The following is a 125,325-nucleotide window of genomic DNA, read 5'->3' on the forward strand; positions in this document are numbered from 1 at the left end:
TTCGCGGTGACCTAAATTTATTTTTATGATATTACTGCGTTAACCGCTAGTGTAGAGCTGCGGTCCGCGTGCGGTGCTGAGCCGGTGCGCGCATACTGAGGGGTGCGATATCGCAAGCGGCCTCCACGCTAGCTTATTGTACAGTCGGAGCAATCATTCGCCAATCAATTACAATTATATCATTCGGAATTACATTTTGTGTCAATTAGCAATTGCTGTTTAATCCAGTAGAAATATACTCACCTTCCGCCGCATTTATATTTTCAAAACGTGACGAACATTTGAAAGGAGTAAATATATCCCTTAAAATTTCGAGGATTAGAAGTTCCAGACCGCAAGGGAAAATATAATAATCTATAAGACGATAGAATATCACGAGACATCGACGACGCAGCGTCTAGCGAAAGAATTTAAAGAAAGACAATTTGTATAATATGACTTTCCCCACTACAGTCCTCACTGCAGTCCCCGCTGCAGTCCCCGCTGTAGTCCCCGCTGTAGTCCCCGCCGCAGTCCCCGCTGCAGTCTCCGCCGCGTCTGCTCGCGCCCGCGCTGTGGAAACTTCGCACTAAACATTAATATTTCCGCTCAATGAAACATGGGATGTAGAGCACGCTTGTTCGTAATATGGTCATGGAATAGTTTCCTTATTGTTCTGCGATAGTGTAAATAACATTACAGCAATTGTGCATTATATACCTACTCCATTCGCTTCTTACCTAACTCTTACTCGTAACTTAAATATTTCCCATACTAAAAATATAATTAAAAATAAACAAGCACAGTGCGTGTCGGTCCATGCGTAGTGTAGGGTTCCGTAGATTAAGTTACTTTTATCCCTTATGTACAAAAATACCGATAACTATACCCCAGACCATGGGATAGACGATAAAAAATTCATCGTCGCTTTGGGTGTAGGTAAGGAACACAAAAATAATTTTTAATTTTTCTACTTTTCTTTTTATTACTTTGTAGACGTAATCAAGATACATACCAAAACCAATTTGCACCTTTCTAGATTTAGCAGACACTGCGTTATCTTATTTACAACTTTTTGCAAATTAGTATGCAATTTTCGGTTTCCAATTACGTTTTTTTAAGTTGGTTGACAATTACTCTTAGCAACTGCAACTTAGCTGTTATAGTTTTCAGGATATTTCCTACTCTCGTGAATTCACATATCTTTATATAACCGTTTAGCCAGAGAGTAGGGACATTTGGCTCTATCAAAAATGAGCTCTTAGAAACTTAATATTTTACAAACGGATCCCTAAATCGAAAAATGTTGGTAAATCCTCCCTCATATCTTTCAAAGACCAATCCAACGATATCAAACACTATGAAATAAACAAGTAAAATAAAATCCATCCACACTTTGTAAGGGAGGTAGTCTAAAACAAATATTATTCAAAATTTTATTTTACGAATTTATACATTTTTAATGTACATTTTGTAAGCTGTAAATTAAATGCATGCATGCAAATGCATACTACCTCCCCTATCATACCCTACACTATCAATTGGTGTAATTGAAACGATTGGTGTAATTATTCGATGTAGTACGATGAGCCGGTACGTGCGCCGCAGGAGAAGGATTCTACCAGACGCCGGACCACAGGCCAGTTTGCTCTTTTTATATTAATAATAATCCTTACCTACTAATATAAAAACTTGGACAGTTTGTTAGCACACTAACTAACACGGATCGGAAATATCTTTTTGTTCGGCAAATCAAATTATGCAGTGATTGTTACACATAATGACTCAATAGCTTCACGGTTAAGGAACCGCACTTAAAACCATCACGGATTCGATCCCTGCTCTTTAGAATGTCGTCCAAACAGTATTAACTTCTAATTGAAAGGTTAAGGAACTTTTTTTATTAGTAAAACCAATAAAAAAAATATTGTGCTAAAAAATTTCTTTGTTACTAAAGCGAATCTCCTAATTCTTTTTCATGGTATTTTCAACCGTAATTGTAGAAATGCATTAGTTTTGATTAATTATGACCGGAGATAGAGAAAACATTATCTAAAAAACTAAATTTCATGCGGATGGGGACGTGAGCGTCTAGTATGGAACAATTCTGTTTGTATTTTAATATTATAAATGTATGTGCGTCAATATCCAGAGGCAAAAAAATGTAACAGCTCAGATTTTTTGCCTCACACATTACATATTATATTTATTATATTACAGGAAATATTATCGAGTTAGTGTAACTCAGTGAGTCGGAGAAGGTCTGACCACTGCTGCCCGCACCGCACCGCTCGGCGCCGCGCAGGACCGGCTTGAGTCAGCAGGCTGTAGTCAAGGGCACTTTCACACACAACAGTTCAATTAAGACAAAAAACCAATTACCTCAACCTGGACACTTTTAAACGACATTGAAGTTACACACACATCCGTACGCAGTTGTATATGGACTAATGTTAACATAATTGCGAGTTCATTCCAAAAAAACACCGCTTTCGCCATTTTATAACCCTCCAAATAGTTGTTTGTGATTTGCCTAACGTGACCCGCAGCCGAGGTCTTCTATGTCAGAGCTCTACGTTTGGTGTTCTTGACGCAAGAACAAGGGTTTTGTAAAAATATAATGTTCACCACTTGTGACACACCACCTTCATTATGTATTCATAGTGTAACGTAATACACGCGTAGAAGGTTAGGTTTTTACAAATGCTAACAATAGCGCAGGTCACCTCTGAATATGCATAACTTCACTTTTAATATAGATCTGAATATAAATAATATATAATAATAACAAACTGATCCAATCACGCAGATACTCCAAGCAAAGCTCGTTCCATCGCTCGCGGTGTGACACCAAAGTCACCGACATAGCTCAACGAGTCGCGAAGCTGAAGTACCAATGGGCGGGGCACATAGTTCGAAGAGCCGATGGACGTTGGGTCCCAAGGTGCTGGAATGGCGACCCCGCACCAGAAAGCGCAGTGTTGGTCGACCCCCCACCAGGTCGCCTACAAAAGGCCTAAAGGCCTATTGTCCTGCAGTGGGCGTCCATCGGCTGATATGATGATGATGATAATGATTGGCAAACCTAACATAAACATTAATTACTTATGAAATACTTCTAAATGTATATAGCATATTGTTTTATACATTTAGAAGTATTTCATTCGACAACTCGATTACAATTCTTCTTGTCTCACCTTAGATGTCACTTTGCCTTCTTTGTATTAATGTTATCTTATGTATCTTTTCTTTGTTGGTCCAGTCTCAACTGATTAGCCTATGAGGCTTTCGATCCCTAATCGTAACCCGGTGTTGACAAGACAAGTGTTCTACCCGCGCGCCTTTTAATCCTTCGGCTCTGGTTATCGGCCGACCGGTGATCGTTACTGATACAAATATTGTCAACATATTCCCGCCACTCGTCAATGCATCGCAACGTGGCTGCTAATATTGATGGTGATTCTGCACCTGTTACAATTTGAGCCTCAAACTTGTGTGGTTACACCCTAATTCAAAATAGATTGTAGAATTCCGTTTTTCCTCGTAGAGTGTATATCATAAACATTGCAACAGCGCTGTGCTAGCATTGCTGTGCGGAGTTACACAACATTCGCTTATGCTTTAGTTTCGGCGCGGAGTCGGGCACAGGGAAAACCAACCGGATTAGCTTCGGGTTCATGAGTACACCAGCTTTGCGCAAGGAAACCGAATCACACTATTGGTAACATGTGTTTGTTTTACCATTAGCGTAATATTGTATACTAGCAGAATCTCGCGGTTTCACCCGCCTAGTTTCAATTCCCGTATATAGCCTAAATACGGGGATAAAATATAGCCTATGTTATTTTTTGATAATGTAGCTTTCTATTGGTGAAAGGATTTTTCAAATCAGCCGCGTAGTTTTTTGTTGGCGATAAGTTTATTTGTTTTGTGCAAAAATATAAATCTTTCCTCTTTATAATATTAGTATAGATAGTAATAATATGTATAGGTAAGTTAAAATAATATTTTAATGATCATCAACTTTATAGAATTATTCTGATTGGCCCGATATAGGAAGCTAAGATCCACCGCACAGCTTCAATGCAAGTTGAAGGATAGTATTTGTAACGACGATCTCTATCACAGTTCATTAGGACAATGACGAGTTTCGGAAACTGAATGTCCGTGTTATGTTCTCGAGGATGTCACCACCAATTTGAAAACTAAAGAAAAACTAAAATAAAACAAACATCAGCTCGACCTAGGTCTCGAACCCACGACAGAAACTCATGAGACGCAGCCGCCAGCAGTCGGCACCGACGCAGTAACGAGGCAGTTGTACGAGTATGTACTTATTATTAATTGCTCTTAATGCAACATTGACTAATTGTCAGTAATTTTCCGCAAAATATCATCTCCGCTACTGGCGCTCGTAACTGCTCGCGGCTTGAAGTTCAGTGACCTGGATGTAAATGAATAGTTAATAGTGTTGTATAAGAGTGTAGCCTCATTCCGCTTGCGCGTTATTATATTATGCATCTCCGCAATGTTTGTCGCTGCGCCGCGCCGTCGCAGACCAGATGTATGACATTTTGTCTTACGACAAAACGCGGCTGTCGGCTCTCAGACAATGGTGATCACAAATTAATGTCTGAATTGAATTAGTGATAATTATAGCAGTTTTTGAATAATAATGTTCGTTCGTTATATTTTATTCGCTCGTCGTGTAAATTTAACTTACACGTTAGCAGCTGTACATAAAATTACATAGGGTAGCCTTCGTCCAGGAAATAAATAGTAGTAGAGAACTATTCTACATCGATCTGTGCCCATGCAATATATACGCTTTTATTGATGAGAATACTGATGGAATATCTGTGTACAATGATTGAGCCTCAATAGTTCAACGTTAAGAGCGGTCGGACTCAACATCGCGGCGCGGTGGTTCGATGCTCGCCCTGTTGGTCTATTGTCGTACCCACTCATAATACAGTCTTTACCGACTAGTTGGAGGGGAATAGGAATATCAGACATATTTAAAATATATGGCAAAAATACTTTAAAAATAAATTATTAGTTTATGCGGCGTCGGTTCATGTGGTCTTGGCTCGAGTCCTGATTCGAGTCGAGCAAATGTCACTACACTCTCTGTATACTACGTTAAGTAATGCAGTTTGAGTAAACGCCAAAATTATACCATATTGTCGCGGAACATGTCTGTAGTGTGACTGCAGCCTACGGTGACACAGAGTGAGATGAATATTAAGATGTAGGCCTCACAGTGCGGCGCGTGTGAGGCAGCCTCACATTCCGCCGTATCGTGAACTTTGTAAAAGTCAGCGGAGCGGGCTTGGCGACACTGCCGGCGCCCGATATGGAGTTGCTGGTGCGAGTGGCACTCGTTCATTTAACAACTTATCTCATATTTTATGTAACTGCAAATAATAAATTAATCATTTTTGAAGGGCTGAGAATATGTACTAAAAATTTTCCAAAGAGATTGTGAAGCAGCCGATTTGGTGAAAGCAACAAAAATTACTTTTAAACAGTTATCATCTTTACAGTGCAATATTTAAATAATATAAATTTAATTTAACCTCATATTATAAAGACACATACACTTGCGGAACCAACCAACCAACTTTACCTCAAGAAATAGTCGTCCTGTTTCATTTTTAAATTTCACCATTGGATAGTAGATCTTCACCGCTGTCCCCATAATACCGCGGAAATTGAAATTACGCGGGTGAAACTGCAGGGCGTCTGCTAGTTTCAAAATAAAGGTTATGGTTTCTTTTAAATATTGTGAGGGTCATCTGCATGTTCCAACAGATACAACAAGGTGTGCGCTAAGTGCACTTTGCACTAAATTGATCAGTAAGGTCGCGCTTATTAGGGTTCTCTGCGCCGGCTGAAAACCTCACTCGGAGACTGCAGGTTACAGCAACAAAACGAGTTGCATAATTTATGATATACATATATGATTGATATTTTAGTTCAGTTTTATAAAATGCACTATTCAAAAATGTGCAATTCAATAAAGCAGTTATATGATTAAACTACGTAAAACGTCACTTAGCAAATAAATTTAAATTAACATATTTAAATAATGCTTTTATTATAAAAATTATAGTTTAGCAATAGCCCAAAAAAATGTGGTGTGAACCTAAGACCCGCACCCGCACCCGCAGCCCATGCCGCGATCTCAGCGCGCTGTTGTATACCGGTGCAGTGGACGCAGCTGAGGCGCGCCGCCTGCTCACAGCCACCTGCAGCGTCGACAACACACAGATCTATGCCGGGGCTAAAGCTTCTACATATCTTATCACCTATAGGGTTGAAACTTTTCAGTTTATCCGATGTACTCACTCTAGATTATGGTTACAATTGTAAGAGTTTAATTTTTTAATTGAACCACCAACACATGACTATCGGTGTAAGCTTTCATTTTACATGGTTATCGCTAATTATCCTTGAATTAATATGCCATCGCCATGTAGATCTATAAGAGAAAAACGTCTTACAATATATCATATTATGTGTAGAAGAGATCTGGCAGTGTCTCAAAGAAAATTTCCAGGAAGCTCAATATTACGACACTCAAAAATTACCATTTCAACCAATTGACACAAGTAAATTACACTCATTTGGTGAAAACTACATGAAAATCCGTTCAGTACTCTTCGAGTTAATCACGAAGAGACAGACGTGGCAGACTTTATTTTATAATAGTGTAGATAGATGTAGTAACAGTTGACCGGACATGTATCGACCATCACCTGATTTTATGTGGAAACCTATCACCTATAACTCAGCAATACTTCCCAAGACATGATTGGAACACAGCAATGCTGCTTGTCAGCAGGCAATGCATAGCGATGTTCACCCCAGACTAATTCTATTACATCTGCTTTTAATAAAAACTTAAAGAAAGGTCGAATATTCTAACAGCATAGCCTCTCTAATTAAGTATTAATTTTTTCTTGTCTCTAATTATAATTTAATTCATTAGTTAGTAGCTAAATTTAAAAAAATTATAAAGATAAATACGCATGTTTAAAAACGAACACATAGACAGCATAGCATAGATAATGTTCGCCGTATAAATTGCATAAACTATTCATTTAGTATTGAGTAATTTATAGCGACGTGCGACAATGTCCGCCTCTGACATCTAACACGGTGACAAGAGGGCCTAATGAAGACTAATTTGACCTCACGGACACAGCTTGTAATATCTTTGAGGTTCTGAGTTAAATTCCCAGCTCGGGACTTTGTTATGATTTTACATGTTTTAAATTGGCAATGGTTTGGTTTTCAGCCAGAGTTACTATACTTTATCGACAATCACGTACCAGCCAATGATTTAGTAAACTGCTACGTATATACCGTACGTATATACCGCATTTTGGTCTTTCATAGCTTACGAGGAAATATTTTGGTACTTTAATAATATTATCACAGTTAAATTAGACATTTCTAGGAGTAATAAACTAAAACAAAAATAAAATAGGTACTTCCTACTACGAGTATTATGTCATTTTGTGTGTACATTAGAGAATTTATTTAGCTATCTACAATATTTGTTAGTTAAAGTATCTCCATTAAATTATGTTCCTCCAGATTTTTTTAATGAGATCAAGCTTGGAGCATATCTTTTTGCTTTGTTTGATCAATTTTAAACACTATCTGACAACAACAGCCCTTGACCGCCGCCCGCCCGCGCCGCGCCCCGCGCCCGCCGCCGTACGCTAATTGTTTCAGTATTGACCCCCTTTTACACTTATAAAAATAATTTAATTATGAACTAGATTTAAAAAAAGATTATGAATTTCCGAATCAAATTATTGTAACTTTTTCCGATCATTCACTAATTACATCTACCAAACTAATTCGAACATTTATCCGAAAAACATCCGACGTAAATTATAATCGTCATTATGTAGTTTTTATACCGTGTAACGTACCGTGTAGTGTAATAAAACTTTTGTACATGTTTATAAACAACCTTTTGTGATTAAAAAGAGGATTTTAAGTCATCGTTTCATTATTTCTGGCGATAAAGTCCACTGCAGGACATAAGACTTTTTTCAGTATCTAGGCAACATTTGTTCACAACCTCATTTGATGTTCAGTGTCGTTACAGTAAGATGGTAGTGTGTGATCTGTCAATTTAGATGTGAATAAAAAAAACGGCAGACGACCCTCGCGCGCGTTGAATTCTTTGCTTCCGGAAAAAATCCATCTTTTTAATTAACCTTTTATATCGTAACATTTTGGTAATAAACTGCTAAAGTTAGGTTTGTTCTATGTCAAAAAATCATACCTATTCTGAAAAAATTAGGTAAACATGAAATCTTGAAAATACAACCAAATATTATAAGTATATTTATCTAAACGTCTTTAAAAGCAGTAAAAGTAAGTAACATTTACTGAAACAAATTGTTGTATACCTAGTTATACAAAATACCACGCTACAGTTAAGATATTAAGGACAGTGTCACGCGGTGTTGCCCTCAGACACCCTTCGCCTAATAAATAACACAATCCTAATCTTAGCATAAATATCATTGTTCTAATGGATAATGTAATTTGTAACCATTTAGACGGCGACAGGTGAGAGGAGAGAGGTCAGAGGTTAGGTTACATACACACAACACAACACAAGTCACTCCGCGCCGCGTCTTACCTCTGCTCGCAGCGTTTTTTTTAATTTTGCAAGAAAACCATAATATATATTGTAAAAGCCGTGATAGCCCAGTGGATATGACATCTGCCTCCGATTCCGGAGGGCGTGGGATTAAATTCGGTCCGAGACATGTGCCTCCAACTTTTCAGTTGTGTGCATTTTAAGAAATTAAATATCACGTGTCTCAAACGGTGAAAAAAAAACATCGTGAAGAAACGTACATACCTGATAATTTTCTTAATTCTCTGTGTGTGTGACGTCTGCCAATCCGCATTGGGCCAGCGTGGTGGACTATTGGCCTAACCCCTTCTCATTCTGAGAGGAGACTCGAGCTCAGCAGTGAGCCGATTATGAGTTGCTAATGAACCATAAATGATGTTGCAAAATATGGCACACTAAAGTGTTATTAGTTACAGGTCAGGTTAAAATGTAAGGAAGCTGAGAGGAAGAGCTTATGATCGTAATTATAATTTTCACATGAAGTCCCATCGAGAGAGGCTCTAAACGTCACCCACCACGCGTTGTGTAATGCTCAGATGGTACAGTTCGTAGCGGCTAACGGGCGAGTGATGTAATAGGTCATCTTAGTGTTTATTTCAAACATGCATTAGAATTCTTCTCTGTTATGTGACTGACTATCCTATTTGAATCGATCACATATTTATTACATTTTTATAATTGTTTTATTTTTGCTGGCTGACTTGCTGTCAGGTGAGAAACTATAGCTTATAGTGGAGCAACACAGCAGGATGTGCCTCATGTGCCTCTAACTACGCCAGCAATCATACCCTTCAACTGACATACAGCATTACTGTGTATGGTAGAAACATACGTAGAATTAGTACGTACTACGAACGGGGATGTCCCCGGGCGAGCTGATAAAGCGCTGTACTAAAACCTACCACAAGTCTACCAAAAGTCATACGTAGTGTATATGAATAAGTTGCATGTTTGATAGTCTATTGTCATGTTTGCGTCACGTTAGCAGGTTGATGTAGTGAGCCCGGCGCTCCGCAGGTATCCAATTTAAAGGTAACTAATTCGATAATGAATCGTATTGAAGCGGCGCTCGATTCAATGCCGGCGCATTGTCTGCGACGCCGTCAGAGGAATAACTATAAAACATAATCATAATAATTAGAGGTTGCAACGGTTGTAGGTACTCAACCAGAAACTTTGGCATTCAATGAGTTTTAAATTTAGAGAATATTTAACCATTATCGGAGTTTGCGTAAAATAAAAATAGATCTACAACAGTTTTCTGCAGGTGCACTTGTTTAAAAATGGCTTAAAATATTTGTTATAACTGACGCCCTATCCGCAGAGTTTCCATCCCATTAAGAATACGCTGTTTACAAGCTACTTGAAGGTAAAAGTAAGCTTGGCATTAGTGCTCCCTCTGATGAGGTAAGTGGCGCGACGCGAGACATATCGCTGGACACGGTTTGTAATGTCTATTACAAAATGTGATCACTTTGTGAAAGGGTCTGTGTTGTGAATTGTGAAAAAATTAAAGGGTCAGGTGACTCCATAGATTGAAATATATCCGTAATTTTGTTCCGGGAGTAAGTACTAGCCAGGGCAGGCGATGTGTCTTGTGCAACTCGTGTCAGGTGTCGGGTATCAGGTGTTGTGAGACGGCGGGATGGTGCACTGCGTGCTCGTGTATCAGGATGTCAGATATCGAGTTGTGTCGTAACTGCCTCGTCGGTGCCGTGAGCAGCGGAATCAGTGCACAGGGTCTACTAGTGGAATAATACTTTTCACTATAAAGATGCTCTAGCAAGCTCTCCTAGAAGCAGGTAGACCTGCTATGTAGTGGTCCACGCCACGTAATTGGTCAATTCGCAATTTCGTGCCGGCGTATACGTCATACCGTCAGTCTCAGTCGTTATCACTGATATCTAACAACAAGACGTCATCTGATAGTAACCGTACAAAATAATACTTTTGTATTTTTGGTGTCTAGATGCCGTCAAAACCCTCTTTTAGAAGAAGATATGATCTCGTTTTGGGTCATTAAAATAGTACAAGATTCTTATCCACTCCCCTATATGGAGAGAGGCCTGGCCCTGTATTGATGATGCAGATAAAGATGAAGAATATGATGAAACTGTAACTGTGCGAGCTCTTCCGGCGCATTACCTGCACGAGCAGCGCGCGCCGGCGCCGAGATAAGCCTTGTTAGCGGCGCGCGGCAATTAGCGGATTTACTGCGCTCCAGATGTGCAGCCGACTCGACAGGCTGCTCACGGTTCAACTCCTCACCTCAGACTGTGAAGCGATTGATGACTAACAGAAATCGAAAAGGTCCTAGGTTCAAAATAAAAGCATTTATCGACTCCTAGCGAAAACGTGTTGTGTTTAGGAATATCACTAGCTGACGCCACGCGGTTTCACTCGCGTGGTTCCCGTTCCAGAAAGAATACGGGGATAGTACCTTCCTCGATAAATGGGTTATCTAACATTAAAAAAACTTTTTAAATCGGACCAGTTCCTTAGATTAGCACGTTCAACAAAACAAACTCTTCAGCTTTATAATATTAGTATAGTTACATCAAGATAATATGTCAAAAGCAATTGTTTGGATGGATTCATTCGCATTTTAATCAATCACGCCATAACATCTAATCAAATACGGATGAAATTTGGTACGAATAGGTTGTATAGTTGTATACGTTTGACACGTTATGAACAGGACTTACGCAGTGACAACCCAGCTAAGATTCAATATAGTGAGCCTGATTATCTAAAAGCAGTCAGATTCATCAAAGAGGCCTAGGAGGAGGAACTTTCTGAAGACAGACTATCAAACTAATTAGTTCGTACCATAGTAGACTATTTATTATAATTTTGATCGAAAGAGATTTGTTATAATGAAATTTAAATTCATAACACGTCTAAAACGACATAATTAATGTAAGTAATAATTAATTAAATATTATAACATTAGACGACAGGTAATACATAATAGTAGAATAGTGTCATGTTTTTGTGTGTCCGCAGCCGGCGGCACAAAGTTAACAACATCGATTATTGTGGTTAACAAATAACCACAACATTAAAAAACTGTAATCCGAAACTAGAAAAATTAGGTAATGTATGACGTAACTCCTATACATCTTGAAAACCATTCGTTGAAATTTGATTTTTTATCGTTTTATACTATTGTTTTTAAATATTTATAATGAAACCATGGACATTTTATCAAAATCGACACAGTAAGCAAGAAACTGGAGAAAATCAAAGCAAAAATAACCAAACAGTAATTTGACTAAATTTTTATTTATACAATAAACTAAGTAACTAATTATTTATACAATAAGTGTAAGAAAATTTATCAATATTTTTCAAATCTCTAAGAGACGTGGCGTTGAGCGTAGCCCGCCACAGGTAGGTAGGTTAAGTTAGTAAAGAATCACAGAGTCAAAGGTCAATTACGTTTATTTCCTTTTGCAAACGTACCACACCGTTACGTAATAGGAAACCTGTCACTGGTCTGGACGTAGAAGGTACGAGGATCGTCGTTCTTTCCGAGGGCAGCCGAACTAGATCATTCGGGCGAATTCGTGAACAACTGTGCGCGAGTGCGATTAGTTATAATGTTTAGGTGACTATCTACCCACAGAGCGCGGGTCTTTAGGCTCAGCGGTTAGTTAAACGGCTAAATTAAGTTACCACGTTACACAGAGTAAACTGCTCGATAAACTTAAACTCGGTAAACTGATGCTGCTGACAACCTGTCAATCATTTGATAAATCGCATTTAAGTGTTGAAGCAGTGTGGTGGTTTAAGCTTTATATCCTTCCAACTATCAGGAGCGACGCGTAGCCCTTCAGTTCGCTATTAAAATAGATAGTGAAGATAACAAAATATACATACTTATAATAAATGCGACTGAAAGTCTGTCTGTCACCTTCATTCACTAGCCGTGAACTGATTTCGTTGTACGAGTATTTATGTATAAATATAAATATTATATAACCTTAGGCTACTTGTTGTTGCTAAAATGTATATGAAACGGTGAGAATTAAGGGTTGAAGCTTTGTATCAATGTTCTTGACTTTTCAAGACGAAAAAGTCAAGAACTTGTATGGTTCATACAAAGATTGTATGCACCGGATTTTAATGTTGTAGAGATAAGATATTAAAAACATTGCTTAGGCGAGATCAGAAAAAAGATAATACGATAAACATTATCGAGGACAAAGTCACGGGCGTCCGCTTGTAGTTCATAAGTTGAACAATTAGGCAAGCAGACATCACGTAGAGTTACGTCCACGACGTAGTTCAACCGCGCGGAAGTAACTACAGAATGGCGCTAATATTATAAATTGGAAAGTCTGTTAGTTTGTATGTTGATTTCTCAATCGCGCCAAAACAGTTTCAGCATAAACGATGATGAGACGTGATGACTTCTGATCTGAAATAGAACGTAAGGTTTACTCACACGACGTCTGCAAAGCTGCAATGTACGATGCTTTGCTACGCCAGCCACACACGATCAAGTTTAGTGTCCAGTTTGCAGCGTGCTTAGAGATGCAGACAGTGCAAAAAACATAGGAACCATAAACACATTCCATTTTTTTTTTAATTCTATATTGAATCCCTTTAAGTACAAGTGGATATTCCAAACGATTGTGTTTACAAGCTGTGCTAGCAGTGATTGTTAGTGAGCAGATCTGGCTACCGCTGGCGCTGGCGAGTGCGAACAACATTGACATTTAAAAGTTTAAGCGATTAATGCGAACATTTAGGTAATTAACTGATACGAAAGGAGTGCGAATGCGGGCTTGAGTAATTTCAAAGGTTTTATATTTCTCTGACGTACCTACCTACTTACGAGTACACTGACTGTCTACGAAATATTCAATAGAAAGAGCCATAATGTGACAGCGAATCACAGATTACATTGAACATAGCTTGGGCAAAATTTATATATTTTATTTTTATTTATTATTTTAAGAAATACATATTGTAATTACGCCTAACCATAGTGCAATATAAACCAGTTAAACAAAAACAGTTGATTTTGCTGTGCACTGGTTATTATAATTAACTAACTGACGCCGCGCGGTTTCATCCGCGTGGTTTCCGTTTCCGTAGGAATACGGGCATAATATGTAGCCTCTCTCGATAAATGGACTATCTAACACTGAAAGAATTTTTCCAATCGGACCAGTAGTTCCAGAGAGTAGCGCGTTCAACCAAACAAACAAACAAACTTTCCAGCTTATCAAATCAAATCAAATCAAATCAAAAATCATTTATTTCAAGTAGGCTCAGTTTACAAGCACTTTTGACACGTCAGTTGACTATTTGTAAAGATTCTACCACCGGTTCGGAAGGCAGGTTCTGCTGAGAAGATACCGGCAAGAAACTCAACAGTTGCTCTTTTGAAAAAGTCATACAGTATTATAATTTACAATTGATAACAATTACAATTTCTTATAGTTTTATTTCCTGTGTGAAGGTGGAAGCTGATCCAATGGCCTCCAAGCGCTTTTATCTTTAAGGAACTCATCAATGTTGTAGTAACCTCGACTAAGTAAATGTTTTTTAACACATTGCTTAAAGCTATGGATTGGCAGGTCCATCACAGTCTTGGGGATCTTGTTATAGAAGAGTACACCTAAACCTACAAAAGATTTTTTTACTCTTTGGAGACGATATGCAGAAATAACTAACTTATGCCCGTGTCTAGTAAGACGTGGGTTTAAATCTCCTTTTCGTTTGTACAAATTAATATTTTGTCTTACATAGACTATACTGTTATATATATATTGACAGGCTACTGTTAGTATACCTATTTCTTTAAACTTTTGACGAAGGGACTCGCGTGATTTTAATTGATATATTGCTCGAATTGCTCTTTTTTGAAGTACAAATATAGATTGTATATCGGCAGCCTTGCCCCACAATAAAATTCCGTAAGTCATTACGCTGTGAAAGTACGCAAAATAAACTAGCCTAGCTGTATCAACATCAGTGAACTGTCTTATTTTTCTCACAGCAAATGCCGCTGAGCTGAGTTTACCAGACAGTTTTTCTATATGAGCACCCCACTGAAGTTTACAATCCAAGGTCACTCCCAGGAAAACTGTGGAACTCTCCATTTCCAGTGTTTCACCATCGATCATTATAGACTTTTCTAATTTTATTACATTTGGCAATGAAAACTCAATACATTTAGTTTTCTTGGCATTTAAAAGTAGATTATTTGCAGTGAACCAATGCGACACATGCGATATGGCACGGTTTACGTCGTCAGAGTTATCTTTATTTCTGTCCGTCTTAAAAATTAAGGATGTGTCATCAGCAAACAGTACAATCTCACATATGCCGCTGACATGGAATGGTAAATCGTTTATGTACACTAGGAATAAAAAAGGACCCAGAATTGAACCCTGTGGGACGCCCATTTTGGTAGTGGAACCGTGCGACTTTATATCATTTATGCATACCTTTTGTGTTCTATCACTGAGATAAGAGGCAATGAGATCAAGCGCAACACTTTTGATGCCATAGTGGCTTAACTTGAGTAAAAGAGTGTTATGGTCAACACAATCGAACGCCTTGGACAGATCACAGAACACACCAATAGCATTCTTAGAACTTTCCCATGCTTCATAAATATGTTTTAAAAGTTTAGCCCCTGCATCAGTAGTATTGCGACCTTTTGTAAAACCATACTGTTCAGGATGAAACAAGTTATTTAAATTAAAATGACATAAAAGTTGATTTAATATGATTTTTTCAAAGACCTTGCTAAGTGTTGGCAATATTGTAATCGGTCTATAATTATTAAGATCTGATTTGTCTCCTGATTTAAAAAGTGGTATCAATTTGCCATGCTTCATTAGGTTCGGAAAAATACCTAAGTCCACACATTCATTAAAAATAATGGCTAAGTGGGGAGCAATGACATCAATTATATTAGATATTACTTTCACTGACATGCCCCACAGATCTCCAGTTCTTTTTAATTTTAACAAATTGAAAGATTTTTTAATGTCAGATACAGTGATATGGTGAAATTCAAAAAGATCGTTGCACTCTTTAACATTGCCTCTTAATAGTCTCTGAGCTTCCGTAGCAGACGAATCCAGTGAATCTGTTAACAAGATAGGAACATTCTGGAAAAAATCTTCAAAGGCATTAACAACCTCGTTATCAGTGTTTACCTTTTTGTCATTGACAATTAATTCAAAACTCGTATCACGCGGTTTGATTTTTCCTGATTCTCTATTAATTATATTCCAGGTGGTTTGTATCTTGTTCTCAGACTCAATTATTTTCTGTTTGATGTGTAACGATTCCGCAAGAATACAAACACGTTTGAAAATTTTTGAGTATCTTTTTACATAATCTAAATAAGTTCGCGTTTGAGTATATTGTTTTTCTTCGTACAACTCGTACAATTTATCTCTACTTTTATAGATACCTACAGTAGCCCATTCGCTAAACTTTAATTTTTGGCTAGCATTAATGCGTTTGAAGTTAAAAATTTTACTAAACTCTCTGTCTATTGTCTTGAAAAGTGTACCAAAGAGCAAGTCTGGATGACTATTTTCAAATGCAAGACTTGGAATTTTAGAAATAATTGTGTTTTTGAATCGCTCTAATTTACCTTCAGTTATTGGCCTATACTTTACCCATTGATTGTTATTGGTTTTATTATTTAAAATAGTAATTATTTGACCACTATGATCAGAGCTTAATTTATTTATTATCTTCTTTCTCTCAAGCACACAATTATAAAATATATTATCTAGACAGGTACCTGAAGTTGCGGTTATCCTAGTAGGTTCGTTAAAAGCATGTGTCAAATCAAAACATTTGAATAAGTTAAGAAATCTAACAGACTTTGAGTTTTCTGTTAGAATATCAACATTAAAATCGCCGCAAATCAGTATTTGTTTGGAAGATGTGCACAATCGCCTCATTACATCTTCCATTACCTCTTCAAATTGATCAAAGTCAGCCGGAGGGGGTCTGTACACGCATACTATAACAATTTGTTCCAACTCCACACAGGATAGTTCAACAATGCATTCTACAGAAAGGCTAACTATATCTTTTCGATCCTTACATTTTAAGTTATTATGTAAAAAAATTAAAGAGCCACCATGACCAGCCCTTCTGAAGAACACACTTGACAATGAATAATTATATAATAATATTAGTAATATTAATAATATTAGTATAGATTAAACATGATAAGAATGTGAATTTGTAAAAAATATTTATACAGTTAAAAAAAGAAAAAAACAAACAAGCGAACATGTTTTTGTCCCCAACAGTGGTAGCTCAAGTATGAGAAAGGTTAACTAAGTGTTCGTCGTCCAAGGTTTTGCCGGTTGTTTGTGGAACTGTCAGTAAGTACGTGCTAAGTGAGTCGTAAAGCGTGTGTGGCTCTGGCGCGGCCCCGCCTGTGCTCGCACGCGCCCGGCCGAAGTGCCCGATCAACGCAGGCTCATAGCTGGAGTCTCATCTGGGCACTTCATGTTATTCCCGTCTCCCCTTGAACAGCTTAAAATTGTATCTCTCGAACCAACAAAGGACTCGATTGTTCGGCGCCGACATCTTAGACAACTACACAAGAAACGTCTGTTGCACCCGCGGACTCCTTTGTTGTCCATCAATGCTTTTTCGCTTTTTGTTAAACAGATCGGCTCGCTTGGAAAGGTATTTGGGTTAACAAAAATATGAACATTATGATACACTATTTCAAATGTATAGATACGTAAAAGTCAAATCGATTTGTAAGGCGCGAATTATGTAAACTCTCGCTAACATTTTTTGGTAGATTAGCTGGACTTTCTGTCTGGGCGCCCGGGCGAGGCCGGGCCGCTAGGGCGCCGCCCAGCGCGGGCGCGGCGGGCGGGGCGGGGCGGCGCAGGGTGAGAGCGGCGCGCGCCGAGCGCTGGCCGCACTCCGCGATCCGCGCCCGCCTCGCTCGCACGCGTCCAGCGCTCCGCTCCGCAGCTCGGTACGTAGGCCGCTCGCCGCTCGCCGCCGCCGCGCTCTGCGCCGCCCGCGCGCGCCGCCGGCGCAGAGCGCGGCGGATCTTGCGCCAGCGATTTATTTTTTGTGAATTTCGCTTTGTGATTATGAACCAATTTGCGATCGGTGCCGGTGAAGTGTTTCCGAGGAAACAGAATCGAAGGCCGCGCGCCCTTTCGCGTCGCTTTTCGACGAAAGCGAAAACCGCGCCGGACGATCGGCGCGACGTTGGATTCTGGTTTAGTACAATATTTTTCGTGTAGTTGTGACTCGTGATATTTTACGTAACACTACGCAGGTCACCGATCGCGAATTGTAAATTTTCAGGTCAGTTTTTCATCGATGGTCGAAGGTCAAGGTCGCGCGGCCCGAATTTGAGGTCACGCTCTGAGACGGCCCTATCAATAATTGAATAACAAATATGTTTTGACAACCACTGTACATTATAATGTTATAAATTAAGTTTTTCGGTAATATTATTATCGGTGCACTCGGTGTGACTAGTTCTGTTTCTGCAGGTCAGAAGTAGGAATAACTTTAGGAAAGGAATATCCGTGTGATCGACCCCGCACCCCGCACCCCGCGCGGGGGTCGCGGGGGTCGCGGGGTCGTGGCGCGACTAATTGTCTCGTTGGCACAGCGCTGAGCGGTCAAGGCCAGCGCGCAACAGTCCGCGGAACGTTCGATCTGTTCGGATGGAAAGCTGCCGCTGTCGCAACGGTGCTGCGCCGCGCCGACTGCGTCGCTGTGAAATACTGTTGAAATGAACCATGCCGCACGGAAATGCTAAGATATTATCTGAACGTTGTTACAATATGTAGCGCAGCTTTCGTGAAAAAGTCGTCTCTTAGATCCCTATGCCAGATGACAGTAAATTTTAGTGATCTATCTTTACAGAACTCTTTAAATTGTGTTCCTCGAGTTTTCTAAAATACCTCATCAATCGATGTGCTGATCCATTTTCTGCCGCTGTCTCTCCACAAGCTCCCGGGTGCCGCTCGTACCGGTACGCAAGGCAGCGAGCTGGTGTCGACACACATTCGCCACTTTCCACCGCGTCCGCTCCCTCGGCCGAGCGGTTACCTAACGCCCCCCCGTCGCCCGCGCCGCCCGCGCCGCCCGCGCCCGCTGACCGACTGACCGCCGACTCAAAACAAAACAACGTGTGCCGTTGCGTCACACTGCACTACCGCTCAGGCGCACTCACTATGGCCATCCTCTAGTGGCCCGGCTGTGATCTTACATCTGCATTAGGTCACGCTCTTTTGTATCTATATCAAATCGTTTCGGTTTTAATAGTTTACACGAAGGCGATTATGTATTATTAGCAACGTATTCCGTAGTCACATATAATGGCTTGTGTCACTAGACGTAATTAAGAAAACAAACAGCGCTCGCTGTCAAGGCGGCCACAGTCGTCACTGGCACGCCGCGGATCGTTCGTGATGTAAGCGCCTTTCTATGAGTTTGATATTCAATTAGTCTGCGATCGAAGCAGCGGCTTACGCAAGGGCGGGTACTGCGGCGCTGCGTGTTGCAACGCCGAACTGTATCACATGTCGGCTCACGCGTGGCGCAACGGCTACCCGTTGTTCACACACGCGTACATTCAAAAAAATTAATAATCGCAACATTGTTTTTAAAATGATCAATACTCATCTTTCTTACAAATCAGTCGTAATGACTAATCGGAGAAGACTAATAGGAGTGGGTAAAACAACAGTCCAATGTTCAAGGATTGAACCGGTGATCATCTCCGTTTTAAGTTCGAGCATAAATCTAATGAGGCATAAAGGCGTGCTCGTAACCGACACTCTGAAAGTAGCTCTGTCGCGACTTGACCGCGTGCAGAAAAAAAGGTCCTTCAGATCTATGTATAAACACCGGAACTCCACGTTCCGCACTAACTTTATTTTTACGCGCGCAAAAACTTTAAAATGTCCCTTTGTTTGAGACAAATTCGTAGAAATCCATTTGGATACGCACGTCATGCCAAGTTGTTACATTATTAGTGTTTTACGACAAATTTCCACAAGAATTTTTTATTGTATACTGTGAGTATACAATAAAATATTCTGTGAAAAATGATAAAATCTTCACTGTATGAACAGCTTTACGACCGACGACGATGTGACCACAGACAACACCTTCCCAACAACACTATGACCCTCTCCACTGCATCTTTGCCAGCAAAAGCGAGCTTCTCGATTACTTTACATTATTTGAGCGTGTGTTCCACGGCTACGGAGGCTGATATCAGAAATGAAGATGATGTTTGAAGACATAGTCAATATGATGTCTAACATCGACCCAAACATCCCTGTACGAGCACAGAGGGAGCCCCTTAAAGAAAAATTCCGTTCCCCACGCTCTGGCTCAGGCTCGATTTTGGCAGAGCTCTGCATCCAACCCCCCAGTGACATTGTTGTAGTCGCAGATCTTTCACCCAACGAGCGAGTTAACAAGTTACACCCCGTGTTTTTGAGAACATTAAGTTTTTGCTAAGATGATAAATGGTCGTTACACAGTCAAACAGCCTGCCAGCCTGTATTGAAGTAGCGTGATGGGCTAAAGCTACATATCCTATTTGAGAGGGCGGCCTGGTCATACTGTTCTATTTAAATAGACTGATAATGATGAATGTTCCCTCAACGCTCCAATATGTGAGATCACTTCTAAATGTTGTACAGCAACCGATAACTTAGTCAATAACTGTGACTGTCACCTGCAGTACATCCGCACAGTACCGCAGTCCCCAGCTCAGCATCGGTAGGCAGGCGGCACCAGGCGGCAGCTGTGACGCAAGCGCGCATTGGCTCACGCGGCCGACGCTCCTCGCCTGACCTTGCCACTCGCAGTTTCCTCTGACGCGACAAGCCCCGGCTGGCTGTGGCGTATCTAAGTGATTCTCATTTCTTCCAATTGACCGTGACATTAACTCAAAACTAGCGGTTACGGTGATTCCGATCGCGAAAACTTTTCGATTTCCCATAAAACTAAAATTTTATTACTTATGGTTATAACAGTTGTGCTACTCGCTGGATGATAGTTTTATGCTCAGACTTATTTAAATAAAGACCTGCCTCGCTAGACGTTACTGTTATGTCAAAGCATATGATCAACGATCTAAGGCGATTTTAATAACTATCTCTCTGAATGTATGTTTCAAAGTTGTAATCGTGTTTATCGGTTAAAGAGCTCCGTAAAAATACCTTTTTGTGTAATTTAATGGTGTAAAAACGTTCAACCACTTTTAGTTCAGTATACATAATACCTAAGCTCGTTTTCCACACAAAATGACAATTTAGTTCGTGAATTTGGATGCGTGCGTGCGTGAATTTGGGTTCGTGAAAAAAAATACTAGTCCATATGTAATTAGTCTGAATGCTTTACAAATTTGTATAATGTATATTTATTTATGTCAACTACCTCGTCGATTCAGTGATAAGTCAACGTGGGTATTTTGTGGGATACTGAGTTTTTCTTTCTTCTAAGAAATTCTCAGGCCGGTGTTAGGAAGTGTGCAGCACCACCAGCACCAGCACCAGCACCGGCACGTCACGCCGTCAGTTGTACAATCGTTGATTTGTAAATCTTCCTCCGAGAAAGTTTTCCTTAATTTCATCACAAATTAGCACTTATCGTGCAAATGTTTCAATACCTAAAAATATTTTTCACACAATTGCAATATTTTTTAATGATCTTTTTAATGATGCGCTATGAAAAATATTTTTATTCAAAGATCATTTTATCAGCGTTATGAAACTTATGTTTATTAAAAATTTACAATGATGTTAGAAGAAAAAAGAGGTAGATAGGTTACTTAAACCACATTCGTTGTTCGTGTACAACTGGCACACAAAAAATATTTCAGCGGCGTTGTCAACGGCGCGATGACAGTGCGGTGACTGAGCTCAGGTTTGCTAACTAGCATAGTTTTAACGTGTCACTTGCGGTCCGCGTATAACCTATGTACATCTTTTTTCTTCTAACATCATTGCATTTCAAGAAAAAAAGTGAAACTGCAAATATTATATAATACCAACAGAAGCCTAGAAAAACAAAAGTAAATTAATATCATTATGTAGCAAATGTCTTTGCAACAAAAAGTTCTTGTGAAATGAACAAGTAGGTAGGTAAGTAGAACGGTGACTCCTAAATTCTTAGAAGTCAGTCAGTATGTACTGCGCAGTTCGCGCCACAGCCTCACTGTGGTGTCGAGTTCTCAGATGTTGAGGGTATTTGCATTTTTCTCGCTAAGTCGGTCTCCTATCAAACCTCCGCCGGAGCGAGGAACGTTCAGCTTGGAATACTAAGTAGTGGTAACACAGAATTAAACTCCTAATGTGTGAATTAATTTTACAGTGTACCTACTTTGTGTCATTACACATACTAGTTACTTATTACATAGTTATCAAGGATAACAGGTGGAAATATTAATTGTGTTCATAAGATTACAAAGGCACATACAATTTAGTTGAATTAAAATAATTTTTCAGATAATTTTCTGATCATCTAAAAAAACTGCAAAATGATTTAGTATTTAGGCCATATTTGTAAATATGGACTAAGATTTAAACCTCAATTTTCTTCAAAGATTGATCATTCTCTAATTATCTCATTGATCTAATTAGTAGTATTTAAATTGCTCTTTACTTTTCTTATATTGCACTATTCTTATATTTTGATTTCTATTCGCGGTATTTTTTAATGGTATCAAAGATAGTACAGCCCTTCTAGCGAAGTGGCACGTCAATTCTCTTTCTACGATCGCTAACGCTTCGAAAACATGAAAAATGTATGGGAATGACATTTGCTATCGACAGGTCACGTGATCAAGATCTGTCATTCCCATACATTTTTCTAGTTTTCGAAGCGTTAGCGATCGTAGAAAGATAATCGACGTGCCCGGGTGGGGGGCAGTTTAGTTACGACATGTGACATAACATGATAGATACCTAGCACGAGTACCTCTCATTCTTTCAACATTATGAAATGAAAGCAAAACAAACGATATGCATAACCCGTAAGGAGTTATTTATATAAATGAAGCAGAACTTTTTTATTTTTACAATCAAGTGAAAGAAACATTCACACGTGAGTACATCGCGCCGGTGACTCTGCGCTCTATGTACATATTGCACCATATGAATAAGTAATATGCAAATAAATTATAATATAGTGTTTTGTACTTTGAGACGGAACTATTTCATTTGAAGTTATATTTTTGTAAACATTATTAATGTCTTCTAGTGAGTCGTATAAGACAATAATCTACTTAATACCGAATAAACCGGACCGTTTGTGTATTCACTATACACACGTGTGATCGAGTGACACAGTTGACCGAGCGAGGCACCGCGCGAGGACGAGCACAAATATTGATCCTTCATCACACTCACTCCTTCCGTACACTCTTACTATATGTATTTAATATTGATATATATGATGTTGTCCCATGGTTTCACCCTTTGTCAAAATTTTAAGTATTAACTTGTGTAAATTACTCGTAGTAATTTAAATATCGTATAAAAATCTTGGGTTATTTAAAATGACTACTATAATGAATGACTCTGCCGGTGTGAATTTTTTCACAAACAAACGTATCATCAAGCCTCATTACCGTAGCGGTAGGCAGAGACCAACTCTTTGACATTTTTATGAGACATTTTATACAAGTTAATCGATTAAGGACCTGACGTGGCTTTTATTGATAACTTTCTGGATTTGGTCCAGGAATGTGCGCTAAAGCATTCTCTTTACAAATTTTTCATTCTCTTTCGCCCTATTCCCTTTTGTTAGTTTTCATTCATCCCCCATCTCCAGTGCCTAAATTGTAATTTTTTCCCAGCATCCCAAACTCAATATTTGGTAATTCGTAATACATATAACTAGTTTCTACTGTATAAATATTTAGACATTTAACTTCGGATGAACAAACAAACGATGAGAGACCGTTAGATACGAAAGAATGATGTTATATAAGTAATAATGACTATGCCACGAGTAAGACTAGTGGAACACGTCGAGAGCAAATCTCGTTGCCTGCAGCATCAGTGCGACGTTGCCTCACCCTGTCTCGCCCATTACATTACAACACTGCCAACTTACTGTTACTGTTACTGCCTGTTTACTGTTACTGTTACTGCCTGTTTGCTGCCGCCGCTGCCTCGACCACGTTCGCCGGTTAACTCCTTACTGGCTGTAATTGTTATTTTGTAAGTTAAATTATACATTGCGTCGCGCTGCGGAAACGCAAGTTGCTAAATTGCTAATATTAATATTATAATTATGGTAGTTCGGTAGGTTAATAGGATTTTGCTACATAAGCGAATATTGGATCACTTCGCAATCGAATTCGTTCTAGAGCCAACTTCTGAATAACAATTTCGAAGTTAACCCCATGTAGAGTAAAGAGTAGGTATTCTAGTCAAATTTTGACGACACTTTCGTCACGAGAGTTTTCGTAACTTATTCATTTCTTAGAATGTTGGTTTATTAATTTTATGTAATTAGATTTTGTGATTAAGTCATGTTAGCCTGTTAGGGAGCGTCAATTTGTCGTATCGACTGTAAGCGAGCAATCTGACACTGAACGTTACGTACACATCGAAGTTTTTTACAGAATATTAAGGCCTAAAAAAGTAAACTGAGACATATTTATTAGAATTAATTCAAAATTTTTATATTCATTGTCATAGAGCAGGTAATGATATTATACAACGGTAACAGAATATGAGCCTCTAGAACTAGAAGTCGAGGGTCGCAGAGACCCGCCGCGTGTCGCAAGCGGGCGAGGACGCGCTCTTGACCCCCGCCGCCCCGCGCCACCCGCGCCCGTACTAACAGGGTTAACTTAACTATCAAATTAAACCAAACACATCGATTAGATAATCGATGTGTTTGGTTTAATTTGATAGTTTTATAACTAGATAGTTATAGTATAAATTCGAGTTCGAGTAAAAAGCTTTTTTAAATCAATTTAAATCTGGCAACAAATGGGTTGACTAAAAAAATTCAATCCAAAATAGGAATAATTAACAAATATTTTTTACTGATTTTTCGCAGACATACTGTGTTCCTATACTAGAAGTGTCTACATAGAAGATTAAAGCCCCCGCTCACTTACAACTTTTAGTTGGCTGACTAAATCGGCCGAGTATAGAACAGGTATAGCGATGTATGACAGCCCGCACATCGGTCCAACTAAATCGTCCGACTAATAAATTGGACACCGTCCGCGATCACGTACAATTAAAAAGTCCACAACTATCGGCTTACTAAAAATTGTTACTGAGCGGCCACCCTTACTACAACAGACTAACTTGACGTTTCAGAAGTAAGATAAACGAATTTTAATTTGAATAATAAAACACAACGCCATAGTTCTTTGTCAATATTGGTAATCGTTCCAGTAGTTCCGCACATAAGGAAATGTCAACAAAGTAACAAAAACATAAATTCATATTTTAAATCTTAACGCTAAACTTTTCTCGAAGGTTAACATAAAAATAAAATTTAATTTCATAAAAAAATATTCTTATTTGTTTACCACTTACGAGTAGTTATGCAAATCATGTAGATATTGACTACAGCAATATCACATAACTTTAGTAATAACAAATTACGTAGAACTTAATCTGTGAGCAGCCTTCCGCAGTCGCCTGATGCAATACTTAGCGAGCGAACTGAACGCCGCGACACACGGCTGCTCAGAACTGATGACGGTGTAAAGAGCACTTAGCTGGAGAGCTGGTCAACTTTTTGGGTAAGTGTTTGAGCAAAACACTTGTCCTGTACCTGCTATAATATCCTAACACATAACCCGGTCTCTACCTGGCTGGGGAGTAGTACGACTAAATTAATCCCTCAATGAGTCAAAAATCAGGAACATAATCTGGTTTATTTCTTTTTTTTACTATATTCAATTTAAAAATGAAGTTTTATATGGCTTGAAGGATATTTTTGTAAAAAAAACAACTTTGGAAATGTAGGGGTTGATTTGAGGAGGATTTGTTGAAAAGAGATACAGAACAAGTTTGCTTCAAACACCGCCGAAAATGTCAACCAGCTCTCAGAGCATGTTTACATAAAGCCTCACAAGGAGGTCACCAACAAAACGCGGTATCACTGTGGTGAAGCAATCGTTACCGCTAACGACGACACGCGCCTCACGTCGCGACTCTAAAACCAATTTCCTTTACCCTGTTCATTCTTTTTCATGTAAACAATAACATGACCAAACATGGTCAAAACAATGTGCGCTTTTCGTCACAAGTTTCAGTGGTCGGCAAAAGCCTAATCTGTTCTTTTGTGATCTAATGTGGAATAATTTAACGTGGCTTTTTTTAATTGTCTACGAGCGTTTAGGTGTTTTGAACGCGTGCACATCGATTCGATGTACTGACCTATTTCTATTTATTGAAACAGTTTACTTGACAAATCGTACGGTTCAGCTGCTACAGTATGATTTCGCTAAGCAGTTTCGTTAATTTAAGCGTCGTGGCAACGTTTTAAGCAGAAGAGATCAATGTGAAGAGTTTGTTCGAAGTTTGCCGTAGTTATTTTTGGGGCCAAGCAGAAGCAATATGTCTCAATAGTACTATAATAGCATGTGATAATACAGACATATGATTGGGTGGGTGCGTACAGTGTAGAATGTGTTCAGTATAATAATGTAATATAGCTATATATATTTCTAATTCACCACTCAAAATAATGCGGAACATTTGTTCTGCCGACTGGTAGCAATGCAAATACTATTTGTAGCACAAATCAAGACACATAAATCAAATACGCGAAATAATTCAACTGCTGTCTGCGATGAATTGCTATCTAGCGCCGGTCGCGCGCGTAACGCATCGCAAGCGATGTCACCTCGGGACCGGTTCCGCTGAACTTGAACTTGCAAACATCGCACAATGGCGGACAGCGGACGAGCGACGTGGGACCCGCCACTATTATATTTGTTGTCAAAATATTATGAGAAAACCAAAACAATACGATTCTGAGTTCAAAGTCAAAGGTAACATTGATGATATAACCACAGACAATGTTCCCTCGCCAACACAATCAAGCACAGCGCTGACGAAAACGAGGCCTCCGATTTCTCAGGTCACTCGGTCGTGGGTTCCAATCGTGATCTCGAGGGCATCACACTCACACCGAGCTCCCCAAAAGTCCCTCTGAAAAGAGTCGTTTTTCTTTCTCTCTTCTTTATCTAGCTAAAGTCTGGCTCAGTCACTCCAGTGACGCTGCTGTTGTCCCCTTGAGCATCTTAACCATTGCTCTTCTAATAAGGAAAACACTTAACGTTACTTCCCTATTATATAGTTGTTTAGCTTGCAATGAAGTGTTAAACGAACGATAGACAACTTGGCGCTGATGTTATAATTTTCAGACTAAATTTTAACGTAACAAACTGCAGATAATGCTGTTCTTAAGGCCTAGTTGCTTCTTGCATAATAGCCTTTAACTATCTATGCCACCGTTGGTACCTGAGCGGTAAGGCTATGAACAATAACTGTCGTCTGATTACACAAATACATACAGAGATAATTATTATTAACTTTTTTTGCTTCAAGTTGTGTAACACAATGAACTATTTCCATTCATGCTAATTATAAATATTTCCTATTGCATAATCAATTAAATTATTTTATAAATGACTATTGCACTGAGCAGGTTGTATTGATACGATGCGGTTTTAAAGTGTTAGGCTATAGAGACATTGCCTTACTGTTTCATAAGCAGTATGCACAGATAAAGTCTATATTCATGCAACATCACTCGTCTGGAATAAGCAATTACATATTGCTAATTCTAAAAATCAGTAAATCAAACTATGCAACAATATAACGCCGACAAGCCGCCGCTTAGATCTGATCTCTGATATCACAACTGCTCAATTAAGTACTAAATAATATTTATTTAAATCACAGAAGTCATGTTCGAGTCAAACAAAATTAGTTTTTATTTGCATAGCAATAAGTATAAATGACGGTATAAGGCTCTAGATCTAGACTGCGTTAACTATATTAATCAGACCGCGTTGCAGAATACGCAATTAGGCTCTTATTCATATAGCTGTAAGTGACCATACTGGCGTTTTATAAGGCTGTACATCTAGGCTGTATCTTCACCTAGGATCAGCTGGGAGTGACGCAACAGTTGCATAACCGCGCAGTCCACTGACACGTTGGCCACACAGACTAGGAAACGAAGTGCCCGCTCCAACCCGACCTAGCGGCGCTCACTGTAGCGCGCCGCGTGCAGGAAGAAGGCAGGAAACACGAACCTTCCAGCGGATGAAATTAAAATCACTAGCCTAATATTAACTTATCTATTTGCCCTTCACTAAAAATAATAACACATAATTTTTATTTTATCATATATAATCTTTTGTAATTAAACTATATAAGATAATAAAAGGTTTTAAGGTAAAGGTTTACTTTACCGATTTTACGATAGAGTGCATATCCTGGAGGCACAACCAAAGTCAAACTCGTCTGAAAATAGAATATCTGTACTTGTAGATGGAATTAACAATAACAAATAATAAGGTGGACGTTCTATGTTAACGTGACGTTTATCCGAGAGTTGAATACCAACACCGTACTATATTCTTGATGGCTTACTGTCGGTGATCAAAGTTTCGATAACGCGTCCGACCTTGCTCAAACAACAATCTCACACTTTTTGTTGTACAGCGTTGTAGTGTTATAATTATAATTATATACATGGATGATTGTAATTAAACTTGTTAAACGCCCCTCACGCTGCGCACCACCGCGGAAAATCTGTGGCTTTGATTCAAAAGACATTTTTCACAGGCAGGTATTTTCAATCAGCTGCTCAAAACTCGTTATTATTTTCCAAACTTGTGGTAATTTCGTATTACCTGTGTACCATGCAGCGCATGGTACCCAAACAGATTAAAAATGGTCTATGAGGTACGATAAAAGTGATGCAAATAAACATACAAACACGCAGATATTGTCAGTATTAAAAGTACGACTTACTAAGTATTTAAAATTAAGTAGATTATTAAATACTGTTTTTATGTGTTGTCGCACATTCGCTCGGGTCAAAGCTAAAAGGTGTCGGCAGCCTTGAGGCGCCGTGGCGATTACTACACATAAAAAGTGCTCCGGTTTTGCTTGCATTCCTGCAAGTAGCGGGTTTTTGTAGCTGCAGCGAATGAAACGTTGGCTAGGGGCGGCACTAATAGACCGAATTCAAAGTTCTATTTATTGTAAGGTAAAAAGGCTTCGTTGATTCAGTGATTAATTAGTGCATGACTGCATGAGGTCTTCGAGACCTAGGTCGATCTAAGAAATATTGAGTTTTTTTATTTTTCAAATTAAATTCAGTAGCAGTTTGAAGTTCGGTGCTGATACACTCCCTCCCTTCTGAAGGCACATTCAGCACGGTTCTGGTCATTCTATCATTTATTTATTTGTCCATTTTTTTATCTTTATCAATGTTATTAAAATACAAAACGCTATTAAAAACTGATAGTAATCTTAAACCTAAGTGCGCCAAGCCAACACAACGCATTGAGCCGAGTCTCAGTTCCAAATTCACTCTACTTTAATGAGAGAAGCCTGCCGCTGCAATGTAATGCAGTTAAAATAGTCTGATTATATCGATGATGTGTATTGTTTCTTCTACTTGTTGCCCAATATTTGTTTAAAGCGTCTGCAGTTAACTAACACGGCTTAACGTTGTATCAAGCCGTCAACAATGCCCTACAATACCACGCGCCCGCCAATTCACGTTGAAGTTATTGTTTATTGCACTCTGTGTAAGGTTTTTGCTAGTCGTGGGACTTTGTGGGAAAACCAGTTTAATTATAAACCAGATCGATCAAAGACTCAAGAAATTCCTAAATATAAATTACATATACTGTATAAACGACGTATATTACATGAAATAAATAGTTTTTGCGCGACGTATAATTGTGTTTTTGTTTATACAACATAGTAAAGAGGGAAATATATACGTTTTGTGTAAAGGTATATTTATACATATTAATACATATTTTTATTCATATTTAACCAATTAAATTTAAACTTTTTGCGTTGCATATGCAATTAATAAACATTAACAAAGACGAATACCTAATAATGATTCTTTAAAGTAGTTTACTGTATTAACTATTTTCGAGAAAAATGTAAGCCGAAGACTGGGCCTAAACTGAGATCCAAATCTCACAAGAGACACGCTCAAAATGTTACATCCAATCCACCTCTCCCTTTTCCCTCTTCCCCTGGTCTCGAGCCTCTGGCAAAGCGTTCAGCGTTTGCCCAAACTCCCGTCACCGTCAACGCTGATGCGGTCCCCTCAACATGTCAACAGTAAATGCACAATCAAAAGGGAATAAGGGTGCAATCGGGAGTGGGTTACGATCGCACACAGCGCCGCACGCGCGCGTTACGTCACGCGTTACGTCAGCGGCACTTTCCCGCACACACACTGACACAGACACCGATGCGCTGATGAGACACACACACACGCGTGACCACCCCGCGCTACTTGTTCTGATTGTTTATTCATTACTTGCGCACTGCACGCGTTATTGTAGTTATGCTATTCATTTAGTTCACAAAAATAGAATACAAAAATCGTAACATTGTGGTAAAAGGTCATAGACATTATTGTGCTATTGTGAGAAACTTCCTAATTCTAGGTTTAATATTAACATGGCGAAAATGTCAGCAAAATGGTACGGGATTGTCGGAAGAAATTTGACTAACGTACTTGCGTCACACTTGAAAACCATGACTGTATGAATTTCTGAATATCCTTAGTCCGGTCAATATTGAGTAGACATAGTTAGCGACATACACAAACTATCACACAGAATTTACGCTCTTCTACCAAACCACATTAAAAAGTCAATTGCTAGTAAAAGTCCAAGAAGTTTTCGCTTTTTCTGGAAACATTCGAAATCCGTAAGAAAAAGGGTTGAAAATGGTAGGCGTAGGCACGGTGTCGACATCGTAACTCATTAGTCATTACTATCTGCCCCACTGATACTGATACCGGTCACCGGCTCCGGTCGCGACGGACCGGTCGGTCCGGTCCCTGTGCCTCGCCCCGCAGCACAGCGAGCTAAACATATGGCTAATAAACATTTTTTTATGGAAAATCCTCGAAGTTTCCACGTGTAAGCACACATGCTGTGTCGACTCTTACTGACCAAACCCTGCAACGTTTTAACACATCCTTGAAGCTAAATCGTGAATTCCATCAACCACAGCCGCCAAGTAAAGTATGGTGACAATCTCACTGTCTTCCTGCTACTAGCTTGTATCTCGTCCTTCTGCTCACTGCAACCTTGTCACTCTACGCTATGTTGGATAACAGCTGACATCGTTAGTGTATTTTGAAGAAAATTCCTTAACCTTACTCAATAAAAAAAATTCATATTAAGTTGTTTTTCCAATATTTTCCGTTAAAGTTAGAAATTCTACAAGCCTTTCTAGTATGCACTCTATACTAACTCTATATTTAACTGACATAAAACAAAACTGTTCAAATTTTAGCTTGTAGTTTTATAAGTTTTGGCTGGTGGGTTGATATGTTGGTCAGTCACTCATTTATCCTTTGATATTTACGATTTTATTTTGGTTTTTGATATTTCTATCTTGTAGTCTTTGATTGGAGACGAAGTTGTTAGCTCTCTCTCTTCAATATGTAATAAAATCATGTTAATAAACAGATGGGATTTCTTATAGGCACGTAAATTATCTCATGAATAATATAGTACGCTTGTACAGATTATACAACTGTTGACACATTCTACGCGCGCAGATTAATGATATTAATTATGCATTGTGTGAAACTGCTGCCTGTGACAAAATAGCCTTAATTCCGAAGTGAAGCCAACGACACAGTCGCAGTCTATCACAGACTACAGAAACCTCTCTCTTTATTTACAATATTCCATAATATTGTAATAATTGTAAACTCAGTAAAAGTTTGTCGCAAACGTATTTTATACATCAGTAAATGAATAGTATACCGCTAACATTTAACATATTACGAGTGTGCGTCGGTAGACACGTTGCATAATTTCAGCAATTTATCGTCTATCAATGCATGTTACAGACACTTACCTCACGGGCCACAGGGCGGCGGCGCAAAGTGCAAAGTTCAGGCACGCATTCTATTTGAAACGTTTCTTACGTCACATCACTCTATTCCAAGAAATCAGTAACTAGAGTGTATAACTGTGCTATAATATTCAGTATTTCTTAACGTCGCGAGACTGGCTTGAAAATTAATAATTTATAGAGTGACTCATTTTGTTGGCTTGATTTGCTGGTTTGACCAACTTGATCTGCAGATTTATAATTTTACAAAATTTTACTAGGTATTACTCGCGTAGTTCCCGTTTCCGTGGGAATACTGGCATAAAATGTAGACACTTACAAATTATGTGGCCTTCTATTAGTAAAAGAATTTTTAAAAATTGCTTTGTAGATCCAGAGAGAACCTCACAAACTTTACCTCTGTATAGTATTATTATTCATAACAGTTGCTAGCTAGTAGTAGTAAATATGTTGGTGCTAGTCGTTGTAGTCGTCCGGGGAAGTACTACAGCCACACACCATTGTTGTAACTCTGAATGGTATGAATCAATGTAATTGTTATTAATCACAGGCACAGGAATCTTAACACTTTGTATCAGCTTCACGAGAGCAAGGTGTACTGTGAAACGTGTTTCTAGTCGTAACTACCGTCGTCCTGATAAACGCGATGTCCTGCAAACTATTGCTTTATTACAAACGATTGGTTTCCATTTAACATTTTGCGCTTGCCTTCATAAGATTGTGTATTTTAACGCTAAATAGACTACTGGCAGTATAAAATCGTCTTAACGTCAAATTATTTATCCTTCAAATGATATAATATAATGTCTTACATAATTAATTAATTTATGAATGAAATTAATTAGTTGTACAACAAACTCTAGATCCGGTCAATCCGACACTTTGCCTAATTTAGCTCCACCTGAGGCCACCGAGAGGCCTTGTTGTTGTTTGTTGTTTCTTACCTTTTCTGCTACAGATTTAAATTATTGATAATAGTAAATATTACATTCGCGTGGGAAATTAATATTAGCCCAATATTATAATATGAACTATGAATTGAAAATTGAAATAATACGGAGTGCTTCATAAGTGCGAATAGTTGGTGGCAATGGCTTCTTTTACTTTAAGATTATTTAACATATTCTTAAACCACTAATTAGATGAGAAGCCTGTGCTTGACCTAAAGTAATTTTAACTTAGTGTAGGCCCTGTCTTATCCATTATCGACTGATTTTCTTTATTTTATTTTGTTTTTATTTATTTATTAAAAAATTACAAAACATAAGAAGATAAATTAACGGACAACCACAAAAGTCACAAAGATTGACCTTGGTGTCCATTTGCAACTAAGGTTATAAATAACTTTAACTTAATATTTTCATAAAGATAATTTTAACTAAAATAATAGTGATTAAGACAATGAACAACATATCTTAACATATATACAATACAATTTGTTATCAATAAAGAACATCTGCTATTGATTAGTGGTCAAGCAAGAACTTAAAACTGTTATCAATCATGAGATTCTGGACCTATTTGGGGTCCCGGATGTTATATAGTGCCCAATGAGACAGCGGGTCCTGGCTAGATATAGGTTCTACTCTAATCGTAACATAAAATCGAACTCCAGATCTCTCGCAGATGAGACCGGCTCGTAGTCGCGGATTTGTTGAGCTATTTAGACCGCAACCGACAACACTTTATTTGAACGTTGAGTCAATCGTTTTCTACATAAATCGCCTTAGCCTCGGCCCACGAGAGCGGCCACTAATGTCGCTTGCACAACCACCGCGCCGCTGCGGTCAACGCGACTGTATTTAACTCACTGACTAAACTGTTGCGGCTCTCACTCACTGACTCACATTAGGTTTAACTGCATTCTTTGTACGGTCAATATAGTAAGACGTAAACTTACAATTACCAAAATTATTGCAAGTTATTTAAAACTTGAGACCTTGCTTTTTATTTTTAACTACCAAAGTTAAATTACAATAGCTGAAATAAAAGTTAAACTCATAATAATATAATATTTAATTCGTGGCCAAATATGTAAATGACAAGGTTCGCGCCACGCATAGTAAATGTATTCAAGTTTTTACTAAACGTTATTGCGTCACTCGGCGGTAAGGTTGTGTCGGAACAGACATTTCTTAACATTCACCGATGCCTGTAAATCTTGTTTATTGTAACGTTACCGAAAAATACATAATGTTATATATATAGTAGTACTACTTAATAGAGAATCAGTATTAATATGAACGAGGTACTTTGTTTAACAGGTAATAATCTAAAAATCAAAACGTAAAGGTGTTTCTTAATTGTTACCTATGAATGGAATGATTGCATTATCATAATTTATACTGTCATTCCTTACTATTGAACAAAGATATTTTTTCGCTCATAAAGATATTTATCTGATACATTTTTGATAAATGGTTCAACCCTAATTAGACTGCACAGTTTTGGCACCAACCGACCACGAATAGTCCGCCAGATATTAATCTTTATAATCAACAAAAAACCTGTAATTAAGCATCAGCGTAAAGAATGTTAGCAATTTTACACTAATTGGCCTTGTCTCGGATTCAGTAGCAAATTGTTAATAATATTGTAGTTCGAGCAGTCAATGATACCGATCTGCGGCAGCGGGAGCGAAAGCGATTGCTTGCTCCGTTGCGGGCTTTTGTTACTATTATTGCTAATAATTAAAAATCTATTTGTACTCTTTAGTTACGTAGACTTAAGAAATTGCATATTTATCAGAAAAAATCATCTTCTATATCTCTTGACATGTCGTTTCGTGCAACCCAAGTAAACAAAAATTTGTGTTTTATTAATGCACTGGTACAGTAGGTAGGTTAGGGTGGTATAGTTTCCGCATCTAGTGATAAATGCGGAAACTAACTTCGTTACACTAGTTAATAATATTTACCAAACGTAAACTTCTCACCTTTGTAACTATATAGTATGAAGTATTAAATGTTAATTAAATGTCACACCGGATTAGTGGTTGTTATTACCGTGTCAAAATTATGGAGGTTTTATTTAATCGAAGTCCAGATCAGGCCAATAAAAAAAGATATTGAATTATAAAGCCCGTACTCTTAACGTTTGCAGTGTCAGTACACCTATATACCGAGGATATAGAGCAATGTATATTAACGTCGCGTAGGTGTTTCATTTTCCGCAACACATAACCGCGCGGCGAGCGCGGGGAGGGGTGCGGAGGGGGAGGGGCGGAGGGGGAGGAACAGCTGTTCGCCGCGTGCTCACTGCTTGTTGTTGCACTTTTGATTTCGTTGGCGACGCTCTGTTTAGTGTCGCGCGACACGAGCCGCGTCACGAGCTGCGACTCTACGAGAGTCAAATTTCAGCTGCAAATTTTGTCTCGTCCAATTTTAATTTTACTTTACAAATGTTATTGTATTAAATCACCTACATCTAGGGACATAATAACAAGAAAGTCAAGTGCTTTACAACAATGCGTGAAATACATATAGCTGCCTCATTAGTCTCTTTAGTCCTAGATGCCCTTGTGCAATTTGCAGCATGAGCATTAGATCCTGTGATTAAGTCCTGGATTGGTATCAAATATTATTCTTTTAAAAATAGAGAAATTGATACAAGCTGTTGTCTCGAAGAAATTCTTAAAATCGCTAATGCATGTTAAAATAATGTCTCTAAATCTCCTCTACTATTTATGTATATTAGCTAATGATGCATAATTACTCAAAAAATGCACATAATTACTTATAAATGATGTTGTCAAACTAACAGGTACAAGGTTTAAATGTAAGTCTGAGCGTCGGGCGTCCTTCGGTGCGGTTTGTTTGCGCTCGTTAAGTTTTTACGTTATCATCGATCGCCCAAAAATGAGGCCATTTTTATTCTTGTTTTACTTTTAATGTTACTTTTAACCGAAAGAAACGAAATAGTTTCGAAAGTAAGGTCGTTGCACCGCAGTGACGCAAACGCTCTCAGGCTGCTCACACATCGCCCTCGGTGTGCCAGTGCGCAGGACGTACCGCACCGCACGTCTGCTTTGCGATATATGCAACTCATAGTTTTAAAGTTCAATATATTTAATAAATAAATAATAGAAAAATGTTTTTTTTTTGTGAAAATTCATGGTAATATAATATGCGAAAGTGATTTTACTTGTTTGTTACGATATAGCTCTATAAGAACTTAGCCAATTTAAAAGAAAAACTAGTTAAAATACAAGAGTTGAACAAACTGTACAAGCATGAGTTGAGTCTTCATCAATAAATAATCATTTTATATTATCAAGCTCGAGACAACTATTCCTGTAAACTATTTCGCAAACTTATTTGCATAGTTAGGTAGTATTTGCCGATTTCTAGTGAATAGATGTATTATAAACTCGTACAACAATAAATATTACAGCAGGTAAAAATTACCTACTGTATTGTACAGTACGTTATTAACAGATAATCGTATTGATTGGTTGTACACACAGTAGGAATTCAAAATGAGAATGCGCTCCGGACGGCGAATTAAAAATTAAGATAGGTGCGCGATCGACTTTATTTGTAACTCAGCTCCGGTTTACGAGATTGCGTGCACAATATGGCGGCGTGCGTGCTGGTGTGCGTGCGACACACGCGCGTGAGGGTGCAGTGGGTCAGGGTCGGCGACAGATCACACAAATATTCGCACACACACACGCAAAAACTGCTTCCTGCTGTTACAATTATCAACCAGCGAGGTTAAGTAGGCTCTTAAAAAATTAATTATTGTAATTAAGTGAATTGAAATTTTGACATGATTATGTTAATGTGTGCAAAAAATAGTGTCCAACAAAATGTTTTCAGAAATCTCGCTACGAGTACTTGTGTGAAACTACTATGTTGTAATTTTATAACGCACATTTTTATTTCATTCATTTCAAACCAATTCGTTTGTTTGTTTGTGAAATATCCTACTTCCTACTAATATTATAAACGTGATTGTTTGTATGGATGTTTGGATGTATGTTTAGATGTTTAGATGTTTGTTACTCTTAAACGCCGCTACTACTGAAGCTACGAATGAAGTCGCGGGCGTCCGATAGTTGACAATAAGATTTTGTTTGTTCGCCCTCTCGTAGCACACACGTGGCATGTAGAGTAGAGCGGCGTAGCGCGTAGCTCGTAGCGCGCGTCCATACATTAGACATCAACGCGTGCCATCAACATTATGTTTGACACGAGTTCAATCATATTTTCATACAAACATACAAAAATACGTCCCAGCGTTGTGTAACTCAGTACGCGTACAATATTAACTTCAGTTCACACCATTTACTTTTTTACTTAATAACAATTAAAGCCATCGTAACACGCGATAACGCGCGTCGTTTCCGACTCTAACGAGTTTTTTGTTTGTTAGAACAGTATCTTTCACAATCTAAGATTTATTACTATAATCAATTCCTCGAGATTACGTCGCCCCACAATATACGATATTCTCATAAACGTACCCAACGGCATCCAACGGCATAGTACACATGGAAATGAACATTCTGATTTATTTGCGCACATGACAAACATACCAGAATAGTAAATTATAATGTTTAACATTTAAACATTTCTGAATTTCTTAGAATCTGCTTTTCAAACCGTTGGTATAGATTTTAATACTTTTACCTACTTACTACTAAGTTACTCTTTACTTGATTTTTCAAAAATTTGTGTAACCTATTTGATGATTCGGTTTCATTTGATTTTATTATATCAATATCAATAGTTTATTTTCTTGATATCTTATTACAAGAAAAATACATTTGGAACAAATAAAAAGCGTAAATTTTCGCAATATATTTTACAATCATCTCAATTTGTAATCAAAATTAGTCATTTTATATCGATTTAGATCTATCTAGGCTGGAGTCATCAAAACAAGTTTGTCAATCGGCGCGTTCGATTAATAATAAATTGAATAACTCCGATCGGGTTCGCACAGCCGCAAACTTGCAACAAAACGAACGCGGACATGACTTGACAAAGGTTGTGTAGAGGTGCTGAGGCTTGACTGTAGGTTAAATAAATATAATATGCAATTCTGATATAATATCACCAGGCTTAATCATGTTACTTTACAACATTATTATACATGGTGATATTATACTATCTTTGAATGAGAAACAATTCCATATAGTACATTACTTTTTTACTTTTACAAAACTATATATTTTGTTTCTAATTGTCAAGTGTCTCGGGTGTAAAAAGACCGTTCTATGTACACCTGAGACACTCGCTCGCTCACATTGCTCGTCCCCGCGGAGTGTGACATAAGCATCGAGCACGACATCGACGTCAAAATTCAAAGTCACTCTAATATTATGAAGTCGAAAGTTTGTGTGAAAATGTGTGTGTAAGTGTGTATGTTTGTTCCTCTTCAGCGCTCCGGCTTCTGTAGAGATTTGGCTGAATTTTGAAATGGAAATGGATTTATAATGGAAATATAATCTACAGTTAAATTGAACTGAATCCGAGTGTTCTTAGACTATTTTTGTATAAACAATCGATGCATATGATATTAGCTAAGTTGGGAGCTGGTTTCTTTATTATTTAGTACATGACAAGGTAGCCTGACTACGATCTTACATGATGTAAAGAGACGACTTGGAAGTTGTACTTGGAAGAGGTACAACTTTACTCTGCCCGTACCTCTGATAGTTTATTAGCGGCAACGTCTGGGAAGGCTATTCGCATCGTAGTACAGCCTACCGCCAGACAACATACAACAAAATAAATATATATCCATCGTCACGATGCTGAATGCACGACGCATGTGTAAATCCAAACAGTTTTCAATAAGTGACCGACATTCACTGCCACTTAAATTCTCAATAAATCAATCAAATAAACTTTGTATTAAAGTGCGCATCTATTTTTAACGCTAGGTTGTGCAAGTCTACTATTTATTCATATGAATATTACTTCTATTCAAACTTTAACTTTTAGTGTTCTGACCTACAACGTGAGGCAATGTGTATGGACGTTGCAGTCCGAGCTTTATTATTATGTTATAGTAACTCATAAAGTACAAATTTTATATTTGAAAATTGCTTATCTAAATAAGAGATAAAATTGCTTAATAAATTAAAATCATTTTACGAGTACAGAAGTAAATAACTTGTTTTGCCTTTTTACTTGTGCAAATGCACAGATTAAAAAAAAATATTGTAGACACTCCTTTCACTCCAACACTGGATCATCTTCAATGACTCAATAGTGCTCAATTGCTGATGTGAACAAAATATGCAACAGCCTAATTTTGGTATTCATTATAAACTTCCGCAAAGTTGCGTTTCTTCTTTACTCAATACTTAATGTTGGTTTACTTTGACTTTATCACTATTATGTGTTCTGTGCTTTAGAGTTATCATGATTATGTAAAGTGACATTTATTAGGACGTTGTTGATAGTACGTACGGTCGAAGTGACCGAGCGATGCGGTAACGGCGACTCGGGACGAACAATACCGCGCGTTTCCTAAACGACTAATTGTACTTCTGTGTGGTACACGGTTACACCACGACTCACTGATAAGGAACTGTGGCGTGACTTGCGCTCGGTATTTTCGGATGTAGACAATTTGATGACCTACTTGAACTAACAACGAAACTTATTGTTAGGATTAATGCAAAAACAATATTTGCAATCTTGTAAAAACTAAAGTGGCATCGTGCAATATACTTCCGATAATGTTGAAAGTATTGTCTGCGTATGCTCCTGCGATAGGCAATTATGAAGTTTGAATCATGGTGGCTATGGCTTCATATTTTCTTCAGGATAACATAAGAAACATTCAGTCGCCGGACTGAATGTTTCTTATGTTATGTACAGAGTACCTTGTACCCTGTACGCTGTTACCACCTTACCTGCAGATCAATGACATACTTCAAAGTCAAGTCATCGCAGGTCTCACACTAGTAAATTAAAGACTTGATTATCAATATCATTATTTATTGTGTCAACTTATGGCGCGTTAATAGGGTCCTCACTCCTCAGCCATGTCCTTTTCATGGTAAACTGTCTGGTGAGGGATAATTATGAATAATTATTTTATTATAATAATATCCCGCAACCGACAATTAGAACTCATTACTGCGACGAGATGATTGTCGTGTGTTCATCATTTTAGCTAAATTACCCTCGGTAATGCACGTAACAGGCACGTCCTCATTTTTTATAATTTACCTTTATCATTTTAATAATTACTTATATAAAGCCTCTAGCTACTGATTGATGTGTCTAAAATTAACAAATGCTCATGATTGAAAACATCTACGTTGAAAATTTTTCTAAAAGGGTAATTATAATTAAAAAGCCTTCATTATCCATGGATATAAAAGAAACAGCAGTTCATCATTAACGACCGTATCCCTCCGAATGGTTCGTTCACTGGCTTGCCGTTGCCCAACGCTCACACGAGTATATCCGCGCCTTAAACATTTACTACTTGCGTTACAACTTACAAAAGCGAGACCAAACGATGTAGCAACTCGTTCAGATTGTCTATTAATTAGCATGTGTGGTATCAGATTGCGATAGCGCAGGTATAGTTTGTGCAAAGCCTTGAAAAATAAATAAACGGTAATTTGTAGTCGTGAGATCAGTGGTACGAATAAGGTTTACGAGATAACGTAACAGGAGACAGACAAAGTTAGAATATCAATTATATAAATTAGGATAATGGTGACGATGACCAACTAGGTAAACTACAGGTTTGATGTGTAACTGAGTACCTACACTCAAAACCATTCGACATACTCGTTGTAACATGAGGTCAATCATTTACCGTGTAGTTGCAATCGCGCTCATATAGTTCAACTTATAGTTCATTTATTGTAAACTGCGGAAACTGTGCCGAAACTAAAAACTTTCTCAAAATGTGATCGTGACCCAAGGCCGTATAATTCAAATCCACTCTTGTGTAAGGAAGTTATCTAGAGATTTGACACACACCTAAATTTAACTGAAAATCTGAAATCAATTTAACTGGAAAGAAATCGCTCGCGACTGTGACGTCAGACTGAGGTTAGCAACGCGAGCGTGGCGTTGCAAGTAATTACTTGAAGACGATACAACTGCCAGTTCCACAGGCAGGAGTATAGGTTCGAGTCAAGCAGCAGGAGCTACAATGATTTGAGTTAAGTTCCTCGAGAGATTACCTCTTTATTTGTCTTTGAGACTATTATTCAGATCAAAAGGTTCCAGTTTGAGTCCCGGGTTGGGAAATGTAATGTTGAATTTTTCTTTCTTATTAGAGTAGAAGTTTCCCAGTAGAAGTTCGGAGTAGGAAGGCGATGTTACATACTTGACACTTGACAGAGAGTTTGCTAAGCTGTCGGATATAAATATTAACATTTGATATTGAATAATTACTACTCAATTATGCTGTAAATATTTTCGAATTCGCGATTAATTGCGCCTACGTTGCATTCCATGTCAAAAACCACGAGCCACCCGCGCTTTTTGTCAATTTAAATATAAAACGTCGATTTAAATATAAAACTTATTACAGATATGCACATATTCTTATGTTATTAATTATGATTTATTTAAACATTTTTATGTAAACAACACAACAGTTGGTTAATAAAAATTCTTTACTTTGATAAACTAGAAATCTTTAACTCGAAAAGATTATAAAAAATTACATTATAATTTTTTGTAGTAGCAATATAATATTTCCTCATAATTATTAACTAACCGTGGGCATTGTATGAATAAATTAAACACAAAGTGTGACAAGCGAGTGTCAATCAGGATAACCTTGTGGCTGTCGCTTACACTAAAAAAGTGGCTACTCGCGTCACAACTCACGGGTCGCCGCCGCACCGCCGCGTCGCCGCAAAGCGTTCGGTAATGACATGCTAATTCGGCAGTTCCCAGTCTACGGGGCTTCGCTGCCTCTGCGACTGCTAAAATAAATAAATAAATATATTCGGCTCACTGTTGAGCTCGAATCTCCTCTCAGAATGAGAGGGGTTACACCAATAGTCCACCACGCTGGCCCAATGCGGATTGGCAGACTTCACACACGAGAACTAAGAAAATTCTCAGATACGCAGGTTTTCTCACGATGTTTTTCCTTCACCGATTGAGACATGTGACAAGTCGATGTCACTTAGGCTCGTCGATAGATAGTCTGGATTAACACATAGGCAAAAAGTAGCTTATGTGTTAATCCAGACTGAGTAAATCAGACAGTGTAAATCAGACATCTATCGGAAAATATCATGCTTCCCGAGGGATTTGTGAAAAACCAAATTCCACGCGGTCAAAGTCACGGGCTTCCGCTAGTTATAACATAATCGTGAGTCGGATGGGGCGATCGGAAAGAGTCCGCTTACGTGACGCTTGCGTTACGACTGGCCGCCGACAATTTATCGAATTAGCTCCTTAGCGAGTAGCGACGTAACAATGAGCTCGGTGACAAGTCACGGAGACTGCGCCGGCAGATACACGCAGCAATTACACATGTGACAGCGACGCGCTGTGAGCACCCGGTACTGTCGCATGCTTCACTCAGATGCGGTCATTGTTTCCGCTGCACTTACCGTGATACCATCGTGCTATGTAACTGAGTATGGGACGATGGTTACGACTTCATTATAAACAATTTTTTTATTTACCATTCTTTTAAAAATTAACACAAATTGATTAGAAACACAGACCTCTGTGAATTGCAATAGTTTAAAATCAATTTGAATCTGTTATAAGCTACGTTGAATGTAAAGTCTAGTACTCCAAACTTCATGTATAAACGCATAGACGACTAGCCTTGCTTCTAGACGCCCCGTGGTTTTGTTAGTTCCCATTCCTGTGGGAATACGGGGATAAAAATATAATGTACTACTCGATGAAATTGCACCTTTATAGTGGAGTAATTTTTGAGTTTAGTATACTCGTACAAACAAACAAAAAATCAAATCTTACCTTATGTGAATTAGTATTAGTATACTATAAGTATTAACGTAATAATCTATGGGCGATATGAGATAAAAACAGAACTCGAAAGGCGCGAATTCTCTGTCTACGGCGCGGATACAGGTTGCATGGCTTACGTCGCGCCTCGATGGCAGTGTCCAACTGTCCACGCTGAGGCAGCGGATCTTCCACACTCAAGACACTGACACTAATCAGCTTGTACATCGCGAAACGAGATGTTACACAGGATGTATCACGTAACAACTTAATTATAAAAATAACCCAATTACTTATGAACATTTTTTTTTCGGATTATGAGCTCTCGCACAGGACGTGACTCGTTAACAACAACGTAGTGTTAACGTACCAACGTGCACTACGTAGTCTATTAACCCCTAATTGAATTTAAATTTTTGACTTTACATATCATCATATTATCATAACGTTAGCTGACGTTTTTAAATTTATTTAAAACTAAGCCTACTAAAGGGTAAACTTTTTTTTTGATTTTTTTTCTGAAAAAGAATATAATATGGAACTTAAGCTAACTTATCCTAATAACTATACAAATCATGCCCACGTGGAATGGTGGCAAGAATACTGGCTGCATATCCGCGCTGGACAGCCAGGCTTGTCATTTGCGCAAAAAATAAGCCAGCCCTTCTGTCACCAGTGAGGCAACTAGCCGCGGTGAAAAAGCCTACTTGAAATACATGACTTTTGACTTATAACTCGTGCGCATTAACGTGACACCTGACTACCAAACACAACCAAATAAACAGAACAAACATCACTCGAGACAGGTGTCAAGTTAATCCGCACAAGCTGTAGACTATGGTACAATTACTTGACAATAATATTTTTCGGATTAAGTTGATCCAATCCACCGGTGTCTAAGTGACATGCTTCAGCTCTTCGGTACATTACAAGTTGCGCCACACGAACGTTTTGATCGGATTTGACGCAATTCAGGTCTAAATTACATATTGTAATTACTAGACTAGTTTCCGTTTCGCGGCTTCGTACGTGAGGAATTTGTGTAGTCTTGCACCATCGGATACTGGCCAAGTGTGAATGCGCAAGGGAACGTATTATGTACATTGTATTACGATTTGTTTTCATCCTTACGTCATCGATGACCCTAAGACTCGGTTAAAGCTTTTTACGTCATTTTGTCTAGGGTACCTAGGGTCTGAAACGCTGATGATTTCCTGATATTTACAACTTGACTATGACAATTTTTTTAACAAATACGTTCTAGTTTAAGCCACATCATTTACCATTAGATTGATTGATAAAACGACGACGCTCTTATCCAAACTCGAAGTTATCTAAAATACAAAAAAAACAATATATCAATAAATCTGATTGATTTATTGGAAGCACTTATTTAATAAAATGTGGAGGCTAAATAGGAAGTGAATGTGTACCAACCGGCGGCCTCAGAGCAACCACTTCGCGACGTTTCTGTTGTTTTTACACATCCTTGAACTACATTTATTTAAAACCATAATTTTAAAATTAACACCCAATCTTAATATATGAATACGTAAGGTCGCATCGCGAAATCTCAAAAACCATTTGACGTACAAAGATGAAATTTGGCTGGGAGGTAGCTTATGATTAGTAGGTTCCGCTAAGAAATGACTTTACGATAGAGCCGGATCAAGGGCTCAAAGCGCGGACGAAGTCGCTGGCGTCCGCTAGTGCTATACTTTAACTATATACTCCCTGATAACAAAATATGCTCTCAGTAGCTGAAAGGAGATATGTACCTATCTATATTATAGTAATTTCTCATATCAAAAAATATCGGAATATATTTATTTAGTTTAAGTTTTATTACTTTTAGCTGGAAGAGATTATGCTTAAGATAAATAAGATCGACATTTGCTTGTTTAACTAAATGTTACTTTTGTTTCTTTCTCAATATATGCAATAGAATTATTTTGATAAAAAACCCATTCTTAGCTTATTGGATAATAATCGCTAGCGTTCGATTAGCGTACGAACAAAGGCTGCAGCGCGAGTAGGTGCGAGTAGGTACAGTGTAATTGCCAGGGGTTTTTACTGCAGAGCCTTGAATCGAGCTACTTTTGCAACGATCCTGTAATAGGTATAATGACAAGCAGGTCGTCGGCACGCACGGTTGTCGTAATGTTTGCACGTGCCACAGATCGCCACTGAAGGAGCAATCTTCATCAGTAGCGTTATTCTGTAACGATTTCTTTATATCTCTTCACTGTAAGTTTCAAATCGTCTATATCTCTCTCTGTTCGTCTATATCTCTTTCTGTATAGATAGAAAGAGGTAAGAATTCGAAATCCCATTGTTGTGTTATAAAAACATAATTACAGAGTAGTGCTACAGTGCTGGCTTGCACGAGGATTAATACAATGTATTTGCGTAAAACTTAGCACATGTTTTGTCAGACAAAGTGCAAAAATTACACAATAAAACAAATTACATAAATTGAAAGTTCCAAATGTTAAATGTTAGCTTAATTTAATATCGATTGTGTATCGATTAATGGCAATTAGATTGATTGTGTCTAGTTTCGGCAGTATCTTCATATTTTATATAGCCACGAGCCTAAAGACAAGGTTGTTACGTCTTTCCTTGAATTTTTTTGTATACCAGATGTCTAGAGGCGGAAGCAGTTTTAAATTATTTTTATGCAACCATATTTGCCAACATTTTTTTTAATAATTCAAAGCTAACGTAGGCCTCGTGGATATCTTAGAAGTGAGTGAGATACAAATTTTATTGGCTCAAAGGGCAAGAACTCACAGTAGTAAAGGCAGTTAAAAAGGCGTAATTTAATCAGATAAAGGAACAACAAGTTTCAGTAAGGCACAAAGCCGACACCTCTAACTTTTAACTGCGGAGCGACGAAATGTATCGCCACAATAACACGATCGTTCGGGCGAAGGCTGGCGGCTTTACTTTCCATTTGAAACGAGTTCAAAGTCATATCAGAGCAGCGAGCGATTGATAATGTTCGCCGTATGAATATCGCGTGGAAAATTTAAACCTCACTGTAACCATACGGACGTAGGAGTCTAAGGTGATGTCAACATACGCAACACTCGGTCGCAGGCACTCTGTGCAGCGACCCGCTATGACACTGCATGTGAGCTCATATATTACTTTCATTGTTTTATTAATAAATCCGTTTACGTTTCAGATTAACAAACCGAAAGCCGAGAGACTCGCCCCCAGGCTCCTCACCCCGCGCAGCACAGCCAGCATGAAGAGTGCGGTGTACCTCCTGGCGCTCCTCGCCGCAGCCGGCGCGGCCCCAGCGGCGCAGCCCGAGCCCGCAGCGCAGCCCGAGCCGGCGCCCGCCGATGACAACCGACCGGAGATCATCGAGATCATCGCTCCCGCCGCCAGCGCACAGGTGAGATTTCATAAACCAATATTAAGATTCCCAAAGTATAATAATAGTAATAGTAATCTGGTTTGTAGTATTCTGCCTGCCTGTAGCCTGTAGCCTGTAGATTGTGGTCGATCCCGCCCGCTGTACTACTGTCGCTCCCACTCCTGACACAGCCTTTTCCGACGAGTTATAGGGAAACAGGAATATTGGCTATATTTAAAGGATACAGGAAATATTTTTGAAAGAAATAAAAACACCTCGGTCTTAATCCGCCTACACCCAATGGTTTGGTGTTCTATACTTGTGCTGAAATGTGTGTTTGTTCACCATGTTTCCTTATACCATACCGCAACGTTGGTCACACGCGTACATAAACATTCGATTAAGTTGATCGTTCATCTGAGGACTGACTTGTTGTACCCTTACAAAGCGGATATTTCTTGGACGCATATAAAACGTTTGTGAGACCCTAACTAAAAACTAAACCGAGACCGAACTTCTAAAAATTTAGGCCTCGGGTATTTAGAATTCAGTAGACATAATTTAATTTCAGCAAATCAGTTATAATAAATAACTAACCAAACAAAATTACATCACCGGCAAAATATTCGCTTTATATCTAAAACCACTCAACAACGTTATCTCGCTTTTTGTTCAAATCTGAATGACAAAACTGTTGGCGACTCGCGGTGCAGGCGCTACGAGTAAATTCAGTGAGGAACTTCGGAAACTTCTTCAGGGGTCACGGCTTACGGCCGCGTAAACCTTTAGCGGAATTCAAAAACTTATAGAACTTGGATAAATTCGAGAGAACAAGTCTTTCATTCTTTTACAAAATTTCACAACTCGTCGTGTTAGGGCGTCAATCGTTTTACTTTGTTCAAAATAACACTTTCATGTGTAAGAGATATTCATTGGCCGATATGATGATGATATTTACTTTATTGCTCCTCATTCAATCAACGAAACCGGCGGGCGGGGGAACAAGTCAGGAATTAGTCAAACACCTGAGCGCGGTGCGAATTCGTCCGCGGCCCCGATGCGCAGCCAGGCGACGCGTTGTAATTGCTCCCAGCGTTGGCACAGTCGCCGCATATTTGCATCTCGACACAGGTTTCCTTGTCCTACCTGCCCAGTCTCTACCTCACTTCTAGAAACTAATCTGACAACATAATTCGGAATAGTGATGATACTAAAGTTTGTGGCCGTGATATCGGTCGGTCATGGCTCGGTACCCACCCTTTGGACTGCTACTAGTCTTGACTAGTTTGAGGAGAATGGAAATATTGTACATAATTATATAAATAAAAGATATAGCAAATATTCTTTAAGAAAAAGTGGATCGAAGATAGATCTTATGTTAAACTTGTGCTTGATTACAACCATGACTGATAGAAAATAATGATTAGGTCACAGTTAAAACACGTTTGCTTAGAATCAAAAGATACCTACCTATTCACTCCTGCTTGGAATTTCAAATCAAAACAAACAGGTCAGAGCGATAGGTCAGAATCTGCAGTCACAAATAAGGAGGTCAATTATTCAAAGCTAAGCACTATACAGTCTCAGTCGGAAGTAACGCATTTAGGCATTTGCCCAACCAGCGTCACTTCGTGTAGTGTGTCGCAACCAGCGGCTCCGGGAGCCGCCCGTCGCAGCAGCCCGCGACCGACGACAGGCGACAGCTATTATAGTAGCATTAGAGCACCGCACGCGATGCTGTCGTTGGTGCGCCGTGACCCTTGACTCGTCTCTATCAGCGTAGTTACGTGCCTATTATATTTTATGTCCAAGTTTACTTCGATTAAATCTTCCTCTAATTTGTACCGCAGACAGCGCGCCGCGAGGGACATCCTCGTGACTTATAGTCAACTTGAAGGCAAAATTATTTAGTTGATCAAACTTAGGTTTGATACACATCTATTCTCATGCTACAAACGTTTCGAAAACTAAGATCAATGTATGTGAGAATGACATATTCAATTGATAGTACGAGTAATCACTTGACCTATCAATATCGAATGTCATCCCCGTACATTTTTTAGTTTTCCAAACATTAGCGTTTATAGAAAGATAATAGTTGATGCGTAAGGAGGCTACAGGCCGTAATCTAATAAATGCATCAATCGGTCGTATTCTTTATACAGTCCTCAGTACATCTAGAGACCGTATCCAAAATATTAAATCTGAATAACAGCTATTTGACACAGGTTCTCACAGGTAGTGTGCCTTGTAACACTTTAAGTATCTTAACATACTGTATGCCTCACGGCGCTGTGTGTGTCTCGCGACGCTGACTTGTGTGTGTGTCGCAGGAGACGCTGGCGACGCTGAACCTGGGCGCGCCGGGCTCCGAGCTGAGCGAGCGCAACAAGCGCACCATCGGCATCCTGCGCCAGCTGTTCCCCACGCTCACGCAGGTAGGCCGCAGCCCACAGCTCCCACGACAGACATCGCCTCGTTTCACTGGAGTTTGAGCATCAAAACTCAACGCCCCCTCCGCTCTGGGTGGACCGAAGATATCTAGCGGGTTCCAGGGTGCCGCTCAATGCTGGCTCAAAACTGTGTTGTCTGGAATTCCTTATGAGAGGCCCATGACCAGCAGTTCATCGGTTGATGATGAGGATGATGAAGTAAAAGTCACACAACATGAGTTTATGATGATACACAGAAACTCATATTGTGTGACACACACACACAGATGAATAGTTTATGAGCGCCTGCGATAGTAGTTGTATACGCAGTAGCTAGGTAGTAAGTTTTATATAAACTGACTTACTATTATTATTACTATTACTTCATTTTTCAATCAAATATTTATGTAATATGTTTATGACGTAGAATAAGTCTCTCTATGAGACCTATTCCATGTCATTGTTTTATGTATACGTTAACTCATAAGCTTAATAAATAGATAATTTCCCCTTTTTATGCAAACTTTTCTCAGGACACTCAGTAAGTAGCCAGCCGTTGTCACAGACATGCTTCTACTTACCGCTTAGCTTTGTAGTCAAGTTCACAACTCACACACAATATACAGTTACAATGCAAACCCTGAACAAAGCCGAAAGTTAGCTTCACGTGACACGCTTTTATATGTAAAGTCCGTCAAGTAACGCAGCACTTGATAACTACATAACTCTACACTACAGGTAGGCAGTTAAATAATGCTTGAATATCCATCGAAAAAAATCTTGAAACGTTTAGCGTCTGTAAGTCTGACCTGCCTTACCAGCTTCACCTGAACGCATCAAGCTGTCCTTTTTATAAAAAAAAAATAAACGTAAAAGTAGCTTCAGCGGCCTCACCACAAGCTCTTAAATCCGTAGATTCATAACGTTCCGGTCGACATTGAGGGCCATCGAGCTTATCGCAGAATTGCTTCGTATAGCAATTTTGGACGTCATCAACCGTTTCCTGATACCACTTATTGAAGTAACATTATTTACGCCCGTAAATAAGATGGACAGATATAATTATGGTTTTGTAAAAGCTTGTGGTATGCCTCCTCAATCCAGTAGTTTAAACGCTTTGTTTGAAAGTCGGCTGCACGCTCACACTCGCGCCGCGTACTCACAGCAATAACGGTGTGCTAAGGGCGGTGTATGTTCTAGATAATCGAACAGAAGGTACAGGAGATCACCAGCCAGGTGCTCAAGGTGTTCGGGCCCGTGTTCCTGCGCGCCTTCCTAGGGAACAACAACAACGGCGGCGGCCGCAGCAACAGCGGCACCGTCGAGCTCGACGACGACGACGACGACGACGACGACGAAGAGCCGGCGTCGTCGAGCACGACGTCGGAGGCGCCGGCGCGGCGCAAGCGAGCGCTGTTCTACTTGCCGGTATGAGTCGCACATTCGCGCACCATCCGCCTGTGGACGGCCGCCGGCGCGCGCAGACCGCGCGCCTCCATCCATCATCGTCACCAGCTCAGCCGCGCCGCCCCCCCGCACCACGCAGGGCGGCGATCATCCCCTCCCCCGCCGGTCCGTGCCCGTCTCACACGCCGCTGTTGCAGGCCGGCGCCGCGGACGAGAACCAGCTGCTGTCGGGCGCCGAGTCGCAGCAGGCCGAGGTCCGCGTGGCGTTCGGGGACTCCCCCGCCGCCGCCGCCGCCGCCGACGACCAGGAGACGGCCGCGCAGACCAACAACGCCGCCATCGACGAGATCTCGCTAGATGACGCGGACGACAGCGAAGAAAACAGAAACAAGAGGTGAGTCTAACCTCTTGTGTACAGTGGTTAGCTTATACCTACGACTGTTTGTGAGATTGTAGGGATTTACTGCACTGATTTAGAAAATTCTTTTACCAATAGAAAGCTGTAACTTCATCGAGTAATGTAAGCTATATTTTTACGAGTTTTACGTAGTCTCGTAGTTTTACGAGAACGGGCACTACGCAGATGAAACCGCGGAGCGTTTGCTATTCTATAATTTTAAATAACCAGAATGTTGGTCTTGGTCACCGCCGGAAGCTTGTCTCTCAGTATTTTACAAAATAATAATATATTTTGGAGAGAGTGAGGAGCTATGAGCTCATACCACCGTCACCATTTTATCATCGCACTGCAAGATACCAGGTAGGTTTCCATCACTATGGAAATATGGCTAGGGTACTCTCTCGAAGTCAGTATTTCCTAATTCTTACAATCTGGGCATATTTATTCATTAAGAAGATAATGAATAGGCAAGCGCGTTCATCAAGCATCTTCACTTACCATCAAGTGAAATCATAGTCAAGGGCGAGCTTGTTCTATATATAAAATATTAAATACCTCTGTATACCTGCTAGCTGGCAATTGAGTGTATAATTGGATCGGTAACGATCGGAACGTTGTGTAACGCCGTTGGCAAGCGCGGGCCGGCGGCAGTGTGTCAGCACACGCGGCTTTTTGTGAACTTTTCCATTCACATTTCACACGAAATTATGGTTTCTTTTATTGGCTTTGCACAATCTAGATTGAGCACGTAACGGCTATTGTGAGTTCGCCTTTTGTGTCTCTATTACACTTAACTAGTGTTCACCGGTTCTAGGTAGTCTATTTCGTTTCGTATGAGCTAAATAAGTTACGAAATTGCGCGGCGCTCTATTTCCGGTTTCCGCAATATCCTCATAAGTTGACCTACTCGAATACTATGATTGTTGAAAAAGGAAATTCTACATTAAAAGTATTTATTACCTAAAGTAAATTAAAATGTTTAAGTACAGTTACTTTATAATAAAATAATGTGCTATTGAAAAAGCTTAAAGTTGTATCTTGATATCTACCTAAGTGCACATTCATTCATAGGGAGAGGAGAATTTAGGAAGATTTAAGACTGAGCTCCTTTGCAAGCTACACCAAACGTTTTTCTACATACAGTACATTTATTTAAAAAAATCAAATTAAAAAAAATGGCAAAACACGTAGAATTTAGAAACCGTTTTGCTTCCTTTTAATATTATATAATTATTATTGAGCTAACTACTGATTGACTGCAGCATGAGTTACTGTAATAACTACCAGTATGTAATTAATATGTAACGTTTTCTACCGATACCTAACGAAGGGTCAGTCCACCGAGCAGCGTCTGACTACTGAACAAATATAAAATAAGTAGGTACATGCTAGCTTTCTTTTTTTGTTTTCGTTTGTACATGTAAAGAAAGTATGCTAAAATCAACTGCATGTGGTTGGGAGTCGCGCGCAGGCTTATGCCCTGCACCGCCTCCTACGTTACCACTGATACCTAAAATCTTGTAATGCGCAGCTTAACGCACGATGTTCCGAAACGTAATGAAATTGCATCGTACTATGTCATTTATCTTTTTTCTAATACTTTGTAAAAGATTTTTACCGAACGAAAAATGTAAAAAATACAGTAAATTGGAAAATTTCAGAAAACTTAACGACTTATGGATATACTACCTATATACCTAAATTATATAGGTACTTTTTTTATTAGATTTTATATATCAGTCGGATATAAACCATGTTGTTATAGTTAGAAGTGACAGTTTGTATGTGGCATGTTGCAGATTCCTAGGCGGCAGCACGTCGTCCTCCGGCGGCGGCTCCGGGAACTTCCTGTTCGACGTGGTCAGAGTACGTGTCCCCCGCTCCCCGCACCCTCACTCTCCTCTTGACTCTCTTACTTGACTCTTATCTTCTTTTTCCCATTCTTGCGCTTATATTTATTAACTACACAATATCATTTAGTCATTTCAACTTTCGTTCACTGTTCTTATACTTCCACGATCACTCTGTGGCTGGTCGAAACGCCGCCGACATTTTGCAAAACGCGTCACACTTTTACTTCGTTCCGACTGTTGACCGGTCGCTATTTAAATCGACTACACATCACCTGATCTCGTCAATTAGCGTTGCTTTAGTTTAAATAGAGTATTATAAAGCGACTGTTTCTTTGACAAGCAGAACGAAGTAGAAGTTTATAGCGTGTACACCTCTTGATCGAACTTCCACTATCACATGGACATTTTTATTATCACTCACTTCATTTTCACATTATGGTTTTATTACACTATCCGACTTTCTCGAGAGATATGTGTCGAGCGTGGACGAGGAGCGAGGTAGGTCGCGACGTCAGGAGAAGGAGGTTGGGCCCGACTGCGAGCGTGAAGGTTGTGTTACAGCGGCCGGCCGAGATGGTAGCGCGCGCCGCCGGCAACGCCTTCCGCCTTTTCGCGGGCACCGACTCGCTGTCAGTGGGACTGCGCGCCGCGCACTCCGCCACGCTGGACCCCGCCGCGCTGCCTCAAGTACCGCCGCCCGTAGTTAGCTGCACCCGCGCCCGCCGCTGCGTCTGCACAACACGCGTGCTCTGAACAACCTGTTACTGCCATCATTTGACATATAGATAGACGACGTTTGACATCGTTCTCTCCCAACCAAGTTCCCAGTAGAAATTGATGAGAATATCCCAGTCCAATGTTATCAGAGTACGCGTCACGGCAGGCGCAGCGTCGTGTGTGAGGCACTCACAGTAGAGACAGTTGGTGACGTCACAGTCTACGTCGAGTAGTGTAGCGGTAGTCCGGAGCTCGCAGAGAAGGAGCTGTAGAACATTCATTCATTACGGAATACCATCCACTAACATTATCTATTTCTCTTTCATCTTTATCGTCTAACATTATGCACCTGTCTATATTTTAGCTGCACTTTCTGTAGATGTAGCAACTACCTACCTACTAATTATAATAATAACCATTTGCTGTTTGACAATGTACATATGAACTCGATTATAATTTGTTCCGCTCAAGTTGCATAGTTGTATATTTCTTGAAGCTTTACAATCTGTATCTTTTTGTTGAGCCGATACTATAACATTACGCAACTTTATAGCTACGATAGGAAAAGTAATGGCAAATTTATTGACCTTTCAGAAAGTACTTGTTTTAAAAGGCTCTTACTCAAACTGAATAATCGAACATACTTTTTACGATTATAATAGAAGCTGTTTATTTCTAGCTTGTGCTATCAAGCAACCTAACAGTAGAGCCTTCAGCTGGGTAGATATGTAAACTAGAAGCTCTCGACAAAAGATGCAAACCGCAGTCTGTAGTGTTCACAGCCACTAATTCCCACTCGCACGCTGTTCCAGCTGGTAGCGGGCTCATCGTCGGGCTCTTCGTCCGGCGACGCAGGCGCGGCTGAGGGCGAGGAAGCAGCAAAGGGCGACAACCTCACGGAAGGCGTCCCCGGCCCCATCACGCGTCTCTTCATCATCGCCAACAGAGGCATCGCCAACCTCATCCAGGACCTCATCCTCCGCATCGCGCAGACCTCCGAGCGGATAGTCAACTTCAAGGCGCGACTCATCACCTCTATCATCTAGAGAGAGTGCGCTTAGAATAATATCGAGAGGCTTCGGTCGGCGCGCGCTCGGACCGCGACCCGGATCGGAGTGTGTGAAGCTCGCTTTATACTTCGTTTTATTTAAAAAAAAATTGACTGACGACAGAACACTGGTCGGATTTATGGTCCTTTGTGGGTACTTTTCTCTTTTTCTATATATTAATGAAGAATTGTAAAGCTTTAGTAATAAAATTGCTGAACAGAATCGGAGTTTTGAGTTAAAACAATTATAAAATATTTTTAAATTTGTAATCCAAAAGTAAACAATTAAACTAAACAGAGTAGTGTTAGATGACCCACAATGTTCAAGTCAGTTGTGAGCGAGTGTCACCGCCCGACCTCCGTCCCGGTCCGACCGCCGCCGCCGTGCGTGTACGCGGCCAACACTCCCGCTACTTGACTGAACACGAAAACATAACACCTTTTGTCTCGGGAGCTTTCCTTCGATACGACCGTATCGACTGAAAGATAATCACGTCGGCTCGCCGCATACTATGTTATAGATCGGACACACGTGAGACATAGGTGTCACCACAACATCGGCCGGGGCCCGGTTCTCTCACATTGAAATTGTACTTTCACGACAAACTCAGTTTGGTGCGTCAAATTTGACGCCTTTTTGACCAGTTTGACGTCACAAATTGCAGTCATGACTCGATCGAAATGACTGTGCACGTGAATATGACATCCTCCTGTACGCAGTCAATTCGAAGACCAATTTCAACATAATAAAGGGCTCCACCATATTCTTTAACTTAACTTGTAGGTAAATGTTATTGACGATTGCATAAACAGCGACAAGTATGTCTCATGTCAAAATTACATAAAAATATTTATTTATTACACTGAAATATTGTATACACTCAAGCTATTTATTTTTTATACTTTTACACTTTATCTAACAAAAGATTTTGAATTTTATACTGTTTAAATTTTTAGATATTGTTTACATAACTGCTTTGTACTTGTTAATATAACGGAATGCCTCTGCCCCTCGGGGTCCAGTCACGAGAGAACCGATGCGACGACGATTAGTATAGTGGAGGTAGAGGGTAGGTTATTAATTGTTAACTGGTAATGAATTAATCGCGTCGTCAGCACGGGGGGAGCAAAGCAAACTGACCTGTATTTATTTATGAGGCTGAGCTCCCTTCCGTGCGGCGATTGGTTTGTGTAACAATAACTATTGTAACTAAAGCGAACTAGACGCACAACTTCTCTTTGTCCAGTCGATGATGAACAAAGTAATACTATCTAATAATAGCTTATTTTAAGACGTAGCAAATATTTTTTCCTTGAACTTTTATAAACTTTTTTTGTGAATTGGACAAATCGGAGTGTGTATGTCGCGCTTAAACAGTCGCCGCAGTCGGTTCTCCGGCGTCGTGCTAGTGATGTGCCCGCGGGCCGCTAGCGAGGCGCCGCTAGTGATGTGCGCTGTGATTTAGTGTGAACTCAAGTCGGAGTGCGCCGCGGGCCGCGTCTCGACAACTAGTGTCGGAGTGTACTGTGTAGTGATATGAGACGGCAGCGCCGCCTTGCTCAAGCTTTTTTACAATGTGACAATCTCAATTCGTTTTTACGTTTGTAAATATGTATTATAGCGGAATTTATGTAAAATAAATGATTAGTAAATAGTTAATATTGTTTCGTTTGTAAAATAAAAAAAAAACTGTTAATAAATAAAAACATTACCTTGTTATCCGAACGCTTCTAATTGAACACATAAGATCGTCATCTCCTCAGAGCCGACCCAGAGACAATGTTACTACCGAAGTCACGCTTCACCCAGACTTTACACACACAACGATACATATCATACCGTTTTGCGCTCTATGATTACCTACGCTAAATCTAAAACTGCGCAACTCACAACGAAAACGTTGTTTTTATAGATACGAGTACCTACCAAACGACTAATCGATGGACTGGTGAAGGCATCACAAAAACAATAGTCGAGTGTTCCCGCAGCGCTACCAACTGCTAAAAGTGGAGACGCATCGTAGCACCTGGACCACACTACCAAGAGTGCACGATTACAAAGAAGAACCTAAGACTGATAAATAGTGTTGTAAAGTAAAGTGAAAGGATGTGTTCTATGTGTTAAAAAAATACCAGATATTCAAAAGCCTACCTGTCTGGCACATAATAATTATTAATTTAAAATTACGAAGATAATTATAACTACATCGTAATAATAAAATGAAAAAGCCTCAAATAATACCATGGTTAGTCTCAAATATTTTCGTACCCACTTACTTCTAATACGAGATTTTAAAATACATGAAAGAAAAAGTGCAAGGTTTTCGTAAACTCAATTCTGTACTAAATTACTTGTAACTTATAAAATCATCAATGGACAAGTAGTTTTAGGTATTTTATTCTCCAATATGTGTAAAATTTCTAAGTTAGCTGATTTTGATGCTGAGCTGAAACACGGAAGCCGGAAGGGTATTCCACATCTTCGCTGTATATAGCTTTAGCTTGTCTCTACTAGCTGTAATTGCTTGCAAGTTGTATAGTCTATAATACTAAACAAAAGTGATCTACACTACGAATTATTTATTCATAATTCTAATACAAATTCTTTATTCATTGCCTTAAGTGTAATTGTTAAGAAAAGAGTCTACGAGCTTGGCCACGCATCGTATGTAGCAGTGTCGCCTGGACAGCTTGGTTGTTGATCGCGGGAAGCGCTGTGCGGTCTGCAGTCTACTGTCGCCGCTGATCACTTGCGACCTAGCTCCTCTAGCTCCTGGCTCGGTGTTTAGCTTTGACAGACGATAGGTGTCCTCTCTTAGGACACGCGATAACTGTTCTGTTTGTCGCAGTACTTGCATTTCAGTATTGAATGTTGATAAAATATAAGCAATATAAACTGATAAATAATATGTAAGAAAATTAAAATGAAAATTACATTTGCACTGTAGATTTTGTCAATCAAGTATTTTGTCAGTAAACATTTATTTTAAAATAGTTTTAATATAAAATTAAATTTTCGCAGACGTGCATGTGTAGACAGAGAAAGATGTGGAAAAAACGGACGAAACTCCAAAGTTTGCAACATATTTATTAGAACTGCTAACATCAGCTAGGCTATTCTGTGATGATATTTTTATAACTCACAAGTGCGAGTTTCAAATTCACCTCTATCTCTCTTTGTTTAACACGATACTTTCGAGATAAACAAAACATCGTTAGAGATCAGCCATGCTATAGAATGCCCGTCCTGTGTTTCCTGACACCTACAATTTGTGCACCATCAAAGAAAGAGTGAACAGGCAACTTCTAGGAAAGCGCGCTTCATCTTAGACCTCATTCATTGCTTACCATCAGACATGATTGTAGTCAAGCGCAAGCTTAATTAAGATAAAAAAAGGTTAGTGTGGTCTGATTGGTGGCCTTTTTTGAACAACATTTTTCTACTTGTGATTTGCAACAACACCATTGCAAGTTGAAACTGTAGCTCTGTGCTCAAAATATTGGTTTATAAGGTTGTTTACAGCACGTGTTATGAATCATCTAGTTCTTTTCTCTATTCTTCACAAAGTTTACGCTCTTCTATCGACACTTATGGTCGTAGCTCATTAGAACCACCCGGGACCCAACCCGCACCGCCTCGTCTCTAGTGGACGACGCATTGTCAAAAGTGAACCTCGTGTGGTCAACGAATTTCCGAATAGTCACCGCGAGTAGTAATTACCAACAGCGAGCTATCATCGAGTATTCCAATCGCAGTCCGCGCATGCCCATAAAAACAATTAAATACAACCACAAATCCTTGCGAAGAATACTAACCACTCGAGACGAGGCAGTGCGGGCCTGGTCTTGAGTGGTCCCGAGTGGCTCTAATGAGCTACGACCTTAATCAATGAATGCTATCTATGCGTTCATTTACTCTTTGCTTAAACCTACATGTTTTAGGTACTATATTAAACAGGCACTATGCTCCCGACACCTGATGCTTGCGACCGAATTGTTTTTTTCATTTTTCGGTCACGACTCACGGGCCATGATGGCCAATCTCATGATAACCATACAAGCAGGAAATATTGGAGCGCACAAGTGCGTGCGCAAGCACGGGTGCACACTCTTTTCCCTTAGTCTCATGTATTATATTAGTGTTCTGTGAGTCTCATAGTCTGATCCGATGGGACAGGAGACCGACACAACCGGTAAAAGATTAGGCGCAGGACCGACGGCTTTACATGCTCTCCGAGGCACGGGGGTGTACAATCACCGCGAACTCCTAAACTCCAGACTGTTAATGGAATTTTCCTGACAAAAAAAAATCTTACGTATTTTTTTTACCCTGACCTAGGATTCGAACCCTGAACATCATTTTCCAGCTAACCACGGGACCAATGAGGCAGATAGGTAGGTACCATATAGAGACATTATTATTTAAACCGTAATTAAACCTTAGTTTTAAACGATTTAAACATGATAAAAACCACAGGCTAGGCACAGCCTAGGCTTCATTGTCTACCATACATTGGTAGACAATGAAGCCTAGGCTTAGACCAAAATAAAAAAAAATAGTAAAAGAGTCAAAAAGGATGTCATTAATTAAGGCCATTACTCATTTGAAGCACAAAGTAAAAGCAAAAAGATATTTTTAGCCTGTATGTACATTTGCCAATGACATGATGGTGACACTGACAGTCAAGTCAATGTCAAATCAACTTTGACAACTTGAGTGTCAATGACTATTTTAGATTTTGATTTGAAAATTGAATTTTTATGAGTAGTAAAATTCATACTCAAGACTCAGTATTTTAAAATTTTTAAATATCTAAATAAAAGCAAGTTTCATTTTTATTTTCATATCAAATTTACAGTATTAATAACATCTATATTTTATTTAAGAAACATTGTCCCCTTCAAAATTTATTGGAAAAACGCTATGTAGAGCAAATAAAAGTAAAAGATGGCACTTTACGAAGGAATTGCTCTCATTCAGGAGAAACAAGCCGTAGTGCTGGACCTGGGCACGGATTACACCAAGTGAGTCTGAGTAGTAGCAATGTATTACTTACATGTAACTTGTACATGAAACCAACCAAACACATAAAACCCAAATAAGTAAAACAAAGATGACTCACATAGTGTTTTCTTGGTGGCTTGGAAAATATGCATAGAAAAGCGAATTGTCCTTTGTGCACAGCTTTGTATTAGTTCTTGCAATAATTGATATGAATGAATGTATATAAATAAAACTTAAGTGTCTGTGACTTCAAAATATCTGTTTATGGTGCTTATAGTTATTTAAATGATACTTAAATTGAAAGTTTGAAGTGGTTACTTTTTATTCTGGAAAAATATATGGTTTCTTGAATATGTATGGAATTTTTCAATTATGAAATTTCACTCACGTCCACTAGTAGCAACTATGGTTGTTCTCCAGGTTTGGATTCACGGGCGAGGCGGCTCCGCGCTGCATCATCCGCTCCCAGTACTGGTGCGCCAAGGAGCGCCGCTACAAGAGAGTGTACGACTATGATAACGTGGAGGAGCTGTACGACAACCTGGTGCACATGCTGCATCTGCTGTACTTCCGGTGAGGACACTGGCAGTGCAATTCTGTGTACATAGCTGCAGTAATACCACAGCACAGTAACATTGTGGAGCTGCTACAATAAGAGCTATGCAATGAGAGTTAGCTTACTGCTTACCTGTTACTACGCCCTCCACCTGTCAACCTACACAGGAGCAGTGTGGTTGGACCTGAGCATCAATTATTTATCTATCTCCAAACGGCAGGGCCTGGCCCTGTAGTGGACAGTTATAATAGGATGACAATAATGGTAAAAAGTAATATTATATGGAGGTAAACTTGATTTTATGTTTGTTTATTTGTTACAATTTTACTAAAAAGTACACAAAAAACACATGGTGTCTGTATCATATAAATTGTGAATGTGTAGCTGAGAGGCTTGTTGCAGCCACGTGCTGGTGAACCCCAAGGAGCGCAAGGTGGTGGTGGTGGAGTCTCTGTTCACACCCACGCTGTTCCGGGAGACCCTCGCCAAGGTGCTCTTCCTGCACTATGAGGTATGTAATCTCTCATTGTATTTTATTAGATAATGTTAAACATACCTTTCATGTGTTGGGCCCCTTTCTAATTGATCAATTGAGGATTACTTACTATAGATAGTAACTATTTAAATTAACAAAAAGTAACAACTAAACTGACTGACCTTTTGAGCTGGGAGCAGATTAGAAATAGCAGACTATGAAACTGTTGCATTCTTGTAACAGTTTTTTAAAACTCAAGTGAATTTTATAATCAAAATATGGACTTATTCAAACTGCTATTCCCGATTGATATTTTTACTGTTAAAGACAACTCCTATATCACAGTATATGATGTACATATTGTGTATGAGTGTACACGCTTGCTCGTGGCCAGGTGTCGGGCGTGATGTGGGCCGACAGCCCGCGCCTGTGCGCGCTGACGCTGGGCGCGCCGGTGGCGCTGGTGGTGTCGCTGGGCGCGCTGGAGGCGGAGGTGGTGGCCGTGGTGCACGGCTGCCCCGTGCTGCGCGCCATGCAGAGCGCGCCGCTGGGTGCGCGCGCCGTCGCCCGCGAGCTGGCCGCGCGCCTCGACGCCGAGCACGGCGCGCCGCTCGCTCTGCCCGCGCACGTGCTGGAGGACATCGCCGTGCGCGCCTGCTTCGTGCCCGGCCGAGCGCGCGCGCTGGCGCTGGCCGGCGGCGCGGCGCCCGCCGCCGGCGCGCAGTACTCGCGCGCCGACCGCACGCTGACGGTGAGCGGCGCGGCGCGCGAGCTGTCCGCGGAGCCGCTGTTCGCGCGCGACAACGAGATGGCTTCGCTGCCCGACCTCGTGCTGCAGTGCATCGTGCAGAGCCCCATCGATGCGCGCCGAGCGCTGGCGGAGAACATCCTGGTGTGCGGCGGAGGCGCCGCCATGCCGGGGCTGCGGGCGCGCCTCGCGCAGGAACTGCGCTACTTGGCCACCCTCGCCCCGTACGACGAGCGCGTGCGCGTCGAAGAGTTCAAGTTCCACTCGCCGCCGGCGCCGCTGAACGCGGTGGCGTGGGTGGGCGGCGCGCTGGCGGGCGCGGCGGACGGCGGCGCGCGCGCGCTGGCTCGCGACGCCTACCTGCGCGCGCCGCGGCTGCGCGACTGGCCCTGTCTGCTGCACACCACGCCGCCGGCGCACCACCACTGGCGCGACGCTCGCGACGCGTAGCACCGCCGCGGGCGCGATACCCGCGACGGGTGGCATCATCGCTTGCGCGATGCTCGCGACGCCTAGCTCCCGCGACGCGTAGCGCAGCTTGTGAGTGCCGCGGTCGGGACTCAAGTGCTGAGCCGGCTGGAGCACATCAGGGAGCACCAAACAATATTTCAAATAATCTAGGGGAGTCAGTTCTTCCTCGCTACACTAAATAAAAACCAATAATGGCTTTAACTTTCAGTTAATATAATTGGATAAGGATGTAAGGTCTTAAAATTAAACATCGTTATCGATAATTATCGTTTTATTTGAAAACCACATTTTTAGCCATCGTAAGCCAAGAACTCAGGCCTAGTTCGGACTACTTTAGTGTTTTAGTCGAGTACGAACAATTTCGGATTTACCGCCCAAAACTATATAAAGTTTTGCTCGCAGACTGTGGATAAAGGGCGGAGGGCAAAGAATAAAATGGTGGAGGGATATCGTCATCATAGACCAATTTTTGCTGACACAATGTCCAAAATTCTAGATTATGTGACAATGCAGTCCTTAGACCATTAATAACAGACTTTTTTGTTGGTGAATTTGGGTGCGAACCGCGTCCAGTTATTAATGGTCTAAGATGCAGTCATACGTAGTATCTATTAATCTGTGATACAATGTTTTGGTGGTTTTAGTAGATGTACAAGTTTAGTCATAGATGATCAAAGACCTTATACTTATAAGTATAAGGTCTTTGTAGATGAAGATGATACATTATATATTGAGATTTAGTTAAGTCTACCCAACCCAACCCAATAAGCACCTCCTTGGTACCTCTGACGGTTTTTAGTATTTACACGGCATCGTACCGGAACGCAATCGCTTACGCATGTGAATAATCTGGTTAACCAATGATATTATATTGTACATAGATTTAAGATTCGATGATAATGCCCTCAATATACCCTCAATATTTTTTAATAAACAAGACCATCCCACTCAAAGACAAACAAATTCTGCTGATTCCTCTGTGCATTATTATATTTTTTTTTTTACTATAATAGTCTATGGAAGAAAAGTTATGTCACTTGTCATTGTCAGTTGTCATTGTGTGACAAGCAATTTAGCGAAATCCGAACCGTACCAAAGTTATCGGTTGATGAGTATTTTATATTTAATTAAATTTTCCATTTTGTTCAACCACGTAGGCCGGAAAAATGTCCGAGATAAAGATAGTGGCGGCGAGTATAGTTAACTTCTTGAAACAGCAGTTGGAGGGTGAATCGCTAAGCGTGGACTCCAGGGAGAGCGTGGAAGTCGGCGTGCAGTGCATCGAGACGGCGTTCGAGCTGACGCCTGAGGAGCTGGCGCGCGGCGTGGACCTGCTGCAGCTGCTGCGGCAGGCGCGCGGGGGGCCGGCGCCGGCGCAGCGCGAGGAGGCCGAGCGGCTCAAGAACGAGGGCAACGAGCTAATGAAGGCGGAGCGCCACCGCGAGGCGCTCGCCAAGTACACGCGCGCCATTGAGCTGGACCCGCGCAACTCGGTCTTCTTCTGCAACCGCGCCGCCGCGCACTTCAAGGTGAGTGATTGTATTCCCGGTATGTTGTGACATGCCTGACGACAACGGCCTCAGTGATGATGTAGGGCCCGAGCAGGAGACCTCGGCCCTCCTTACGAGGCAACCCCTCACACCACTAATGCTTGCTAAAGCAAGTTGAGTTGTGGTCATCTTTTAACATAATTGATGCTATCTCTCCTTTAGACTATAGGTAAAGAATTTAAGTAAAAACAAACCATTTTGACTATTAGAGTTAGCTAGGTATTTATATTCATAAAATTAATGTCTGTTCAGTTGCATTGAATAATACTGATAGTAATTATTTCTAAACATTGTTTGTGAATGTCTGTCAAAAATTCAAAAATTCAAAATTCATTTATTTCAAGTAGGCTCAGTTTACAAGCACTTTTGACACAGACACTTTTGTCACCATTAACAGAATTTTTTTCCTGACCCAGTGATGGAGCAGACCTTACTTCCTCAATATAGGAGAAGGGATTTGCAGTTCAAAGCCATCAATAGGGTGGGTTTTTGTTGATTATGTTTTGATTGTGGAACTGTCACTATGAAAACATTTTTTAACACAAGTTGCTTTACAAGTCATAAGATGTAACGCTACCAGCTTACCAAAAGGCTACTACTAAAAATTTCTTGAAAAAAGAGAAGCATAGGACTTAAACCTAAAAACCTTGTGATCCAAGTCACAAAGGCCAATGAAGCAGTTGACATCAGGCTAGCAGAAGCATTCCTTCAGTTTAGAGCCACATAACATTGTTGTTGTTCTTGGATTATTCCTATTTTAAGCTTTTTTTGAATATTACTCTAATATTTGTTACTTTTTAGGATTTTTCTGGTAATTTGAAAATAATGGTCAGTAACATCAGGGAGCTTTTTCAGAAACCAGTAGTAAAACCACTGTTTGGCTTTTTTTCGGTATTTAAGATATGGAAATATTTTAAAAATATGATCAATATTCCTGTTTCACCTCCAATTAGTCAGAAAAGACTTTATTAGGAGTACAAGAATAGTCCAGTCCCATCAAACCACACCTTCTCGATAATGATTCCAGCCTATTATGATTATTTATACAATTGTGTTGTATTGCAGCTGGGCACGCACGAGGCGGCCGTGGCGGACTGCACCGCGGCTCTGGCGCTGCAGCCCAACTACGGCAAGGCGCACGGGCGCCTCGGCATCGCGCTCACGGCGCTGGACCGACACGCCGAGGCGCGCGCCGCCTTCGCCCGCGCCGCGCAGCTGGAGCCCGACAACGAGTCCTACCGACAGAACCTGCGCCTGGCCGAGGAGCGCCTGTCCGCGCCCGGCGCCGAGCAGCGGCTCGACCTCGGCGGCTTGCTGCAGAACCCCGCGCTGCTCAGCATGGCCACGGAGATGCTGTCGGACCCCAACATGCAGAACCTGATCTCCGGGCTCATGACCAGCTCCGCGCCGGCGCCGGGCGGCGGCGCAGCGCCGGGCGGCATCAACGCGCTGCTGGAGGCGGGGCAGGCGCTGGCGCAGCACATGCAGTCCGCCAACCCCGACCTGGTGGAGCAGCTGCGGCGCCAGATGCGCCCGCCCGGCGCGGGGGGCGCGCCCGGCTCGCAGCCGCCGCCCGGCGCGCCCGGCTCGCAGCCGCCGCCGCAGCACTGAGTGTGAACATCTATGTTGCTGACGTCAAATCAAAATCTACTTTTACTTTAAACTCCAAACAATGAAAACTATTGAAGGAATATTTTCTGTCACAAACTGTGAACACTTCGTACAGTACAATGAAACAGGTGAAAATCCTCAACCTCACACTGATGAAAGTAATTACATGAGTTTTACATAACTGACTTCTTTGCTACAATTTTTGAAAATGAAATGTAAGGACAAGTTGTAATTTTATTTTTATTTCTTGGAAAGTTACTATTCACAATCTTGTATAACAGTCCTTCGCTAGTGCTCGAAGTAATGTCTTTCTGCTTCTAATGATTTTTAGTATATTTTTACTTTATAAGTTTGATATTTTCACACGTTCACACAAAGTTAATGCTGCAAAAACTTTTTTTATATTATGTTCAGACCAGTGGCGTAGCATGAGTGGCCCAGGGACAAATCCTGAAAATCTACATACAACAACCCCACAAAGTATTGTTTTTTTTTACTTTGGTCATTTCTGCAGATTTTTCAGGTTTTTTTTAGGAAGCACCACCAGAATAAGTTATTAATATTGTAAATTACTTGTTACTAATTTTTGTCAAGGTTACTACACTATTGATGAGTTCCTTAACGATAAAGGTGCTTGGAGGCCGTTGGATCAGCTTCCACCTTCACACAGGAAGTAAAACTATAATAAATGTAAACAGTAATTGTTATCAATTGTAAATAATAATACTGTATGACTTTTTCAAAAGAGCAACTGTTGAGTTTCTTGCCGGTATCTTCTCAGCAGGACCTGCCTTCCGAACCGGTGGTAGAATCTTTACAAATAGTCAACTGACGTGCTTGTAAATTGAGCCTACTTGAAATAAATGAATTTTGATTTGATTTGCTTTCACACGCAAGGGGCCCCTGTAGTCCGGGGGGCCCGTATCATTGACACGGTTGATACTACAACAGCTACGCCACTGGTATTGTACGCCACATATCAAGTATGAGTTACAAATCCTACCAGACAATGGTGTGCGAATCCCCGGACGTGCATGAGTTAGGTCAGTGTAGCAGTGCCCAGTGTGGGCCCACGTGAACAGCTTACCTTCTGTAGTATTCATTGTTCTGTAGTTTTTTTTATATTTTATACTAGGTACATTAATTGTATTATACTTAATATTGTACTGTTAAAATTTTATTCTTCACTGACACCTTGTGTTGTAGGGCAATTGACTGATGCAGGGAAAGTTCAGTCTGTCTCGGAAATGGGAAATTATGTACCAGTGTTGGTTTTATAAGTACAGTTTTATTTAGTTCTGTATTTTTTATATGTTATAGTCTGATGAGGCGACTGGTAGGAGAAATTGTAAAAATAAATAAGGATTAACAGGGACTGTCTAGATGCAATATATAAGAATAAAATATATCAAAGCATTTTAAATTCAAGGGTAAACGAAGTGTTATTCCTTTTAACTGATAATATAAAACAAATATATTGGAATTAATAAGTAATAAATTACATTAAAATAGTTATTTTGTTTTCTTGTAGGTACTCTTTTATAAAATCCCTATTAGCTGTTTCAAACTTCTAGTCCGCTCTGAAGTTGTAACACGCCAAAATGCGCATGTGTATAGCCTGCTGAGATAAGTAGATGCAGCCATACATCAAAGCTACTAGGATCTTACCAAATTACTCTCCCCATGCCTTGGAGAGCACTTTGAACCAGTTCTTTCCATTGTCATTATTAAGGAGATAGCGATTGCTACAGAGCCTAACCTTATCGCCCCAAGCCATCCCACATTGAAAACAGTGTGACGACTGATGGATCTAAAGTTTAAGCTCCAGGCTTTGTAGAAACATTTGAATATAGGTTAATTATTTAGACAACTGCTTAAATCGTAGGTACAATTGAAACTATTAAAGTAGAATTAATTCCATACGTAAAAGTTTTTTAAACCAAGAAAAAAGAAAATGTCATACTCGTATTAAAACACAATCGGCTTTTTTCTTAACTATTTATTACACTCTGTGTATAATTTGATAAATACATTTACATATAATTATTTATTTATTTATGTACACACAGTAGCAAATGTAAAAACATTGCGCGTCGCATTCAGCAACGCACGACGCACGCAGCACGCGCAGCGCACGGTGCGACACACGACGCAAGCGCAGCGCTGAAGGCACGCGCTGCTCAATGCGACGCCGTAAAATACATTCCAAAACATTTGAAATCACATCAAAATCTCCATATTTACAAATATACCTCCCACAGAGCGTCGGGTGCGCCCACACTGTACGTATATCCAAATATCCAAATACAAGATAAAGCGCCCGGTTATTCCCTGACATACATAATGCAACTCGTGCAAGCAGTCTTGTGACGTCATACTATATCCCACTAATATTAAAAACGCGAAGGTATGTATGGATGTTTATATCTTTCACTCAACAACTACTGATTGGATTTGATGGTGGAATGGAAATACATTATACCCTGGATTAACACATCATCATTAACAACCCATATTCGGCTCACTGTTGAGCACGAGTCTGCTCTCAGAATGAGAGGGCCAATAGTCCACCACGCTGGCCCAATGCGGATTGGCAGACTTCACACACGTAGAGAATTATGAAGATTCTCAGGTATTCAGGTTTCCTCACAATGTTTTTCCTTCACCGTTTAAGACACGTGTTATTAAATTTCCTAAAACGTGTCTACACAATATCCCGATAAAAGCCCGCGGAATTTGTGAAAAACTGAAGTAGGTACACGCGGACTTAGTAAAGAGATATTAACTTGGTCAATTTTATAAAAAAAAAGTTTAGATTGAAAAGGTTTTGAAGATACATAATATAATAAATTATATCTATAGTTTCAGACGTCACAGATTGCATCTCTTGTATCCTAATTATAAGTTAAAGGTAAGTAAGTGAATGAAGGCAATGTTCTCGATATAGAAAAGCTTACAACTCGGAGCAAGGCACTTTGTTGCCTTTAATAAATGCTCTAAAATAGACAAAATAAGCAGACTTCACAGGTTATCACCAAAGTCGTATTCTAATATTTACATTATTTGTACCTCATCCTCAATACAATAACACACTGTGTGTCTGTGTGTGTCTATTAAAATAAAGTGTAACACACTGAATAGACAGAGAAGTAATTAGACAGATGAAAAACATACATCGTATCTTCACCAAAAAAATAAATCAATTATAAAGTATTGTGAGCTGCAGAAACTACACTACAATTAGTTGCAATTAGCTCAACACAAGCATAAAGTGAAATAATGCTTCGGTGTTGTGTTGAGACCATCGAAATATATTTTGATTTACAACAGCAAACCAATCGTTTATTTATTTCTCTGTTTAAGCTGAAAAGTGACTAAAATTGCATCTATTATTCACACAAACACACAGCACATTATTTGTTGAGATGTCAGCTACAAATAATTGATGTAGTCTTTTTCATGAAAGAAGTCGCGCGGCTAAAAGCTGAACTAAATTTGACAGCGTCTTACACAAATCACATTAAGACGGCCATTACCAAATGACATTAGCGCCGCATCTGGGGGACTTCTTTCATGAAAAGGACTGTAAATAGCGACACGTCTTTGATGATAACAACTGTACCTACTGTAGTCGATGACCAACTGAATTAAATATCAAAAGTTTTCATACACCAGCCGTTTACATAGAGACAAGCAACTAAGTACTTAGGGATAGTATTGAAAATTATATTGCCGACCAGTGATCTGACCTTCATATGTAATACAATATCTTGGGATGACATCATTACTAAAGAACTTTGTTTACAATATTAATATTGGTATTTAAAACTTGAATTACAAAAAATTAGCTAATAGTAAATTATAACCTACAGAAGATACAGTTCTGTATTGAAACGTATCACAAACAACACAAAATGAAGATAAAAAATAAAATATAGAGCACTAAATAAATAAGCTTTTTCCATCCTGCAGTAAATACAACATTCTGTTAATTTAATGTAAAATCATCTAATAGGAACAACATACATGTTGGTTAGAAAAATGAAAAATGTCCGTGAATACACACATAGCGTAATTTATCTAAACTAAAATAGATTGATATGAAAATAATTATAATTAAATTTAAACAAAATATACTTATAAAATATATTTTAGTGACGAGTAATAATAAGTATTGTTTTATAAAATACGTCTCGAGCCCTGACGCGCTAATATACATACTGAAGTCATTCATGTATTAAATTATAATAAAAATATTGATTTTTACCTAGGACCACAACATATAATGCGACGACAATTATATCTTTGCTCCCATTCCCAGACACCATTGAAGCATTGTGTAAATAAGGTGCCGAGTCACATTTAGACACATCAACAAATATGACGACAACCATGATAAGTTTAGAACTATCAAGTAGGATCAACCTAACAATGATACCACTTTAATTACATTTAAAAAAATATATTAAAATGGCGACTGGTCGGCTACGCTTATTATCAAACCTTGGGCCTGTAGCCATGTGGCACGTCGATTCTCTTTCTACGATCGCTAACGCTTCGAAAACTAGAAAAATGTATGGGAATGACACTTGCTATCGACAGGTCACGTGATCAAGTTGCCGTCGGAGGGTCTAGTGACAGTTCGATACTGTGACGATGCGTTAACGTTAAGCCGAATTTCTAAGGAATTGAAACAGCGCCATCTAGTGGCACAACTGTTTAAATTCCATATAAATTCGCGTTTACGTTAACAGTATGAAAATATTGAAAACTCCCACTAGGCACACTGATCTGTCATTCCCATACCTCCATTTTGTTAGTTTTGGAAGCGTTAGCGTTTGGAGAAAGAGAATCAACGTGCCACATGGCTAAGGTCACTTACAAGTCGCGTCGCCGCGTCAGGGCTCGCTCACACTTCCGAAGCACCAACGAGTCTCGCCTAAGCAATAAATTAACTCGCAGCCGCACCGCAGGGAGCTCGTCGCTATACAACTGTATCACTCTGTCTAACAGAGGTGGCCTGCGATGGCCTGATATACCACACTTTATGCAGAACCTCCCACCACCCAGACCTGGACCAAATAAGAAAATCTCAATCAGTCCAGCCGGGGATCGAACCCAGGACCGCCGTTTTGTAAATCCACCGTGCCTACGCTACGGAGGCCGTCAAAAGCTACGTAGGTCCAAATTTTAGTTTGCTACCGCATTTACCTTCGGTAGAAGTGTGGGCTGACAAAGTTTCATCTTTCTTAGAATAAAGCATGTCTAGCTATCACAGGCCCTCTGTCTACTTGAACTATATATATATATTGTTTCGTATTACAGTGAAAGTACGAGTCAGTACAGCCGTGGTCCCCCCGGCGCGGGGCGGTAAAGCTAAACATTAGAAACATAGCAACAATTTAACATTACAATTACCAAAAATATAACTCTATTGAACGATTCATAAGAACAATTTATAATTAATTAGTATTGTAATACAATTTGGGCCGAACGTTAGGTTCGCTCGGCATCAGTGGCGTGCACAGAACTTTGAACAGGGGCAGGCACTATAGCTGCGTATAAATTGTACAAAATGTAAAATCGTTTCTCCAATACTAGTTTGTAATGATTGTTCGGGGCACGCCACTGCTCGTGTTACATGAAGCGACGGTTATTGCACAATTTTATTATGAATTTGTATTGCAAATGAACAACTAAAGTTAGATTTGTTCAACAAATAAGGTCTAACCACACTTGCAGTGCCAACATAAGCATTGTTTAAAGGCTAAACAATTAGTTCAAATTGAAGTGTTATTTGTATGTACAACTCTATTATTTTTAAAATTTTGGAATGAAATTGGTCTTATGTGGTTAAAGCCTAACCTTCTGTAGAATGGTATAACTTTCACAGATACAGTTCGAACCTCGGTTGACAGTTCCTCGACAGACAAGTCTTCGCATCCATAGACCATTCAATTAAATATGTAGTTAGATAGCTTTTATTATATCCATTAATTACACAGAACCAATTAATTTCATAGACATCTGTGGAACAGCACAGAGAGGATTTACTTTAATCGTTTTACAAGATGTTGTAATCGAATCACACATTTGTATGCATCGAGTAGTAATCAGTAGGACTAGGGATATCTCGTGACATATTCGACCAATACAATAACGACGAAATCGAAAACGATCGAAAAATCGCTCTGTTGTTGCAATGGAATTGCAATCTATTTTCGACCTCGCCGCTATTGGTCGACATTAGTCTCCCTCGTGACGGGAGATGTCGTAATCGCATGCTGGGTCACTGATGCCCCGGAACAGTGCTGCTCGCCACCGCACAGGACAAAGCAAGCGTCGTGTGCAAACTAAACTCAAAATGAACAACTCAAAACTCGAAAATATTCATTACCAAACTTATTCCGTGAATCCGTTTTACTGTAATCATTTACTTCATTTAATAAAGAATCCCATCGGCCTCTATTCAATATTGAAAAATGAGTTCCATTTGATAGTAGATCAGAAACTAGAAATGAATTTCACACATTGTGTTTAATGGATGAAAATCCTAATAAACTTTTGACAAAATTATCATAATAATTAGAATAAGTTACATTAGAAGCGTTCAGTCGGTCGTTTTTTTTCGTCGTCTTGTATAACACGCTTTATTGTAGTTGTAAAGTGGTACATCTGAGTTAACGCCTAGGATATCAGGACAAAGCTCACAGTACTTTGTTAGCAACTTATCCTCTTTTGCACCCGCCGTGTTCCAAACACAGCTCGCTAGTAGTGCAATGGTCGCTTTTACGCACTAGTTGCGTATACGGCCGTCACGTGCAGCCGTCAGTCGAGGTGAACAGCTTGCAGACGCGGTACTCGTCTTCAGTTGTTGGAGGTTTGAAATGGTCGTCATTGAGCACTAGTTGTCTTAGAATGGCGACAGGTTGAGGTGTGCAGTGGCATAGCTTGGCAACTTCGTTCGTAAAACTCCCGATGCTGCACGATTTCACACCGACGCAGTCTTTCCGCCCATCGCCCGCATATCATGAGTGTTATCAACGAACTTGCCAGACTATAATTGCATGACATGCAGCTGTCAGTCGAGGTACTCCTTGCAGTAAGACGCTAGTAGTCCTGTAGATAGTTGGAGGTATGTAGCGGTCGCTAGTCCACGAGTGGCCCTAAGGGGGCGGTAGAAGGGTCTACTTCCCCAGGTAGTAGGTTGCGGTGTGCGGGCTAGTTGCGCTTGGAGGGCGGCACGAGGTGCGGCGGCAGCTCGGGCGGCAGGTCGTGGCCGTCGATCTTGACGCGGATGAGGTGCATGGCCAGCGCGAACTCCTCCTCGTCCAGGAAGCCGTCCTTGTCGATGTCCGACAGCTTCCAGATCTTGCCCAGCACGGAGTTGGGCAGCTTGGACTTCACCATCTCCGTTTTGGCGGCTGTTGGGCAAACGGTGGCGGTTGGGTGAGAGTTCTACACTTTCTTTCTTCTAAGGAATACTCAAATTGAGTTAGTGGTGTTACACCCGTACCAAAGAGATCTCGTTAAACCGTCAGTCCCTGTCATTATCATTAATATCTGATTATGATCATTGCAACATAAAGCATTATAATACATAATTCTGATGATGAAGAGTTGGTAAAACTGAGCAAAGCTGTGTTGCTGTGTTGCTGAGCTGAGTCGGAAACTTAATGTAGTCGTTGATGCAAAACCTACTTATTTCGCGACTTAATATACTATTACCGACTGTCGTAAACAGTCCACAAGTACTTTTCAGACGGACTGTTTCGATGTTTTTGATGAGAAGTATAGACTAAATCACTAATGTACAATGTCTGCCTCAAAGAAGAGAAAAAGACATATTGTTGACCAATATGTGCTAATCTAAAACACTGCTCTCTCATTCATTGCGATGGGGCAAAAAACAGAGCGAATATTTTCGATTTGCCGATAATGGTCAACAATATGTCTATTGGTCTTCACGAAATATCTCATAGCCTACAGAGCTTTTGACAGTATCAAAACTAAGCTTATTTCAGTCGCTAAGCAGTACTACATTCTCATTCCCAGATACTGCTGTAGTCCCGAAGGATGACGCACTTATGCCTCAAGTTATCGGACACAGGACACATTCCAGGATGCGGTCCTTGAATGTCCTGCGCAGTGTTACTCTATTATAGCTGATGGCACTGGCTTGCACAAGGTTTTGAACTAGAGTATATACAATACGTACGCATTGTAAGTATAATAATAAATATAGATACGTTTCTAACTAAATGAATATATTGAACCCCATTTAGATATATCAGATTCCATACTTTCTAAGTGAAATAGTTGCGGCAACTACATTAAACTACACGATTATGTAAAATGATACTCAGATCATATACCTACATACATTTGTATCATAAATGAATATGTGGGTAGGTACATACTACAGTTACATTACGTACAATAACTACAATAGCGTCTAATCCACCCGGAATTCAAATGCACGAACATACGTGACTATTATCCTCAATACACTCGTCCATTCAACTATTTACCTGTTATATAAACTGTATTAGTGATTACATCATACGCGTTACTGAAGAAACACTGATAAGATAAACTAAGTACATACGCTAAAGAGAAATATTCGTAAAGTCAAAATATAAGTAGCAAAGACGAACAACAATAACCGATTATCCAGTATACCATTGCTTGTTTTAAGGTATATGCTGTAGACCTCTCGTGTACTCCATAACAGAATCATCTAAAAGATTGGACAAGCACAGAAGCTATGCCAAAATTGAGTACGAGGTGGATAGACCTCGGATTGTGTCACCGTAAAACTGGAAATTTCAAGGGCATCACCTGTGAGATTCGGAATCGATTAATAGAGCCGTTGAGACCTTAACATATAAATAAACTCCTCCTTCTTACAGTAGTTTAAACGCACCAAATTGCCCCAATGCAAGTTGGCGGTCGCTGAACACAAAAAAGTTATTTGGAGGACGATTGGCTACACCAACGAGCACTGCTGTGATATGACTTGCTCGTCCAGCACCGAGAACCGAAACTTTGACAAACATATCACAAATGATCTACTTGTAACTCCGAAGCGATATATTTGAGTATCTTGACAAGGTTGTGATGGTAGAACAACTGAAAGACGGAGCTAATCCTGACCAGCTCCCTGTCCGCGCCGTACGTGAACGCCCTGGCCCTGTCGTACCAAGTGTCCGGACTCTTCGGGACGGAGAACTCGATGTGACGCTCGCCAGTGAACACGTACACGAGGCTGATGAACAGCACTTGCGATACTATAGCTATAGTGAACATATTCAGAAGCAGGAGGAAAATGAACTTTACGGAGAATATTATAGGACCGAAGATCCTAAAAATTCGCGATGTTTCTGCACTCTCATCACGAAAGTTAGACGACGGCGTTGCATGAGCTTGCTTATTAAAAGACTCTCGAGGAGTACTGGTACGACGGTCTTCAGAAGTTTCCGCTAGGCTGACAGTTTCGTGCAAGCTGTGGATGGAGACCGATCGAGACACGTCCCTGTCTAAATGTACATTGGCAGACTCGTTGAGCAGAAACTGAGTAATGCTGCTGCAGTTTTGCGCGGCGACGGCCAACACGTCCGAGACCCTATCGAAGCGTTGTTCGTCTGTACTGAAATGCAAGCAGAGCTCGGTGAGCTGCGAACAGTTCTGCGCGGTGGCGAGCAGAGCGCGGATGGCGTCGCTCATGTGTACGGTGGGGTGTGGTGTGAGTGTGAGCGTACCGGCGCCGGTGACCTTGCCGTCGATGGGGTTGAGCGAGCGGAACAGCGAGTCGTACTGCGGCTTCTCCTTGCTGCAGATCCACTCGGGGTCGCCGTGGCCCGCGTCCACGCCCTCGCCGCGCCCGTAGCCGAACGGCGACACTTGGTCCTCTACGCCCTCGAACGCGCCCCCTGGAATGGCATACATCAAACGTTAAAGTACAGCTACAACATCAGCGAAAGAAAAGTTACAGATAGTTATAATTTAAACCTACAAACATAGATATAATTTAAACCTCATGGTATGGCTAGGCGACGTCGCGCTTATGGCTCGTCGACCGCAGGTTGTCGGCCAAGCGTCCAGTTCAACCAATGCCCAGATGTGAAATATAACGCACGTTTGTGTCGCAGTTCATGTATACACGAGATGGCTATCATAGTCACATACTTGATAAAGATATGTAGGCTTGCGCCGAGATGAAGCGTTTACTTCAGATACAGGTAGAAGTTTCATACAAAGTACGCGTTCAGCCTGAACGCACCGAGTCGATATCGTACCGATTCCTATCGGAGTTAAGTGTGCTGTGACCTTAAATTCCACATTTCCGTAGTGGGAACGTGTCAATTTAGCAAACGATCTGATAATGATATTTTTTATCAACACGAAAAGTCTCAGCAGCGAACGTTCGTAGAAAAGGTTTGTGAAACGGTCCAAAGAATGTGATTAACGAATCGCTGACTCACCGCGCTAAAGGGCTTGAGTGGAAACGTTCATTATAATATGTATTTTTAACTAGCTCGGCAGCCGGCAGTACAGTGAACGTAAAATTATTGTTGGACATAGTAATGTTACGTTCACCGTACTGATATTACGAACATGTAGGAACAATAATCTTATTAAAATAAAAATTAAACCGATTTCAAAGAAATATTTCAGTTATTTTGATTTTAACATAAAACTACTAAACCGATTTTCATGAAAATTAAAATGGAATCAATCTGGAAGTATACTCTTTGAAAAAAAAAACAATTTTCAAAATTGGTTAATAAATGACGAAGTTATGAGGTAACAAACATTAAAAAAAATACATACGAGATGAATCGATCCTTTTTTGAAATCGGTTAAAAACGTAATTTCTGCATTTATGTCAATTAAAAAAAATTGCAGATATATTTTTCCGAAATATTTCAGCGAAACCTTTTTTGCGCAAAGTATCAGCCAGGCTGTGCAGAAATGCAGCCAGTATTCGTCGTACCATTATAGATTTAAACAATTTGGTTGGTAATTGATTAGGATAGCGTTAAAGATAACTTAAGATTTTATTGTTGTTGTTGTGTTTACATTTACATTTCAATCTTTAACAAGCAACAGTTTCATACATGAATAATTTGTAAAGACAATGGACATTAGTCACATGAATATTTTTAACTGTAGGGAATTGAAAAAAATAAACGAAAGCTCAGTCGATCGTTAACCCATCTAAAGGGATGTAAGTACGAGAGCGAGGCACGTCTCGGTGAAACTATGGCTGCAACCTTCGGCGGGAGACCTGCCAGTAGCACTGAGGTCAATGTCAACACTATTGTTGTCGTATACTCTGTACCGTTTCACAGGACGACTAGTATCATACAGGGTGATTCGGACTTTAGTACCGATATTTTTTTTCGTGGTTCTGTATCATTAATAGAACATAAATCTACAAACAGTTCGATACATTTTATGTAATTTTTTTTTATCAATTTATGTCTCAGAAATAACAAAATAATGGACACATTACCAAACAAACTGCGCAAATGCTGGCGGCACTTTGTAAGACGCCGACAAAGAAATACCGGCCGTAGGCATATCGCTTCGGCTTCGACTGACGGGGGTGGCAGAGGTGAGGGGATCGAAAAATCCCTGAGGACGCCTACCGAATTGCCGATGGGCGACCAGTGACAGACAATTTGCCGACAAATCGCGACTATTACGAAATAGGGCGAGTGTATTTGCTCAGCAATGAACGCCTTCGTGCAGCTTGCACAATGTACGAGTGAGTGTTCCTAGGCCACGAGCCCAAGGAATCCTGAATCCCGCAGTGCCTAATGTGAGGAACAAGTGTTATAAATAAACTAAATGAAAATTTTATTAAAACGTGCTCGGTTGTGCCTTGAAAGGAATGGACTTCATTTCGAACAATTGTTAAAATACAGTGTTTAAAATATTCAAATTAACAAAAACAAACTTAGTAAGTAGATATCATTGATGAATGTAAATATGCTGATTACAAATTTTTAAATACGCCTTTAATGCAAAAGTTTGCGTAATAATAATCATCATTTGTATTTCATTATTTCAATCGAAAGTTCATAGTTTTTATTATTATTATTACGCATGCACTTCAGGCATTATTGATGGTCCTAAGCTCAATAAAGTATGAAAGGAATATCGGTACTCAGCTCAAAAGTGACGACCTTTAATTATTATAAAAATAATAGGTATCAAACAAAAATAAAATAAACGCACAAAGGTCAACGGCCCTCGGCGCGGGCGCTCGCTAACCTACCTACCAGCTGATTTTGTAGTTGCCTATTACCTAGTACAGCGATAGGGTGACCCTCAAATTCTGTTTAAACTTAAATAACTTTAGCTAACGATAACTTTGTTATTTTTGAGTTAAAAAAAAAAAAGAAAAAATACGTGTTCATTAAATTTTGTTTATGTACAAAATATAAAAATATCCGTACTTAAAAAAATTTCTTCCTGTATAAATACATCAATAACATTTCATTTCTATGGATAGATCAAATATTATAATTTATGTGTTTTATTGTTCTTCAATCTTCATCACAACTCATAACTTTGGCAAATAAAACTAAATAGCAAAAGAATAGCAACATACGACGCGTACGAATCGATAGTAAATTACGAGTATGAAAATGTTATAGATAACTTGAATGATGATGAAGGGTCGGTTTCATCTCTTCCTGATAAATGTCACTTTTCTTAGTTTACGTCAATTGACAAAGACAAAACTTGTGAATACACTATCTGGCATTTATTATGGTGAAATCAGCCTATAGCCTATTAGATTTTCTGGACCGATCTATACTAATATTATAAAGCTGAAGAGTTTGTTTGTTTGTTTAATTGAACGCGCTAATCTCAGAAACTACTGGTTCGATTTGAAAAATTTTCAGTTTTAGATAGCCCATTTATCAAGGTAGGCTATAGGCATTATCCCCGTATTCCTACGGGAACGGGTACCACGCGGGTGAAACCGCGCGTCGTCAGCTAGTCACCTAATAAATCATTGTTCATGTGAACGAAGTCGCAAGCCTTCACTAGCAATATAATAAACTACTAAGTGGATGCGACACCGGTTCGCGAAGCAAGCCGTCATTTAAAGTGTAAATCTTATGGCTATAGGATATGAATAATAATATCATTTATGTTAACGAAGATAACGTCACTTGTTTGTAACAAACATTATGTAGGTGAGTAGGTATTAACTCATATCTTGTTGGTGCATTTTTCTTGAAAGACATGCCTTACATGGGGAATTCCTTGTTCCTATGGAGGCTATATTCTTTTAAATTGTTTCTATCGAATCCAGAAATAGCAAACGACAACGCAGATCAAAAGCTAGCACTTTGAAATTTAAGACAGTAGTTCCATTTTGGAATCAGAGACTTTCAAAAACAGGGCTTTTGGAAATTTCACCTTGGAAGGGCAGAGGAAACTTTGCCGAACTAATAAAAGTTCAATCATCTATACTTATTATATAACTTGATGAGTACCTACGTAGTTTAGATACTAATTGAATATATTTTATCGCCATTCCCAGTAGTTTTATGTAAGGCGCTTAAGTATACAGCTAGAGTATCGAATAGTTTTGCAATCCGTTAGCACATCGATTAAATGTTCCAGATAACAGTTATATCACGTACGTACTAGTACCTACCACTGCAGCCGGGTGATGGATGAGCGGCGCCATTTCGACATCGTTCAACAAACTAGCAATTATGATCTATTACTTACAATAAAATTGGTCACTTTATAGTTTTGAATAAAACTCTCAATTATATAATGATTTATTTATTTTGCTATGTTCCGCGAAAAGCCGACGAACTCAACTTGACTCTACAACGTGCAATTGCACGTTAGACATAATAAATAGCAAGTAATTAGCGCAATTGCACGTTGTAGAGTCAACATCTCCTGAGGATGCTCCGGTTTCGGGGTGAAACGTACGTAGAGAGTATTTTGTCGGACCTGGGTGACGTTGTCGCATGGGTTCGTCGGCTTTTCGCGGATGATAGCAAAATGAATAAATCATTATATACCTAATCTTGATGAACTTCCGCCAAGTAACGCCTGCTTCTATCCAATATTTAAAACTCTCAATATTTACTTATGAAATCTCCAGGAACTCAAAACAGTTTTAGAAATAGTATCGATTTTTTTTTTAATTAAACAATTGTAAACCAAATAATACATAGAATCTGTGCAACTACCTAACTCTACATTTATAATTCTGCCTTAATAGGCCAGTAGCTAACGTGTGTTTCTACGGATAACAAGGTTTTCCCACCAGGATATCAGAATTAATAATGTATTTTTATCCAAGAAATTGTCAGCAGTAAGCCGGAGTTGATAAGTCAGTACTATTACATCATTATACGTATGCTCCTACGAGTAAATCCACGCTTTAGAGCAGTATAATAGGTCAAAGTTAAAAAAATACCCGTCTACTGAAGAAAACGCCTATGTCCTGTAGTGGACAATTATATTAATAACTAGCGAACGCCCGCGACTTCGTCCGCCCTTAGACCTCTTTAATCCACCCTTACAGTAGTATCGCTGTAAAAATGGAGTAACTTGTCCCATTTTCCCAACATTTTCATTCACTGCTCTGCTCCTATTGGTCGTAGCGTGATGAAAAGTATAGTATAACCTGCCCAGGAGTATGAAGAATAATTGTACCAAGTTTCGTTAAAATCCGTTGAGTAGTGCATTTTTAGCATCAGTATCGATCATTAATCACCCGCAGTTATTTTAGAAATATATTTCATGTACAGAATTGACCTCTTGACAGATTTATTATAATTATAATTATACATAGATATTGATGAAACAAAATTAAACAAAACTCGTGCAAATGGTAAGTCATTGTGCACTGGAGCGATAATATCTAACGGCTCTTTTCGCACCGACAATGGAAATACATACGATGTGTCCACCTGTACGGGACATTTTATCGTTGGCACGTGTACTGTGGCAGCAGGACAATGTGGTGGCGTGATGATGACGCACCAAAGGAAACGCACTTTCATTTCATGCACTTTACGGTTATTGGGACAAGCCATCGATACGTGCTCTAAAGTGAAGTATGATTGACATTTCTATTCGACAGTGCTCGTAGTCAGTGGTGTGACTTCATAGTTGCGAAAATGCCTTGCCTACCCTGAAGACGGATTGGAGTTGAAGTATGAACCTGTATTGGAGAACGAATTTTCCATTTGGTATCATACATTGTACATACAGCTACTATCTATCTACCCTAGTTAAAAGTGGCTTACTATTGGTAAAAGCATTTACTAAATCGGTCCAGTTGATCCAGAGATTATCTCCTACATTACACAACTTTATCTCTTTATAATAGTAGTATACTCGTAGATATAGAGTAGCGAACTCTCGTCATGTCATCAGTGTTAAAAGATATGGAAATCATAGAATATTTTAATTTCAAAAAATCTTGCATAATCATCGAAATAAATGAGCCGATACATTGATACGAGTATGTAAGTCAGTCAAACTGTTATTATTTTACAGCTAACAATGCGAAATTAAAATTAATAATTATTCCAAATGTGTTGACGATGCAAGAAAATATTCATTACCTAACAAGCATTTATGTAATAAATAAAATGTTCCTATTTGAGTTTAGCTTAACTCTGTGGACAGTGTCACGTCTATGTTAAACCGGTGTCACGTTTATTCTGTTACTAACCTAGTGCATTAGGACGAACATATTGTTATGCATTTTCTATTATAAAAACAAACAGTTATGTTTGGAATAACAAGCCTGTAATGATAAACATCGAAGCACGCCTAAACAAACAACCGAAATAAACTTGTAAAACAAACGTAGAAGCACGTGAACACAACCGCAGACGTACCTTTACCCCGAAGTAGTCTTCCAAAGCGCTTCATTTACAACTACTTAACTGCCACTTAGCTAATGACACCCACCGCCACCTGTCGCGCTCTCTGAACTGAAAAACAACCGGATGAACACCGACGATTGGATGAACGCCGACCGACCGTCGGAAGCGTCGGTCAATTGGCCGCGTCTCCCTAACAGAATTGGGAGCGGTCAGACTGCCGGCGGATGCAGGTAGAGCGCTAAGGAGGATGCGCTTCCGGCCGCCCACCGCGCCGCTCATAACTACACGACACTTTACACGACAAGTGACAACGGGCCGCGGCCTTCTGCCAGTGCAAGGGCGAGCGGTAATGGCGCTCGGATTATAGTAAAGTGTAGAAGCGTGCCACATATTTCGCGGCATAATATTATATAATAATATCAAGGAAATTGCCCGATACACGATTAAAGTAAATCAATCAATTATGTATTTTTTAATACATAATTATTTAAAAAACCTATCGTTCTTTTCATATTATACAAATTATAGCTGTATTCTATATCCATTCTATTAAAATGCAAATCAAAACGTTCCATTTTCTTTTTTGTTATTTGAATAATAATGAAAATTGAAAAAAAGGGCAAAGAACAGATTCCAAGCAAATAGCGCATTCTCTATTTATTTATCACTTTTATATAACCATACATAATAATTATTATAAAATAAAATTCGTCTATTTGTAATGGTTCTCAATTGACTAGGTCAAGAAACATGATAAAATGCTAATATCTACTAATAAAATATACTTGTATTGTACTAAGAATAAAAATAGATATCAGTTTTAAAACAAACCGGATTTTTGTGGAATATAAACATATCTAATTATAGATGGCCATATTATATTTGAAATTTGTTTACGAAATTTTATATACCTATTTATTACACATATACAGTGCATTAGCTTTTACATTCACATCTGCTAATATACTTTCATACAGGATCTTAACCACGGTAAGCACTGCATACAAATTGTACAAAATGAAACATTCCTTCTTAAATACAGGTTCCTAATAAGTCGTTAGAGAAGGGAATGCAATCGCTTAGCAACACCTTAGCTGGTAGTGTACTATATACCTATCCACGGTAATCACACCAGACAAATTAGAAAACATAAAATCGCAAATTGAGAATGAAACCCAGACTCTGTAAACTACAGAAATTAGCAACTGCGCCAGAGGTCTCCAAAGGATATCGCAAGCTCCTTCCATTCGTACGACATTGACACAAACACTGACGCGAGGAGACGCAGCGACGAACAGCTCGTCTGTTATGTAACGTGATAAGATATCATTCATGCCACACGTAGCAACAGGCGTCCGCCGCGCGCGATCTATGACGCCCCGTGGTTTCACCCGCGTAGTTCCCGTTCCCGTATGAATACGGGGATAAAATGTTATTAGATGTACCTTAATGGTGAAAGAATTTTTAAAATTAATTGAATAATCTCTGAGTTAAATCGTAATTAATAAAGTTAAAATTACTTTCAGAAACTCATTTTGTATACCTACTCATAGTCGACGTTCTTTAGCCGGATTTTTAACTTTATAATGTGGCATATGTAAAGATGATTTATTCCACCCCATGAATAAGCCATGGTGAAACTGTATTGAAACGACGCATCAGGAAATTGGATCCACAATTTACATGTCTACGTGGAAGAAATTATTACAGCCACGGCCGAAGCCTGTCTCCAGCCAGACCTGGACTAATTAAGAAAACCTCAGTCGACCCAGCCGGGGATCAAACCCAGAACCTCCATCTTATAAATCCACCGCGCATACCACTGAGGCCATGAGGCCGTCAAAATTACTATTTCAAAATAGTGATTGCCGTACCGATTGCCCTTACACTTCACTGTGCCAGCGATATCATATCTTCACATAACATCGAGTATCAGTACACTAAACTGATAACAAGCCAATAGGTATTAGGTAGGCATACGTTATTGTAAAAATTGTAAAATATGTTCTTTAAAGTTCATTGTACAAACTAATCAAATCCTACTCCTTTAAATAAATAAAATCTTTATTAACCAAAAACCAAGTATTTGATTGATTGTGGTCTCCACACTAGATTAATCTGTATAGTGGAGATCAGGTAGGCTTTTCTTATGTTTTTCGTTGGACTAGGACATATAATACATTACAAAAAAGAAAAGTAAAGTAAAACAGTAAGCAGAAACGTTAGATAGGTGTACATATTTTAGTTTAGTTCCCCTACACCTTTTGGCCATATTTAAAAATTCATGGGTATTATTGAATTATATAGTTTGAGAAGAAAGATTTGTTCAGTTTAACAGGATAATGCATGAACACGCACCATCGAAAGTGTCACTCGCACTACCAGTAAGTGAGTGAGTAAGTGCGCAAGTTAGCACGCGGAGCACGCACAGAGTGAAATACTCCATTGCGGAACTATTTGCGGACTCGTTTGCAATGGTGGAGCATGAATGGGGTATGGCAGACCCCGATCCCATGCGCTACATCATTAACAAGCTAGTTTAATAGCTCAATACAGGGCCAGGTTTCTCTCCTTTTAGGAATGGAGATTTGGAAATCCAATTGCGTGTTTTTGGGTTTGCGTTGCGGGCTATGCGGGTATTATATTTTCCTTAGTAACAATCACTATCTAGCACCAGATGTTAATGGTAACGAACGGGACCATCGTCATCGACCATCTTCATAATTATGCTCTCCGACGCACAAGTGTAACAATCACCAAGTCACCCAACTCCGGAATGCTATTTCTGGTCCACGAGCCAGGAACTAATTTCGCCAGTCATTCCCTCCTAGCCCAAAACTTGTACTTGATGTTGTTCTATGCAGCATAAAAATAGTCAGCTCCAATTCCGCTCAAACATGTAAAAACCAAACCAGCATTTAGCCGGTTTTTTGTATGAGCGGGCCCAGCGCGGAATCACGGATAGAAAAGGAAACCTCAGCTCGTAACAGCTCACGTAACAGCGCATTCCTCGCTCGTTACGGTGTATGTATGAGGCTCCACCCCCGACTTATCAACATGCATTACGTTTGCTAGCTTTTTTACTATAAAACTTACGTCAGTGTTTAACATAACACACGGCTTAACTTACATTGTGATGGAACAAGCCCGACTAATTTTAATTATGAACAATAATAATAGTTTTTAATCAAACGCAAATTTAGCTTAGTCGCTTCTCTGGGTAACAAGTGCTTCTTTGGACAACTATTATAAGCACGGAAAAATACACGTGTCATGTAATTACAAAAAAAGTTAGCGAAAAAAGCACTTGTTAACTAAGCTATAATTTATCACTTTACTTATCAACTCACGGCATCTGGACCGGTCAATAAAAACGTTCCAGACTTCAACATGGTGTAGAGGTCTAAAATTTTTTTTCTATTGGTTTAACCCGAGTACTTCCCGTAGCCTTGGCAATACCGGAATAAAATTATAGCCTCTCTTACTCGCTGATAATGGAGCTATCCGTTGGTGAAAGATTTTTGAAAATGGGTTAAACTAACTGGGGTGAGTTTGTTACGCTTTGACGCGTAACAAACTAACATATTAATTAAGATTCCTGTCTCCAGATAACCAATAATTGAAAGTATGATTAGGCATACGTAATACCATCACATACGAGATTAAGTATAGCATTGAAAATGAAAATACTAAGTACTAAGTCAGTACAGTGCCGGGCATCCTTGTTAACGTCTTCTTACTCTGGAGCTTACGATATTTACGAAACGCGGTGTTAACTAAACCGCGTTTCGACACAAAGTTCTCTGCACTGCTACTAGTTGTAACAACTTTTAGGGCTACCTTATATGTACATCCAATTAATTTACGCAATGAAGTAAAATAATGAATTATGAATGAAGTGAGGGAAAGCCAAATCAACGCAATCCAAGAAAATGTGCAAGTTGATGAAACCTGCAAAATATCTACGGAGCTATGAACAGGATTCCTCGACGCTCTGAGTTGCACTAAAATATTAATACATGAGCTAAAAACTTTACTAAAATTGCTTGAACAGTATGAAATTTGCCAAGTTTGAAAACATTACTTCTCTTATGAGTATCTACACAAAATCATAATACGAGTATATCTTAAACCAATCAACATGTCACGGGTTGAAACCAAAAAAAAATACTGATATACTTATAAAACGTAGGTAGCGAAACATTCCTAAAAATATATGGAATGCACTAAAAAATCGATTGTCGACCCGCATTCGGGCGCCACGCGGGCGACGGCCCGTGCAGATTATACGAATAAAGACTAAATATAGACTAGGCAGTACCGCAGTAGGCACCAGTAGAGATATTGAAATACTAACAGAGATCCGCGGCTTCATTGGCGTGGAAACCCCCTACACACACTTAGAATTTTAAAAAGTCTTTTAACATATACAAAAGGAAGTGCCTTTATTTGTAATTCATACATTCATTTACTCTTGACTTGGAAGATAGTGTTGTAGGTGTTAGGGAAAACGGAAGCTATAAGTGCGTTTCATATCTACGATCGATGATTCCATAACTGCACAGTGCAAGAAACTAAATACTTGCAAGGGACATCAAATATGTATGGATGCAGATTACTGCGATGCCTGGCAGTTCTGAGGAATTAAATCGAAAAGTGCCTGGCGCACCCTCTAAATAAATCTACTGTTACAACAATGAAGATGTACCGATAGTATCTCACAGTCATATGCGGTCTATGCAATTCTTCTATTATTTGAATAACGCACCGATAGTATCTCATAGTGTGTCCGCGTCCCGCTTGGCTCGAGAACAATGCCATGTTGGTGCTGACCATTTACAGTTGCGATTGCACTCCGCGGCGTATCGAGCTCGAGTGGTACCATTTTGTGCTCTCGTTGAGCTAGTTTAATGCGTTTATATTGTGTTGGTATCATTCAACTACTTCTAGTTTAATAAAAGAGCAGAAACCAAGTGTCTTTGGATTGAGTACCACACACTTTTGACTGTTGAGTCATTTTAATATTTCAATATGTTTAACTGAACATATTTTCATTTGGTTTGATCAGGTTGATCATTAGCAGAATGCAAAAATAAAGAGGTATAGTAGAAAACTAAATCATATTGACAGAGGAAGTCGTGGGCGCATACTAGGTAGGCATTACAGAGATGATTATCTTAGCATTCTATAAATTCACCGCGCGAGTTTCAGGTCCATTGTGTGACAGAGACAAAAAGGATGAGCAGAGTCCTGGAACTTGTGATGAGGTAGGGTCACGTTTCTTTAAGACATGTAAATAGACACCTTCTCCGCTCGCATTGTTCTCCCTGTCTAGACAAATTTAGGAAGATCCTACTAGAACAGCTTTGGATACTCGTTCTAATAGCTACATAAAACTTGCTGCAGGTCTTTAAGCAGGTAATAATTGAAATAAAAAAGTTATAAAACCGAGGAACCTTGGTTACAAGGATCTAATAACAGATAATAATAATTATTTGACAACCTAATTAAACGATTGTGACTTTTTTTACGCTTTAACGCCTAAGCTACTCAACTGTAACGAGTATGTAAAATTGTAAGATTGGTTCCAGAAAAGGCAAATACTGTTCCACAAGTACAGGAAAATATCTCTTAATACGCGAGCAGTGCTCTCATGTGACCAATGATATAAACATTACACATGACAATGAAATCCTAGTCGTTTATGTGATACGATGAATGAACAATAACACAAATAAAGTGCACTTCACATGTGCAGCTCAGCGACGGCAGCCAATTGAGTAGTTTGTGTAATGTATAGGAAGGTCTGGACTCGCGAACGAGATTATAAATAGAGAAGAGGTCACCGTGTCACTGCCAGAAGACTGCTGGAATCGATCCACAACAAAGAATTCTAACTCGGGGCCCTGATTGCTAAACAAAACTATTTAGCTATTGTGAACAATTCATGGATGTGATTAATTCAATCGATAGTACTTGTACATATGTTTTCTGTGTCGGTAGGTACATTTCACATCAGTCTAATCTATACTTAATTATTTAATGATATAAATTTAAACCTTTTGTTAGTTTGGTTGAACGCGACGCGCTAATGTCCGGAACTACTGGTTTGAATTAGAACATTCTTTCAGTATTGAATACTACATATATCTAGTAAGGATCTATATCCTTCCTAGGCTATGTAACATCACACCACGACTAGGAGCACAGCATCAGTAAGATGTGGCAAGTAATGTGGCAAGAACGGAAAAAATATTCCTTTGAGAACTCATATATCGTCTTTATTTTCATAGCGTCCCCGAAGCATTTTCAGACCTGTCAATGTCAATCTAAACACTGCATTTGATGTGTGTGCTATAGTCAGATACAGTGGATTTGTCAGAGCGCATCACACGTTAGTCACCAGTCATTGGACTGCACCATATCACAGTCTAGTGACTCTTGATACTGTGACCATACTCCGTGTATTGTGGCTCCGGTGACTGGGCGCCGGGGGAGGGGGAGGGGGGCACACAATGGACCAAAGCCAGTGAATGGAGAGCGGTCACGCGCTGATGTCACGGCGGACGCGAGCACAATGCCCCACGGTTCGCACTGTTGGGACGAGTAAACGAGCATGCTAACATCGGAACTAGGTGACAATATACCTCCGGCACTTCCGAGTCCAATGCTAATTGTTTTTAGATCCACCATCGTGAGCTGATTTTTAATAACCAGGAGTCTGGGAGCATAATAAATCCACTACGCTACTTCATTGATATACTGCGATCTTCAGGTCCTATAAAATCATCATAATATAGGCCTACGGCACCATGAGACACCTGTAATGATGTCAGTCTACCGAGCATCGACCAACATTGCGCTTGCTTGTACGGGGTCTTCATTCCAACAACTAGTGAACCTAACCTAACCTTCTATCGGCTTTTCAAACTATGTGCCTCGCCATTGCCACTTCAGCTTTGCGATTCGTTCAGCTTTGCGACACGTTTAGCTTTGCGACTCGTTCAGCTTTGCCTACAACTTTAGTCTTATTGCGGATCTTCTTAATATATCAATCGATCTAGTAGATATTCGAGAATTGCTGTAATCAGCCATAAATGTTTACGCTGCCGTCTGGTGTTGCAGATCTAGTTGCGCCACCCGGCGGTGCCGGCAGTCGGCACTGGCCGAGCGATGAACGGCCGGTCTCACGCGATGCTTTACGTAACCGGTCCATTGCGTTCCTTCCCGTCATTACTGTGATTAGTGCGTTACGGAACGTAGCGAGTATATACACCGTGTTTATGCAGATACCATTAAATATTGCGAAATTTGTAACTGATTAAACTAGATTAGCTACTAGTTTGTTTACTCTTCTGGATTGTCTGTCTGTAATAAGTTTGTTTTTTTGGTGAACTTTATACGATACTCTGTTCGCGTGACATTCATTTTTTTACAAATCTCGCGTGAACCAGGTTTTTTAGAGATAAAAGTAGTCTATGTTCTGCTTTATGGTCCGATATATATCAATAAAAAATGTCATCCTAATCGGTTTAGTGATAAAACCCTGAATAGGTAACAGACAGACGGAATTACTTTCGCATTTATTATGTTAGTAGGTAAAGAATGGACAAGTGACTGTCGGATTATGATGAATTAATATGACGAATTATTATGAATCATAGGATTGTTCATAAAATAAAGGTTAATTTATTGCAATTAGGCTTAGTCTACAAGCACTTTTGAAATGTCAAATTATAACACGAGTTAATGGTGATAATTAAAGTCGAAAACTTAAACATATAAATAACAAATAGTGATTATTTCAACGTCTTTTGTTATAGCATTTTTGAGTCTCAGTAACTCTACAAATGAGCTATATATGAGGATAACACCAGCCCCGATCATTGGACTAATGTTGTACCAAATCCTCTCTGTCATTACAACAATTTGAAAGGGCGTACCTAATGAATATTCGTCTTGGTTAAAATATATGGCATATATTCATTAAAAAAACATTCAGTGGTATTTCCACTGAAAAATCCTAAATTGGCCGAGTATGGAACCCAGGATCAGAACTCCCTTAGCCGCCGTCTTCGCTGTGGCTCGAACACAATCCAACAACCCATCTGTGCGTGTCTGTGCACAGTCACAGTTTGCAGCGAGCGGCGAAAGTGCCCGTCGCGCTCCCATTGCCGCTGCACCCACCATGCCGCCCGCCGGCCGCGGCGCGGGCGACACACTTACTGCGCTTTGTACCTGAGTGCACCGACTCACTGATCAGCACCACAACTTGATCAACTAATGAGTCACATGTGACATTTAAATGATTTTTATATTTACCTTTAAGCCCCTTTTCCCTACGCGAAAAGCGTGTACTCATACAAGGTGAGAGAACCGTGAACACAATAGTCCAACGTCAATAAAAACTTCAGTCCACTTTCCGAAAAGCATAATAAACCCCCGTAGGGTTGAATATTCTGTTTTGTAACAAGATATACCTCTCTTTTGGACTATATATTACAATAGGTAAAAATTAATGTGTCAAAAATTAAAACATAATTATTAGGTGGTGCCTCAAACAACGTCGCGAGGGAACCGGCATAACTGAAAATTTTCTTAATTCTCTACGTGTGTGAAGTCTGTCAATTCGCAATTGCCAGCGTGGTGGACTAAGACCTAACCCTTCTCATTCTGAGAGGAGACTCGTACAACAACAGTGAGCCGATTATGGGTTGTTAAAGATGATAATGATGATGAATAAAAAAATATCAATGAAAGACAATCGGATCGCCTTTCATCTTCACACATGAGGAAGTAAGAATACTTTAGAAATAATGCTATTAACTATGGTAAATAGTATTTTTTTAAGTTACAAAAGAAAGAGATTTGATTTTTCAAAAGTGCTCGTAAAGTAAGCCTACTTGATTGAAATAATTGTAGTATTTATACAAGTAGCGGATTACAACGTCCTTAGTCACAAAGTCAAGTTCACAAACACTTGTGAGCATTAGCACTCGTTACCGCGAACGAGCGCTCGCTACCTACCGCTGACTTCACTTCACTTCACTGCAATGAATGACTCGTCTGCAGTCACCATAGAAACACAATAACAAACTAATAGAAATGGCATGTACGCGCGAACTTATCACGCAGGTGACCTAGACCTAGGATATGCGACACCAGATATCTTCAAGAGAAAAAGAAGAATTTTGACATTGTCTGCCCTTGACGCTAAACATAGGCGTCCACTGATCCGCATCATATGTATCGGACGCAACGCATCAAAGGATTAGTGGACGCACTTGTATGAATTTCTATCAAGAGAATACTATCACACGGATATTAGTATTAACGGTGGCGTCAACAGATCAGGATCTGTGGACGCCTATCATAAGACGTTGTTGACGCATTGCTAGGACTGACGTACTTTGAATGCTATTTTATTTGTTAGTAGAGCTTTATGTGACAGAGCGTGTACTAGAGTACTAACGCTTTTGCTTAATTTTCATCACCATTTTACAAAGTTACCTAAAACTAAGTAAACAATCGTATAGTGCAATTCAATAGCAAGCTTTTTTATCGTCTAAACAATTTTAAATCCAAGGTACCTATTGGTCCGTGACATACGTCCCTATAATTTCGTAGAATGGAACACGCCATTTCTAAAGATAAAGATTTCTATGGAATCACTCGTTTGCAATGACACACGCTATGTCACCGCGTACGAACCCGCTCGATAGTTACAAACAGATAAGATTGCGAACCAATATTGCAGACTGACGCCAATTATATCAGATCACACTCTATCGGGTAACATTTTGGAAGCGATCAGTGTTTTATTTGAATGCTTTCCAAGGCTGTGAGTTCATGAAGTATTTGTTTGTAATGAGACCACGGGAAGTTTGGGCGAGCGCAGAAGTTATCCCAGTCGCGCCATAGGGCTAGAAAGACGAAGGATGGAGAGACTCTCTCTAAACATTTTCTATGAGACTCAGACATCAGTCTGGAACCGATGTGACGGCGTTTGGACGCTAGAAATTGGGATAGTGGGTCGAAACATACAAAGTATAAACTTGCATGATGTAAAGCTGCTTGCCAGGTTTCTCATAGATATAAAAGCATTATATGTACATATACACATATATTTTAGCTGAAGACTTGTCCAATTTGATTCAATTGAGAATGTAAGATAACTCTATCAGTTTTTGCACCGCATGCATTCTGCATAATTTTTATCCAAATTGTTTAATCATCTGTTATTTTCTTATGTGTCAGCCAATTTACACGAAATTTTAACATAGATAAAGTAATTTTGATATTATCAGAAGAAACTGGACCATGTCTTTCAAGCTCTGATCAAGTTTAAATAAGCGCTTGAAAAGAAATGATCTATCTTGTGGTGCGAGTATAAAGTTAGTTTCCTGCTCGCTGCTCGCTCCGCGAATGTTCCCCTGCGGGCGCGCCGGCTTCGCGGAAGAATGCCGGCGATATCTTTATTCATTGCAGCGTTTTTGTTTAAACCCTCGAACATACTAGTGGGTTCGCGATTACGAGTACGTCATAGAAAGCATAAGCCTTACTAACATTATAAATACGAATGTATGTTTATTTGTTACTAATAACACTACATAGAATTTTTAAATTCTTTCACCGATAGAAGCTAAGAGAACTTTATCAGCTAGCAGTAACACAGGTTGCATTTCGATGCCCGTAAGGATGGTTCGGTATACTTATAGAGGCTCATAATAGGGTACTTGACTCATATCAAATTTAATATACCTAAACAATATTAATTTCGTGTAGTACATGGAATAAGTATCCGAAATATATCGATATTAATTAATGAAAGTTAAGGATTTCGAAAACTTAATTTATAAATCATGTATTTTTTCAAATTTTCTAAACGTCTAAAACGCTGTCGTCCATTTAGTGACGTCACAATGTTACTTGATGTACTAAACGTCAAACTGATTTTTAACTAATATTTTTTCAAACGCTCTGTTAGTATAGGATATGTAAACGTGACGACATGAAGCAGTTGAAATATAGACCATCATGGCTGACAGGTGTTTTAGCTCGTATTGTCAAAAACATATTTAAAAATTAAAATTCTCACGTCTCAGAAAAATATGATAATCTTTTTTCAATCTAGTAGAACGATCATGAACAATTTAAGACCATTTAAAAAAAAGTGTCAACTACCCTATTATCCTATTGATCATGCGCAGGCCGCTAGGACGACGACGGCCGTGTGTTCGTCGCTTGAAGAACTTGAAGCTTCGTTGGGTTATGTAGAGGCAGCGTGTATATGTTATGAATAAGAATTGCTCATATTACATCAAATTTACTTGTCTTTAAACTATTGGGGACCTACTGTACCTATAGAATGTTTGAATCAGATAACTAAAGTTTTTAACCATTATGAATATGATGGTCTAAAATATTATAGGACTTTGGACCTTGGCTTTGGCTATTATCAAAATATAGAATGTATTCGTACATAAAGGACTTAGATTTAGATTTGAACTAGTTTTTTAGTGAAATGATAAAATCACTTAAGTGTTACCACCACAGAGAACAATCGGTTTCAGATGACTCGCTGTCACTGTGTTTGTGGGGCAATGGATCAAGGCGGCGACCAACTGTACCGCGTGACGTCGCCTGCTGAAGGTGTCACAAACTACGTGCCACGTGGTCAAAGGTGTCGGAGGCAAAGTGCATTATAATGTAGTTTGTGGGGTCTCTAAACAAAACGCGGGGTCGCTGCTTGCGTCTAGAGGCGATAATTTTGCGACATTTGTAACCCCCTTTTTTTATTCTTTACAAGTTAGCCTTTAACTACAATCTCACCTGATGGTAAGTGATTATGCAATCTAAGATGGAAGCGAGCTAACTTGTTAGGAGGAGGATGAAAATCTACACCTTTCGGTTTCTACACGACATCGTACCGGAACGATAAATCGCTTGGCGGTACGTCTTTGCCGGTAGGGTGGTAACTAGCCACGGCCAAAGCCTTCCACCAGCCAGACCTGGGCCAATTAAGAAAATCTCAATCGGCCCAGCCGGCGATTGAACCCAGGACTTTTTACTCTAAGGTTTTTGTTCTACTATACAAGTTCTACTATGGTGTATATGCTTTAGAAAAATCTTACAAAACATGTCAATCATTCCTATATTCTATTTAATCTTATTTTAGGTAAAATGTCGTTTTAAACAGCGTTTCAAAAGAGCCCGCATTCGGCAGACGAAACTAGGTGAGCGGTAAGTGCACAGACCAAGCTATCGTTTGCCCCTAATTGCAGTTCCGGATTAACTGAGCCGCGACTAGTCGAAGAGCAGGCGCAACTTACTGGTATGCGTTTTTACCACTGAAAAACTAATTCAAACTTCAATAGACAGTTTTTAATCTTGTTTACAGAGGGTTTAATCAAATGCAAAAAAAATACGAGAAAACAGAGATTAAATCTAAGAACATTCGCTTGCGTGTTATAAAACATGAGCTATGTCTATTTAATAATTTATACTAAATATATAACTGGGGAACGCCGAAGATTTTGTCGTTGTGTTCTGGAGATTCAAGAAAGAAATTCTGGAGAATTTCAGTTCTGAAGATTAGCCAGGACAAACAGGAGCTTTTAAAAAAAAAATCGTTTGGGTCTTAGTATAGTGTAAATAACTACTTAATACCTAAGCACTTGAAAAAAAAAACAACTACTTTTAAATATTAATTTAATTATATTTATATTTGTATTGAAGGACAAAACAATAAAAAAACAAACAAAATATAATAACTAAAATTCGCTTGCATGCTAGAAAAAAATAATGTAGATTGGCTTATCAGATCTTTAGATCATTTCATAATGTAAATGTTATAATAATTAGTAGGTAATTAAAAATAAATAAAATATAAGATCAGCTGAGTTTCAATTATTATTATGAGCTCAATGAATAGAATATAAGATCTGACTTTCAATATACTTATGAGCGAGCTTCTTTGACCATGTGTAACGTGTATGTCCACCCGCTCTTGGCCTAGTCAATACAAGCGCCAAGCGCTTACAATACAACAATAGCCATCGGTGACTCAATGTTTAGAGAAATACGCACAAACGCTAATACGTACGAGTCTAAGTAATAATATAACGAAAGTAAAGTGCCTGTTGGTCCAGTGTTTAGCCTATGTTGCTGCGGATCACGAGACCGAGAACTTGAACTTGTATATGACATGACTGAGATATACATCATATACAAGTACATCAAACATAGAAGCATAGTTCGAAGAGCCCATGGGCGTTAGGGTGCCAAGACCCTGGCTAGCGCGGTGTTGGTCGACACCCCACTAGATGGACCAAGCGAGCTGCAGAAAGCCGCTGGATGCTGGCGGCTCGAGACCGTGGTGTTTGGAAGACAAGAGGCCTTTGTCCAGCAGTAGACGTCCATCGGCTGATAATGATAATGATGGATAATGATGACATAAAGCATGTTCATTATTCACAGAAATAAAAAAAATAGCCAGACTTAACTTTAAAAAAAAACAGTGATATATCTAATAGCCCTGTTGTACAAGTTTGTACTGCGTTACGCAATTATAGCGAGTGTCACGGCGGATAGTGATTTCTTAATTTGTTAAAAAGCAATAACAAAATACAAATTAAAGATTAAGTATCGTGATTAATTTACAAAATGGATACAGACGATAGCGGCGACAGATAAAGCGGACACATACAACTGTCACCTTTACTGCTAAAACCTCTCTGGCGCAGTGGTAATGCCTTCGTTTAAAACATATCTGGGTTGGATTTCCAATTTAAAATAAGTATTATATTTTTTCAATTCTCTACGTGCATGAAATCTGCCAATCCGCATTGGGTCAGCATGGTGGACTAAGGCCTAAGACCTCTAATTCTGAGAGGAGACTCGTGCTCAACAGCGAGCTGAATATGAGTTGTTAACTCTTTAACTTTAGATTTTCGAAACTGACTCACATCTGGTCTAGGGTCTTGTGGCAGTGGCCCTTTCAGAAATGAATCTCGCAGTATACCGAAATTGTATTGAGAATTAATTAAATTAATTGATGGACTGAATCTTGTAAAAGTCTATATACAAGTAATAAGAAACCGAATGTTTGGTTATTCAAAATTACTCATCATCTCCTTACCCTATCCCACTTAAGTGGGGTCGGAAAAATATGTCAATCTTTTCCATTCGTTATTCAAAATTACTATTGAAAATTAAGATGATGTCACAGTCACATAGTAAAATAAAGCAAATGATATAAAAAAATAAAATATGAATGGTTGCAATTAAAGTGTAGTACATAGGTAGTAGGCAGTAGTAGAATGAATGTTTATAGCATCAGGCCTACAATAGCCACGTGACAACGAGACAAACACAACAGTAGCACAAAGCGGCATACACAATTAGCTGCATGACATTTGGGATAAGTGACAACACAGATCATCCGAGCACACTGTATAAGTAATCATACAGCCACGAAAGTCATGGTGGTTGTACCAAAAATTCTACACTACCAGATTTTGTATCAACTTACGATTTCAATTGAACTTTGACGCGTGTTATAAGCATTATTTTTCACGCATAGATTAATAGCTTTGCTATAAGACTTGTAGATTAAATCCATTAAGAAAGAAAATAGTGATATATTTAGCTTGATGGATTTAGCTTGTAATAGTGCCAACCATAACATAAAGGTACCTACTGTAAAGGCTTATTTGTCAGTGGCAACCCAACGGCGCTCTGTTATGCGTCTCATTCGGTGCAATATCTACGACCATTGCAACTTATTATATTAAAAAGTATTGTTACATAATTGATAATTACAATCGCTAAAAATTGAAAGGGGTCAACTTTCTAGAGCTCAAGGTCTTTCACTAAGGTTGGCTACTTGGCCTTTGGTGATAATGTGTGACATGCCAGCATGACATTTGTGATATGTCCTCGAAGTCTTGCTCTATGATATTTTAGATAGAATAATAAAAATATGTTTTAATAGTATGTATGTATTTAATATGCGTTGAATCTTCTGTGAGAGTTTAATCGTATGTGACAATGCGTGCAATCCATCAATACCATTTTTTTTAGTTTATTGCCAATGTGTGGTGCTAAATGCAAAGGGCTAGTGTGGTTACCAGAGCGAGAGCCACGGTTGTGCTCAGAGTTCACACTGAGCTAGACCCGACAGTGCCTACAAAGAGCGATACCCCGTCACAGTATCTACACAGAACACAGTATCTACACAGAGTAAGTGCCCCGGCTGTGCGAAGTGCCCACGCAAAGCAAGAACCCCGGCAGTGCCCAGTGCCCACACAGAGCGAGAGCCCCGGCAGTGCCCAGTGCCCACACAGAGCTTACCTTGCAGGAAGCCGCGCTTGGCGTGCAGCCCGTTCAGCTCCAGCGCCGGCTCCTCGCCTTCGAGAAAGACCAACTTTAGCGATCTCATGCATTAGCAAGCCTACAGCGCGCGACAAGGAACTTGTGCTCAGATTAGTTACACCGGTATATAACGCGGTACAGGGTCTTCAGAAATCCACCTGTATATTGTACACTTTAGTTTGTTTAGTTTAGACACATCTTTTTTTCTCACAGCTTTAATAACCACCTGTATAAAGTGCGGTATGCAATATGCATTCTATATTATGACGAACATTTTTAGACATTTGTGCTGTAACACATTGTTATTGATCGACATATGCACACCAATTAAGAGATATCTACGAGTATTATTTAACTCTTCAATTCCCAGTGTCACCTGGAGGTGACAGAAGTTTAATATTTTTTTTCTACCAGAAGGAGATATTATTTTTGAAATTTACCACTATTGTATCAAAGCCAATATGTAACATTATCAATATTTTTTTTTTGATAACACTAGCAATACGTTATGTGTCAAATTCATTCAGTTGTTTCGCGCGAAATTGTAGTAGTCTGAGTTTGTGTGTTCTCTTCCGATATAAAGTGAAATATAAATGCCTAGACCGTAAGTATTGTTTTTTTACTTATTACATGTAATAAATGAATAAATAAGCTGTAGTACAAATGTTTCTTATTCTAAAAATAACATATACCCTTATTGTTATAACGTCGGAAGTATGCAGTGTCACCTACAGGTGACACTGGGCATTGTAATAACACATTCTCCTGACTTCATTCTAAGCAATAACTTGTTATATTTTGGCCATATCGCTATGTGGTGATGTTTTTTATAACTTGCTTACGTATTACAGGTTGACCTTGGATCAGAGTAGAAGGAAGAGGAGAATTCAGACAATATTATTTTATTTTCTCCTTATGATGGTGTTGTTACAGGTGAAGATAGACGGAAGAAACGAAGCTAATATTATACATCTCCCCAGTCGCCTGCTTCGCTCTCATGTTGTAATACAAAATATACTTTACTATTATTACAGAATGTTGGGGTACTGGTACTGATCAGGAAAATCGTCTGAACTACTGCAATTCATAAAACTCAAAGAATGGCGTGAGAAAGAGCTAGGCTCTTCCTCACGTCAAGCTTCTGAAGAACATATTGTAGCTAAGTAGCATGACAACAGCATGACTCAGTTTGCTTTTAGCTTAGATGCAATTTGTCAAATGAATGTCTGAACTGAGACAAGAGATAGTCAAAAAACATCTAGCCTTATCCCGTGAAACGTTGCAACCTGCAAAAATGTGACAAGCCTTCGATCGGCAATTTGTGAATCTATCTCTGCAGATGATGCTGTAAGTTCCTACTGAGGTTAGAAGCGCTGGAAAGGCTGACCATCACTAGAAAATCGACACTCAACGAAGATGCGTTTGTTCTCATCACAAACCACCACACTATAAAATGTATCCCAATGCAACACCGGCTTGCATATAGTGTTGGTACAGCTTTCACAGTAAATGAGTGTTCTATTTATTATACATATATATTTTACATAAATACACATTATTATAGAATCTGACGTTTCATTCCTACTGTAAGAATAAGAAAGGTGTTGTTTCCTATAAGTATAGTCTCTAGTATACTTATAGGAAACAACAATGCCTCAATGCCCAGTGTCACCTGTGGGTGACACGCCCATAAAAAAAAATGGGGGTAGTTCATTTACATTTTATTTATTTTTTTGTAATAAGTAAGTGTTTGTAAGCTATGTTATATAAAGAGAAACGAAAAATCTTTATTAGCCTTGACATGGGAATTGAAGAGTTAAGTAAGAATTAAGAGCATCATTAAATTGTTATTTACCAGTAACATAATTGACCACAGAGCAAAGCTGTTTGAGGTCAATAATTCTCGCACTAAGTTATCTGTAATCTGTCTTTACTTTAAGAATAAATAAGCACCGATTAATTGTGATTACATCATAACTACATGTTATACAGGCTGTTAACAAATCTGACAACTTCATAAGTCACAACACATAAAATATAGTAATTTATTTCAGTTCCGTGACGCGCACTGTACTGTAAACATGCAAGACAATCTTAAGTTAAGTGGTGTCGATGGCCTTACCTACACCTATGACTAAAGTAACTTATACGACTACATGCAATTTACACTGAAGCAGGAGCTATCGGAACGAATACCTCTACGGAACACTCATGAGATTTAAATTTTAAACATCATCTCGTTGAGTTTGGAGGGATTCTGAATAGTGCTATAAAAAAACCAATTAAATGAACTTGGTAACCGAACCTTGCTTTGTATTTGTAAATCAAAGAACAAAAATTTCGGTCTCAAAACATGTGCTGTTAGCAAATTATGTTTGATAAGATGTTTTTAAAAGAAAAAATAAATAGTCTTCAAATTTTACATATAACACCAAAATGTTCCCTGAAGGTATTGTCAAGCCCATCCAAAAGGGATCAATCGTTTTGAGATAATCGATGATATACTAAACACATATTATTAATATTACAAATGATCTCATAGACGTAGTGTTCGGTCTATCGTCCGCTCGTCATCTCCGTTCCGCTTCAGTGTAAACGCTCCCTTGAAGGGAATTACATTCGTGGATTATATACAGAGCTTATGTATAAATAATACAGGTATCTACTACCTAGTAAATCTGTTTTTTGTTAATTCTGATCACTGATTAATGATGGTAAAAGAATCCGTGCAAAGCCAAACTTTTTAAACATAACTTTGGTTTTTAACACGATTTTAAAACATACATTCAGGCGAGCATGGATTTTAGAAGTCAATTAAAATAGTCATAATTTAAGTGAGTCTTAATTGTAATGAACAATTCAGGGTTTATTTACTTTCCCAGATCCCAATTACTTCCAGAAACATCAGGTAAAGATTTTGGTCCGTCAAGATAAATTTTAGTAACTTAGACCAAGTAGGGCCATATATGGAGCTAATTATTAATTGTTTGGGTTATTAATATAGATAAGAATGTAATTCGTAAGGGGCAAAGAGGTCAGGCCAGCAGTCCACAGACCCCAGCGATGAGCGTGACATTGGTCGCAGTGGCACAAGGTCACAGCACCGCTCTGCTGGTCACCGGTCACTGGTCACTGGGCATTTGTCAGAGAAGCACTGGGTGTAGTTTTTACTCGTCTGTATGCTCTGATTGCGGCGCGTGACCGGCTGATAACACTTTGTTTGCGCACTTTTGGATGTTACGGCAACGCCCATGAATTGTTACTGTTCTGACTCATTCAACTCGATATTGGTTTTTGATATTACTTATTGACGAGGTGTCCATGAATTTTGTATTCTCTTTTAAAGATTTTTGCTTTTAGTCGGTACGGATTTTCTTAGATTTAAGAAAGGAAGTTACTTATGCATTTTCTCAGAAAGTTCTGATCAGGTTTAGTATTATTTGTATAGATACAAGTGCGTCCACTCCACTGAACCGCATCGTACGGATTTTAATACTGTAACATTAAAAATCCGTTTGATGCGATGCGTCCGATACGTACGACGCGGATCAGTGGACGTCTGCCATAACAACATAAAATAAACAGAGCATTCGTAAAATAAATTCCTATTTTCAGGAAAGGTTGTGGTACTACTCAAATGCGTTTAATCTTTCTTATAATATGCAAACAGGTTTCCCGATTGATAATTAGTTAAGATTATATCGATATTTTAGGCGCCTATTGAATAAAAATTTTGTAGGTACTAAGAATAGTTCAGAAGGTGAAGGCTGTTTTTACAAAGTGCACGGTCGAAAACACCTAGAAAAACAATCTATGTTACGTGGTACGTACGATACCTGGCGTTACGTTGTTATCAACGAGATTTATTATTATTATGTTTCGTCCTAGTGGAAGAGAGATCTATTTTAACAACCGACAGACAGGGAGGGAGGAAGACGCCACTAACTTCCCAACTACAGGGTGAGGTTTTACTGAAAATTTGCTAGAAGAACATAAAGCTCAGTATTCAAGACTCAAACCCACATAATAGTCACTGAACCAACGAGCTAGTCAACAGGTTGATGAGATATACGAATCTCAAAAATCCCAATAATCGACAGGAAAATCCCGCAATAAGTGCAATAGTTACAAACTGCAGTTAGTTACAATCTGAACTAAGAAGTCTAAACATTTTCACAATAATTTTACAAAAGAAAAACATTACAATGCCGTGTTTATTATACAGTTATTAGTATTGCGATACAGTTCACAGACACACTAGTAGTCCAATGAAGTAGGTGTAATGTTGATGTATGCACATAACACGGACGGCGGTGCATGCTACCTCGGCGCGGCACTAAATAACTGATCATATGGGTTTTATTGTGTAGTTGGAATGCCATCACACGTCACTTCGAGCGACGTATCACCTATTTGTGTCGGGTTGCTGAGGTACCTACACGAATTTCACCAGACTTAAACATAAGATTCAAATTGTATACATGTTTGTATTCTGAGTCTTCTGAGACTTGGTCGGAAGCTATGGGAATCATAAAAACGCTCATAGCCACTCGAAGGGCGATGGATCAGCTATGCTCCATGTATGATCAAATGAAATGAATGATCGATAAAAATGAGGAGATTTGCGTATCTCTAGCTCTTCAGAATTTATGCTGAAAATTTATTGGTTGAAAAAGCTCAATATTTCATAGTCCCACCCTGGACTTCTTCATACAAAGCCACATAGACTAACCACTGGATATATAAGGCATTTACACAGCACGATTAATTAATAATGAAGGGACAAGCGTACAATGAGAGTGCCACCCACTCGCGTCGACATTATACATTCGTGATGTCTCGCTACTGGCGATGCGTCTCAACTCAACTCAATCATGGCCGATATTTAATATCGTCTCAATTGACCGAATGGTACAATGGTACAAGAGCGGCAAATGATGCACACAAGCAGTAGGTCGCGAGGTCGAAGGTATTAACGATTTTATCACACGAAGGCGAAGATTTGCGTGTGACAAAGCAAAATTTAAACGATGCGTCATGATGCGTTTCAAAAGTGCTCATCGGCAGGTAAATCAATAACAACAATATGACCTAAAATTTTCCAAAAACATAAAAGTTACTGATAATGTAAATACAGTAAATACACAGCCAGTCTTGACCTTTTATAAAAGAAAGCTGTTAATTTTATCAATATGATACTAATATAATAAAGCGAAAGAATTCATGTTCATTTCATCTTGCTGTACATACATGGGCTATTAGATGACTGACTAGCAGATGCCACCGGTTTCACCCAGTTCCCGTTCCCGTTGGAATATGGGGATAATATATGTATACGAAACGAACAAACGAACTTCCAAATATAGAACAGTCTCCTTTTTGGAAATCGGTTAAAAAACTAAACCCTGGCTAAGTCAGTTGCGAGCTATTTGCGGGTCAGAGGCGCGTTTGGAAGTCGGAAGCATTGTAATTTTCCTTAATTTTAAGTTTGCGATTACCACTTAATATCATTAATTAATTTTTCGTAACAAAATTCGTAAAAAAATTACGACTTTATACGCGATGACTATACGCAAAAGAGACGGTGGAGCGCAGCAAGTATGAAGCATTTGATCAAATAAAATGTTTAAGGATACAAAGCAGCATTTTTCATAGATTTAGAGCAATGAAGTGAAAGCGCTAATGAGCAGAACAATAGCGGCATGAGGGCAGCGCGCCTCAAGCAGGTCACGTTGTTTGTTGCTCCCACTAACTTTGTCGACACACTTACTGATACAGGCGATTGAACTTTTCGTCTGGACGCCTCACAAGGGGTGTATATTGGAACATTTTTAATTTGAAGATAAGTTAATTACCTGTCTATGCAGACTACATACTCGTACCTTCAGTTTTAACTGTACAGTTTTATCTAATTTCAATTCAAAATCATTATAAAAACTGTAACCAATCAGTAACCAGCTATGACCAAAGCCTACAACCAGAGTGTGACGCGGTTTTGTTGAAGGTAAGTATTCATTTATTTTTGCATTAACAAAAATGTCTTGTTGCATTAGTAATCATAAATATAGGTAAGCAGGTCACTCGGTAGGTGTTTTGATGAATGTGAAACTCGTCATCAACATACAATGAGTCACCAAAAATCTCCAACATTCTAGTTAATTATAAAACTTTGAGTTATGCTATAGCTTGTGTAATTTAAAATTAACAACTTTACTTAAATTACCTATTTCAAAGAAATCTATTTTAGACTGTTCCATATAATCTCCAAAATGGCCTATTTCAACAGGAGTTTCATTGGCAGATAGCTGATGTTATAAGGAGGTTATATTTCATCCTCATATTCCCATTGGAACGAGGACCAAGCAGGTAACCATATAATAGTTAGGTGAATCATTTAAATCTTGGGCCAATATTGAGGAAATGTCTGAGTGCATCTGAGTGTCTCTGCAATCATGAATGTGTTGGACCTGGTGGCATTGTGATCTACACTTCAGTTTCATTTACATTATACATACATTTTTTTACAGGACATTTTTATAAATCGGGTCATCTTAATAAAAGAAAAATAATTATCACATTTACAAAGCAAATTAAACATTATTTACAAAAATAGTATCATAGTAAATTGATAATTTAATCTGTAATGTTTACCAAAACTCAGATCTTTAAAAACCTTAATCAAACAGCATTGAAAAAACTGATTGAAGATAGAAACTTTTGAAAATCCTGAATAAAAATATTACTTGGTCACCCTACTGATATTTTCAAAATTATTCAAATTAGTTTTAGATAATTTGGTGTGATTTGGTGGTGTAACTACCATTTCCATTTTATCCATTAACTATGGGACACCTTGTACATTCTCTAAACCTCTTATGGTTGTATAAGTTGAAACATAGCATTAAATAGTCCCCATTACAGAGTTATTTAAAGAGTAATAGTTAGAGTGGCAACAGATGAGCTCAGCATGTAATCAGCTGATAACATTGCTTATTCAGGTCAATATCTGCTGATAAGATAATAAGCGTCTAGTACTTGTGCTGTTTCTTAGTTTTACTTTAAGTATATTTCTAATTCAAACCATAATTGTTATATTTGTTTTTTGGTAGCACAAAAAATTTGTTATGAAAAACTGTTCTAAATATATTGTAAAAATAGAAACCTTAAAAGAAATGTCCCATTTTCACCCTTAATAAAAGTACAAATTTCTCAAAATTCTCAAACCATTTCTCTTTACAAAACTGCACAACTGGGTGTGGAGTCAGTCGGTTAGTTTTAGTTTACTTGTTTCTACTTGATTCTACAGTTAATATAACTGAAAAGATGAATAAGACAACACATACAAGAATTTAAAAAAAAAATATTTTGTTATATTCAAAAATATAGAATGAAATTTATTCTGGTATGCTCCTATTTCATTTACTGTGTAGCTTTACTGATAATTCCGGTTCCGGTTTTCAAAACAGTAACAGTGCGTAAACAGTGCTCCCAGTTTTTTAATTAAGAAATCTAGTGATAAAACAACAATTCACAACTGAAAGTGGCATAAAATCACAACATACAAGCCGAATATTTGAAATTGAACAGAAAAACGTGTGAAAATAGAAATTTAACCCTGGAAAACAACATCACAAACTTCGCCAAAACTTGAGGTGTCGCAAACGTAAACAAATACATCACGGTCTCCGTAAAAGAATTGGGATTTCAGTGAAAAAAAACTAATATCTAAACATAACTTTGTGTTAACCGTGTAGATAAAGTGACAAAAACTTAAAAACAGTGCGGGACTAAAGTTAAAACTTGATAAACAAAATCGAAAGTGAACATCTTTGTGAAAATAGACGGCCATATTTCAGTAGTGCCAACTTAAAAAACTTCACCTATAGTCTATGAATGTCGAGTGACATACTATTATAACTAGTGTTGCACCACTTAATCTATAATTACCCCGAAAAATGGAAAAAAATATGGATCTTTGGTGGGCAAAATTAGAAGACAAACTAAACCAACAAACTCTAACCATAACAGCACACGTTATGGAAGCGCTGAACGAGAGTATGGAGTCTATTATGCAGGAGAACAAGAATTTGAAATCTCAAGTTGAAAAACTAGAACAAAAAATAGAGCAACTGGAAATGCATAGAAGAAGAAATAATTTGGTGTTTTTCGGCATGGAAGAAAAAGGCAAAAGGGAAACGGAGCTGGTAGACCACATAAAAGAAACAATTATAGATGCGGGAATACATCTAGACAGCCATGAAATAAGTGAAGTGTATAGGATCGGAGCACAAACTAACAAAAGCCGCCCTGTAGTTGTAACTCTAACAACAGGATGGAAAAAGCATATGATACTCAAAAACAAGTCAAAGCTCCGACCTGGCGTCTACGTCAAAGAAGACTATTCTAAAAAAGTCCTCGAAATTCGGAAGCAACTACAACCTAAAGTAGAGGAGGAAATAAAAAAAGGAAACATTGCATTTATAAAACATGATAAATTAATAGTTAAAAAACCAAGTGGCCGAGAAAAAAGAAAGCGAGTTCCAACTGACTCACCAAACATGCCAACGCAACAGACCCATAAGCTCTCAAAAAACTAACTACCTACGACCACCGGACCACAATAAATGAACCATTTAAACAACAACTGGAAAAATGCACCCCAAGCCGGCTAGTCACCGTGGGGAAAGATGACTACTACCCTCCAAATATTAAAACGTTAAAACAGACACCCGCTCCTCGCCATCTAGACAACATTTATTTAGCTACATACAATACACTTTCTCTAAGAACTGAAGAAAAATTATCAGAACTCATGTTGGCATTACAAAATATTAATTGGACGATCATAGGACTAAGTGAAGTGAGACGCTTGGGAGAAAAAATAGAGGACCGGGGACAATTCATTCTCTACCATAAAGGGGAAACCCCTGGCAAACATGGCGTAGGTTTCTTAATAAGAAAAGAATTAAAAGATAACATTGAAGAATTCATAGGCATATCAGAACGTATCGCAATCTTAAACATAAAGTTGCAGTATTCGAGACAAATATGGTCCATTGTCCAAGTCTACTCCCCAACAGAGCAGTCAACAAATACTGAAGTAGATTCTTTCTACTCCAATCTCACAGAGGCAATAAAAAACCACACAAACAAAAACTTGATTGTAATGGGCGACTTCAATGCGCAAATCGGCAACAGAAGAAATGGAGAAGAATTGGTGATTGGCCCTCATACCTCAGGTAAAAGAACAAGAAATGGAGAGAAACTTATTGCACTGGCCTTTGAACACAATTTAAAGGTACTTAATAGTCAATATAAAGCTCGACCCAACAATAGATGGACATGGCAATCTCCCGACGGAAGATACAAAAATGAAATTGATTTTATTCTCTCAAACAGAAGCCAGAAATTCAATGATTGCAGAGTAATAAAAAACCTAAACTTTAACAGTAACCACAGACCAGTCCGAGCCAAACTGAACTTGAACACAGAAAAACATAGACGTCCATTCAAAATCAAAGCAAACAATAAGGATATTTTCTTAGATAGTACAGACCTGAATGAAAAAATGAAAAGCTTTATAGAAATCACAAAAGAACTAAAGACACAGGATAAATATAATAAATTCTTAGAAGCTTTGACTACCAGTACAACAGGAGAAACATCCTTAGGACGATGCCGCAGACAGCTATGGCTTTCTGAAAATACAAGAAGTCTACTAGAAGAAAGAGCTAGTCTGATGAGTATTACGAATAAATCAAAAGAAATTCGAAGAAATATAACTAATATCAGCAAACAAATAAACACAAACATAAGAAAAGACAGAGAAAAATACAGATTCGAAAAGATAATGAAATGTATCCAGAAAACGGGAGGCATAAAGAAAGCAACTAAACAATTAAATGAGAAACGCGAGTGGATACCTAATATAGAGACTGCAAGCGGTACAAAGGTCACTCGACGCTCAGATATCAACAAAATAGCAACAGATTTCTTTGAAAACTTATACTCCAGCCAAAGCACCCTATGTTCAGTAGAATTGGTGAATGACAAGGTTCCAGAAATAATGTTTACCGAAGTGGAGAAAGCAATATTAACACAAAAAAAGGACAAAGCCCCAGGATCTGACAGTATTACAAATGAATACCTATTAGAAAATAAAGACACCCTAGTACCCATTCTTACAAATATATTCAATGATGTAATTAAATCAGAGACAATCCCAGACCAGTGGACAATGTCAACAATAGTATTACTACACAAAAAGGGAAATAAGTATGACATAAACAACTATAGACCTATTAGCCTTATGTCAAATATATATAAAGTCTTTGCTAAAGTGATCCTCAGCCGCATCACAAAAACATTAGATGAATGTCAGCCAAGAGAGCAAGCAGGCTTTAGAACTGGCTACTCAACCCTGGATCACATATATGTAGTGAAACAAATCTTAGAAAAGAGTAACGAATATAATATCACCTTATACTGCTGCTTCGTAGATTACAGCAAAGCATTTGACTCACTGGAACATGAAGCAATATGGCATGCACTGAAAAATCAGGGCGTTGAGAACAAATATATAAGGATACTAAAGAAAATTTATGCTAACAGTAGAGCAAAAATAAAACTAGAGACAGAGGGAAAAGAAATCAAGATAGGAAGAGGCGTACGTCAGGGTGACCCCATATCTCCTAAGCTTTTTACTGCTGTCCTAGAAGATATCTTTCGTCAACTGGATTGGGAAGGAAATGGCATATCTATAAATGGTGAAAACCTATCACATCTGAGATTTGCAGACGATGTTGTAATCTTTGCTAAAACAAGTAACGAACTCGAAATAATGCTGAATGAACTGGATAGCGAGAGTCGGAAAGTAGGATTGAATATGAATATACATAAAACTAAAGCTATGACAAACGGAATAAAAGAAAATGTATCCATCAATAATACTACAGTTGAGTATGTCGATGAATATGTATATCTAGGGCAAACAATGGCAATGGAAGACTCAACCGGAAAAGAAATTGTCAGAAGAATAGGAGGTGCATGGAACCGTTTCTGGAGTATGAAAGAAATTATGAAAAACAATGGAATAAATATGAGAACTAAAGCAAGACTCTTTGATTCATGTATACTACCGATCATAACATATGGTTGCCAAACATGGTCTCTAACTAAACTTCAACGTAAAAAACTAGAAATATGCCAAAACTCTATCAACAGAAGTATGATGGGTATAAAACTCTCAGATAAAGTAAAATTATCCAAAATAAGAAAACATACAAAAACAAAGGAAGTAGCTATTGCAATCAAAAGACTTAAATGGAAGTGGGCAGGCCACACAATCAGAGGCAAAGAAAAATGGAGCAAAACGGTCATGCAATGGTTCACAGGTCATATGCAAAGGAGAAGAGGAAGACCAAAACAGAGATGGGCGGACGAAATAAGACAGGTGGCAGGAGGCAACTGGGCAAAATCTGCAAGGGATAGGGAGTTGTGGAAAAGTTTGGAGGAGGCCTTTGTCCTAGGGGACAAACAGAATGTATATAGAAACTCTGAATAAAGGCTTTTATTATTATTATTATTATTTACTGATAATAATATGACAAGTATGCATGGTAAAAACATTTCACTACAATAACACATGTGCACATGTATAATCAATTATACATGTTTTTATCTTCAATCTGTGAGTTAGAACAAAAGTGTGTGATGTAATGTGACGTTACTGATCACTATCACAACTATTTCATTCAATTTGTTAAAACAATAGCAACAGTAGCGGTACTGTTGCCATTATTTTAACTATTTTTTAACTAAAACTAAATTCATTTATAACAAAGATCCTGGATCCAATAAACATAAATTTTCCAAGTTTATTCATACTGTCTGATCTACTTTGGAAGTATATCTTGCCTACTACTACTTGCCACTTTACAGGCACATAATTAAATAAAATAACATAATTTATAATTCAATATTAACTTACAATACAAGATTCAATAAAAGTGAATATTCACAAAATTCTTCTATATTTTGGCAGTAAAATCTAATATACAGGACTCAAGATAGTGTAGTACGATGCTGCTGTTACTAAAGGATATAATAAGTCCAACCTTGGCTCACAATGTGATAATTTCCACACAGCTATGTAAGGAATGCATGCTCACATGTTATCACTTGTTTCCTGCTTCATTTCATCACATTTACAGCTAATTGTGGAATATTTCAATACTAACATGCAAATTCATATTTTGTAAATAAATTATCTTTGAGTAAATCTTTATGTACATAACATTTCAAAAGTAAAATTATAATTCACTGAGTGAATGATAAGTGGGTGTATTAAATATTGGTACTCACCTTTGATGAGGGGCTCCGTGACAACGTTGACATCTTCCTGAGGGATCATGTCCATGAGGCGCGCGATGTCCGTGGCCAGCATGTGATCCACCACCTCCAGCAGCTTGGGCTTGAGGGGGTGGAACTTTGTAAAGTCGTGATTCGCTAAAGTTTCCTGCATTTTCTTTATGTCAGGGAAATCACCCGGGGAGATCTGCTGCTCCCTTTGTATCCTGTCGTACACTTGACCTAAGTTTTTAATCAACTCCTTCTTTTTCCCGTCTTTACCAAACATGGAGGGCATCTCTTTCCGTAATTCACTGACTATATATGCGTGCACTTTAGCCAGCCGAGCCCTCTTTATTAAATCGTTTAATTTCCGCAAAGCTGCGTTTCGGGGAAGCGACTGCATGTCTCGGAACAAGTCCTGCTCCTCGTCCTCGAACAGGCGGCGGTTGACGTCGTAGCGCAGCGGCTGGTCCCAGAAGGAGCCGATGTAGACGCGCGCCACCTCGGGCGTCTGCAGCACCTTGCCCAGCGACCACATGAGCGCGCCGTACACGCGCATGAGCTGCTGGTGGTCAATCATGTCGGCCTTGTTGAGCACGATGCGGATCTTGTCGTCGTGGCCGCGCAGCGCCTCGATGCTGCGCCGGAACTCGTCGGAGATGTCCAGCTTGTGCGCGTCGAACAGCAGGATGATTCGGTCCACGCGCTCCGCGAACCACTCCAGCACGCCCGTGAAGTCGTACCCGCGGTCCACGCGCTGCTTCTCCCCCGACAGGATGCCCGGCGTGTCCACGATGGAGATGCCGCGCAGCACCGGCGAGTTCACCGTGGAGCACTGGAATCTGTTCAGGAAGGCGTTGCCGAATTTGCTCAGAGGCCGGAATTGTTTCTTTGGATCGACGACGAGAGCGTTGCCGGGGATCATGCCCTCTTTTTCGTCGAACATGACCGCGATGAACCTGTCTGTGGTGGGCTCCGGCCCTATCCGGATGCCCGGGAAGTCTCTTTCGAGCAGGTATTTGATGAAGGTCGTTTTGCCGGTCGAGTACTGCCCCACGAGCAGGATCATCGGCTTCGCGTCGAAGTCTGGCTCCTCCAGTTGCGGGGAGTGGAAGTCGTGGAACTGGTAGTGCAGCTCCAGCGGCAGGAGCTTCGTGCGATATATTCTTTTGAGCCCCTCCACGACATTCTCGATGCTTTCGGTTTTTTCACCTTCCTTCTTTAACCAGCTGAACATGGTTGTGTTTTCACTCTATTGCCGGGTTAATATCCACACTAGTTCACTCACTGCACCACTTAATTAAAAAAAAAAAACTACGACAACTCCAATAAGACCACCGCGATCATTCTTCCTCACGTAAAAATGAATTGAAAGAATGACGTGACGTGTTGACTTTTGACTTTGAAACAATGAGCTGTCTATTTGACGTTTGAGACTGACAGTGACAGCGAATAATGTTGCCATTGTCAAGAAAATAGTAAGATTTATTAGAAGGCGAATGAATAAGGACGATTTACACGATCCGGTTTTTCCAAAATTGACAATTCCTCATAATAAATTAATGATACTCTGTAAAATACGTTGCTGTGGTGTTCGTACTAACTTTTACATTCATGAATAGTGATCTGTGGTACTATCTATTAATCTGTGGCTACTAACGTACTTCGTTCGTAATTCATATTCGAAGTTTTCACTTTTGAGCAGGGTTCCCAACTTAGGGGTTTTCCCCCCAGATTTAGGGGGCAAATAAGTGAAATGGGATTTTTTTAGGGGTCTGAAATTTTTAGGGGTATTTTCAGGGATTTTTTGACTCTTTAATATTTTTAAATTGATGATAATTTTAATATTTCTTTCTTGGCCTAGCGACTTATAATACGTTATTCTACAACCACTCTGAGGCAATTGAAGGCAATTTTCATCGAATAAAAAAAATTGGTAAATTTATTCATTGTCAACATGTATGATTTCAAAAAATCTGAATCTTCAGATAAAGACGTAGTATTTTGTCTGTATTAAATATAGTCTTTTGAAACATATTATTTCTAAATTATTATGAATTTATATTTTTTAGGGGGACAACTCAATAATTACGGCGATTTTAGGGGTTTTTGACACCAACTTTAGGGATAAATATTTTGGAGAGTTGGTAACACTGCTTTTGAGGTTTGTCAAAAAAAGTAAATAAAACTTAAATGTGGCGAAAACTCTATATAATATAAAAAATGACGATATTTCATGATGAAATAGAGATCGAAGATTTCGATTACGACGCCGAAGAGGAAATGTATTATTACCCGTGTCCGTGCGGAGACATGTTTCAAATAAGCAAGGTTAGGTTAATAATACACTACAATAAAACAGAATTTCTTATTAATATAAAAACAGTTTTGTTACAGTGGTTATTATAAATTTTCAGGAAGAATTAATGGCAGGTGAAGAAGTCGCCACCTGTCCCAGTTGCTCCCTCGTCGTTAAGGTTATATACGATGCGGTAGGTTACCAGGATACTGCATGTTTAGTAAATAATATAACTTCTAAATAAATAATAGATCTTTACGACGTCTCGGAAATTAGCTGCGGGTGTCACTACACGCAGGTCGTACTTAAAGTACGCTAAAATCACCACGCAAGGCGACTTCATGTAGGGAGATGCCTTGTCACCGCCCACGCCCCACCGTTACCGCTGATATCTAAAATCTTGAATTGCACAGCTTATGAACGCACGATGTTCCGAACCGTAGAGATTGCATTGTACTATCTTTCTTAGTAACATACTTTAAGTAGTTGTCCTACAAACCAAATAGTGGTCTATTGGAATAAGCTTTTCCTATTGTATTATAACTTATATCCTTATTTATATAAAAATCTATACTCATATTATAAAGCTGAAGAGCTTGTTTGTTTGAACATGCTAATCTCAGGAACTATTTCTATGGGAACAGGAACCAAATAAATACCATAGAAGTAGATTATCCATAAAAGGACATTCATTCACTACATATAGAATATTTTCACTAACTTCAAAAACAAATTATTTTCAGGACAAATTCAAAGCAGAAGCTGAAGAGAAGCAAATAGATTCAAAAGAGAAAGAAACTGTCTGCAGTACTTAGGAATGTAACAGTTTGACTTGAGCTGAGTTGTGACATGTTGCTCCCACACTGGACAAAGACGGCTTTGCGTAGAGTGACCTTAACTCTAGATGGCCTGTGATTATTTGCAACACATGTGATATTACAAATAAAAAAAATATATCTGTTATAATACTTTATTTTACATTTTATAAATATCATTTTACAACACATATTATTTTCCTTACAATTACATCTTTATAGTAAAAAGATCAATACTGGTGGCAAAACAAAGTTAAGCAAACTCAAAATAAACATTACTGCACAATCTGCTTGTAAAGACTGCCAATAACAACACTTCTTTTACATCTTCAAACTACTATTTTATCTACAATATACTTGAATTTCAGAATGACACTGTGCACTGATATAATTAAAATGTTTAACTCTCTAAATTATAACAGGGTAGTTGTTTCATATCAAATTAAATTTGATATTAGTTTTGTTTAATAAGGGTCCGAAATATATTATATCAATAATTAATAAAAGTTAAGGATTTCTTAGGAAACTTGATTTCACATATTTATTAAACATTTCTAAATGTCAAAAACGCTGTCATCCATTTTGTGACGTCACTAACACACTTGATGTACTAAACGTCAAACTAATTTGTTATATAATATTTTTGTCAAACGCTTCTTTTGTTGATTTATTTTAGTGACATCATGAAACAGTTGAAACTGTCATAGTAGACAGGCATTTTTGCTCATATTGTCAAAAACATATTTAAAAATAAAAAATTTTATGTAATAGACTCAAAAAAATATGAAAAAAAATTTTAGTCTAGTAGAAAGATAATGAACTATTCAACAGTAGAATTCATAGACATTGTAGGGGCACCCCCAGGAGATCATTCAGTCGCTGAGTGTCAAATTTAACCTCTATTTATTTGAGAATTTGACACTTAGCAGGTGAATGATCTCCTGGGGTGCCCCTACAACGTTTATGAATTCCGCTGTAAGACCATATATAAAAAAGTGTCAACTAGCCTATTGATGACACATTCATATTCTGTTTACAAATATGTATGTATTGTATTTCATCATTATGGCTATAATCTACCATTTAATCAACAAACGACTTTACAAACTTGTATCACGAATGTTAAGGATCATTTAATACATTTTTATTATTTTTAATATAATAAAAAAACATTATACATTACACAATATTAAGTATGTACTCCTGATGATAAATATTCACAGAAAAAGTAGACAGTACAAGTAATAAATACTTTATAGTATTTCATTGTAATAAATAAATAAAATGCATTTTGACTAGTTAAGAGTTTTCAAATATTTTTTTTTATTATATCCAAGCTATTAGTAAGAAATATTGTCATTACTTAGACCTAGAACATACTGACAGACATCTGCTAAATCTTAACCTAAATATTATAAACAAACACTGTTATCTGATAAATCATAGAGCCACTAATTTCACTATACTTACAAAATAATGCAATGCAAACTTAGACTACATCATCACACAGATGGGATATTCCTAACAATACATATAAATAAAAAAAATTTAAGTGACTGTCTGTGATTTCTATACAACTGTTTTATCAAATGCTTATAGCTATTTACACAATACATGAACAAGCATTTTAAAATTTTTGTCTTTGTGTTTCTGTATTTCCAAGCTAATCTTTGGAACGGCTGAACGAATTTAAATGGAACTTTCACTGTAAGATAGAAGAGGTTATAGATCAACACATAGGCTGCTTTTCGCGGAGAAATCCATGGTACCCACGGGATTCACGAAAAACTAAATTTCACGTGGACGAAGTCTCGGTCGTCCGCTAATTCCTGATAAAAACATAGTTCTGAACTTCTAAATCTATGATTAAAAACATCTCTCACACATTTTACTCATTGCAAGCCCAACAGGCATTGGTAGAGGGTCCATAAACATAAACTTGTTCACAGGGAAGATTAAGGCGGGGCCTGTCAGATTTACATCAACAGAAACTTATGAATAAAGCAATTATTATTTCCTAACATATAAGTATTAATTCACGATTACTGGAATGAAAATCACTAATATGATACGAAACTATGTACCATTACATTACAAATATAACATTATACTATATTTTGGTCTTAAAAAGATAAAAGCAGTCAAATTTATTTTTACAATGTACAGTCCTTGTCAAATAGTATAGTGTATTAGGAAAAACTAAACAAATATATACTCAGAGGCACAATTATCCGCCCACTTTAATATACTCGCGTCATTTTAAAGAGGGCGGATAATTGTGCCTCTGAGTATATAATATACAATCAGTTTCACTTTGACTTGTTAACTTGACAACTTCACCAGATTGGCTAGTACTGTTACGCAACCAACCAATAAGGTTCAACCTAACGGCGACTAACAGAATCTTTAGCTACTTATTTATAAGATGCTTGGAGAAAAATGTCCAATACCAAACCATCAAATACATTTGTTTTGTCATATTTTAAAAGCTTTAGCTTAATAAGCTATTATCTCAGATTATATCTTTATTTGTTGTCAAGTGACAAGCACCTCTCACAGAAAATAAAAGAAAAAAAAAATAATGGTAATAAAAGTTCTGAAGTTAGCATTATTTATGAAATTTCTTGAGCCTAATTGATGATTTATTTCTAAATAGTTAAATATAAAGTCACTTTTTGATTATATTATTCTAATTACTACAGATATATGACTAGAAGAGGTGATTTCATTGAAGTCCCAATATTATTTTTATTTGGCTAAATACTGAATTGCAATATACAAGTTATGTGTTACATCAGTAAATAATTTATAAATATGTGCTATTTTAAATACATTAAAATAGTGAATTGGATTTTTTAAAATTAAATAATAAAGAACGATTTTTACGAATGAATTTTCTATATTATTAAATGAAGTGCATCAAAATCTTTAATTTATTACTATTTGTTTATTTATTATTAAAAACATAATCATGTAAACACTACAATGTTAATCTGAGTTTGTCCTCTACAATATAATACCTATAATACATGGAACCACAATACACTCATATACATAATATATTTATGTAATTCTTTGCCCGCTGCTAAACTTTGCGACTGCACTTTATGACACTTTATGACTTGCACTTGTTGCTGTCATAATTAAATTTTTGCTAAAATAAATTAATTAATTAAGCTTCCATATTTCACAATGCAATGACAATCTGCAAGGGTGCATATGCCTGCCTACCCACAGCATAGTTTCAATATTATCAAAGTTAAGATTATCTTTTGATGTATCATTTAATATTAGTGTGCTTACCCATGTCACATAACCTATCCACTCCACACAGAAGCTAATTTATTTTTTTACTTTTTACTTTTATTTCAGCAACATTTGCACTCTCACACAACAAAATATACTGGAACTTGACAAAAAATTGTCTCACTATTTGTTATGTATTAATTTTTCTCTAAGAAAAAAAAACCGCACATACAGAAAGCGTTCTGAGTTCTGCATTTTGCGCGATTGTAGCGTTATGAAGATAGCCTGCTAAGTTACAAACATTATAAAGAATGCAGAACACGGAACACTAGAACTATTTATGTCTGCACTAAGCACTAAGCTTCCGATATACAAGTTTAAAACGGATGTACGTCCGATCATATCGAACACATGCCGTAGTTGAATGCTCACGTCGGCAACAGCGGGCTCGGAGGGCCGGCGTCCGACGTGGTCGGCCGACCTGCGTCAGACGGGGCCCTCGGGGCGGAGTCCTACGCGGAGCGCGGCGGGGGCGGCGGCGGGTGCTGCAGCGGCGGCGGGTGCTGCGGCGGCGCGGGGTGCTGCGGCAGGCCCGGCACGCTGAAGTGGCGCACGGCGGCCTCCAGCGCCACGCTGTTCCCGCTGAAGTACGCCGACACCGCGTTGTGGAACAGCAGCAGCTGCTTGTTCATCACCTTCACCTGCAACATCGGTTCATTGGTTGTGACCAGGTCGGGTGCAGACTACGTCACGCGCGCATGCAGCCGACGCAGACTACCTCATACTGCTACGTCATCCAGATACATTACATTGTTGACAAGTTAAAGTTAAAGTTAAATTCATTGGGACATGTCGGCCAGGAGCGGCTCGGGCGGGTCGCTAGGATGACGCTGACACTGACCCGGTTTTCGTGCAGCAGCTGCAGCTTGACGGCGGAGTCGTCGCGCAGGCGCTCGTAGTGCCGCCGGTGGCGCTCGATGTCGGCCAGCAGCAGCTCGGGCGGGTTGCCGCCGCTGGCCTCCAGCTCGCTGCGGTAGGCGTCGTACTCCACGCGCGCCGCCTCGTACTGGCGCACGGTGAGCAGCGTGTCCTCCATGGCGCGGCCCGTGAGCGTGGCCAGCGCGCTGTTGAAGAAGTGCAGCGCGGCCAGCAGCGCGTCGGCGTGGCGCGTGAGCGAGCGCTGCGTGTCGGCGTTGTGCAGGAACTGCGCCTGCAGCTCGGGCGACTTCTGCGCCAGCTCCGCGAACGCCTCGCCCAGCGCGCGCTGCGTGCCCGCCGCCGCCGCCAGCTGCGCCGTGAGCGCCGAGCTCAGCCGCAGCACGCCCATGTACTTGCGCTGCGTCTCGCGCAGCATCTCGATCTGCGCCTCCAGCTCTGCCGACACACGACTATGTCTCACCAGCACTACTACTCGCTCTGTAGATCTTTTGTGAAGTATACTGTGAAGTTTGTTTATTTTATTCTAGGATGGGGATAAGTATCATTTATAACTTAAGAACAGTTGGATTTTTAAAGATCTTTAATGAGATGGAGTTGTCTTTGCCTGAAACAACTATTATAAATAATCTATAGAAAGAAAAATAGGAATATTATTGGAAATATCATATTACAAAGTATTGAAAGTTGCAAGGGACCAAGGGGATGTCGACCAGTGGATATTCATCAGCTGTTAATGATGATGAAGAAACTATCTGATGATCTATCAGAACTGAGCACCGGTGGTGTGACCAGCTACAGCTAACCTGTGTCCACAGTGCGGGAGCTCTTGCCCAGTTTCTCGTACAGCAGTTGTTTGGTGCACTTGTAGGTGGAGACACTCCAGTTCTTGATGGACTCCAGCTTGGTGGAGCCGGCCCGCAGTAGTGTGGACGTGCCCTGCGCACCATTCTGTGACACATCTGGAGGTGCTGGACAGAAATACATATATTATATAATTTATATAAACTAAAACATTCAATTTAGAAGACGTGACCTAAACCTTTAGCTCTCAATTACAATTTCCGTTACAAATTCGACAACAATCATCATCTTAAAAACAGATAATTGTTGATATCACCTTACTGCCTTCAAAGAGTGCAAAAATGTCACATAGGGTATATTTTATAATAAGATCCCATTTTATAATAAGAAACAGTCTTGGACCTACCAATAGAAAAATTTAAGCAATGTATTCAAAAAATTTCCCAAATCAAAGTTACTAAACTGGTAAATTCCATAATGATAAAAATGCTTGGAGGCCATTGGATTAGTTTCCAACTTCACACAGGAAGTTAAAGTAAAAGAAATTGTATTGATTTTAACAATTGTAAACTATAATATTTGTGTTATTTAAAAGAGCAACTGTTGAGTTTATTAGTGGCTCTTCTCAGCAGATCCAATGAAATAGTCATTGGTACATGACATTTCAAAAGTGCTTGTAAACACACTAAGTTTACAACAAATAAATTGACAAACTGCACAAGAATAGGTGAAATTAAGTTGATGTTGATTATTGTATTACTCACTCATAATGTAGCATCCGATTGATGAAAGAATTTTTAAAATCTGTCCCGTAGTTTGTAACAATCAAAGAATTCAACCTTATCTCATCATTAAAATATAAGTTTAGATTACATATTAACTATTAATTAGTCTTTGGAAGTAAACATTGAATACTATATAAGTTTGTCCTGTTGTCGAAAGAGATATTATTCTGCCTTGTATACTCCTTACAATAATTTGGATCAATAGACATAACATGCAGTAGGTATAGTTACCATATGCCGGGGGAAAAGGCATCGACCGCGAAGTCGGGAACTTCGCTTCAGTGCCCGAAGTGATCGAGTCACTGGACTCGCGAAGCGGCGGCGTGTCTTTCAACATTTCGTGGATGCTCCTCTCTGATTGCCTGAGTCATTCAATATTCTTTTCATGATACCATTATGCGCACAGCACTTATTTATTACTTAATTATAAGAGTTTTACTAGTGTACAATAATGAAAGAATACAAAATATACTTTACTTACGACTTTATTGTTGTATTAAATGGGCAATATTACGATTAAAATAAAGTAACTATTGAATGGAACAAACAATGAAAATTCTACTTACCACTTAGACATTTTGTCGCAAAAGTTTGCTTCAGTCTTTCACTTAGTAATATTTGAATTTAAATAACTAATTTAACAACAAAAATAATATTTAATGCATATTTTTCGGCAAAATTAACTAAATAATGCTTACCACAGATCTTAAACTTTAACAATTATGTTGACATTGACAATTGACATTTTATCACATTGACACTGACAATAATGGTTTTTATACTGGCTCTATTGTTCTGAGTACTAGCCTTATTGAGCCTCAGAAAATTAATCCGGTAGACAAAAAAGAATCACCAAAAATCTGATTGTATCGAGAAAGTTAAACGCGAACACACATTATTTTGACCACAAAATTACAGGTTCAACTTGTTTGTTAGGCTAAGGAGTTGGACTTTGTAGAGGTGAGACATACTTGCAAAATACAATATCAGGGCGTATGAGTGTTTAAAAATATTTGGGCTAAATACCAGGTTTTAAAATACTTGAAAGTATTTCGCCGTGGTCGCCTGTGCCAAAGAAAACTAATCCATATTATGATGGCGTAAGAAACACAAACGAATCAGCAAAATATTAATACTTTAAACTATTTTTTTGCTACGATTGTGCTCCTTAACTAAAAGAATATGTGAGAAAGTATGTACTACTATACTAATAGCATTAACAACTGAGTCTTAGGGCCATAAATCATTTCTCTATATCTATCTCGCTTGCACTTATGGGTCTTATGGAGCCGTCTAGTGAAGGGTGTAACAATGAAAGACATATTATCGATAAGTAAAGTTTATTATCGTATCTTGTTCACAAAATTAAAAAAATTAACAATATTTGATTTAATATAATACATATTTCATATTATATAATTATTAACTAAATAAAATTAATCTTCATCTGAGTCTTCATCATCAGAATCTTCGTCTTCTGCCAAATTTATTATATATTAGTATCCATAGTGCGCAACGAGTAACACATGAATGTATTTATTTAATTGCAGTAAACACATTTATAGCAAAAAAAATACGCAATGCAATTACATTAGAAACCGACCAATCAGAATCGTCCAAATCATTATTGACTCATCATTAGCACGTGCGCAGGTAGCCGTTTATCGATAATTAGGGTGCGCAGGTAGGCGCGCTGCACATTCCTATCTTTTTTGACTTTTATGACCGGACGACTCAGATGATAATGCGCATACTATAGTAGTACTTGGAAGGAAAAAATACTTTCAGAGAATATTGATCCATATTCTTTTGCAGTTATGGAGCATAATCCTATAGCAAAAATACTTTGAAGTATTTTATTTTGCCAATACAATTGTGTTTCTTATGTCATTTGAATTTGGATTAGTTTCCTTTGCCAAACCCGCGTCCGCTTATCAAACCAGACAACAGACATTTTGGATGAAAATAAAACACTTCATTATGGCACTAACATTGCGAATCGTTTATTTCGTACGACATCTTATAACTCACATCTTATAAAAATATCGGAATATACATTTCTATAAAAATTTAAAGCTAATTTCTTTATTGAATAAAATATGATGATTTGGTGGTAGGTAATACTCAATGCTAGATAAATAATCAATTGTAAACTGAGCCTAATTGAAATATATGAATATTGAATTTTCATTTATTATTTGTGATGTCTACTGTGCGTTTTAAGTACTTTTTTTTAAATAAAACGATATCTTAATAGAGATAAAAACTCTCGATGTCATAATTTATGACAATAATTGTTCTTAGTAAAACACTAACCTCTATAATTAAAAGTTTCACTTTTAAATTATAGAAGTTAGTGTTTTAGACGTATACTAAATCAGGCATACTCGTACGAATATGTATTTAGTCTGAGCAGGCACACAATTCAAAAGTTTAATATTTAAAATCAGTGGCCTTATTATGTATCTCAGTGTACCATTCAAACAATGAGTCACTACCTCATTTTTCATTTTTTGTTTTTGTTATCATCTAACATATTTCACCGAAATAACATTAACTGCGCCATTTCACATAAAGTGGCAGTGATTTTTTGTTTTTATGATCGTCTAACATGATTATTTCAACGAAATTACGTAGATACCAGTTTTTCGTTACTAAGTTTAAAGTTACTACTTGCTACTACCACTCTATACCTTGCCATTTTACGTAAAATGACCATAATTACCTATTATGGTCATTTTACGTAAAATTTCGTTGAAAAAACAATGTTAGATTGTTGCAAAACCGAAAATACGATGAAAAACGATATAGTGACTAATTGTTGGAATGGTACACCGAGTTACACAATAACCCTGCTGATCCACTTGTCATTGATATCGTTTAAATAAAATATCCATGACAAAACCATAGTATAATCTGTACACTAGCGTGTGTATTGTAATCAACCTTTAATCAACAGCAGTAATAGGCCGTAGGTACATAATAATTTAGTTATATAATGATTTATTTATTTTGCTATCATCCGCGAAAAGTCGACAAACCCATGCGACAACGTCACCCAGGTCCGACAAAATACTCTCTACGTACGTTTCACCCCGAAACCGGAGCATCCTCAGGAGATGTTGACTCTACAACGTGCAATAATTGCACGTTGTAGAGTCTCTGGGTGACGTTGTCGCATGGGTTCGTCGACTTTTCGCGGATGATAGCAAAATAAATAAATCATTATATAATCATGATGAACTTCCGCAAAGTAACGCCTGCTTCTATCCAATATTTAATAATTTAGTATTTTAGTCGAATACGAACAATTCCGAAAAACAAACGTAGTATTAGTAGTCTATTTAGTATTTTAGTTGTGTACGGACTTAGACCATTTATAATTCCTCTATGTGTAAGGACGATTTTTGGGCGGTAAATCCAAAAATTGTTCGTACTCGACTAAAATACTAAAGTAGTCCGAACTAGGCATAACTCTCCAACTCTATGGTCATGTAAGTTTTTACATTTTTACGTTCTACCCTCCCTACTAGCACAACATGCTAACCACAAAAACACTGACATTGTTGATAATAGATAATATTAATAAAAATATTATTATTACAGCGTAATGAAAATCTTGTAAAAGCTATAAATCAGAGAGCAAAATTACAATAGGGATTAAGCTACCCTACTTTGATAAAAACTGCAATATTTTTATCTATAAGAGGTTGATTTGTAGATAAAAGTCGATTGCAATTTATATACCTACGTAACAAAAATTTTACAAAATGTTAATAAAACTTAAATAAAGTATTTTTAATTTGTACAAAACTAAAATGTAGTCAATTTATTCGCATTTAATTTTCGACTTAGTCATATTAAAAATAAAATTGTACTTACAAGTCTTAACATAATTTTCTTTTAATAGTGAGGTGGTATTAACCGAGTCCATATTATACTTGAAATTTTCTTAGATGTCAATTTTAAACAACAATAATGGCTGACTATGAACCAAAGACAATCAGTAGGGTTGAGAAGTTAACCGCGGGCATCGTAACGATATCAAGTAGGTATCGTTATATCTGAAATAACTAAACTAAAATATCCGTTACTATACGTCATCTTAAAAAACGAATACGTTCCATATTCGTTTCGTTTTCCAACTTTTCAGTTGTGTGCATTTTAGGAAATTAAATATAATTTTAAGAATATATACTCCAAGGAGAAGAAGTGAATCATGAAATACATGAAAATGTTGGATATAGTAATAATAATAATAATAATAATAATATAGCCTTTATTTCCAAGTACATAAATTACAAAAATTTTACAGTTTACATTTTTAAAAATTACAAAAGATACAAAAGTTACAAAAGTTAAAAAACATTAACATTTCATTTCATTTCGTTGGATATAGTAGCGACATTATTTCCGCATACGAATATTTTTGAAATAAAGTCAGTGGCGATTTATAATGGAAATTTTTAATTTTTAAATTGTTGAAGAAAACAATTGAGAAAAACAAAAAAGCGACAAAAATATTTTTCTATTGAATTAAAGATTATTATTTCTTTCTTTTTTTACCTTGGTTATACACCACTAGTCCAAATGACTATGTAGAACATAATTGGAATTAATGTACACTTACTGTCTGTCTCTAATTATAATTCGTAACATTTTTCTAGCTCTAGAACCTACTAAATTTATTACCGCATAATGTCATATATTCAAAAATCTTTGTACTAAAGTTTCGGCCCCTTGTACATCACTATCTCTCAAACTTCTTTATATAATATCCTAATAACTCTGACTATCACGATTTACGTATACCAGAAAAATAAAAATCTCACCATGTTGCGAAACAAAAGTAATAAATTTTTTTCCATTAGTATTTCAAATCTTTTATTTATTTTTCTGATCCAGCAATCATAATATGCAAGTCGTATTTGTGTATTGTTTTCTTTATTCATAATTTAAAAATTTTGCAAGTGGTTGAAGAATCGGTTTATCGGTTTTTTTAATAATTTTTGATCGTGCTATATAATTACAAACATTCGGGAGCACTCGCGCCGCGATCGGTTAAGCTCGGTTTAGGATGAGTTAACTGCGAGCAAAAAGTGCCACATTGTCGCTTCCATGCTCACAGTGAGGTCGTGTCAATGTTTGTTCCATATCATCATTACTTATTTGTTTTGTTTGCAATTGTTAGTCTTGTTATTTATTTGTTGTTTGGTTGTTATATTATTGCTGATTGCTAAGTAGTGTATGACTAACAATAAAATAACTAACCGAAAATTCCGACTTTCAGATGGGTGGATTTTAGGTTGAATTTCATATGGATTGATTTATTTATTAGGTATATTAAAAATATAAAAAAAAAAATATTATAAAAAATACAACCGACTTCAAAATGTTAACGTACCCACGAAACTAAAAAGGGAAAGATAACATTATTATATTTTCTACTTATTGATCATTTTGAAGTCGCTGCCAAGCCCGTCTGATGTTGACTTAAGTCGTTACTGAAAAAAACACATGACAGACAAAAATAATGTCTGAGAAACAAAAATCTTTACGATAGGGTACATCATCATCATCATCATCATATCAGCCGATAGACGTCCACTGCAGGACATAGGCCTTTTGTAGGGACTTCCAAACATCACGATACTGAGCCGCCTGCATCCAGCGAATCCCTGCGACTCGCTTGATGTCGTCAGTCCACCTGGTGGGGGGTCGGCCAACACTGCGCTTACTAGTGCGGGGTCGCCATTCCAGCACTTTGGGACCCCAACGTCCATCGGCTCTTCGAACTATGTGCCCCGCCCATTGCCACTTCAGCTTCGCAACTCGTTGAGCTATGTCGGTGACTTTGGTTCTTCTGCGGATCTCCTCATTTCTGATTCGATCACGCAGAGATACTCCTAACATAGCTCGTTCCATCGCCCGCTGTGTGACTCTAAGCCTTCTTATGAGGCCCATAGTTAGCGACCAAGTCTCGGAACCATAGGTCATCACTGGCAACACGCACTGTTCGAAGACTTTTGTCTTCAGGCACTGAGGAATTTCGGACGAAAAGATGTCGCGAAGCTTCCCGAATGCAGCCCAGCCGAGTTGGATTCGACGGTTCACCTCTTTCTCGAAATTGGACCTACCTAACTGGATCATATGTCCTAGGTATATGTATTCGTCTACAATTTCGAGTGCAGCGTTTTCAACTATAACTGGGTGGAGCGATACATGAGCATTACACATTATTTTTGTTTTGCCCATGTTCATTTTCAGGCCCACCTGTTGAGAAACGCTGCTGAGGTCATTGAGCATGGTACTAAGGTCATCCAGAGTCTGTGCCATGATGACTACATCATCCGCGAACCGCAGTTGAGTGATGTACTCGCCATTGATGTTGATGCCAAGTCCGCTCCAGTCCAGAAGCTTAAAGACGTCTTCCAGTGCGGCGGTAAATAGCTTCGGAGAGATCACATCTCCCTGACGCACTCCTCGCTGCAACTGGATTGGCCTCGTAGTCTGATCCTGAATACGGACTGACATAGTGGCGTTTTCGTACAAGCACTTCAACGCTTGGATATACCTGTAATCAATTCGGCATCTCTGCAATGACCTTAGCACAGCCCAGGTTTCCACCGAATCGAAGGCTTTCTCATAGTCCACAAACGCTAAGCAAAGTGGCTGGTTATACTCGTGAGTCTTCTGTATAACCTGCCGCAGCGTATGGATGTGGTCTATGGTACTAAAGCCTTTTCGGAAACCGGCTTGTTCGGGAGGCTGGAAGTCGTCAAACCTATTAGCGAGACGATTCGTAATGACTCTCGAGAACAATTTGTAAACATGGCTTAGCAGCGAGATGGGTCTGTAATTCTTCAGCAAGGTGTTGTCACCTTTTTTGAAGAACAGAACCACCACGCTCCTATGCCACGCCTCAGGTGTCGTGCCCTCGTGAATGACGGAATTGAACAATCGCTGAAGGACTTTAAGTATCGGTTTTCCACCCGCTTTCAGGAGTTCTGCTGTGATTCCGTCCTCACCTGGCGCCTTATTGTTCTTCAGGTGTTTGAGAGCCACACTAATCTCGTATAGGCTGACGTCCGGGATATCTTCGGTATAGTGTCGGGTCAACTTGGCTCTGGGGTCTTTAGCCAAATTGGCAACAGGCTGCTGAGTAGTCGTGTATAGCTGTCCATAGAACTTCTCGACCTCACTTAATAACTCGGGCTTGGAAGAAATTAGATTACCGTGTTCGGTCTTCAAACGCGTCAGCTGCCTCTGTCCAATAGACAGATCTCTGGCGAAAACTTTCGAGCCTCGATTATTTTCAATCGCATTTTTAATACGCTCGGTATTGAAATTTCGCAAGTCGCTGGTTTGCGACTTAGAGATCTGTCTACTGATTTGTCGGTATTTTGACGCATCTGCTGAAGACTGTAATCTCATTTCTTGCCTCTCTTCCATGAGTTTAAGTGTTTGGTCCGAGAACTTTTTGGTTCTTTTCGCACGGTGGGTCTTATAGAACTTAGACCCAACGGAATGGACAGTTTCCACGAACCTGTTGTTCAGATCGTCCACAGTTTCGCAATTTGCTAGGCAATCAAAGCGGTTCTGCAGTTCTAGTTGAAAGGACTCGGGGTTTTGAATATGGGCACGAGTAGGTCGGAGCGTAGACTTCACCAGTCGATACCGTTCCAGCTGAATGTTGATATTCAACGTGCCTCTAACCATTCGGTGATCGCTACCGGTTTTCACCCTATGGATCACAGAAACATCGTTGAATATTTGCCGTCTGGTAGACAAGATGAAGTCGATCTCGTTTTTCGTGGAACCATCGGGGCTCATCCAGGTCCATTTCCTGTGTGGTGGCTTCTTGAAGAAGGAGTTCATCATAAAGAGGCCCTCCTTCTCCATGAAGTCAGCCAACATTTGGCCCCTATCGTTCCGTTGCCCATATCCAAATCGTCCCACTTTCAACTCTGAACCGCTACGTTCGCCCAGCTTTGCGTTAAAATCCCCCATCACAACATTGTAATAAGAGTTTGAGGCATGTATGGCTTTAGAAATATCCTCATACAATACCTCTACCTCCTCGTCGGGATGTGTCGAGGTCGGTGCGTAAACCTGTATAACCTTCAACGAATACCGTTTGGTAATTCGGAGGACCAGGAACGCTACCCTGCTCGACACACTCTCGACTTTTACAACATTGTTCACGAGGGACTTGTGAACGATAAATCCGACACCACCCTGGGACTGTTGGTCGCCCTCCCGGTAGTAGAGCATGTTGCCGGATTCAAGGATTATCGAGCCCTCCCCCTCTCTTCGGACTTCAGACAATCCTATGATATCCCAGTGCAACTTGCTCATAACTTCTTCCAGCTCGATGACCTTTTCGTCGGACCTCAAAGTGCGTGCGTTGTATGTTGCCAGGTCTAGTCGTCGGGGTTGGCAGCGGAATCTCTGCCGGAGATTCTTAACACCCCTTGCCCCGC

At 38.9% G+C, this 125,325-nt stretch overlaps 6 protein-coding genes across 8 annotated transcripts; 4 read left to right on the plus strand and 2 right to left on the minus strand.

The window, feature by feature from the left end:
* The first annotated feature begins 17,496 nt into the window (after positions 1-17,496).
* LOC112043847 (uncharacterized) lies at positions 17,497-55,645 on the plus strand. 2 transcript variants are annotated; one of them, XM_052888315.1, is made up of 8 exons: positions 17,497-17,642; positions 45,892-46,107; positions 48,402-48,506; positions 49,701-49,928; positions 50,105-50,301; positions 52,107-52,173; positions 52,722-52,847; positions 53,690-55,645. In XM_052888315.1, the coding sequence occupies exons 2-8, from the start codon at positions 45,955-45,957 to the stop codon at positions 53,921-53,923; spliced, it is 1,110 nt and encodes a 369-aa protein (XP_052744275.1). In that variant the 5' UTR covers positions 17,497-17,642; positions 45,892-45,954; the 3' UTR covers positions 53,924-55,645. The 2 variants fall into 2 exon arrangements, with proteins under 2 accessions (XP_052744275.1, XP_052744274.1); XM_052888314.1 differs by lacking the exon at positions 52,722-52,847 and having other exon boundaries at positions 17,501-17,642.
* A 2,980-nt stretch (positions 55,646-58,625) lies between these two features.
* Positions 58,626-61,443, plus strand: LOC112043845 (actin-related protein 10). Its single transcript, XM_024079465.2, has 4 exons — positions 58,626-58,950; positions 59,351-59,503; positions 59,889-59,997; positions 60,356-61,443. The coding sequence occupies exons 1-4, from the start codon at positions 58,874-58,876 to the stop codon at positions 61,157-61,159; spliced, it is 1,143 nt and encodes a 380-aa protein (XP_023935233.1). The 5' UTR covers positions 58,626-58,873; the 3' UTR covers positions 61,160-61,443.
* A 779-nt stretch (positions 61,444-62,222) lies between these two features.
* LOC112043846 (small glutamine-rich tetratricopeptide repeat-containing protein alpha-like) lies at positions 62,223-65,854 on the plus strand. Its single transcript, XM_024079467.2, has 2 exons — positions 62,223-62,709; positions 63,796-65,854. The coding sequence occupies exons 1-2, from the start codon at positions 62,347-62,349 to the stop codon at positions 64,339-64,341; spliced, it is 909 nt and encodes a 302-aa protein (XP_023935235.2). The 5' UTR covers positions 62,223-62,346; the 3' UTR covers positions 64,342-65,854.
* On the minus strand, positions 65,440-109,336 carry LOC112043844 (EH domain-containing protein 1). Of its 2 annotated transcripts, XM_024079463.2 has the most exons (4): positions 107,970-109,336; positions 95,586-95,642; positions 74,103-74,273; positions 65,440-71,765 (listed from the first exon to the last, which is right to left on the minus strand). In XM_024079463.2, exons 1-4 carry the CDS (start codon positions 109,192-109,194, stop codon positions 71,563-71,565), a joined length of 1,656 nt encoding a protein of 551 aa, XP_023935231.1. In that variant the 5' UTR covers positions 109,195-109,336; the 3' UTR covers positions 65,440-71,562. The 2 variants fall into 2 exon arrangements, with proteins under 2 accessions (XP_023935231.1, XP_023935232.1); XM_024079464.2 differs by lacking the exon at positions 95,586-95,642 and having other exon boundaries at positions 107,970-109,333.
* Positions 109,337-110,096: 760 nt separating this feature from the next.
* On the plus strand, positions 110,097-111,229 carry LOC112043822 (diphthamide biosynthesis protein 3). The gene is made up of 3 exons (XM_024079422.2): positions 110,097-110,288; positions 110,375-110,449; positions 111,000-111,229. Exons 1-3 carry the CDS (start codon positions 110,181-110,183, stop codon positions 111,069-111,071), a joined length of 255 nt encoding a protein of 84 aa, XP_023935190.1. The 5' UTR covers positions 110,097-110,180; the 3' UTR covers positions 111,072-111,229.
* On the minus strand, positions 111,213-117,777 carry LOC112043843 (arfaptin-2). Its single transcript, XM_024079462.2, has 5 exons — positions 117,409-117,777; positions 117,074-117,204; positions 116,060-116,224; positions 115,219-115,691; positions 111,213-115,018 (listed from the first exon to the last, which is right to left on the minus strand). The coding sequence occupies exons 1-5, from the start codon at positions 117,417-117,419 to the stop codon at positions 114,830-114,832; spliced, it is 969 nt and encodes a 322-aa protein (XP_023935230.2). The 5' UTR covers positions 117,420-117,777; the 3' UTR covers positions 111,213-114,829.
* Positions 117,778-125,325: the final 7,548 nt, after the last annotated feature.

Source organism: Bicyclus anynana, chromosome 22 (assembly GCF_947172395.1).
Source record: "Bicyclus anynana chromosome 22, ilBicAnyn1.1, whole genome shotgun sequence".
Classification (NCBI taxonomy): Eukaryota; Metazoa; Arthropoda; class Insecta; order Lepidoptera; family Nymphalidae; genus Bicyclus; species Bicyclus anynana.

What these genes read in the sequence shown, in the direction of transcription:
- LOC112043847 (XM_052888315.1), top strand. Translation starts at nt 45,955, where the DNA reads ATGAAGAGTGCGGTGTACCTCCTGGCGCTCCTCGCCGCAGCCGGCGCG. An exon ending in GAGCGCTGTTCTACTTGCCG is followed by an intron (nt 49,929 to 50,104) that starts GTATGAGTCGCA and finishes CCGCTGTTGCAG; the next exon opens with GCCGGCGCCGCGGACGAGAA. An exon ending in GAAGAAAACAGAAACAAGAG is followed by an intron (nt 50,302 to 52,106) that starts GTGAGTCTAACC and finishes GGCATGTTGCAG; the next exon opens with ATTCCTAGGCGGCAGCACGT.
- LOC112043845 (XM_024079465.2), top strand. Translation starts at nt 58,874, where the DNA reads ATGGCACTTTACGAAGGAATTGCTCTCATTCAGGAGAAACAAGCCGTA. An exon ending in CTGGGCACGGATTACACCAA is followed by an intron (nt 58,951 to 59,350) that starts GTGAGTCTGAGT and finishes GTTGTTCTCCAG; the next exon opens with GTTTGGATTCACGGGCGAGG. An exon ending in CTGCATCTGCTGTACTTCCG is followed by an intron (nt 59,504 to 59,888) that starts GTGAGGACACTG and finishes GGCTTGTTGCAG; the next exon opens with CCACGTGCTGGTGAACCCCA.
- LOC112043846 (XM_024079467.2), top strand. Translation starts at nt 62,347, where the DNA reads ATGTCCGAGATAAAGATAGTGGCGGCGAGTATAGTTAACTTCTTGAAA. An exon ending in GCGCCGCCGCGCACTTCAAG is followed by an intron (nt 62,710 to 63,795) that starts GTGAGTGATTGT and finishes GTTGTATTGCAG; the next exon opens with CTGGGCACGCACGAGGCGGC.
- LOC112043844 (XM_024079463.2), bottom strand. Translation starts at nt 109,194, where the DNA reads ATGTTCAGCTGGTTAAAGAAGGAAGGTGAAAAAACCGAAAGCATCGAG. An exon ending in CACGGAGCCCCTCATCAAAG is followed by an intron (nt 95,643 to 107,969) that starts GTGAGTACCAAT and finishes TCTTTCTCGAAG; the next exon opens with GCGAGGAGCCGGCGCTGGAG. An exon ending in CGGCAAGGTCACCGGCGCCG is followed by an intron (nt 71,766 to 74,102) that starts GTACGCTCACAC and finishes TTTGCCCAACAG; the next exon opens with CCGCCAAAACGGAGATGGTG.
- LOC112043822 (XM_024079422.2), top strand. Translation starts at nt 110,181, where the DNA reads ATGACGATATTTCATGATGAAATAGAGATCGAAGATTTCGATTACGAC. An exon ending in ACATGTTTCAAATAAGCAAG is followed by an intron (nt 110,289 to 110,374) that starts GTTAGGTTAATA and finishes ATAAATTTTCAG; the next exon opens with GAAGAATTAATGGCAGGTGA. An exon ending in TTAAGGTTATATACGATGCG is followed by an intron (nt 110,450 to 110,999) that starts GTAGGTTACCAG and finishes AATTATTTTCAG; the next exon opens with GACAAATTCAAAGCAGAAGC.
- LOC112043843 (XM_024079462.2), bottom strand. An exon ending in GCCTTTTCCCCCGGCATATG is followed by an intron (nt 116,225 to 117,073) that starts GTAACTATACCT and finishes ATTTCTGTCCAG; the next exon opens with CACCTCCAGATGTGTCACAG. An exon ending in AGCTGCTGCACGAAAACCGG is followed by an intron (nt 115,019 to 115,218) that starts GTCAGTGTCAGC and finishes CCGATGTTGCAG; the next exon opens with GTGAAGGTGATGAACAAGCA.